At 42.8% G+C, this 143,130-nt stretch overlaps 4 protein-coding genes, 1 non-coding gene and 7 pseudogenes across 13 annotated transcripts in view; 3 read left to right on the top strand and 9 right to left on the bottom strand.

Moving 5' to 3' along the window:
- Positions 1–2,852: 2,852 nt before the first annotated feature.
- Positions 2,853–3,840, top strand: LOC150048949 (heterogeneous nuclear ribonucleoproteins C1/C2 pseudogene; annotated as a pseudogene).
- A 5,432-nt stretch (positions 3,841–9,272) lies between these two features.
- On the bottom strand, positions 9,273–12,081 carry LOC150048948 (UDP-glucuronosyltransferase 1A7 pseudogene; annotated as a pseudogene).
- Positions 12,082–15,551: 3,470 nt separating this feature from the next.
- Positions 15,552–17,176, bottom strand: LOC150048947 (UDP-glucuronosyltransferase 1A9 pseudogene; annotated as a pseudogene).
- Positions 17,177–21,881: 4,705 nt separating this feature from the next.
- On the bottom strand, positions 21,882–22,824 carry LOC150048946 (UDP-glucuronosyltransferase 1A7 pseudogene; annotated as a pseudogene).
- Positions 22,825–32,919: 10,095 nt separating this feature from the next.
- On the bottom strand, positions 32,920–33,828 carry LOC150048945 (UDP-glucuronosyltransferase 1A9-like). Its single transcript, XM_090354344.1, has one exon. It carries the CDS (start codon positions 33,799–33,801, stop codon positions 32,920–32,922), a length of 882 nt encoding a protein of 293 aa, XP_090210470.1. The 5' UTR covers positions 33,802–33,828.
- Positions 33,829–37,280: 3,452 nt separating this feature from the next.
- LOC150048944 (UDP-glucuronosyltransferase 1A9 pseudogene) lies at positions 37,281–38,905 on the bottom strand (annotated as a pseudogene).
- A 4,675-nt stretch (positions 38,906–43,580) lies between these two features.
- On the bottom strand, positions 43,581–44,539 carry LOC150048943 (UDP-glucuronosyltransferase 1A7 pseudogene; annotated as a pseudogene).
- A 10,080-nt stretch (positions 44,540–54,619) lies between these two features.
- Positions 54,620–55,539, bottom strand: LOC150048942 (UDP-glucuronosyltransferase 1A7-like). Its single transcript, XM_090354343.1, has one exon. It carries the CDS (start codon positions 55,499–55,501, stop codon positions 54,620–54,622), a length of 882 nt encoding a protein of 293 aa, XP_090210469.1. The 5' UTR covers positions 55,502–55,539.
- A 3,620-nt stretch (positions 55,540–59,159) lies between these two features.
- On the bottom strand, positions 59,160–60,556 carry LOC150048941 (rho-related GTP-binding protein RhoQ pseudogene; annotated as a pseudogene).
- Positions 60,557–63,258: 2,702 nt separating this feature from the next.
- On the top strand, positions 63,259–137,903 carry Usp40 (ubiquitin specific peptidase 40). Of its 6 annotated transcripts, XM_090355069.1 has the most exons (32): positions 63,263–63,373; positions 64,211–64,424; positions 73,417–73,484; positions 75,670–75,783; positions 79,016–79,180; positions 80,972–81,118; positions 87,406–87,549; positions 89,725–89,853; positions 91,898–91,993; positions 92,590–92,697; positions 97,501–97,801; positions 101,873–101,954; positions 104,645–104,816; positions 107,428–107,512; positions 108,262–108,332; positions 109,281–109,603; positions 110,758–110,881; positions 112,521–112,578; positions 117,036–117,089; positions 118,166–118,254; positions 120,008–120,094; positions 120,841–120,877; positions 123,497–123,561; positions 125,648–125,722; positions 128,887–129,010; positions 131,306–131,403; positions 132,642–132,760; positions 133,286–133,351; positions 133,952–134,162; positions 134,790–134,885; positions 135,906–136,000; positions 137,702–137,903. In XM_090355069.1, exons 2-32 carry the CDS (start codon positions 64,226–64,228, stop codon positions 137,811–137,813), a joined length of 3,714 nt encoding a protein of 1,237 aa, XP_090211195.1. In that variant the 5' UTR covers positions 63,263–63,373; positions 64,211–64,225; the 3' UTR covers positions 137,814–137,903. The 6 variants fall into 6 exon arrangements, with proteins under 6 accessions (XP_090211199.1, XP_090211195.1, XP_090211196.1 ...); XM_090355070.1 differs by lacking the exon at positions 89,725–89,853; XM_090355073.1 differs by lacking the exons at positions 134,790–134,885; positions 135,906–136,000; positions 137,702–137,903 and adding an exon at positions 131,508–131,547 and having other exon boundaries at positions 63,259–63,373; positions 133,952–134,040.
- On the top strand, positions 128,653–128,759 carry LOC150048940 (U6 spliceosomal RNA). Its single transcript, XR_016539169.1, has one exon. It is a non-coding gene; the product is annotated as a U6 spliceosomal RNA (small nuclear RNA).
- A 3,442-nt stretch (positions 137,904–141,345) lies between the features above and the next one.
- Positions 141,346–143,130, bottom strand: part of Dgkd (diacylglycerol kinase delta) — a 91,896-nt gene continuing 90,111 nt past the window's right edge. For all 4 annotated transcript variants that reach the window (XM_090355065.1, XM_090355066.1, XM_090355067.1 and 1 more), the window contains 2 exons: positions 142,087–142,217; positions 141,346–141,530 (listed from right to left, as the gene is read on the bottom strand). In XM_090355065.1, coding sequence (XP_090211191.1) covers positions 141,441–141,530; positions 142,087–142,217 — 221 coding nt within the window. In that variant the 3' untranslated portion in view covers positions 141,346–141,440. The remainder of the gene's footprint in view (positions 141,531–142,086; positions 142,218–143,130) is intronic.

Genomic DNA, 143,130 nt, shown 5'->3' with positions numbered 1-143,130 from the left:
TACTCAGCTAGGCACACAGGGGCTCTCCATAGATATTGATCCAATGAAGGCATATTAATACTAAACAAAGAAGAAATTACCAATTTGATGTTATTGTGTAGAGTAACACTATCCACACCATCAAAATCAATTCACTATTCCTGGCAAACATTCAAGGAAATCTCACCTCCAATCTGACCAGCCAGAAGTCAGGCATTTCCAAGCAGCTTCCTGTCTACATAGGAAGGCAGTCAACTATAGAGGAAAGATACCTGGGGAAGCTCAGATTGTCCCAGGCTGTGTAATTGCATCCTGCATCCTACCCAGCTGTCTCCAGACCTACAACTGCCTGGATTCCATAATTCGAACCTGAATTCCTTCCATCTGGACCATTCCTTCCATCAATTCTAAGGAAACTCACCAAAAGTTGTAAGAGACTAGGCATGTTCTTTCCTGGTAAATCTATTTTAATACTTCCCTGAAAAATGACCCTGCCATTCTGCTTCAAGTAACTAACAATATCACATATAATCAAGACTATGTTGTCAGAGGAAGCCCTTGGGAAAATCTTTTAGGTAACCCCTAAAATACCAGGACTACATGCTACACAAACACACACATATAAGCATTCTCTCTCAACTTCTTCTCTCTCTCCATCCTTTTAAGCAATGTTTCCTTCTCATCAAAGACATGAGATTCACTCCAGGACTCCTGTTGTCCCACAATACAAAAACTGCATGATTTCCCCAGAGACAGACTGCCTGCCTGCAACAAGAGCAGAGAAATACATACTGACTACAGATAGTTCAAATGAAAAATTGACTTTTTTCTTGTGCTCCATCCAGATTCTCAGCCAAAGGGTTCCCTTTGAGATCTCAATTACTCTTCGTGAATTTCACTATCATGATACTTGTTAAGTATATAACCTTCCTCATGCATAAAATCTTACACACATTTAGCTCTTCTGATAGATATATAAAACCATCTATTTTATTGCTATACACACAACCATATATAGACATGTGATTCAATAAAACAATATTTTTATAGATGCAGTTATAATGTTGGTCATATAAAAGCATATATGGCCTCTAAAGCTTTAGGTCTCTAAAGCTCTCAAGTAACCCAACGGACCACTCAGAACTAGTTACTGGTTCAGGCAGTTGTTTTATACCCAAAGGTGTGGATGTGTCCTGGATGGTACTTGGTGCTTTACTGATGTAAGACAAAGGGGACTAAAGCCTTTAAACAGGCTCACCCAGGAGCAGAAAGCTGTGTCTCATTTCCACACACCTTTTGCAGTACCAGCCTTCTAGAGAGAGTACTATCTCACTTTGTCTCCATTTGGCTGAAAATTCATTTTTCACAACATGTCAGTCTATGAGAGAATATGACAGTTCAGTTCTAAAATCTGTTGTATTTTCTAAGAAGTCAGAACAACATATTAAAAAGTGAATAAAATACCTAATAAAATCATACAATGAGATTAGACACGAAATGCTTTTCCCAGAAATTAGACACCGTGCATTTGCTAAGAATATTACTCTTACACGTGTCAAGACATTTTCAATTGCAAATGACAGAATCCTAGTTTAAACTGCCTGAAACTACAATATATTTTATGATGTTTTAGAGGCATATGTCCCCCCCAAAATGAAAATAAGCCATATAAATGCTGGGTGGAAAAACCATATCTAACAATTTACAGACTAATCACTGAAACTGGGAATTGAACTATTTGTAAGATAAATATGCAAAACCTAAGACTGTACCTTATTTATAAACAATTCAGAATGAAGTTAAAGGAAAATAACCTTTTGCACAGTTATTTTGAAAATAAATCCCTAAGAATGAGATTCATTAAGACATAAAATAGCAATAGAAAGTTAAGCTATACAAGGGTAGGGCAATAGCCTTGAATTGAAGAGCTCAGGGACAGCGCCCAGGCCAGAGTTCAAGTCCCAGGAACCCTCCCCCCACAAAAAGAAAGTTAAGCTATAAAAGTTTATTGATAGACATGAAAGAAGATTTGAGTAAGGAAAAAGAGGGCACTTGGATAGGAAAACACAAGAAGAAAGCATACTTATCTTCCTCAAACTAGAAAAAAATAATTTAAGGTAACAGTAACTGATCCCTAATAGTATATTTTTTTCTTTTTTTGCTCTTTATTTGCAGAGTATATCAGCAGTGAATTTAAGTCTCTCATGATAGTTTCCCACACCTTTACCCTAATAGTGTATTTTATTAGCTATTATTATTCTTTATTAACATTAATCCATATAATGGTGTGTTTGGTTGTTTTTTTTAGAATTTAAACAATCTATTTAATTTTCAAATCAAAATGTTATAAATGTGAACACATTATAAGAATCACCAAAAAAGGGCCGGGAGTTTGGCCTAGTGGTTAAAGTGCTTGCCTAGCATGCATGAAGACCCAGGTTCGATTCCTCGGTACCACATACATAGAAAAAAAGCCGGAAGTGGTGCTGAGGCTCAAGTGGTAGAGCTCTAGCCTTGAGAAAATCCAAGGACAGTGGTCAGGCCCTGAGCTCAAGCCCAGGACTGGCAAAAAAAAAAAAAAAAAAAAAAGAATCACCAAAAAAGGTTAGAAAAAAAAGAATTCCATGTCTTATAGGCATTAAAATGTGCTAAAAAGTTACTTCATCAAAACATGGTATCACCTGTGGCTAGGAAATTGAGTCAATAAGACAAAAGTGAGAGTTAAGAAGCAGATGAGATTTTGAGAAGAGAGGAAGACTGGAAAGTTGTTTCCTCATTGTCAACCTTGAGTAGCCATTGACTTCTCACAGAACCTGCTGGGAGTAGGAGATTCGAATAGAATCCCTTTTCCCTCCCGCCTTCAGTGAGATTTTTTATTGATCTTCAGCTACACTTTGTGAGGAGCCAAACTATCAAACACAATGGTTAGCAACGTTACCAACAAGACAGATCCTCGTTCCATGAACTCCTGTGTGCTCATTGGGAATCTCAATACACTTGTGGTCAAGAATCTGATGTGGAAGCAATCTCCTCGAAGTTTGGGAACATTGTAGGCTGCTCTGTTCATAAATGCTTTGCCTTTGTGCAGTATGCTAGTGAGAGAAATGCTCACACTGCTGTGGCAGGAGAAGATGGCAGGATGATTGCCGGCCAGGTTTTAAGTATTAATCTAGTTGCAGAGCTAAAAGTGAATGGAGGAAAAGCAGGTGTGAAACAATCTGCAGCAGCTACGTACGGGTCAGTACTAGAACACCCTTCTCCATCCCCTCTACTCAATTCCTCATTTGACTTGGACTATGACTTTCAATGAAATTATTATGACAGAATGTACAGTTACCCAGCATGTGTGCCACCGCCACCTCCTATTGCTCAGGATGTAGTGCCCTCTAAACGTCAGCGTGTGTCAGGAGACACCTCACTCAGGGGCAAAAGTGTCTTCAATTCTAAGAGCAGTCAGCGAGGATCTACTTCCAAGTCTGTAAAGTTGAAAGGAGATGACTTTCAAGCCATTAAGAAGGAACTGACCCAGATTAAACAAAAAGTGGATTCTTTACTGGACAGCCTGGAAAAAATTGAAAAGGAACAGAGCAAACAAGCAGAACTGTCCTTATCGTCTACAGCAGAGGTAAAGAATGATAAGTCAGAAGAGGAACCAGAGCAGCAGCTTCCTGAAGAAAGATAAAACTGATGTCAGGATGGAGTCTGAGGGGGGTGCAGATGACTCTGCTGAGGTGGGGGACCTACTGGATGATGATAATGAAGATGGGGGAAGACCAGCTGGAGTTGATCAAGGATGATGAAAAAGAGGCTGAGGAAGGAGAGGATGACAGAGACAGCGCCAATGGCGAGGATGACTGTTAACCACATAGTGGGGCTTAGGGATCTTATCCCATTGTTTCTTTACCTAGGCGCATGTCTTAAGATCAAAATTTCACCAGCTCCTCTCCCCTAGTATCTTCAGCACACGCTCACTGTGTAATGCCCAAGTCTCAGGACGACCACTGAGAGTCAGACATTCCGAAATGCAAAAGCAAGGCTTTATTCAGGAAGGCGGGCTAGCTTGGGCTTTGTCCTACACTCCCATACAGTGGGAGCCTAGGAGAAGCCCTGAACAGCTTTTCTACAGGGCTTTTTTTTTGGGGGGGGGGGGCAGTCCTGGGCTTGGGCTCAAGGCCTGAGCACTGTCCCTGGATTTTCTCAAGGCTAGGGCTCTACCACTTGAGCCACAGAACCACTTCTGGCTTTTTGCTACCTACGTGGTACCAAGGAATTGAACCCGGGTCTTTGTGCATGCTAGGCAAGCACTCTACCACTAGGCCAAACTCCCGGCCCTCTACAGGGCCTTTAAAGGCAAAGACTACAGATTTACATCAACACAGCAATCAGCTATTGGAGTGAGATAAGGTAGGGGTTAGGCACAGTTCAGGGCAGTGGGAGCTAAGGGAGATTCCCATGCCAGTAGAGTCCTAATTAGCTGTCTGAGGATAGTTTTATGGTTTTAAAAAACAAATGCCATCCCTTGAATTTACACAAATTCTGATAAATTTTAACACAAACAGGTCAGTTCCTGGGACTTAATGGCACCACAATTCTGTGTTTGTTTGTTTTTTTTAATTTATGTGCACTTTTGGGTCACTCACAGTTTACATAAACAAGACAGTTGCTGCTTCAGAATGGGGGCACTTTTTAAACTCTTCAACTGTTTTCCCTATCCTTGTCCTTCCTGTGTTCATTCATTCACACTGCCCTGTGCCTACTATCATTTTTGCTTCCTTTGATGCTCCTGACAGTTTTGTTAAGTCTTGCCCTGTAATTTTTGCTTTTAATTTTGATACCTTTTTGTGACTTAACAATAAAAAGGATGTATGTTTTTTTATCAACTGTCTCCAAAATTATCTCTTGTTATGCAGGGAGTGCAGTGCTTTTCATTCATACAAGATTTCTGTAGTTGCTTCCCTAAGTGCAAAGGCAATCTCACACATTTAGTTGTAACACCAGATAGTAGCTTTAAGTTAGAAATACGTGTGTCACACCCCACGTGAGACTGCTATGTGGGACAGTTCAACACAAATGTAACAATGTATTTTTGCAAATGAAAGTTGGCATTTCAGATGCATCCTTTAGAAAAATAATGTAGTCGTCTTAATATTTGTTTTCTTTTTCTTTTTTTTTTTTTTGCCAGTCCTGGGCTTGGGCTGAGGGCCTGAGTACTGTCCTTGGGTTTTCTCAAGGCTTACACTCTACCACTTGAGCCATAGCACCACTTCTGGCGTTTTTCTATGTATGTGGTTCCAAAGAATTGAACCTGGGTCTTTATGCATGCTAAGCAAGCACTTTACCACTAGGCCAACTCCCGGCCCCTTAATATTTGTTTTCTAAAGTTGATATTATAGGTTATTTTTGTGAACAGCCTGATGTTTGGGACCTTTTTCCTCAAGAAAAAAACAATAAACAAGCCCTTATTAAGCCAGGAATTTGGAGAAAAAAACATCTGGTTTTTAATTTTTTTATTTTATAACCGTTAACTTCAAATCCTTTTGTTTTGCAGCGGCCTCCACAAAACCCTTTAATAGTGCTAAGTATTTGTATCATCATGTATGTCACATACACTGTTCAAATTGTTTTTCTAGTGACCTTTTTACTGAACTCTGCCTCAGAGTTGAGTGAAAATAGGAAACGCATTTGCGCTTTTCTTCAATTCCTTCCCTTAGATCACTGTGGGATGATGCATGTAGTGTCTGTGGAATGATGTCTCACTTTGTCAACTCTACTAATTCTCCTCCTTAATTGCACCCCATTTTTGTCATTGTACCAGGCAGCATCCAGCTGTCCTAGGAATAGATCTAGTATTAAATACCAGAATTCTAATGCTTAATACATGTGTTTGATGTTTTTATGCTTCAGTTTTTCCAGTACAGCAGCAAGGGAAATGGTAAGTTTATGCAGACAGACCTTGGATTTTTGGATTCCTTGGTATTGGCATGCAGTGCAGGCATTTTTGTTTGCAACTCCACTACAATCGATTAAAGTTCAGTCATATTTCTAAGGATTTATCTGAATAAGACAGAGTTGAACTGCCCTTCAGTAGGCTAAGTAACAGGGGCTCATGCCTGTAAACCTAGCTACTTGTGAGTCTGAGATCTGAGGATCATAGTTTAGAGCCAGCTTCGGCAGGACAGTCTGTGTTTCTTAGTCTTACCTAACTTATCACCAGAAAACTGGAAGTGGTACTGTGGCTCAAAGTGGTAGAGTGCTAGCCTTGAGCTAAAGACCTCATGGACAGGGCCCAAGGCTGTGAGTTCAAGCCGTATACCCAGCAAAATAAAACTGCCCTTCAAGTACAAATACAGGACATAAAAGTAACCTTTCTTGTTAAAAATAATTGTATTTATCATAATTAGTACAAACCTTGGACTCTCCTAGCAGAGACTTACAATAGAGCATACATAAGGCCATATGGTATGACACTAAATGAAAGGACCTCGAGGATATAGAAACAAAAGCCATATAATGAGTGATTGTTGCCCTTAATGTACTGTGTTATCTCTCATCTCTTTTGCTGGCTCTTGGTTATCTCATATTGTTACAGTATTTTACATTGTTATCTGATATATTGTATATATGCTTATTTGGTTATTTGAAATTGGATAGGGAAGGGGGAAAAACAAGATGAGGGGCGCAGGTGGGGGGAGGGAAATGGGGACAAAGACCTGAGAAAGGGTATCAATATTTGTGAAGTAATGCACCTTCTATCTGGTAAATATAATGTAACCCTTCTATTAATTACAATAAAATATATGAAAAAAATTTGTATCTGTTCTTGTTTTTTTGGATGTTTTCTGTGATAACCAACATTTGGTGGGTGGATGCTGGAACAACTGGATGCTGAAAATATCAAGCCTAAGAACTAATAAAATCGGTTAAATAACAAAAAAGAAGCAGATGAAAATAAAAAGAAAATTAAAATGATAAAGATGCATTTCAAAATGATGGCCACATAATGAGGTATTTTTAGATGATAGGAGGACAAGAGTCTGTCCTTTGAGAAGTCATATAATAAAACTCAATTCTTTCACCTTATAGTTGAAAGACCTCCTTGGATAAACCAACAAACAGGGCTAGCAGCACTAGAGAGATTAAAAGCTTTTCACATCACATAGAGAAAATGTGGAGACACATAGAGATAATGTGGAGACATAATCACCTTGGAAATGAGTACGCAAGTTGAAATCATTAAAAGATAAATTTCACTAAATTGGGGCTGGGAGGTTGGCCTAGTAGTAGAGTACATGAAGACCTGGGTTCAATTCCCCAGAACAACATATACAGAAAAGGCTGAAAGTGGCACTGTAGCTAAAGTTGTAGAGTGCTAGCTTTGAGCAAAAGAAGCTCAGGGACAGTGCCCAGGCCATGAGTTCAAGCCCCAAGACTGGCAAAAACAATAACAATATATAGTCCTATAAGATGTTAAAGAAATGACAGTATGTAATTCTTAAAACAGGAAATTAAAATAATCAATACATTTATGAAAAGTAGCATAGACATGTAGAATTTTTCACTAGAAAATTAAGGAAACTTGCTGCTGGTAGCTCATGTCTGTAATCCTAGCTACTAAGGAAGCTGAGACCTGAGGACTGAAGATTGAAGCCAGCCCAGGCAGGAAAGTACATGAGACTACTGTTGCCAATAAATTCCTAAAAAAGCTAGAAGTGGAACTGTGGCTCAAGTGATAGAACACTAGCCTTGAACTCAGAAACAGTGCTAAAGCTCTGACTTTAAGCCCCAGGACCAATACACACACGTACACACACAAACACACACACACACACACACACAAGTCATTTATCTGTATAAAATAACATATATGTAGCAAGAAGAGATTTCATTTATTATCATGTTTTTCACAATTTTCCTCAAAAATTGTTATAAAAGTAGTAATAAAAAAAACACTTCTTGAAGCCAGGCTCCGTGGCTCATGCCTATAATACTAGCTACTCAGGAGGCTGAGATCTGAGGATCAAAGTTCAAAGCCAGCCCTGGGCACAAAAGGACCTGAGACTCTTATCACCAATTAACCTCTAGAAAATGGGAAGTGGGGCTTAGATCAAGGGTAGAAGGTTAGCCTTGAGATGAAGAGCTCAGGGACAGTGCCCAGGCTGAGTTCAAGCCCCGAGACCCACAAAAAAAAATGCAGCTAGGAATTTATGAATAATTGTAATAATTGTAAGTACACTCACTTCAGCAAGGGAAATTTCTGATTTGCTAAGCAAAATTAAATACAAAGAAAATACGTAACTCATCCTATCCTAGTCAGTGGCTTTCCCCTATGGCAGCTAATTCCAAGGTCAACCATGTACAGCATCACGGGTCTGTTAGGCATCATGGGCCTATATATATATATATATATATATATATATATATATATATATAATTGTTTCTCCCCTCTCCCCCCACCCTTTTTTTTTTTTTTTTTTTTTGCCAGTCTTGAGCTTGAGCTCAGGGCATGAGCCCTGTCCTTGGACTTTCTCAAGGCTAGAGCTCTACAACTTGACCACTTGAGCCTCAGCACCACTTTCGGCTTTTTTCTATGTATGTGGTACTGAGGAATCGAACCTAGGTCTTTGTGCATGCTAGGCAAGCACTCTACCACTAGGCCAAACTCCCAGCCCCTCCCCCCACCCTTTCTTAAAGCCATGCATTGTGAGAAGCCTAGGAGGAGTCTGGAAGCATAAGGAACAAGACTTGAGCATTGTGCTTCTCTTTCAAGATTAGAGAAAAACAACTGCCAATAATTAAGCCACACACATAAAAAGGATCCTGAAACACCACATCAAAATATCTCTCCTTTAGGAATTCTACTAATTCTTTGTCATTAAAAAAAAACTCGTACAAGGTCCGGGAGTGTACCTTAGTGGTAGAGTGCGTGCCTAGCATGCACGAAGACCCAGATTCAATTCCTCCATAGTACATACATAGAAAAAAGCCGGAAGTGGTGTTGAGGCTCAAGTGGTAGAGCTCTAGCATGAGAAAGTCCAAGGACAGTGCTCAGGCTGTGAGCTCAGGCCCAGACTGGCACATACGAAAAAAAAAGCCATTTTAAAAAGCATTGCAACAATCCATTCCTAGAGAAAAGAGACTTTGTTCCTGATTTTTCCACTGGGTGTCAACAAAATCTTGAACTCCCTGTCCAAATCCTCCAGGGTGTAAGAAGTTGAGTATGTCTTCACGGTGAAGTTCAGTGAGTGTCCCAGCTGCCAACTGACCTCCGGCATCACTGCAACCACCTCATGCCCTCAGAGGACCAGTTTCTCCACCACAGAGCGCATGGAGAGCCAGTGGCTGCCGTCCATGGGTACCACCAGCAGCCTGCCTGCCTGGGCAGAGCCTGAGGCCAGCAGCAGACATGCCCACAGAGGGAGCAGGGCAGGTAAGACTGCAGGAGCCATGGAAGTGCAGCCCAGAGCAAGAGAGCGGCTTAGACATTATACAGAAGTTGGATAAGAACATACACAAAATGTACAATGCATAGAGAGGATGATACAGAAAGGTCAACTGCTGCTAATGATTTGCTCAGAAGAATATTCATTAAAGTCAGATGCCAATTTCTCACACCTGTAATCCTACCTACTCAGGAAGCTGGGATCTGAGGACCAAAGTTCAAAGTCAACCTCTGCAGGAACCGTGAGATTCCTATTTCGAACTAACCAGCATAAAACCGAAGCGGGACAGAGGCTTCAAGTGGTGGGATACTCGGCTTGAGCAAAGCAGCTCAAGGACAGTACTCGACAATAAGTTCAGGCCTCACTGATAAACAACAACAACAATAGCAATAATAAAAACGGTTAATATCTCTAATGGTGGTTTCAAAATAAGAATTTTTCTGACCTTTGCCTTGGGGAGTAGCATGCCTTCTATTCACACTGCCAATGGGTGTGGACTTGGACAATTTGGAAAGATGGAAATCTAAACTAAACTGGAATAAAGTTGATACTAATACTACTTTGTTCCCCAAATAAAACCAGGACTTTACCTGAAGTCTATCAAAGACTTTCTATTCAGAAAGGGATTGGCACTCAGCTTCCAAGGAAAGACTGGGTGGTCCTCAGTCTCTCAAGAAGCTGAGATCTGAGGAGCAAGGTTCAAAGCCAGAACAGGCACAAAAGGAACTGAGAGACTTATCTCCAGTTAATCTCTAGAAAATGGGAAGTGAGGCTTGGATCAAAGGTAGGGCAGTAGCCTTGAGCTCAAGAGCTCAGGGATAATATCCAGGCCCAGGGATAGGGAAAAAGAAAGAGCTATGCACAAAAATACTGGCTAAAATTTAAAAGCTTTAATTATTTAGTAAAGTCTAAGGCAAGACAGAGTCTATTTAAAAAAAAAAAACCTCATATATGCTTACTGTGAAGTTGTACAAGATCTGCAATTGTAATTTGAAGCTGTATAAGATTTAAAGCAATTGTAAAAGAATGGGTCAAATTTCTCAATAGTGGCTTCTGAGCATATATGGTTACAAATGAAAATTACAAAGAGAGGAGCAGGATGTAAGACAATGGTTACATTTTCTTTTAGGAAACACAGTGATTATATAAGAAAGATATATGCAGCCTGGCATGGTGGCTCACACCTGTAATCATAGCTACTGAGGAGGCTGAGATCTGAGAATCGAGATTCAAAGCCAGCTCAGGAAACTAAAGAACTTGAGACTCATCTCCAATTAACCACTAGAAAACGGGAAATGGGGCTGTGGCTCAAGGGTAGCCTTTAGCTTAAGAGCTCAGGGGCAGTGCTGAGACTCAGGGGTAGGGCAGAAGCATAGAGCTAAAGAGCTCAGGGTCACTGACCAGGCCCAGTGTTGAAACGCCATGATCAACAAGAAAAAACATATATATATATATATGAGTACATGCTATAACTTCCAGAAATTGAAAAATAAGAAAACAACACTACTAAAACATGCTCTTATAGGGAAAAACAGGATTGGAATCAACTGAGGATCGCTGGAAAATTGCAAAATGAATATTAAGTATACAGCCAGGAATTTAAAATACCTATACTTGTTGTGTGCACAGTCACAGCAACATCAGTTTGTTTAGACTTTATTAACCAAATGTAAACAAATTGAAAATATAAAACTCATCAAAACATGGCTGAAATGTGACCAACACACATGACAAATCACACTAGAGCAAAGAATCTTGGTGGCAAGGAGACAAGTCCTACCTTAGACAGTGGCTTTCCCTGGTGGCAGTTGATTCCACCAACATAGACCATGTTGGGCATCACGGGTCTGGGAAAGTCCAGGACAAAGTCCAATCTCAACAACCAAATTGACACTTGGCTAAACAGGTCATACATGGTGACTGGTGTTTGAAGGATTTCAGAGGCTGTATCAGTGGCTTCTTTGAAAAAGGAGGGACAAAATAAAAATTCATCGAAGACATGAAAGTAGTTCCACACTCTCTCTCTGAATGTCATGACTTCTGGAAGGCTTGACAGAAGTCTGGGGACATAGGAGTGGGGACTGGGGCACTGAGATCCTTCTTCAAGATGATAGCAAAGCACTACCCGGGAGAAACTCACAGATGGAAGTGAAAAATATTTGGCAACAATTAAGCCACATGCATCAAAAGGATCCAGAAACACAGCATCAAAAGAACTCTCCTTTAGGAATTCTACTAATTCCTTGTTCTTGAACAAACTCCTACAATGTGAATATGTGATGTCAAAAAATCTCTTGGCTGTGCCACTTAGTACAGAAAAGATAGTTTGTTCTGGGGTTTCCCACTGGGCATCAACAAAAACCTTGAAGGCCTGGTCCAAATCCTCCAGGGTGTAAGAAGTTGAGTATGTCTTCACAGTGAAGTTCAGTGAGTGTCCCAGCTGCCAACTGACCTCCGGCATGACTGCGACCACCTCATGCCCTCGGAGGACCAGTTTCTCCACCACAGAGCGCATGGAGAGCCAGTGGCTGCCGTCCATGGGTACCACCAGCAGCCTGCCTGCCTGGGCAGAGCCTGAGGCCAGCAGCAGACATGCCCACAGAGGGAGCAGGGCAGGTAAGACTGTGGGAGCCATGGAAGTGCTGCCCAGAGCAAGAGAGCTGCTTAGACTGAATGCTCTCCTAACAGAGCAGGTGGAAGAACAGGCAGAAAGTGTACCAGAGGAGAGATGTATAAATGAAATCACACTCACTTAATTATTTACGCCAAACAGCAATGATTAATGCCAGTGTTATGTAATATCAGTATTTGTTTATTTTCCAAGTTAACATAGATTATAACCTATTTTGAGTTGCCAAGAAACATGCCTCCTTTGAATTGAAGGAAACAGAAAACTGAATCATGCAATTGATTTTGCCTTGTCAATTATTCTTAAAGATGGAAAGCTAAACTAAATTTGAATTGAGCTGCTTATCCCGGAATGTTTTACAGATAAAACATAGACAGTTCAGGGTTCTTACTTAGAAAGAAATGGGCAGTCAGCCTCTAAGGAAACAATGGATAACGTCAGCCCTGCCCTCCCCTCTGCAATGGGATTATGGTTCAAAAGCAACTCTGTGGGTTGGGAATTTGGCCTAGTAGTAAGAGTACTAGCTTAGGAAGAAGGAAGACCCAGGTTGGATTCCTCGATACCATATATATAGAAAAAAGCTGGAAATGGTGCTGTGGCTCAAGTGGTAGGGCTCTAGCCTTGAGAAAGCTTAAGGACAGTGCTCTGGCCCGAGTTAAAGGCCCAGAACTGCCACACACACAAAAAAGCAACTCTGAAAATGGATGGCATTGCTGCTTAAACTTTATATTCCCACCAGGATCCTTTTGCATTTCCAATGCCTGTGAGACTTCTGAAATGCACCTACAAAGAGCATTCCAGAGATATGACGCAAATTAGGTAGATACAGCTCATCAAACTGTTCTCCAGAGCACTGTCCAGAACTGACTTTCAACTTCCCCTGTGTTTTCATTTACTTAACAGAGCTTCAGCTCTGTGCTATGGATCCACCCATCACCCAAGGCTCCTCACTCAGAAATCTGTACTTCTCTGCTACAATCCTGAGCAGTCCCTGAGGCCAGGCCTATGTTTTTTTGTGTGTTTCATCCTTCCATTGTGTACACATTAGGCCAAGCACAAGAATATAACACCAGCAATGTTCATTGCATGACACCAGATTACATTCAAAGGTTACTAGGTGCTTCAACGGTGAGCTGTGGCAAGGACAGGTGGGGATGAGCATTTAGTAAAAGATTCTACCAACAACCTTGAGGCCTATTTCCTGTTCAGAGGTAAAGGTTACTAACTACAGTCACTGTTTACCTCAGTGAAAATGCTTTTTCAGATCATTGTCTTTGAAAAAAAACAACCAAAGTGAGAGTAGCAACTGGCCTAATTGACCTGTGTGCTACCCCCTCTTCCTCTTCCTATAGGACTTTCTCCCATCTGCTACTCATTCACTAGACGTCTTTTGAACTTTGAGCACTTTAGTATAAGCCTCAGTCAGCTACCCACATGGTTCACAGAAGTGAATAAAGTGTGAATTTGAATTATAAGGAGACTGATGGGGATCATGTCACCCTTTCTCCTTCCACAGATGCCCAATAGCAGACCCATTCCTTAGGGAATCTGGAAACAAGACTGAAGTCATCTAGTTATCTTAGCACTAGAGATGCTGCCAGGAAGCTACTCCATGGTCACTTCACACAGGGTGCTAGCAGAGATGGCATGTCTAGACCATTCCCAGTATAAGGAGAAACAGAAAGGACAGCCATGCTAGTAGGGAGTAGCAAGTAGACCTCAGTGCTGATAGATACCAGCAGCTGTGCCTGTCCACCTTGGGCCACCCTGCAGACTACCTTCAACCTAGCTTTGTTCCCTTTACCTAGGGACAGTGCCCATGACAATGACCACAGTAAAACCAAGCTAGGAATGCATCCCATACACAGACCCTCTGTTTTCACACTTCTCAGTGATATATGCTTGGGGCTTGGCTCAAGGGTAGGGCCTTGAATTGAAATGCTCAGGGCCAACCTAAGGCCCCATGACCCACCCCCCCAAAAAAAAATCTAGTGCATGGTATGGATTGGGAAAATATTTGCAAGTCCTACATCCAATAAGGAGTTGATATCAACTGATGCAGTTAAAAAAAGAAAACAACAGAAGGAAAACAACCATTTAACAATGGACCAGGAAGTTGGACAGATACTCATCAAAGTACATACAACTCTTCTAACAGATATCTGGAAGAAGGTGTCAACATGCACTAGTGAAATCAAAATTCCTACCATCATGACATGTTAACTTACACCTTTCTGAACAGCTGTTATCAAAAATACAAAATACAGATCCTGCTGTCCAGGAGGTAGAGAAATGAGAATCCTTGTACACAGAAAACAGTGTGCATTTGTGAAAACAATTATGGAAAATTATGTGCAGACTGCTGTATTCACAATCTCATTTCCTAATATTTATCAAAATACATGCAACCAGTTTTTCAAAGGGATGCCTGCACTGCCCTGTTCACTGCACCTAGGTTCACAATTGCTAATTGATGGAATCATCTGTGTCTAGAGGACAAAGCAAGAGATAACAGATCTAAGATTACAAGGAGTAATTTATTGGGAGACAAGCTGACAGAGAATGGTCCTGTCAGTTGTATCAGAAAATGGCTATTGTGGGGCCAGGAGTTTGGCATAGTGGTAGAGTCGTTGCCTAGCATGCACGAAGACTGGGTTCAATTCCTTGGTACCACATCCATAGAAAAAAGCTGGAAGTGTTGCTGAGGCTCAAGTGGTAGAGCACTAGCCTTGAGAAAGTCCCTGGACATGGCTCAGGCTCAGAGCTCAAGCCCAGGACTGGCAAAAAAAATTAAAAATGAATGAAAGAAAGAAAGAATAAAGAAAAAGAAAATGGCTATTGTGAATTAGTCAGGATAAAAGTCACTTCATCCTTGGCAGAATGTATCTGGACTATCTTAAACACCAGAATCAGACACATTTCTGCCACCAGGGGCCATGTATAGAGCTCCATCGACCACCATAGTAGAGTGTATTTCTCCTGATCAGATTGATTTGAATATCACTATAAATGGAACAGCTACACATCTGAAACCTTCCATACTAAGTGCATGACTGTAAAGTGTCCTAACCTAACTCCGAATAATACAGACTGAAATTGAACTCAGTTCACTTGGACCTACTTGGTAATTCTACCAGGTCTTGCCAAGAAATCCCAAGAACTAGGGGATTGCTTCATTCCCTCACTGAAGCAATTACTAGTCATTTGTAGAAGACAATCACAAAGGCTCAATAGCTAAGTGCATATGAGCATATAAAATGATGCTTATCAAAATGATCTCCAAGAAATGGAGATGATAGGCTTTTGGTTATTATTTTTGTGTTTTAGTTTTCTTTCTCCTTTGTTGCTGTTTTTGTTTTCTGTCTTCTGAGGATCAGGGTTCAAAGCCAGCTTGGACACTATAAAACCTGTGAGACTCTTATCTCCAATTAATCACCAGAACACCAGAAGTGGAAGTGGCACTGTGGCTCAAGTGGTCGGGCAGTAGCCTTGAGCTGACAAGCTCAGGAACAATGTCCAGGCCAAGGGGTAGGGTGGTACCCTTGAGCTGAAGAGCTCAGGGACAGCACCCAGGCCCAGAGTTCAAGTCTCATGACCAGAAAAAAAAAAGCCAGAAGTGGTGCTGTGACTCAAGTGGTAGAATGCTAGCTATAAGAAAGCTTAAAGACAGTGCCCAGGCCTTACAAAAAAAACTGAATGCAATTTTAAACAACCTGTCAATTTTAAACAACCTGTCAATCACTAACTAATGGCCTTGACGCTATCTATAAATTACTAGCAAGCAAAAATACAAAGTAAAGCACATTGTGTGTGTGTTTTATTATTTGAAATTTATTCTCATCCCCTTAGTATATGTATACACATAATATTTATTCTAAGTGGGTATATGCATAATGGGCATTTAAATGGCCAAAGAATATTTTCCTGTAGGAGTAACATAGCATTAGTAAAAGGGCACATTTTATATATTTCCTGTTTTACCAAAAACAATGTTATAAATGCAGCCTGGAAGTAATATGAAATTGTATCATTTGAACATGCATACATATCAATGAGGCCAACTATATAAGATCTACTTTAAACCACAATAAACTATTGTCACATATAAAAAAATCATAGGAAGAAAAATCATTAAACCAGACCAGGAATGTGGTCTAGCTTCAGTGAAAATTAATAACACACCAATTAATGCCCAAAGCCTAGAAATGTTCAGTGTGCCAAGGAGACAAGTCCTACCTTAGGCAGTAGCTTTCCCTGGTGGCAGTTGATTCCACCAACATAGACTATGTTGGGCATCACAGGTCTGGGAAAATCCAACACAAAGTCTGTTCTCAACAACCAAATTGACACTTGGCTAAACAGGTCATACATGGTGACTGGTGTTTGAAGGATTTCAGAGGCAGCTTCTGAGACACTTTTGAGAAACAATGGACACATTGTACGCTCGATCAAGTAATTTATATAGTTCCATACTCTCTCCTGGAAAGTCATGGCATCTGTGAGTTTTAAGAGAAGTCTGGGAACATAAGAAAGGGGAGCAGGGCACTGGGCTCCTTCTTCAAGGTAATGACAAAATATTCCCCTAGAGAAAACAATGGATGGGAGTGAAAAATACTTGGCAACAATTAAGCCGCACGAATCAAAAGGATCCAGAAACACAGCATCAAAAGAATTCTCATTTAGGAATTGTACTAATTTCTTGTCATCAAACAAACTCCTACAATGTGAAAACATCAATTGAAAAAATCTATTAGAAGTTCCCATTACTAGAGAAAACATACTTTGGTCCTGATTTTTCCACTGGATGTTAGCAAACATCTTGAACTCCCTGTCCAAATCCTCCAGCGTGTAAGAAGGTTTGTATGTCTTCACGGTGAAGTTCAGTGAGTGTCCCAGCTGCCAACTGACCTCCGGCATCACTGTGACCACCTCATGCCCTCGGAGGACCAGTTTCTCCACCACAGAGCGCATGGAGAGCCAGTGGCTGCCGTCCATGGGTACCACCAGCAGCCTGCCTGCCTGGGCAGAGCCTGAGGCCAGCAGCAGACATGCACACAGAGGGAGCAGGGCAGGCAAGACTGCGGGAGCCATGGAAGTGCAGTCCAGAGCAAGAGAGCTGCTTAGACTGAATGCTCTCCTAACAGAGCAGGTGGAAGAACAGGTAGGGCAGAAATAGCAGTGAGGAAAGTGATGAGTTCATACCACACCCACCAGAAAAGATTTGCTCAGAAATTATTCATGAGCTGATATATCTCTAGTATTTGCTGATACCTCTCCCTTCAGATAAGAACTGTTTACAACTCTGAAGATAATAATGCCAAGTACTTCAATTTACATACTCTAATTTGCAGGGGATTGTGGCTCACACCTGTAATCCTAACAACTCAGGAGACTGAAATTTGAGGACTGGGAGGATCAAGGTCAAAGCTAGCCTAGGCAGTAAAGTCCATGGCATGCTTATCTCCAATTAACCTCCAGAAAACAGGAAGTAGTGCTATTAGGCTAGGGCGCGCCTCAAAGGAGCCCAGCACTACACTGCCTGCATACCACATCCCTTTCTTGTACTCTCCACATCTCAGAATCCCAGCCGTGCCCAGCCCAGCATCTTGCCATCTGTGTCCCTGTCCAACGACACTTTGTCCCTGTCCAGGGACACCTACCTGCACTGGGGGAACAGTTTGTGGTGGTACTTGCCAGTGCTTAATTGGCTTTGGTAAAACTAGAGAATTTGCTGGGCATGGCAGTGCATGTCTATAATTCTAGCTATTCAGGAGGTTGAGACCTGAGGATTTCGATTCAAAGCCATCCCAGGCACTAAAGTCCCTAAGATTCTTATCTCCAATTAACAACTAGAAAACCGGAAGTGGGGCTGTGGCTACAGGGGTAAGGTGACAGCCTTGAGTTGAAGAGCTCAGGGACAGCACCCAGGCCCAAAGATCAAGCCACACAACCAACAAAAAAAGAAAAAGAGGGGCCAGGAGTTTGGTCTAGTGGTAAAGTGCTTGCCCAGCATGCACGAAGACCCGGGTTCGATTCCTCGGTACCACATACATAGAAAAAAGCCGAAAATGGTGCTGAGGCTCAAGTGGTAGAGCTCTAGCCTTGAGAAAGTCCAAGGACAGTGCTCAGGCCCTGAGCTTAAGCTCAGGACTGGCAAAAAAAAAAAAAAGAAATCTAGAGAATTTATTTTGCGGGCAGTATTTTTGATAATATACTGGAGATTAACAATAACAACAAGGTGCAAATGAAAGTTAGGATTAGTAAGACAAACCCATTATAGACAACAGATCCAGAAATCACTACCTGGCTTTGAACCCAAGACCTGAGATGGTTACCCTGTCTATGCAGTGGTCTAAGGTACCAGTTGTTACAGGACTATGGGGATAACCAACTGCTAACAAGGGATTAATAAACACACACAAAACATGTCCAAGGCCAGGAGTGGAGCTAAATGGTACAGTGCCTGCCTGGCATACAGAATGACTTGGGTTTGATTCCAGGGTATGCCCTAAAAGGAATCACTGGAAACAGTGCTGTGGCTCAAGTGGTAGAACTCTGTCCTTGAGAAAGCTGAAGGACAGTACCCTGGCCCTGACCTAAGGCCTCACTGACAAACAACAAAAGCAGTAAGAACAGTTAATCTCTAATGATGGTTTCACAATAAGAATTTTTCTGACCTTTGCCTTGGGGAGTAGCATGCCCTCTACTCACACTGCCAATGGGTGTGGACTTGGACAATCTGGAAAGATGGAAAGCTAAACTAAACTGGAGTAAAGTTGATACTAATACTTTGTTCCCCAAATAAAACCAGGACTTTACCTGAAGGCTATCAAAGACTTTCTATTCAGAAAGGGATTGGCACTCATCTTCCAAGGAAAGACTGGGAGGTCCCCAGCCCTGTCCTCCTCTCTGTGGTAGAATTCTGGGTCTGAAGCAAGTTGGCCATTAGATGGCTGTGGCTTCACATGCTCTATTTCCACCAGGATGCTGTTCATTGCCAAGTCCTTTGAGGCCTCTGAAGTGATTGATGAGATAAGACGGTCTACCCGTGGTGGACCAGTCTAGGATCTGATAGCATTTGGCCATGCTCTCCTTAGGTCTTGTACTCGGATACATCTAAAGGAATAGGCAGACTCCTACTGGGTGCTTGTTTCCACACTGAATCTAAAAGTTCTTTTTTTCTTTTTTTTTGTTAGTCATGAGGCTTGAACTCTGGGCCTGGGAGCTGTCCCTGACCACTTCACGTCAAGGCTAGCACTCTACTTGAGCCACATCACACTTCTGGTTTTCTGGTGGTTAATTGGAGATAAGAGTCTCCCGGACTTCCAACGTCCTTGCCTGGACTGAAGCACAATGCTCAGATCTCAGCCTCCTGAGTTGCTAGGATTACAGGCTTGAGCCACCAGTGCCCAGCTTCATAGTTCATTTTATAAAGGACAACAGATGGATGCTAATTGTAAAATTTAGAACATGAAATATGTGGGCTAGGAAAATACCTTAGTTATAGAGTGCTTGTCTGGCATTCATGAAATCCTCAGTTTGAGTCCTTAGCACCATATAAACAGAAAAAGCTTGAAGTGACAGTATGGCTCAAGTGGTAAATAGCAGCCTTGAGTACAAAGAGGCTAAGGGACACCCCTGAAGCCCTGAGTTCAACCCAAAGTCCTGGCAAGAGAGAGAGAGAGAGAGAGAGAGAGAGAGAGAGAGAGAGAGAGAGAGAGAGAGAGGGAGGGAGGGAGGGAGGGAGGGAGGGAGGGAGGGAGGGAGGGAGGGAGGGAGGGAGGGAGGGAGGGAGGGAGGGAGGGACAGACAGACAGACACAGAGAGACAGACAGAGACAGAGAGACAGAGACAGAGAGACAGAGACAGAGAGAGACAGAGAGAGAGAGACAGAGAGAGAGAGAGGGAGAGAGGTGGGGAATATGGGGGGCAATGAATAATGTAAGTGACTTTCTTAGTAAGCATTAATACTTAATATAAAGCTGCTTAAAAGCTGGAAGTGGTGCTGTGGCTCAAGTGGTAGACCTCTAGCCTTAAAAAGGCCCAAGTTCAAGCCCCAGAACTGGCTAAAAATAAATAAAAATAAAATTAAAGCTGCTTAATGAAAGCCTGTACTTCAGCATGAACAGAGGAGTAAGCCAGAGGAACCAAGGAAGACTTGAGAACAGATATAAAGAATATAAACAATGCTGATATGATAAAGATACCATTCATCTCCATGGATGAAGAATGCAATTGGACTCAAAATGTGTTATTAAAGTAACTGTGAGTGAGAAAAACACATAAAATTCAACTCCTACAGAAGGCACATTAAGGTCTCATTGCAGAAAAAGAATAAAAGTGACCAAAATCAGAGGAATATTTTTAAAACATGGAAAAAAAACAGAGTGAACTCATTTCTATTTCTAAAGTTTGGAAAGCCTTAAACGAGTTGAAATTCAAAAATGCCTAAAGATGTCAGGTGCAGTGGCTCCTGCCCGTAATCCTAGCTACTCAGGAGGCTGAGATCTGAGGATCAAGGTTCAAAGCCAGCCCAGGCACAAAAGGACCTGAGATTCTTTATCTTTAGTTAACCCCTAGAAAATGGGAAATGAGGCTTAGCTCAAAGGTAGGGCAGTAGCCTTGAGCTGAAGAGCTCAGGGATAATACCCAGGTCCTGGGATAGGGTGAAATAGAAAGAGCTATGCACAAAAATGTTGGCTAGATCTTCAGGATAAGGAAACAAAAGCCATATAATGGGTGACTGTTGTCCTTAATGTACTATGTTATCTCTCATCTCTTTTGCCATCCCTTGGTTATCTCATATTGTTACAATATTTCACTTTGTTATCTGATATATTTTATATGGGTTTAATTGGTTATTTGAAATTGGATAGGGAAGGGGGAAAAATCAAGATAAGCGGGGGGGGGGGGGGGGGGGGAGAGTGTAGGAGGGAAATGGGAACCATGTCATGAGAAAGGGTATCTATAAGGTGTATGTAATGTAACACTTCTATTAATCACAATAAAAAATATTTTAAAAAAATAAAAAATGTGGGCTAAAATTTAGAAGTTATTTAGTAAAGTCTAAGTCAAGACATGGTACATTAAAAAATTCACATATGCTTACTGTGAAGTCGTACAAGATTTGCAATTGTAATTTGAAGCTGTATAAGATTTAAAGCAATTGTAAAAGAATGGGTCAAATTTCTCAGTAGTGGCTTCTGAGCATATCTGGTTACAGGATGTAAGACAACTGTTACATTTTCTTTTAGGAAACACAGTGACTATATACGAAAGATATATGCAGCGGGGCATAGTGGCTCACACCTGTAATCATAGCTACTGAGGAGGCTGAGATCTGAGGATCGAGATTCAAAGCCAGCCCAGGGAACTAAAGAACTTGAGACTCATCTCCAATTAACCACTAGAAAACGGGAAATGGGGCTGTGGCTCAAGGGTAGCCTTGAGCTGAAGAGCTCAGGGGCAGTGCTGAGACTCAGGGGTAGGGCAGAAGCATAGAGCTAAAGAGCTCAGGGTCACTGACCAGGCCCAGTGTTGAAACGCCATGACTAACAAGAAAAAAAAAAATATATATATATATATATGAGTACATGCTATAACTTCCAGAAATTGAAAAATAAGAAAACAACAGTACTAAAGCATGCTCTTATAGGGAAAAACAGGATTGGAATCAACTGAGGATTGCTGGAAAATTGCAAAATGAATATTAAGTATACAGCCAGGAATTTAAAATACCTATACTTGTTGTGTGCACAGTCACAGCAACATCAGTTTGTTTAGACTTTATTAACCAAATGTAAACAAATTGAAAATATAAAACTCATCAAAACATGGCTGAAATGTGACCAACACACATGACAAATCACACTAGAGCAAAGAATCTTGGTGGCAAGGAGACAAGTCCTACCTTAGACAGTGGCTTTCCCTGGTGGCAGTTGATTCCACCAACATAGACCATGTTGGGCATCACGGGTCTGGGAAAGTCCAGGACAAAGTCCAATCTCAACAACCAAATTGACACTTGGCTAAACAGGTCATACATGGTGACTGGTGTTTGAAGGATTTCAGAGGCTGTATCAGTGGCTTCTTTGAAAAAGGAGGGACAAAATAAAAGTTCATCGAAGAGGTGAAGGTAGTTCCACACTCTCTCTCTGAATGTCATGGCTTCTGGAAGGCTTGACAGAAGTCTGGGGACATAGGAGTGGGGACTGGGACACTGAGATCCTTCTTCAAGATGGTAGCAAAACATTACCCGAGAGAAACTCACAGATGGAAGTGAAAAATATTTGGCAACAATTAAGCCACATGCATCAAAAGGATCCAGAAACACAGCATCAAAAGAACTCTCCTTTAGGAATTCTACTAATTCCTTGTTCTTGAACAAACTCCTACAATGTGAACATGTGAGGTCCAAAAAATCTCTTGGCTGTGCCAGTTAGTGCAGAAAAGATAGTTTGTTCTGGGGTTTCCCACTGGGCATCAACAAAAACCTTGAAGGCCTGGTCCAAATCCTCCAGGGTGTAAGAAGTTGAGTATGTCTTCACGGTGAAGTTCAGTGAGTGTCCCAGCTGCCAACTGACCTCCGGCATGACTGCGACCACCTCATGCCCTCGGAGGACCAGTTTCTCCACCACAGAGCGCATGGAGAGCCAGTGGCTGCCGTCCATGGGCAGCACCAGCAGCCTGCCTGCCTGGGCAGAGCCTGAGGCCAGCAGCAGACATGCACACAGAGGGAGCAGGGCAGGCAAGACTGTGGGAGCCATGGAAGTGCAGCCCAGAGCCGGGCAGCTGCTTAGACTGAATGCTCCCCTAACACAGCAGGTGGAAGAACAGGCAGAAAGTGTACCAGAGGAAAGAGTTGTATACTCACTTAATTATTTACCCCAAACAACAATGATTAATGCCAGTGTTATGTAATATCAGTATTTATTTATTTTCCAAGTTAATATAGATTATAACCTATTTTGAGTTGCCAAGAAACATGCCTCCTTTGAATTGAAGGAAACAGAAAACTGAATCATGCAATTGATTTGGCCTTGTCAATTATTCTTAAAGATGGAAAGCTAAACTAAATTTGAATTGAGCTGCTTATCCCGGAATGTTTTACAGATAAAACATATACAGTTCAGGGTTCTTACTTAGAAAGAAATGGGCAGTCAGCCTCTAAGGAAACAATGGATAACGTCAGCCCTGCCCTCCCCTCTGCAATGGGATTATGCTGCAAAAGCCACAGAGTTGTGGGCTGAGAGTTTGACCTAGTAGTAAGATACGAGTAGACCCAGGTTGGATTCCTCGATACCATATATACAGAAAAAAGCTGGAAATGGTGCTGTGGCTCAAGTGGTAGGGCTCTAGCCTTGAGAAAACTTAAGGACAGTGCTCAGGCCCGGAGTTCAAGGCCCAGGACTGGCAAAAAAAAAAAAAAAAAAGGACAGAGATGGTGCCGAGACAATAGGGGCACAGCCTAGCTCTCTCCACAAAAAGAGAGAATCAGGGAACCCCATGGACCAACTACCTTAAGAAATGCACAACAACAAATTCAATAAGCAATGGAGAAGTACACAAATCAGCAAAGAAATCCAGATAAAGCTTATAGCCAACGTTCTTAAAGAATTCGAAACACGAGAACCCCTCCCCCACTTCTTGCTGCCGGCCCTGGAAGCCCGAACTCCAGCTAGGCCAGCAAGGGGCAGCAGAATCCAGAAGCAGGAACCCACACAGACGCACAGCATGGATAGCACAGACAGTGGCGGAAACCAGAGGGGAAGGGAACAACCCTCCAACACTGTGGAGCAGCTCACATCTAACCCCGTAAGTAGTCCAGCGGGTTCCTCAAACCCACTGGGAAAGCAGAGCTTGTGGTGAGGTACAGAACTTAACCCAGAGCCCTCCACCCACCCAAGAAAGACTGGCAAGTGCAGGGGGACAAGGAACTCAGAAATGCGTCCCTTCCCCCAACAGCCCCCGCACCCCAGCAAAGGGGGCGGAGGTGTCTCTCCTCCCACCTGCCCAACAGGCCCCTCTTCCAGGCCACTGAAGCTGGAGACTGAGGGGCTCTGAGACCCTGCATTCCAACAGCGGGTGGGGGTGCGCAGGAGTCTGGGAGCCAGCATCTGACTAACCTAAACCTCCTGCTGGGAGTCCAAGACAGCACCAAGGGGTCCCCCCACGGAGTCACACACAGACTCTTTGCCAAAGCAGCTGACACACAGCAGGGCAATGAAGGACAGACCAGCAGGGGTCAGCTGAGCCCTGAGAGTTAGAAAGGCGCGGTTCTGTGGAGTGCATGGACTCAGCTGGGCCCCAATCCACTCAGACAGATGTAGCTGAGAGCTACCAGAAAATCCTAAACCCCAGGCCCCTGGCTGGGCCCTGCCCCCCTGGAACAGGGCAGGAAAACTAGTCCTCCGTCGAGCTAGCTGAGACTGAAGTGCACATCTCCATCCTACAGCCCACTGTGGGGTCACTGCTTGGGCTGAGAGCTAGCCGTGCAGCAGCACACAGCCTCTGGGAACAGGCCGAACACCTATAAAAGCTGCAAACTCTGACCTAGTCAGCGGTGGAACCAAGCTGGCTAAGAACCACAGGTATACACAGACTCCCAGAACCACCAGTCCCAAACCAAGTAAAGTCCACCAACTACCGACCACAGAGAGAGCCTACAACAACAGTCCTTGATGCCTAGCAAAGCGCAATGACGAATTACAACATATATAAATAATCCAAGTCTCACACAAAGCCCAAAAGGAAACAAGAGCGAGGGGATGAGAGAGATGTCACCATCCTAAGAAATGACACCTGAAGAGACACGAAATATGACTCTATTCAAGGAGATGATTGTGGACATGACCAAAGAAATTAAGGCGGATTACAAAAACAATTCCAGGAACATAAGCAGGAAATTACCAGATCTCCTCGAATTCAAAAGAGAAATGGAAGCAAAGTTTAATGCCCTCTCAGCAGACTGGCTCCGTGTCCACAATTCAAGCAAAAATGGATGCATTAAGCAACAGATTGACTGAAATGGAGAATAGGATATCAGGAAAGGAAGATAGAATGCAAGAGCTGGAACAGAGAATCATCAGTCTGGAGAAATTAGTCAGAATTCACCAAAGAGAACTCCAGGACCTGGCAGACGCCGCTAAGAAATCTAATCTTTGTATAATAGGGATTGATGAAGGGGCCGATTTCCAGGCCAGACGAATGCAACCCTTATTCACCAAAATCATAGCAGAGAACTTCCCCAACCTCAAAAGGAAAAATACATTACTGAAGGTTTCAGGACTCCAAACAGGCAAGATCCTAGAAGGAACTCGTCTAGACACATCATAGTAAAAACACTAGACCCGAATACCATGGAATTGATCTTAAATGCTGCTAAAACAAAGAAAGAGCTATACTACAATGGGAAAAAAATTAGAATTACAGCAGACCTCTCCACACAAACCCTAAATGCAAGAAAAGCTTGGAAAAACATCATTCCTGTCCTAAAGACCAACAACTGCCAACCCAGACTGATATATCCAGGAAAACAAGCATTTACATTTGAGGGAGAAACAAGAATATTTCACTCCAAAGAAAAGCTAAACCAGCATTACAAAAAATATTAATCAAGAACAACTTGCAGAACATCAAAAACCCCCATCTAGAAGCAATTACCTATAATTCACTAAACACAAAAGGGGAAAAAAGAGACAGAAACTTAGAAGTAAAAATAAATAATGACAATGGACACTGACCACTTCTCCATAATTTCCCTAAATGTGAACGGGCTGAACAATCCCATCAAAAGACATAGAGCAGCAGACTGGATTAAGAAACACAACCCATCCATATGTTGCCTCCAAGAGACCCACCTCACTGCCAAAGGCAGAAACAAATTCCAAGTGAAAGGATGGAAATGAATTTTCTACTCCAATGTACCATGCAAAAAAGCATGAGTAGCAATCTTAATCTCTGACAAAATTAACTTCTCAGTAAAATCAGCACCTAAACATATAGATGGCCACTACATATTAGTACAATCCATACCCATAATATTACAGTATTAAACAATTACTCGCCCAACATGGGAGCACCCAAATATGTCAAACAAATTCTCTTAGAATTACAGAACAAGATAGACTCGAATACAATCATAGTGGAACACCTCAATATGCCACTCTTACCAAATGACAAGTCAACTCAACAAAAGTTAAGCAAAGACATCGACTTAAACAACACCATAGCCCAGCTGGACTTAACAGATATACAAAGTCTTCCACCCAACGGCGAAACTTTTTACATTTTTCTCAGCAGCAAATGGAACACACTCCAAAATAGATCATATAATAGTTCACACAGAAAACTTAAGCAGATACAAGAAAACTGATATAATCCCATGCACTCTATCTGACCACAGTGGAGTCAGACTAATTCTGAACAATGCAGTCAAAGTCAAAAACATTCAAACACTTGGAAGCTGAACAACACACTTCTGAATAACTCCTGGGTTACAGATCAGATAAGAAAAGAAATTAAAAACTTCCTTGAATGTAATGACAATCAAGAGATATCACAAAGGAACTTATGGGACACAGCAAAGGCAGTTCTAAGGGGCAAACTTATCACACTAGAGGCGCATATTAAAAACATAGAAGAGCAAGTAAACAACCTAAAAAAGAAACTGAAACACCTAGAGGAGCAAGAAAAAGTCAATTCTAAAGCAACTAGAAGGACAGAAATAACAAAAATAAAATCAGAAATATCAGAACGATTGAAATAAGATCTACTATACACAAAATTAATAAATCAAAAAGTTGGTTCTTTGAAAGAGTCAACAAAATAGACATACCCCTGGCACCATTAATCAAAAAAGGAGAGGGGAGACTCAAATAAACAAAATTAGAGACCCCACGGGAACAATCACAACTGATTCCCAAGAAATCCAGTCCATAATGAATAGGTACTACCAGGGCCTATATTCAAAGAAACAAGAAAATCTAGTAGAAATGGATGATTTCTTAAATAAATATAGGCTATCCACACTGAACAATGATGAGGTAAACAAATAGAACAGACCAATCTCTTACAACGAAATTGTGGAAGCAATCAGGGAAATACCAACCAAAAAAAGCCCAGGTACAGATGGATTCACTGCCAAATTCTACAAGACGTTTAAAGATGAAATAACACCTCTACTCTTGAAACTCTTCCGAGAAATAGAAACAGAAGGAGCAATACCAAACTCATTTTATGAAGCCAATATTACTCTCATCCCCAAACCAGGGAAAGACCCAACAAAAAAAGAAAACTACACAGGGGAAAACAAGATGAGGGGCGGAGGAGGGGGGAAGGGAAATGGGGACCAAGACATGTGAAAGGGTATCAATGTATGGGAATTAATGCACCATTTATCTGGCAAATATCATGTAACCCTTCTATTAACTATAATAAAAATATATTAAAAAAAGAAAGAAAGCTACAGACCTATCTCCAACAAACCCACTCCCAAACTTCTAGAATTGATAAACCACTTTAGCAAAATGGCAGGATACAAAATTAACCTTCAGAAGTCAGTAGCCTTCTTGTACACCAACAATACACAAACAGAAGGCCAAATCAAGAAAATGATTCCATTCGCAATAGCCCCCAAAAGAATAAAATACTTAGGAATATACTTAACCAAAGACGCAAAGGAATTGTTCAATGAAAACTATAAAAACCTAATGAAAGAAATTAAAGAGGACACTAGGAAATGGAAAGACATCCCATGCTCATGGATAGGGAGAACCAACATAGTGAAAGTGGCTATACTGCCAAAATTGATATACAAATTCAATGCAATCCCCATCAAAATCCCAAAGACATTCTTTACAGAAATAGAAGATATAATCCAAAGATTCATATGGAACAAGAAAAGACCTAGAATACCCAAAACAATTCTAGGCAAAAAGAGCAATGCAGGTTGTATTATAATACCAGACTTCAAGCTCTACTATAGAGCCATAATAACAAAAACAGCATGGTACGGGCACAAAAACAGATCAGAAGATCAGTGGAACAGAATAGAAGACCCAGAAATAGAACCACATACCTATAGTCAACTTGTATTTCACAAAGGAGCCAAAGATAGTCAGTGGAACAAACACAGACTATTCAATTATTGGCGCTGGCAAAACTGGGCAGCCATATGCAGAAAACTAAAAATTGACCCTAGCCTTTCACCATGCACGAGCCTTAACTCAAAGTGGATTAAAGACTTCAATGTCAGACTGGAAACATGAAACTGCTTCATGATAGAGTAGAAGAGACACTGGAACTCATAGGCACAGGCAAAAGATTCCTGAACAGAATCCCAAGGTCACAACAGATTGGAGAGAGACTCAATAAATGGGACTACCTAAAAATAAAAAGTTTCTGCACAGATAAAAGCATAGCTACCATAGTAGAAAGACAGCCAACCAACTGGGAAAAGATATTTACCAATAATACATCTGACAAATGCTTAATATCCAGTATCTACAGGGAACTCAAGAAACTAATCCCCCGAAAACCCAACAAACCATTCACTAAATGGGCAAGGGAACTAAAGAGAGACATCAGAAGAAGAGATTAAAATGGCAGGAAAGCATATGACAAAATGTTCATCATACATGGTCATAAAGGAAATGCAAATAAAAACAACCCTAAGATACCACCTTACCCCAACAAGAATGGCCAAGATTTTAAACTCAGACAATGACAATTGTTGGTGGGGTTGTGGAGAAAAAGGAACCCGACTGCACTGCTGGTGGGATTGTAAACTAGTTCAGCCACTCTGAAAGCACTGTGGAGATTTCTTAAAGGACTGAAAATAGACCTTCCCTACGATCCCGCCATACCACTTCTGGGCATCTACCCTGAACATCATAACCCAAGATATGATAAGGACACGTGCTCAACTATGTTTATTTCTGCACTATACACAATAGACAGGCCTTGGAATCAACCCAGATGTCCTATTGCAGATGAATGGATACAGAAAATGTGGTATAGATATACAATGGAATTCTACATAGCCAACATATAAAATAAAATAATGGCATTCGCAGGGAAGTGGATAAATCTACAGCAAATCATGTTGAGTGAGACAAATCAAAACCAAAGGAACAAAAGGCGCATGGTATCCTTAATATGTGGCTATTAGATACAAACAGTACAAGAATGAGTACTTAATATTTTCATACCCAATGTTATGGACATGGTATTGGAAATATAAATATAATTACATAGATTTAAAAACCTATCACTCTACAGATATAGTTTTATTTCATAAATTAATATGTATCTATGATATACAAACCCATAGCCTAATTTTGATTATGTTCTAAAAACTAAGGGCCAGTGATCATACATAGACATTCCCTTCTTGAATATTTGTTCAACATGTCATTTGAAATATGATGTAAAAATCAATGTTAATAAATTCTTTTTAAAAAAAAAAGCAATTCTGCCATTGATGGCATTGCTGTTAAACTTTTTATTTCCACCAGGATCCTTTTGCATTTCCAATGCCTGTGAGACTTCTGAAATGCACCTACAAAGAGCATTCCAGAGATATGATGCAAATTAGGTAGATACAGCTCAGACTGTTCTCCAGAGCACAGTCCAGAACTGACTTTCAACTTCCCCTCTGTTTTCATTTACTTAACAGAGCTTCAGCTCTGTGCTATGGATCCACCCATCACCCAAGGCTCCTCACTCAGAAATCTGTACTTCTCTGCTACAATCCTGAGCAGTCCCTGAGGCCAGGCCTATGTTTTTTTGTGTGTTTCATCCTTCCAAGCACAAGAATATAACACCAGCAATGTTCATTGCACGACACCAGATTACATTCAAAGGTTACTAGGTGCTTCAACGGTGAGCTGTGGCAAGGACAGGTGGTGATGAGCATTTAGTAAAAGGTTCTACCAACAACCTATTTCCTGTTCAGAGGTAAAGGTTACTAACTACAGTCACTGTTTACCTCAGTGAAAATGCTTTTTCAGATCATTGTCTTTGAAAAACAACAACAACAACAAAAAAAAAACGAGTAAAGCCAGAGTAGCAACTGGCCTAATTGACCTGTGTGCTACCCCCTCTTCCTACAGGACTTTCTCCCATCTGCTACTCATTCACTAGACGCCTTTTGAACTTTGAGCACTTTAGGATAAGCCTGAGTCAGCTACCCACATGGTTCACAGAAGTGAATAAAGTGTGAATTTGAATTATAAGGAGACTGAAGAGGATCATGTCACCCTTTCTCCTTCCACAGATGCCCAATAGCAGACCCAGTCCTTAGGGAATCTGGAAACAAGACTGAAGTCATCTAGTTATCTTAGCACTAGAGATGCTGCCAGGAAGCTACTCCATGGTCACTTCACACAGGGTGCTAGCAGAGATGGCATGTCTAGACCATTCCCAGTATAAGGAGAAACAGAAAGGACAGCCATGCTAGTAGGGAGTAGCAAGTAGACCTCAGTGCTGATAGATACCAGCAGCTGTGCCTGTCCACCTTGGGCCACCCTGCAGACTACCTTCAACCTAGCTTTGTTCCCTTTACCTAGGGACAGTGCCCATGACAATGACCACAGTAAAACCAAGCTAGGAATGCATCCCATACACACACCCTCTGTTTTCACACTTCTCAGTGATATATGCTTGGGGCTTGGCTCAAGGGTAGGGCGATAGCCTTGAATTGAAATGCTCAGGGACAACCTAAGGCCCCATGACCCACCCCCCAAAAAAAATCTAGTGCATGATATGGATTGGGAAAATATTTGCAAGTCCTACATCCAATAAGGAGTTGATATCAACTGATGCAGTTAAAAAAAGAAAACAACAGAAGGAAAACAACCATTTATCAATGGACCAGGAAGTTGGACAGATACTCATCAAAGTACATACACTCTTCTAACAGATATCTGGAAGAAGGTGTCAACATGCACTAGTGAAATCAAAATTCCTACCATCATGACATGTTAACTTACACCTTTCTGAACAGCTGTTATCAAAAACACAAAATACAGATCCTGCTGTCCAGGAGGTAGAGAAATGAGAATCCTTGTACACAGAAAACAGTGTGCATTTGTAAAAACAATTATGGAAAATTATGTGCAGACTCGTCGAACCCCTTTAAATATAAGTATGCTGTATTCACAATCTCATTTCCTAATATTTATCAAAATACATGCAACCAGTTTTTCAAAGGGATGCCTGCACTGCCCTGTTCACTGCACCTAGGTTCACAATTGCTAATTGATGGAATCATCTGTGTCCAGAGGACAAAGCAAGAGATAACAGATCTAAGATTACAAAGAGTAATTTATTGGGAGACAAGCTGACAGAGAATGGTCCTGTCAGTTGTATCAGAAAATGGCTATTGTGGGGCCAGGAGTTTGGCATAGTGGTAGAGTCTTTGCCTAGCATGCACGAAAACCGGGTTCAATTCCTTGGTACCACATCCATAGGAAAAAGCTGGAAGTGGTCTTGAGGCTCAAGGTATAGAGCACTAGTGTTGAGAAAGTCCCTGGACATAGCTCAGCTTCAGAGCTCAAGCCCAGGACTAGGAAAAAAAAAAAAGAAAGAAAGAGTAAAGAAAAAGAAAATGGCTGTGGTAGAGTGTATTTCCCCTAATCAGATTGATCTGAGTATCACTATAAATGGAACAGCTACACATCTGAAACCTTCCATACTAAGTGCATGACTGTAAAGTGTCCTAACCTAACTCCGAATAATACAGACTGAAATTGAACTCAGTTCACTTGGACCTACTTGGTAATTCTACCAGGTCTTGCCAAGAAATCCCAAGAACTAGGGGATTGCTTCATTCCCTCACTAAAGCAATTACTAGTCATTTGTAGAAGACAATCACAAAGGCTCAATAGCTAAGTGCATATGAGCATATAAAATGATGCTTATCAAAATGATCTCCAAGAAATGGAGATGATAGGCTTTTGGTTATTATTTTTGTGTTTTAGTTTTCTTTCTCCTTTGTTGCTGTTTTTGTTTTCTGTCTTCTGAGGATCAGGGTTCAAAGCCAGCTTGGACACTATAAAACCTGTGAGACTTATCTCCAATTAATCACCAGAACACCAGAAGTGGAAGTGGCACTGTGGCTCAAGTGGTCGGGCAGTAGCCTTGAGCTGACAAGCTCAGGAACAATGTCCAGGCCAAGGGGTAGGGTGGTACCCTTGAGCTGGGACAGCACCCAGGCCCAGAGTTCAAGTCCCATGACTGGAATTTAAAAAAAGCCAGAAGTGGTGCTGTGACTCAAGTGGTAGAATGCTAGTCATAAGAAAGCTTAAAGACAGTGCCCAGGCCTTAAGTTCAAGCCCCAGGACTTACAAAAAAAATTGAACGCAATTTTAAATAACCTGTCAATCACTAACTAATGGCCTTGACCCTATCTATAAATTACTAGTAAGCCAAAAGACAAAGTAAAGCACATTGTGTATGTTTTATTCTTTGCATTTAATAGGTGTGAAATTTATTCTCATCCCATTTAGTATATGTATACACATAATATTTATTCTAAGTGGATATATGCATAATGGGCATTTAAATGGCCAAAGAATATTTTCCTGTAGGAGTAACATAGTATTAGTAAAAGGGGACATTTCATATATTTCCTGTTTTACCAAAAATAATGTTATAATGCAGCCTGGAAGTAATATGAAATTGTATCATTTGAACATGCATACATATCAATGAGGCCAGCTACATAAAATCTACTTTAAACCACAATAAACTATTGTCATACATAAAAAAAAATCATAGGAAGAAAAATCATTAAACTAGACCGGGAATGTGGCCTAGCTTCAGTGAAAATTAATAACACACCAATTAATGCCCAAAGCCTAGAAATGTTCAGTGTGCCAAGGAGACAAGTCCTACCTTAGGCAGTGGCTTTCCCTGGTGGCAGTTGATTCCACCAACATAGACCATGTTCGGCATCACGGGTCGGGGAAACTCTAACACAAAGTCTGTTCTCAACAACCAAATTGACACTTGGCTAAACAGGTCATACATGGTGACTGGTGTTTGAAGGATTTCAGAGGCTGTATCAGTGGCTTCTTTGAAAAAGGAGGGACAAAATAAAAGTTCATCGAAGAGGTGAAGGTAGTTCCACACTCTCTCTCTGAACGTCATGGCTTCTGGAAGGCTTGACAGAAGTCTCGGCACATAAGAGTGGGGACTGGGGCACTGAGATCCTTCTTCAAGATGATAGCAAAGCACTGCCCGGGAGAAACTCACAGATGGAAGTGAAAAATATTTGGCAACAATTAAGCCACATGCATCAAAAGGATCCAGAAACACAGCATCAAAAGAACTCTCCTTTAGGAATTCTACTAATTCCTTGTTCTTGAACAAACTCCTACAATGTGAAAAAAACAATTCAAAAACTCTATTAGAAGTTCCCATTACTAGAGAAAACATACTTTGGTCCTGATTTTTCCACTGGATGTCAGCAAACATCTTGAACTCCCTGTCCAAATCCTCCAGCGTGTAAGAAGGTTTGTATGTCTTCACGGTGAAGTTCAGTGAGTGTCCCAGCTGCCAACTGACCTCCGGCATCACTGTGACCACCTCATGCCCTCGGAGGACCAGTTTCTCCACCACAGAGCGCATGGAGAGCCAGTGGCTGCCGTCCATGGGTACCACCAGCAGCCTGCCTGCCTGGGCAGAGCCTGAGGCCAGCAGCAGACATGCACACAGAGGGAGCAGGGCAGGCAAGACTGTGGGAGCCATGGAAGTGCTGCCCAGAGCAAGAGAGCTGCTTAGACTGAATGCTCTCCTAACAGAGCAGGTGGAAGAACAGGCAGAAAGTGTACCAGAGGAGAGATGTATAAATGAAATCATACTTACTTAATTATTTACCCCAAACAGCATTGATTAATGCCAGTGTTATGTAATATCAGTATTTGTTTATTTTCCAAGTTAACATAGATTATAACCTATTTTGAGTTGCCAAGAAACATGCCTCCTTTGAATTGAAGGAAACAGAAAACTGAATCATGCAATTGATTTGGCCTTGTCAATTATTCATAAAGATGGAAAGCTAAACTAAATTTGAATTGAGCTGCTTATCCCGGAATGTTTTACAGATAAAACATAGACAGTTCAGGGTTCTTACTTAGAAAGAAATGGGCAGTCAGCCTCTAAGGAAACAATGGATAACGTCAGCCCTGCCCTCCCCTCTGCAATGGGATTATGGTTCAAAAGCAACTCTGTGGGTTGGGAATTTGGCCTAGTAGTAAGAGTACTAGCTTAGGAAGAAGGAAGACCCAGGTTGGATTCCTCGATACCATATATATAGAAAAAAGCTGGAAATGGTGCTGTGGCTCAAGTGGTAGGGCTCTAGCCTTGAGAAAGCTTAAGGACAGTGCTCTGGCCCGAGTTAAAGGCCCAGAACTGCCACACACACAAAAAAGCAACTCTGAAAATGGATGGCATTGCTGCTTAAACTTTATATTCCCACCAGGATCCTTTTGCATTTCCAATGCCTGTGAGACTTCTGAAATGCACCTACAAAGAGCATTCCAGAGATATGATGCAAATTAGGTAGATACAGCTCATCAGACTGTTCTCCAGAGCACAGTCCAGAACTGACTTTCAACTTCCCCTCTGTTTTCATTTACTTAACAGAGCTTCAGCTCTGTGCTATGGATCCACCCATCACCCAAGGCTCCTCACTCAGAAATCTGTACTTCTCTGCTACAATCCTGAGCAGTCCCTGAGGCCAGGCCTATGTTTTTTTGTGTGTTTCATCCTTCCAAGCACAAGATTATAACACCAGCAATGTTCATTGCACGACACCAGATTACATTCAAAGGTTACTAGGTGCTTCAACGGTGAGCTGTGGCAAGGACAGGTGGGGATGAGCATTTAGTAAAAGATTCTACCAACAACCTTGAGGCCTATTTCCTGTTCAGAGGTAAAGGTTACTAACTACAGTCACTGTTTACCTCAGTGAAAATGCTTTTTCAGATCATTGTCTTTGAAAAAAAAACAACCAAAGTGAGAGTAGCAACTGGCCTAATTGACCTGTGTGCTACCCCCTCTTCCTCTTCCTATAGGACTTTCTCCCATCTGCTACTCATTCACTAGACGTCTTTTGAACTTTGAGCACTTTAGTATAAGCCTCAGTCAGCTACCCACATGGTTCACAGAAGTGAATAAAGTGTGAATTTGAATTATAAGGAGACTGAAGAGGATCATGTCACCCTTTCTCCTTCCACAGATGCCCAATAGCAGACCCATTCCTTAGGGAATCTGGAAACAAGACTGAAGTCATCTAGTTATCTTAGCACTAGAGATGCTGCCAGGAAGCTACTCCATGGTCACTTCACACAGGGTGCTAGCAGAGATGGCATGTCTAGACCATTCCCAGTATAAGGAGAAACAGAAAGGACAGCCATGCTAGTAGGGAGTAGCAAGTAGACCTCAGTGCTGATAGATACCAGCAGCTGTGCCTGTCCACCTTGGGCCACCCTGCAGACTACCTTCAACCTAGCTTTGTTCCCTTTACCTAGGGACAGTGCCCATGACAATGACCACAGTAAAACCAAGCTAGGAATGCATCCCATACACAGACCCTCTGTTTTCACACTTCTCAGTGATATATGCTTGGGGCTTGGCTCAAGGGTAGGGCCTTGAATTGAAATGCTCAGGGCCAACCTAAGGCCCCATGACCCACCCCCCCAAAAAAAAATCTAGTGCATGGTATGGATTGGGAAAATATTTGCAAGTCCTACATCCAATAAGGAGTTGATATCAACTGATGCAGTTAAAAAAAGAAAACAACAGAAGGAAAACAACCATTTAACAATGGACCAGGAAGTTGGACAGATACTCATCAAAGTACATACAACTCTTCTAACAGATATCTGGAAGAAGGTGTCAACATGCACTAGTGAAATCAAAATTCCTACCATCATGACATGTTAACTTACACCTTTCTGAACAGCTGTTATCAAAAATACAAAATACAGATCCTGCTGTCCAGGAGGTAGAGAAATGAGAATCCTTGTACACAGAAAACAGTGTGCATTTGTGAAAACAATTATGGAAAATTATGTGCAGACTGCTGTATTCACAATCTCATTTCCTAATATTTATCAAAATACATGCAACCAGTTTTTCAAAGGGATGCCTGCACTGCCCTGTTCACTGCACCTAGGTTCACAATTGCTAATTGATGGAATCATCTGTGTCTAGAGGACAAAGCAAGAGATAACAGATCTAAGATTACAAGGAGTAATTTATTGGGAGACAAGCTGACAGAGAATGGTCCTGTCAGTTGTATCAGAAAATGGCTATTGTGGGGCCAGGAGTTTGGCATAGTGGTAGAGTCGTTGCCTAGCATGCACGAAGACTGGGTTCAATTCCTTGGTACCACATCCATAGAAAAAAGCTGGAAGTGTTGCTGAGGCTCAAGTGGTAGAGCACTAGCCTTGAGAAAGTCCCTGGACATGGCTCAGGCTCAGAGCTCAAGCCCAGGACTGGCAAAAAAAATTAAAAATGAATGAAAGAAAGAAAGAATAAAGAAAAAGAAAATGGCTATTGTGAATTAGTCAGGATAAAAGTCACTTCATCCTTGGCAGAATGTATCTGGACTATCTTAAACACCAGAATCAGACACATTTCTGCCACCAGGGGCCATGTATAGAGCTCCATCGACCACCATAGTAGAGTGTATTTCTCCTGATCAGATTGATTTGAATATCACTATAAATGGAACAGCTACACATCTGAAACCTTCCATACTAAGTGCATGACTGTAAAGTGTCCTAACCTAACTCCGAATAATACAGACTGAAATTGAACTCAGTTCACTTGGACCTACTTGGTAATTCTACCAGGTCTTGCCAAGAAATCCCAAGAACTAGGGGATTGCTTCATTCCCTCACTGAAGCAATTACTAGTCATTTGTAGAAGACAATCACAAAGGCTCAATAGCTAAGTGCATATGAGCATATAAAATGATGCTTATCAAAATGATCTCCAAGAAATGGAGATGATAGGCTTTTGGTTATTATTTTTGTGTTTTAGTTTTCTTTCTCCTTTGTTGCTGTTTTTGTTTTCTGTCTTCTGAGGATCAGGGTTCAAAGCCAGCTTGGACACTATAAAACCTGTGAGACTCTTATCTCCAATTAATCACCAGAACACCAGAAGTGGAAGTGGCACTGTGGCTCAAGTGGTCGGGCAGTAGCCTTGAGCTGACAAGCTCAGGAACAATGTCCAGGCCAAGGGGTAGGGTGGTACCCTTGAGCTGAAGAGCTCAGGGACAGCACCCAGGCCCAGAGTTCAAGTCTCATGACCAGAAAAAAAAAAGCCAGAAGTGGTGCTGTGACTCAAGTGGTAGAATGCTAGCTATAAGAAAGCTTAAAGACAGTGCCCAGGCCTTACAAAAAAAACTGAATGCAATTTTAAACAACCTGTCAATTTTAAACAACCTGTCAATCACTAACTAATGGCCTTGACGCTATCTATAAATTACTAGCAAGCAAAAATACAAAGTAAAGCACATTGTGTGTGTGTTTTATTATTTGAAATTTATTCTCATCCCCTTAGTATATGTATACACATAATATTTATTCTAAGTGGGTATATGCATAATGGGCATTTAAATGGCCAAAGAATATTTTCCTGTAGGAGTAACATAGCATTAGTAAAAGGGCACATTTTATATATTTCCTGTTTTACCAAAAACAATGTTATAAATGCAGCCTGGAAGTAATATGAAATTGTATCATTTGAACATGCATACATATCAATGAGGCCAACTATATAAGATCTACTTTAAACCACAATAAACTATTGTCACATATAAAAAAATCATAGGAAGAAAAATCATTAAACCAGACCAGGAATGTGGTCTAGCTTCAGTGAAAATTAATAACACACCAATTAATGCCCAAAGCCTAGAAATGTTCAGTGTGCCAAGGAGACAAGTCCTACCTTAGGCAGTAGCTTTCCCTGGTGGCAGTTGATTCCACCAACATAGACTATGTTGGGCATCACAGGTCTGGGAAAATCCAACACAAAGTCTGTTCTCAACAACCAAATTGACACTTGGCTAAACAGGTCATACATGGTGACTGGTGTTTGAAGGATTTCAGAGGCAGCTTCTGAGACACTTTTGAGAAACAATGGACACATTGTACGCTCGATCAAGTAATTTATATAGTTCCATACTCTCTCCTGGAAAGTCATGGCATCTGTGAGTTTTAAGAGAAGTCTGGGAACATAAGAAAGGGGAGCAGGGCACTGGGCTCCTTCTTCAAGGTAATGACAAAATATTCCCCTAGAGAAAACAATGGATGGGAGTGAAAAATACTTGGCAACAATTAAGCCGCACGAATCAAAAGGATCCAGAAACACAGCATCAAAAGAATTCTCATTTAGGAATTGTACTAATTTCTTGTCATCAAACAAACTCCTACAATGTGAAAACATCAATTGAAAAAATCTATTAGAAGTTCCCATTACTAGAGAAAACATACTTTGGTCCTGATTTTTCCACTGGATGTTAGCAAACATCTTGAACTCCCTGTCCAAATCCTCCAGCGTGTAAGAAGGTTTGTATGTCTTCACGGTGAAGTTCAGTGAGTGTCCCAGCTGCCAACTGACCTCCGGCATCACTGTGACCACCTCATGCCCTCGGAGGACCAGTTTCTCCACCACAGAGCGCATGGAGAGCCAGTGGCTGCCGTCCATGGGTACCACCAGCAGCCTGCCTGCCTGGGCAGAGCCTGAGGCCAGCAGCAGACATGCACACAGAGGGAGCAGGGCAGGCAAGACTGCGGGAGCCATGGAAGTGCAGTCCAGAGCAAGAGAGCTGCTTAGACTGAATGCTCTCCTAACAGAGCAGGTGGAAGAACAGGTAGGGCAGAAATAGCAGTGAGGAAAGTGATGAGTTCATACCACACCCACCAGAAAAGATTTGCTCAGAAATTATTCATGAGCTGATATATCTCTAGTATTTGCTGATACCTCTCCCTTCAGATAAGAACTGTTTACAACTCTGAAGATAATAATGCCAAGTACTTCAATTTACATACTCTAATTTGCAGGGGATTGTGGCTCACACCTGTAATCCTAACAACTCAGGAGACTGAAATTTGAGGACTGGGAGGATCAAGGTCAAAGCTAGCCTAGGCAGTAAAGTCCATGGCATGCTTATCTCCAATTAACCTCCAGAAAACAGGAAGTAGTGCTATTAGGCTAGGGCGCGCCTCAAAGGAGCCCAGCACTACACTGCCTGCATACCACATCCCTTTCTTGTACTCTCCACATCTCAGAATCCCAGCCGTGCCCAGCCCAGCATCTTGCCATCTGTGTCCCTGTCCAACGACACTTTGTCCCTGTCCAGGGACACCTACCTGCACTGGGGGAACAGTTTGTGGTGGTACTTGCCAGTGCTTAATTGGCTTTGGTAAAACTAGAGAATTTGCTGGGCATGGCAGTGCATGTCTATAATTCTAGCTATTCAGGAGGTTGAGACCTGAGGATTTCGATTCAAAGCCATCCCAGGCACTAAAGTCCCTAAGATTCTTATCTCCAATTAACAACTAGAAAACCGGAAGTGGGGCTGTGGCTACAGGGGTAAGGTGACAGCCTTGAGTTGAAGAGCTCAGGGACAGCACCCAGGCCCAAAGATCAAGCCACACAACCAACAAAAAAAGAAAAAGAGGGGCCAGGAGTTTGGTCTAGTGGTAAAGTGCTTGCCCAGCATGCACGAAGACCCGGGTTCGATTCCTCGGTACCACATACATAGAAAAAAGCCGAAAATGGTGCTGAGGCTCAAGTGGTAGAGCTCTAGCCTTGAGAAAGTCCAAGGACAGTGCTCAGGCCCTGAGCTTAAGCTCAGGACTGGCAAAAAAAAAAAAAAGAAATCTAGAGAATTTATTTTGCGGGCAGTATTTTTGATAATATACTGGAGATTAACAATAACAACAAGGTGCAAATGAAAGTTAGGATTAGTAAGACAAACCCATTATAGACAACAGATCCAGAAATCACTACCTGGCTTTGAACCCAAGACCTGAGATGGTTACCCTGTCTATGCAGTGGTCTAAGGTACCAGTTGTTACAGGACTATGGGGATAACCAACTGCTAACAAGGGATTAATAAACACACACAAAACATGTCCAAGGCCAGGAGTGGAGCTAAATGGTACAGTGCCTGCCTGGCATACAGAATGACTTGGGTTTGATTCCAGGGTATGCCCTAAAAGGAATCACTGGAAACAGTGCTGTGGCTCAAGTGGTAGAACTCTGTCCTTGAGAAAGCTGAAGGACAGTACCCTGGCCCTGACCTAAGGCCTCACTGACAAACAACAAAAGCAGTAAGAACAGTTAATCTCTAATGATGGTTTCACAATAAGAATTTTTCTGACCTTTGCCTTGGGGAGTAGCATGCCCTCTACTCACACTGCCAATGGGTGTGGACTTGGACAATCTGGAAAGATGGAAAGCTAAACTAAACTGGAGTAAAGTTGATACTAATACTTTGTTCCCCAAATAAAACCAGGACTTTACCTGAAGGCTATCAAAGACTTTCTATTCAGAAAGGGATTGGCACTCATCTTCCAAGGAAAGACTGGGAGGTCCCCAGCCCTGTCCTCCTCTCTGTGGTAGAATTCTGGGTCTGAAGCAAGTTGGCCATTAGATGGCTGTGGCTTCACATGCTCTATTTCCACCAGGATGCTGTTCATTGCCAAGTCCTTTGAGGCCTCTGAAGTGATTGATGAGATAAGACGGTCCACCCGTGGTGGACCAGTCTAGGATCTGATAGCATTTGGCCATGCTCTCCTTAGGTCTTGTACTCGGATACATCTAAAGGAATAGGCAGACTCCTACTGGGTGCTTGTTTCCACACTGAATCTAAAAGTTCTTTTTTTCTTTTTTTTTGTTAGTCATGAGGCTTGAACTCTGGGCCTGGGAGCTGTCCCTGACCACTTCACGTCAAGGCTAGCACTCTACTTGAGCCACATCACACTTCTGGTTTTCTGGTGGTTAATTGGAGATAAGAGTCTCCCGGACTTCCAACGTCCTTGCCTGGACTGAAGCACAATGCTCAGATCTCAGCCTCCTGAGTTGCTAGGATTACAGGCTTGAGCCACCAGTGCCCAGCTTCATAGTTCATTTTATAAAGGACAACAGATGGATGCTAATTGTAAAATTTAGAACATGAAATATGTGGGCTAGGAAAATACCTTAGTTATAGAGTGCTTGTCTGGCATTCATGAAATCCTCAGTTTGAGTCCTTAGCACCATATAAACAGAAAAAGCTTGAAGTGACAGTATGGCTCAAGTGGTAAATAGCAGCCTTGAGTACAAAGAGGCTAAGGGACACCCCTGAAGCCCTGAGTTCAACCCAAAGTCCTGGCAAGAGAGAGAGAGAGAGAGAGAGAGAGAGAGAGAGAGAGAGAGAGAGAGAGAGAGAGAGAGAGAGGGAGGGAGGGAGGGAGGGAGGGAGGGAGGGAGGGAGGGAGGGACAGACAGACAGACACAGAGAGACAGACAGAGACAGAGAGACAGAGACAGAGAGACAGAGACAGAGAGAGACAGAGAGAGAGAGACAGAGAGAGAGAGAGGGAGAGAGGTGGGGAATATGGGGGGCAATGAATAATGTAAGTGACTTTCTTAGTAAGCATTAATACTTAATATAAAGCTGCTTAAAAGCTGGAAGTGGTGCTGTGGCTCAAGTGGTAGACCTCTAGCCTTAAAAAGGCCCAAGTTCAAGCCCCAGAACTGGCTAAAAATAAATAAAAATAAAATTAAAGCTGCTTAATGAAAGCCTGTACTTCAGCATGAACAGAGGAGTAAGCCAGAGGAACCAAGGAAGACTTGAGAACAGATATAAAGAATATAAACAATGCTGATATGATAAAGATACCATTCATCTCCATGGATGAAGAATGCAATTGGACTCAAAATGTGTTATTAAAGTAACTGTGAGTGAGAAAAACACATAAAATTCAACTCCTACAGAAGGCACATTAAGGTCTCATTGCAGAAAAAGAATAAAAGTGACCAAAATCAGAGGAATATTTTTAAAACATGGAAAAAAACAGAGTGAACTCATTTCTATTTCTAAAGTTTGGAAAGCCTTAAACGAGTTGAAATTCAAAAATGCCTAAAGATGTCAGGTGCAGTGGCTCCTGCCCGTAATCCTAGCTACTCAGGAGGCTGAGATCTGAGGATCAAGGTTCAAAGCCAGCCCAGGCACAAAAGGACCTGAGATTCTTTATCTTTAGTTAACCCCTAGAAAATGGGAAATGAGGCTTAGCTCAAAGGTAGGGCAGTAGCCTTGAGCTGAAGAGCTCAGGGATAATACCCAGGTCCTGGGATAGGGTGAAATAGAAAGAGCTATGCACAAAAATGTTGGCTAGATCTTCAGGATAAGGAAACAAAAGCCATATAATGGGTGACTGTTGTCCTTAATGTACTATGTTATCTCTCATCTCTTTTGCCATCCCTTGGTTATCTCATATTGTTACAATATTTCACTTTGTTATCTGATATATTTTATATGGGTTTAATTGGTTATTTGAAATTGGATAGGGAAGGGGGAAAAATCAAGATAAGCGGGGGGGGGGGGGGGGGGGGAGAGTGTAGGAGGGAAATGGGAACCATGTCATGAGAAAGGGTATCTATAAGGTGTATGTAATGTAACACTTCTATTAATCACAATAAAAAATATTTTAAAAAAATAAAAAATGTGGGCTAAAATTTAGAAGTTATTTAGTAAAGTCTAAGTCAAGACATGGTACATTAAAAAATTCACATATGCTTACTGTGAAGTCGTACAAGATTTGCAATTGTAATTTGAAGCTGTATAAGATTTAAAGCAATTGTAAAAGAATGGGTCAAATTTCTCAGTAGTGGCTTCTGAGCATATCTGGTTACAGGATGTAAGACAACTGTTACATTTTCTTTTAGGAAACACAGTGACTATATACGAAAGATATATGCAGCGGGGCATAGTGGCTCACACCTGTAATCATAGCTACTGAGGAGGCTGAGATCTGAGGATCGAGATTCAAAGCCAGCCCAGGGAACTAAAGAACTTGAGACTCATCTCCAATTAACCACTAGAAAACGGGAAATGGGGCTGTGGCTCAAGGGTAGCCTTGAGCTGAAGAGCTCAGGGGCAGTGCTGAGACTCAGGGGTAGGGCAGAAGCATAGAGCTAAAGAGCTCAGGGTCACTGACCAGGCCCAGTGTTGAAACGCCATGACTAACAAGAAAAAAAAAAAATATATATATATATATGAGTACATGCTATAACTTCCAGAAATTGAAAAATAAGAAAACAACAGTACTAAAGCATGCTCTTATAGGGAAAAACAGGATTGGAATCAACTGAGGATTGCTGGAAAATTGCAAAATGAATATTAAGTATACAGCCAGGAATTTAAAATACCTATACTTGTTGTGTGCACAGTCACAGCAACATCAGTTTGTTTAGACTTTATTAACCAAATGTAAACAAATTGAAAATATAAAACTCATCAAAACATGGCTGAAATGTGACCAACACACATGACAAATCACACTAGAGCAAAGAATCTTGGTGGCAAGGAGACAAGTCCTACCTTAGACAGTGGCTTTCCCTGGTGGCAGTTGATTCCACCAACATAGACCATGTTGGGCATCACGGGTCTGGGAAAGTCCAGGACAAAGTCCAATCTCAACAACCAAATTGACACTTGGCTAAACAGGTCATACATGGTGACTGGTGTTTGAAGGATTTCAGAGGCTGTATCAGTGGCTTCTTTGAAAAAGGAGGGACAAAATAAAAGTTCATCGAAGAGGTGAAGGTAGTTCCACACTCTCTCTCTGAATGTCATGGCTTCTGGAAGGCTTGACAGAAGTCTGGGGACATAGGAGTGGGGACTGGGACACTGAGATCCTTCTTCAAGATGGTAGCAAAACATTACCCGAGAGAAACTCACAGATGGAAGTGAAAAATATTTGGCAACAATTAAGCCACATGCATCAAAAGGATCCAGAAACACAGCATCAAAAGAACTCTCCTTTAGGAATTCTACTAATTCCTTGTTCTTGAACAAACTCCTACAATGTGAACATGTGAGGTCCAAAAATCTCTTGGCTGTGCCAGTTAGTGCAGAAAAGATAGTTTGTTCTGGGGTTTCCCACTGGGCATCAACAAAAACCTTGAAGGCCTGGTCCAAATCCTCCAGGGTGTAAGAAGTTGAGTATGTCTTCACGGTGAAGTTCAGTGAGTGTCCCAGCTGCCAACTGACCTCCGGCATGACTGCGACCACCTCATGCCCTCGGAGGACCAGTTTCTCCACCACAGAGCGCATGGAGAGCCAGTGGCTGCCGTCCATGGGCAGCACCAGCAGCCTGCCTGCCTGGGCAGAGCCTGAGGCCAGCAGCAGACATGCACACAGAGGGAGCAGGGCAGGCAAGACTGTGGGAGCCATGGAAGTGCAGCCCAGAGCCGGGCAGCTGCTTAGACTGAATGCTCCCCTAACACAGCAGGTGGAAGAACAGGCAGAAAGTGTACCAGAGGAAAGAGTTGTATACTCACTTAATTATTTACCCCAAACAACAATGATTAATGCCAGTGTTATGTAATATCAGTATTTATTTATTTTCCAAGTTAATATAGATTATAACCTATTTTGAGTTGCCAAGAAACATGCCTCCTTTGAATTGAAGGAAACAGAAAACTGAATCATGCAATTGATTTGGCCTTGTCAATTATTCTTAAAGATGGAAAGCTAAACTAAATTTGAATTGAGCTGCTTATCCCGGAATGTTTTACAGATAAAACATATACAGTTCAGGGTTCTTACTTAGAAAGAAATGGGTAGTCAGCCTCTAAGGAAACAATGGATAACGTCAGCCCTGCCCTCCCCTCTGCAATGGGATTATGCTGCAAAAGCCACAGAGTTGTGGGCTGAGAGTTTGACCTAGTAGTAAGATACGAGTAGACCCAGGTTGGATTCCTCGATACCATATATACAGAAAAAAGCTGGAAATGGTGCTGTGGCTCAAGTGGTAGGGCTCTAGCCTTGAGAAAACTTAAGGACAGTGCTCAGGCCCGGAGTTCAAGGCCCAGGACTGGCAAAAAAAAAAAAAAAAAAGGACAGAGATGGTGCCGAGACAATAGGGGCACAGCCTAGCTCTCTCCACAAAAAGAGAGAATCAGGGAACCCCATGGACCAACTACCTTAAGAAATGCACAACAACAAATTCAATAAGCAATGGAGAAGTACACAAATCAGCAAAGAAATCCAGATAAAGCTTATAGCCAACGTTCTTAAAGAATTCGAAACACGAGAACCCCTCCCCCACTTCTTGCTGCCGGCCCTGGAAGCCCGAACTCCAGCTAGGCCAGCAAGGGGCAGCAGAATCCAGAAGCAGGAACCCACACAGACGCACAGCATGGATAGCACAGACAGTGGCGGAAACCAGAGGGGAAGGGAACAACCCTCCAACACTGTGGAGCAGCTCACATCTAACCCCGTAAGTAGTCCAGCGGGTTCCTCAAACCCACTGGGAAAGCAGAGCTTGTGGTGAGGTACAGAACTTAACCCAGAGCCCTCCACCCACCCAAGAAAGACTGGCAAGTGCAGGGGGACAAGGAACTCAGAAATGCGTCCCTTCCCCCAACAGCCCCCGCACCCCAGCAAAGGGGGCGGAGGTGTCTCTCCTCCCACCTGCCCAACAGGCCCCTCTTCCAGGCCACTGAAGCTGGAGACTGAGGGGCTCTGAGACCCTGCATTCCAACAGCGGGTGGGGGTGCGCAGGAGTCTGGGAGCCAGCATCTGACTAACCTAAACCTCCTGCTGGGAGTCCAAGACAGCACCAAGGGGTCCCCCCACGGAGTCACACACAGACTCTTTGCCAAAGCAGCTGACACACAGCAGGGCAATGAAGGACAGACCAGCAGGGGTCAGCTGAGCCCTGAGAGTTAGAAAGGCGCGGTTCTGTGGAGTGCATGGACTCAGCTGGGCCCCAATCCACTCAGACAGATGTAGCTGAGAGCTACCAGAAAATCCTAAACCCCAGGCCCCTGGCTGGGCCCTGCCCCCCTGGAACAGGGCAGGAAAACTAGTCCTCCGTCGAGCTAGCTGAGACTGAAGTGCACATCTCCATCCTACAGCCCACTGTGGGGTCACTGCTTGGGCTGAGAGCTAGCCGTGCAGCAGCACACAGCCTCTGGGAACAGGCCGAACACCTATAAAAGCTGCAAACTCTGACCTAGTCAGCGGTGGAACCAAGCTGGCTAAGAACCACAGGTATACACAGACTCCCAGAACCACCAGTCCCAAACCAAGTAAAGTCCACCAACTACCGACCACAGAGAGAGCCTACAACAACAGTCCTTGATGCCTAGCAAAGCGCAATGACGAATTACAACATATATAAATAATCCAAGTCTCACACAAAGCCCAAAAGGAAACAAGAGCGAGGGGATGAGAGAGATGTCACCATCCTAAGAAATGACACCTGAAGAGACACGAAATATGACTCTATTCAAGGAGATGATTGTGGACATGACCAAAGAAATTAAGGCGGATTACAAAAACAATTCCAGGAACATAAGCAGGAAATTACCAGATCTCCTCGAATTCAAAAGAGAAATGGAAGCAAAGTTTAATGCCCTCTCAGCAGACTGGCTCCGTGTCCACAATTCAAGCAAAAATGGATGCATTAAGCAACAGATTGACTGAAATGGAGAATAGGATATCAGGAAAGGAAGATAGAATGCAAGAGCTGGAACAGAGAATCATCAGTCTGGAGAAATTAGTCAGAATTCACCAAAGAGAACTCCAGGACCTGGCAGACGCCGCTAAGAAATCTAATCTTTGTATAATAGGGATTGATGAAGGGGCCGATTTCCAGGCCAGACGAATGCAACCCTTATTCACCAAAATCATAGCAGAGAACTTCCCCAACCTCAAAAGGAAAAATACATTACTGAAGGTTTCAGGACTCCAAACAGGCAAGATCCTAGAAGGAACTCGTCTAGACACATCATAGTAAAAACACTAGACCCGAATACCATGGAATTGATCTTAAATGCTGCTAAAACAAAGAAAGAGCTATACTACAATGGGAAAAAAATTAGAATTACAGCAGACCTCTCCACACAAACCCTAAATGCAAGAAAAGCTTGGAAAAACATCATTCCTGTCCTAAAGACCAACAACTGCCAACCCAGACTGATATATCCAGGAAAACAAGCATTTACATTTGAGGGAGAAACAAGAATATTTCACTCCAAAGAAAAGCTAAACCAGCATTACAAAAAATATTAATCAAGAACAACTTGCAGAACATCAAAAACCCCCATCTAGAAGCAATTACCTATAATTCACTAAACACAAAAGGGGAAAAAAGAGACAGAAACTTAGAAGTAAAAATAAATAATGACAATGGACACTGACCACTTCTCCATAATTTCCCTAAATGTGAACCGGCTGAACAATCCCATCAAAAGACATAGAGCAGCAGACTGGATTAAGAAACACAACCCATCCATATGTTGCCTCCAAGAGACCCACCTCACTGCCAAAGGCAGAAACAAATTCCAAGTGAAAGGATGGAAATGAATTTTCTACTCCAATGTACCATGCAAAAAAGCATGAGTAGCAATCTTAATCTCTGACAAAATTAACTTCTCAGTAAAATCAGCACCTAAACATATAGATGGCCACTACATATTAGTACAATCCATACCCATAATATTACAGTATTAAACAATTACTCGCCCAACATGGGAGCACCCAAATATGTCAAACAAATTCTCTTAGAATTACAGAACAAGATAGACTCGAATACAATCATAGTGGAACACCTCAATATGCCACTCTTACCAAATGACAAGTCAACTCAACAAAAGTTAAGCAAAGACATCGACTTAAACAACACCATAGCCCAGCTGGACTTAACAGATATACAAAGTCTTCCACCCAACGGCGAAACTTTTTACATTTTTCTCAGCAGCAAATGGAACACACTCCAAAATAGATCATATAATAGTTCACACAGAAAACTTAAGCAGATACAAGAAAACTGATATAATCCCATGCACTCTATCTGACCACAGTGGAGTCAGACTAATTCTGAACAATGCAGTCAAAGTCAAAAACATTCAAACACTTGGAAGCTGAACAACACACTTCTGAATAACTCCTGGGTTACAGATCAGATAAGAAAAGAAATTAAAAACTTCCTTGAATGTAATGACAATCAAGAGATATCACAAAGGAACTTATGGGACACAGCAAAGGCAGTTCTAAGGGGCAAACTTATCACACTAGAGGCGCATATTAAAAACATAGAAGAGCAAGTAAACAACCTAAAAAAGAAACTGAAACACCTAGAGGAGCAAGAAAAAGTCAATTCTAAAGCAACTAGAAGGACAGAAATAACAAAAATAAAATCAGAAATATCAGAACGATTGAAATAAGATCTACTATACACAAAATTAATAAATCAAAAAGTTGGTTCTTTGAAAGAGTCAACAAAATAGACATACCCCTGGCACCATTAATCAAAAAAGGAGAGGGGAGACTCAAATAAACAAAATTAGAGACCCCACGGGAACAATCACAACTGATTCCCAAGAAATCCAGTCCATAATGAATAGGTACTACCAGGGCCTATATTCAAAGAAACAAGAAAATCTAGTAGAAATGGATGATTTCTTAAATAAATATAGGCTATCCACACTGAACAATGATGAGGTAAACAAATAGAACAGACCAATCTCTTACAACGAAATTGTGGAAGCAATCAGGGAAATACCAACCAAAAAAAGCCCAGGTACAGATGGATTCACTGCCAAATTCTACAAGACGTTTAAAGATGAAATAACACCTCTACTCTTGAAACTCTTCCGAGAAATAGAAACAGAAGGAGCAATACCAAACTCATTTTATGAAGCCAATATTACTCTCATCCCCAAACCAGGGAAAGACCCAACAAAAAAAGAAAACTACACAGGGGAAAACAAGATGAGGGGCGGAGGAGGGGGGAAGGGAAATGGGGACCAAGACATGTGAAAGGGTATCAATGTATGGGAATTAATGCACCATTTATCTGGCAAATATCATGTAACCCTTCTATTAACTATAATAAAAATATATTAAAAAAAGAAAGAAAGCTACAGACCTATCTCCAACAAACCCACTCCCAAACTTCTAGAATTGATAAACCACTTTAGCAAAATGGCAGGATACAAAATTAACCTTCAGAAGTCAGTAGCCTTCTTGTACACCAACAATACACAAACAGAAGGCCAAATCAAGAAAATGATTCCATTCGCAATAGCCCCCAAAAGAATAAAATACTTAGGAATATACTTAACCAAAGACGCAAAGGAATTGTTCAATGAAAACTATAAAAACCTAATGAAAGAAATTAAAGAGGACACTAGGAAATGGAAAGACATCCCATGCTCATGGATAGGGAGAACCAACATAGTGAAAGTGGCTATACTGCCAAAATTGATATACAAATTCAATGCAATCCCCATCAAAATCCCAAAGACATTCTTTACAGAAATAGAAGATATAATCCAAAGATTCATATGGAACAAGAAAAGACCTAGAATACCCAAAACAATTCTAGGCAAAAAGAGCAATGCAGGTTGTATTATAATACCAGACTTCAAGCTCTACTATAGAGCCATAATAACAAAAACAGCATGGTACGGGCACAAAAACAGATCAGAAGATCAGTGGAACAGAATAGAAGACCCAGAAATAGAACCACATACCTATAGTCAACTTGTATTTCACAAAGGAGCCAAAGATAGTCAGTGGAACAAACACAGACTATTCAATTATTGGCGCTGGCAAAACTGGGCAGCCATATGCAGAAAACTAAAAATTGACCCTAGCCTTTCACCATGCACGAGCCTTAACTCAAAGTGGATTAAAGACTTCAATGTCAGACTGGAAACATGAAACTGCTTCATGATAGAGTAGAAGAGACACTGGAACTCATAGGCACAGGCAAAAGATTCCTGAACAGAATCCCAAGGTCACAACAGATTGGAGAGAGACTCAATAAATGGGACTACCTAAAAATAAAAAGTTTCTGCACAGATAAAAGCATAGCTACCATAGTAGAAAGACAGCCAACCAACTGGGAAAAGATATTTACCAATAATACATCTGACAAATGCTTAATATCCAGTATCTACAGGGAACTCAAGAAACTAATCCCCCGAAAACCCAACAAACCATTCACTAAATGGGCAAGGGAACTAAAGAGAGACATCAGAAGAAGAGATTAAAATGGCAGGAAAGCATATGACAAAATGTTCATCATACATGGTCATAAAGGAAATGCAAATAAAAACAACCCTAAGATACCACCTTACCCCAACAAGAATGGCCAAGATTTTAAACTCAGACAATGACAATTGTTGGTGGGGTTGTGGAGAAAAAGGAACCCGACTGCACTGCTGGTGGGATTGTAAACTAGTTCAGCCACTCTGAAAGCACTGTGGAGATTTCTTAAAGGACTGAAAATAGACCTTCCCTACGATCCCGCCATACCACTTCTGGGCATCTACCCTGAACATCATAACCCAAGATATGATAAGGACACGTGCTCAACTATGTTTATTTCTGCACTATACACAATAGACAGGCCTTGGAATCAACCCAGATGTCCTATTGCAGATGAATGGATACAGAAAATGTGGTATAGATATACAATGGAATTCTACATAGCCAACATATAAAATAAAATAATGGCATTCGTAGGGAAGTGGATAAATCTACAGCAAATCATGTTGAGTGAGACAAATCAAAACCAAAGGAACAAAAGGCGCATGGTATCCTTAATATGTGGCTATTAGATACAAACAGTACAAGAATGAGTACTTAATATTTTCATACCCAATGTTATGGACATGGTATTGGAAATATAAATATAATTACATAGATTTAAAAACCTATCACTCTACAGATATAGTTTTATTTCATAAATTAATATGTATCTATGATATACAAACCCATAGCCTAATTTTGATTATGTTCTAAAAACTAAGGGCCAGTGATCATACATAGACATTCCCTTCTTGAATATTTGTTCAACATGTCATTTGAAATATGATGTAAAAATCAATGTTAATAAATTCTTTTTAAAAAAAAAAGCAATTCTGCCATTGATGGCATTGCTGTTAAACTTTTTATTTCCACCAGGATCCTTTTGCATTTCCAATGCCTGTGAGACTTCTGAAATGCACCTACAAAGAGCATTCCAGAGATATGATGCAAATTAGGTAGATACAGCTCAGACTGTTCTCCAGAGCACAGTCCAGAACTGACTTTCAACTTCCCCTCTGTTTTCATTTACTTAACAGAGCTTCAGCTCTGTGCTATGGATCCACCCATCACCCAAGGCTCCTCACTCAGAAATCTGTACTTCTCTGCTACAATCCTGAGCAGTCCCTGAGGCCAGGCCTATGTTTTTTTGTGTGTTTCATCCTTCCAAGCACAAGAATATAACACCAGCAATGTTCATTGCACGACACCAGATTACATTCAAAGGTTACTAGGTGCTTCAACGGTGAGCTGTGGCAAGGACAGGTGGTGATGAGCATTTAGTAAAAGGTTCTACCAACAACCTATTTCCTGTTCAGAGGTAAAGGTTACTAACTACAGTCACTGTTTACCTCAGTGAAAATGCTTTTTCAGATCATTGTCTTTGAAAAACAACAACAACAACAAAAAAAAAACGAGCAAAGCCAGAGTAGCAACTGGCCTAATTGACCTGTGTGCTACCCCCTCTTCCTACAGGACTTTCTCCCATCTGCTACTCATTCACTAGACGCCTTTTGAACTTTGAGCACTTTAGTATAAGCCTGAGTCAGCTACCCACATGGTTCACAGAAGTGAATAAAGTGTGAATTTGAATTATAAGGAGACTGAAGAGGATCATGTCACCCTTTCTCCTTCCACAGATGCCCAATAGCAGACCCAGTCCTTAGGGAATCTGGAAACAAGACTGAAGTCATCTAGTTATCTTAGCACTAGAGATGCTGCCAGGAAGCTACTCCATGGTCACTTCACACAGGGTGCTAGCAGAGATGGCATGTCTAAACCATTCCCAGTATAAGGAGAAACAGAAAGGACAGCCATGCTAGTAGGGAGTAGCAAGTAGACCTCAGTGCTGATAGATACCAGCAGCTGTGCCTGTCCACCTTGGGCCACCCTGCAGACTACCTTCAACCTAGCTTTGTTCCCTTTACCTAGGGACAGTGCCCATGACAATGACCACAGTAAAACCAAGCTAGGAATGCATCCCATACACAGACCCTCTGTTTTCACACTTCTCAGTGATATATGCTTGGGGCTTGGCTCAAGGGTAGGGCGATAGCCTTGAATTGAAATGCTCAGGGACAACCTAAGGCCCCATGACCCACCCCCCAAAAAAAAATCTAGTGCATGATATGGATTGGGAAAATATTTGCAAGTCCTACATCCAATAAGGAGTTGATATCAACTGATGCAGTTAAAAAAAGAAAACAACAGAAGGAAAACAACCATTTAACAATGGACCAGGAAGTTGGACAGATACTCATCAAAGTACATACAACTCTTCTAACAGATATCTGGAAGAAGGTGTCAACATGCACTAGTGAAATCAAAATTCCTACCATCATGACATGTTAACTTACACCTTTCTGAACAGCTGTTATCAAAAACACAAAATACAGATCCTGCTGTCCAGGAGGTAGAGAAATGAGAATCCTTGTACACAGAAAACAGTGTGCATTTGTAAAAACAATTATGGAAAATTATGTGCAGACTCGTCGAACCCCTTTAAATATAAGTATGCTGTATTCACAATCTCATTTCCTAATATTTATCAAAATACATGCAACCAGTTTTTCAAAGGGATGCCTGCACTGCCCTGTTCACTGCACCTAGGTTCACAATTGCTAATTGATGGAATCATCTGTGTCCAGAGGACAAAGCAAGAGATAACAGATCTAAGATTACAAAGAGTAATTTATTGGGAGACAAGCTGACAGAGAATGGTCCTGTCAGTTGTATCAGAAAATGGCTATTGTGGGGCCAGGAGTTTGGCATAGTGGTAGAGTCTTTGCCTAGCATGCACGAAAACCGGGTTCAATTCCTTGGTACCACATCCATAGGAAAAAGCTGGAAGTGGTCTTGAGGCTCAAGGTATAGAGCACTAGTGTTGAGAAAGTCCCTGGACATAGCTCAGCTTCAGAGCTCAAGCCCAGGACTAGGAAAAAAAAAAAAGAAAGAAAGAGTAAAGAAAAAGAAAATGGCTGTGGTAGAGTGTATTTCCCCTAATCAGATTGATCTGAGTATCACTATAAATGGAACAGCTACACATCTGAAACCTTCCATACTAAGTGCATGACTGTAAAGTGTCCTAACCTAACTCCGAATAATACAGACTGAAATTGAACTCAGTTCACTTGGACCTACTTGGTAATTCTACCAGGTCTTGCCAAGAAATCCCAAGAACTAGGGGATTGCTTCATTCCCTCACTAAAGCAATTACTAGTCATTTGTAGAAGACAATCACAAAGGCTCAATAGCTAAGTGCATATGAGCATATAAAATGATGCTTATCAAAATGATCTCCAAGAAATGGAGATGATAGGCTTTTGGTTATTATTTTTGTGTTTTAGTTTTCTTTCTCCTTTGTTGCTGTTTTTGTTTTCTGTCTTCTGAGGATCAGGGTTCAAAGCCAGCTTGGACACTATAAAACCTGTGAGACTTATCTCCAATTAATCACCAGAACACCAGAAGTGGAAGTGGCACTGTGGCTCAAGTGGTCGGGCAGTAGCCTTGAGCTGACAAGCTCAGGAACAATGTCCAGGCCAAGGGGTAGGGTGGTACCCTTGAGTTGGGACAGCACCCAGGCCCAGAGTTCAAGTCCCATGACTGGAATTTAAAAAAAGCCAGAAGTGGTGCTGTGACTCAAGTGGTAGAATGCTAGTCATAAGAAAGCTTAAAGACAGTGCCCAGGCCTTAAGTTCAAGCCCCAGGACTTACAAAAAAAATTGAACGCAATTTTAAATAACCTGTCAATCACTAACTAATGGCCTTGACCCTATCTATAAATTACTAGTAAGCCAAAAGACAAAGTAAAGCACATTGTGTATGTTTTATTCTTTGCATTTAATAGGTGTGAAATTTATTCTCATCCCATTTAGTATATGTATACACATAATATTTATTCTAAGTGGATATATGCATAATGGGCATTTAAATGGCCAAAGAATATTTTCCTGTAGGAGTAACATAGTATTAGTAAAAGGGGACATTTCATATATTTCCTGTTTTACCAAAAATAATGTTATAATGCAGCCTGGAAGTAATATGAAATTGTATCATTTGAACATGCATACATATCAATGAGGCCAGCTACATAAAATCTACTTTAAACCACAATAAACTATTGTCATACATAAAAAAAAATCATAGGAAGAAAAATCATTAAACTAGACCGGGAATGTGGCCTAGCTTCAGTGAAAATTAATAACACACCAATTAATGCCCAAAGCCTAGAAATGTTCAGTGTGCCAAGGAGACAAGTCCTACCTTAGGCAGTGGCTTTCCCTGGTGGCAGTTGATTCCACCAACATAGACCATGTTCGGCATCACGGGTCGGGGAAACTCTAACACAAAGTCTGTTCTCAACAACCAAATTGACACTTGGCTAAACAGGTCATACGTGGTGACTGGTGTTTGAAGGATTTCAGAGGCAGCTTCTGAGACACTTTTGAAAAACAATGGACATGATGTACGCTCGATGAAGTAATTTATATAGTTCCATACTCTCTCCTGGAAAGTCATGGCATCTGTGAGTTTTAAGAGAAATCTGGGAACATAAGAAAGGGGAGCAGGGCACTGGGCTCCTTCTTCAAGGTAATAACAAAATATTACCTTGGTGAAAAGAATGGATGGGAGTGATAAATACTTGGCAACAATTAAGCCACATGCATCAAAAGGATCCAGAAACACAGCATCAAAAGAATTCTCCTTTAGGAATTCTACCAATTTCTTGTCATCAAACAAACTTCTACAATGTGAAAAAAACAATTCAAAAACTCTATTAGAAGTTCCCATTACTAGAGAAAACATACTTTGGTCCTGATTTTTCCACTGGATGTCAGCAAACATCTTGAACTCCCTGTCCAAATCCTCCAGGGTGTAAGAAGGTTTGTATGTCTTCACGGTGAAGTTCAGTGAGTGTCCCAGCTGCCAACTGACCTCCGGCATCACTGCAACCACCTCATGCCCTCGGAGGACCAGTTTCTCCACCACAGAGCGCATGGAGAGCCAGTGGCTGCCGTCCATGGGCAGCACCAGCAGCCTGCCTGCCTGGGCAGAGCCTGAGGCCAGCAGCAGACATGCCCACAGAGGGAGCAGGGCAGGTAAGACTGCGGGAGCCATGGAAGTGCTGCCCAGAGCAAGAGAGCTGCTTAGACTGTATGCTCTCCTAACAGAGCAGGTGGAAGAACAGGTAGGGCAGAAATAGCAGTGAGGAAAGTGATGCATTAATACCACACCCACCAGGAAAGATTTGCTCAGAAATGATTCATGAAGTGTTATATCTCTAGTATTTGCTGATACCTCTACTGGTATATTTTCCAGATAAGAACTATTTACAACCTTTGCCATGAAGATAATCATGCCATGAACTGCAGTTTAAGTGCACTGATTTCAGCAATGATTTGTGTCCTTAAGTACTCAGAGAATAAAGAACGGGAAGGAAAAGGGACAAACACTGGCCTTCTGGAACATTTCCAGGAGTAATCATTGGACTTCATTCAAACTATAAAACTTTCTTTGCTTAGAAAGAAATATGCTTCCCCACTTTAAAAGAAATTCTTCAAAATCCTTATTCCAGGCTCTTATAGGCAACAGAATTGTTCTTCACAGATAGCTCTGTCAAGGAGAGCCACTGCTGCTCATTTGGGTCTATTTGTAGCAGGGTACATGTTCCATTTCCAAACCTTCCAAGGCCTTGCTTTAGTGCAGGGAATGCTTGACAACTTGCCTACTGGGACCCTTGCAGGCTTTCCAACGGACTGAGAGACAGAAAGGGGAGCTGTTAGGTAGAGGGAGATAAAGTGGAAGACATACAACATAACCAATAAAGGGTGAGTCATTGTGGCGTTTCTTTTTCCAATAGTGCCTTAGGCTCCTGCTCAATGAAAAGAGCCCGATGGCACACACACAAGCTACCAGTCAACTCAAAGCCCAAGGGAACAGAAATGGGCAGGTCCCTGTACTATAAAACCATCCTTAGCTGGCATGATGGCTCATGTCTGAAATCCTAGCAACTCAGGAGGCTGAGATCTGAGGATCAAGGTTCAAAGCCAGCCCGGGCCCAAAAGGACCTGTGACTCTTATCTCCAGTTAACCTCTAGAAAACAGGAAGTGGGGCTTGGCTCAAGGGTAGGGCGGTAGCCTTGAACTGAAGAGCTCAGGGACAGCACCCAGGCCAAATTCAAGCCTTGAGACCACCCCCTCCCGCCCCCCAAAAAAATCTTTGAGGATCTCTGATGGATTCCTCATTAGGCCCCTCTCTTGATAGTGTCCTCACTTTCCTTCAAGCTTTTCCATTCACTTTCAAATAACCTTAGTTTACAATAAACACTCTCTGTCTTTTAATTTTGCAATGGGTAGAGAAAACCAACGTACCTCTAGACAGTATCAATATGTTACAATCATTTATTTATTCTCAGTGCTGAGGCTTGAACTCTGGGCTTGGGCCCTGTATCTGAGCTTCTTCTGTTCAAGACTAGCACCCTACCACTTGAACCACATCTCTACTTTTGGCTTTTTGGTAGTTTATTGGAGGTAAGGGTCTCACAGATGTTCCTGCCTGGGCTGGCTTGGAAATAAGATCCTTATATCTCAACCTCCTGAGTAGCTAGGATTACAGGTGTGAGCCACCAGCAGCCAGGCTGCAATTATCTCTTTTTTTTTTAAACTATGCATATCATTTTATTTGTAACCCCAGGTATTAAGAAGGGACACTTAAAATAACAATCATTTAAAAAGCAATATCCAACAAACCAGTACTTAATATAGTACTTAAATTAATAATTAAAAGCCAAATGGAAGCAGTATCTAAGATATTCATCACAAATACCATTAATTCAGTCTGTACTTATTAGAAATGATAATTCGACATGGGAAACCTATAATGTACCTGTATGGATAAAGTAAGTTTTTTTCATACACAACCTTATTGGAAGCAGTGTATCTTCATTTACTAACGAAGCTCTGTTAATAAAATATTTTTAAAGCATATTATTTCCCAGAAAGCTCACTAGTTTGAAATAGTCATTCCAGAGAGCTGTCTGAATTTCTATTGAAACCTAAGCCTTTAATGAAAACATGCTTCTAAAAATAAGGCATTTTTCTACAACCTGCTTATGAATGGAAAACAAATCTTTGGTTTTTAGTTTAAGTGGCAAGAAATACTTTGCAAAAAAATGCTAAATTACCAACAAAAAGAGCTCTTAATAAGCAGTAGGAAACTCCAAACCCCATCAAGGTCAATAGAGTTCCTAAGGCACCACAGGTTCAGATGATACAATCATCTCTACTTAGAGTTCTAATAAACTATATTCATGATTCTGACTGTCTGGAAAACTGGAAAGGTCAGGTCCCACAATTATTACTGTGAATGGGAAAGAAGAGAATGGTAAGAAGAGAATGGTAAGAATTGGGTGAGACACTGCTAAGTATATCTTCCACCTCCCCCAAATTGTAATAAGATGAGGAAACAGAGGCCGAGTCCAGAAACAAAAGGTAATACCACTTTGTGTGTCCAGGTTCCTAATCCATTTATCTTAGGGAAGGACAGCTTCTAGATTTCATTGCCTAGTAAACCAAGTGTGAAGAGATGTAAGCTTGAAAAAAAAATCCCCATCAAATCTCCAAAGGCAAATTGGAAATGCATAATACTTTACTGTCTTAATTCCTTTATATCATGTGTCAGACAACTTTCAATTCTATCTAAAAATAGACAAAAACGAAAATGAAAAAATCACAGATTATTCCATTTAAGCATATATAAGGCCATGAGACTTAATATGAACCACTGTTTCTTGGGAAGAAAGAAGACATCCAATGTCCAGTTCTGAGAGAAAGCTTCTGGCTACTTCTCCAGTAGGCTCTCCACTCTTCCATGGGGAAGATGGTGCTAGTATTAAAACAAAACAAAACTCTACAAAGCTCACAGATAAGACAGTACATCATAGATTTTTGACGGATAGGAGCATTTAAGGCTGTCGTTTTCAAGTATCAGTGTTTAGTGTTCTATTACCCAATTTGTGCAGGCAATAAAGCTATAAGCGCAAGTCATGGAAATGAACAGAAGTCCACCAAAGATAAAGAAATCATCATTTAGGCTACATCAGGTTCAAGTGTAAGAAAGCCCGGAAAAACGGCTAAGTCATGCTTCTCTAAACTGCATTAGATTGTTCCCACTAAAGCTCTGTTGCATGGCATTTGGAATAGGGCAGATCCATAGCAGATGAAGGAAGCTGAATTAGGTAACAGAACCCATTATTAAGATAGTCCACCTCTTAACACAGTTCTATGACCTGTTTTCCCAGAGACAGATTAAAAATGACTCCAGCATACCAAACACTTTTATAGATGAACATGAAAGTTTGCTTCCAATTGTGTGTGTGTGTGTGTGTGTGTGTGTTTAAGCAGGGTCTTTTCACCTACTGAATAACAGATGCTGTTTCTGATTAAATAAATCAACATTATTTACGTCTGGCTTTATGTAATATTGTAAAAGGTAACACAACTTGAGAAAATAGGTGTTTGGAAGCTAGGAATAGTCCACTTCACTAACGTTCTAGGTATACATTTAAGTTGTGGTTCTGTGACTTCCATGGTTCTAGTATCAGCTTTATTGTGGAAGCAGATCCTGCCACAGGTCCCATGTAACATAGTTTGAGTCTAGGTTTTTCTCATTTAACACAACTTACATGTACATAGCCAATGTGGAAATTAAAAAAAAATTACCACCTACTTCAGAAAGCTGAGTCCAAAATGACGGCAGAGTCTGGCCCAGAATTTTAATTTGTAATTTTAGCATGTATCTCATGCAATTTGGGGAGCATCAAACTAAACCTACAATTGCTAGAAGCCTTGTTACAATTTAATGCACTTAAACTAAAATGTGTACTTTTTTTTAGTGTTCATGATGAATGCATTTCTGACCTTATTACACTTTTGGTATTCTTTAAGGAAGCATGATAAGCTTTAATAGAGAAATATTTCAATTACACTTAACTTGTGCTCAAGTAATAATAAAACATTGTTCTTTTTGATTTCAATACATTCTGTCCTCAGGTATGGCCCATCTCCTGTACTCTTGGAGCGACCTTTGGCTACGTGGCTGGCCTTATAATTTCACCACTCTGGATATACTGGAATAGAAAGCAACTGACATATAAGAACAATTAAGAGGAGCAAAGGGAGAAGATAATTCTTTGTGCATATTCTGCAGGAGATGTGCAGAAATGTAGATGGTCAAAGCCAAGCAGTTCCATTTACGGCACTGATTTTTGTATATTTTCAACACGATGTGATTGTAGCTTTTTAAACTGTGAAACCCCTGAGAGATTGTATCTTCTAGTGGAAATAAAGTATTTTATAATATTGTGGCTTCAGATGCTGTTTGCTGCTTCTTAGACCTTTAAAAAAACATTCTTACTCAACTTCATAGAATTCTGAGGACCCATTTTCACCACCAAGTTTTAAACTGCTTCGTTATGACAGATCTGGGCATAGCCAGAGCATGTCAAATGCTTCTGAAAGAAATAGTTGCCTTGGCCACTGAAGATGTTTCGCACGTAATCAGACAACAGTTTATACATCTTGATCCTATTCTCTTTTTAACTGTGTGTTTCTTTGGAGTTAAAATGGCTATGATAGCCTCATCAAAAACAGTCTTCAGTCCTTTCTGGGTTAAAGCTGAGCATTCCACATAGCAGCACGCACCTATCTCTTTTGCTAGTTTTTGTCCTTGTTCCACACAAATAGGTTTTTCTTTCATATCATTCAGTCTTGCTAAAGATTTGGGGTCATCTCGGAGATCCGTCCGAGTTCCTATTAATAAAAAGGGTACATTTGGTGCGTACTCCTTAAGTTCGGGTACCCATTCCTCTTTCACATTTTGAAATGAGGCTGGCTTTACCACCGAGAAGCATATGAGGAAGACATCAGTCATTGGGTGAGATAAGGCCTCAGACGATCATAGTCTTCCTGTCCCGCTGTGTTATAGAGTCCCAGGAGGTACTTCTTGCCCCTGACGGTGACGGTGACGCTGACTGCGTAGTGGTCGAAGACGGTGTGCACCTACTCCTCTGGAAAGGCGCCGTTGGCATAGCTCATGAGCAGGCACGTATTGCCCACCTCCCCGTAGCCGACCACCACGCACTTGAGCATCAGCTCGCTGGGCCCGTGAGCCATGCTGTGGCCGGCCGGCCTCCGGGCATGGCTCCCCCTCTGCCCCCCGCAATCCCCTCCCTGGCCCCAGGCTCAACCCCAGCCCGCCTGGGGGCTCCACCGCTGTCGCCACTCCGCCTGCAATTATCTTTTTAAAAACCACTTTCTCTGCATAAATCCAGTGTACCAAGCAGTTATTTACTTCAGGTTTTTCTAAACTAAGTATTTAGTTACTTTCAGGTTTTTCTCTTGGCTATGAGTTCACGCAAATCTCCCAGAACCCTCATTCGGGTTTTTCTGAGTTTCCTTCTCACATTCTATTGAGCTGCCCTTGAGAGCAGCCTGTACATATTCTTTATGGCTTTTTCTCCTTCCAGAGTACCACCTTTCTTCTCTGTTCACAGTGTATGTTAAAGGACTGTCCATGGCTTTGGACTCAATCACACAGGGGCATGTTTCTAGAAAGCTTTGAGTGAGGCCAGTGATACACATGAGAGCACTCTGAGGACCCTTCAGTGATTCCTCAAGCAGCCAAGGGCCTTCTCCTGATAGGAGCCCAGAATGGCCTTTTTCAGAGCATTTGCTACAACACCCTTTACCCCTGTGCATGGGAACATTCAGGGAATTGTCTTTGAAAAGCAAAGGGTAAGAGGACAGACAGTATGACAGCATGACCAAAACTCATACTCCCTTTATGCAGGAAAGTTCTTTGGGCAACTATCAAAGAGAACTTTTATTGAAGCACCTACCATTACAAGTAAGCCTGAACCACTTGGATGGTCCACAGAACTAACAGAAACATAAGAACATCTCATTGTAAGATAGTTACCCCTTCCTGTCTCTGAATTCACCAAACAACTGGCAGAACCCTTTCCTGGGGAGAAAATTGCAGAAAGTCATCCAACTTTATCTTCCCATTCTACAATGATTTGGGAAGCCCATTCAAATCCCACCTCAAACTAGTGGAAATGGCACCATTAGAACACCAAAGACCTGGTAGAAATGAAACAAAAAGAATTAGTTGTCCTAATGACCAGCATGAGGTTTCTGTGATACCCGAGTTGCTGCCAGTTGTGGTGCATGCTCAAAGGTGTGGCCAACCTCAGAGCCCAGCCACAACGCAGGGCTCATCCTATACAAAGCACAGAGATTTCTATCTCTGCTACAGCAGCACAGGTATGTAGCAACTGCACAGGAAGCAGAGGTGGCAGCAATGACAGTTGACAGTAGAAAGGAGAGGGTAATTGCAGTTTCTGAGAGTAGCTGGAATAGAAATGATAGGGAGCAGAGGCAGTAGAAACAAGGAGGAAGGCTGTAAAAAGCCATAGAAGGGAAAATGTGTGCCCTGCTCACTGGAAGAAACAGCTGCCAAGCTTTAAGAGCCAACAGTCTCAGTCACCCTGGAACAAGAGCTGTAACACTGGTCCCTGAAAGGCTGAGAATCCTAGTACCAAAAGCCCATACGACAGCTGTAACCCCTAAAGGTGCCAACTGTTGCTGTTAGCTGTTATCTAGTGCCAGGCTCACTGTTGCTGCAAACCAAGGATTATAAAACCTGCTGAGTGCCAGGGTTACTGATGGTCAAAGATCAGAGCAGCCAGCATTCTGGCCTACTGTGTTGGAAGTGGTGCTGTGGCTCAAGTGGTGGGGCTCTAGCCCAAAGATAATGCTCAGGCCCAAGACTGGGGGGGGGGGGGGCGGGGGACAATCAAAGGGAGGAAACAGCTGGGGATTCTGCTGGGACTCTTCCCACCAGCCAGGAAAGAATCATGAAGAGGAGGTACTATGTGGGCAACAGGGCAGTCAAGACTGCTGAGAACCAGAAGGCGTCTTCTCACAGATATTCCTACTGGGGGCCTCCATTCCTGGCCTGTCCTCTGCCCCCCAGTTCTTTCTTTCCAACACTTCCTTAACTTTGCAGTCACGGTAACCTCACTCAAAGGGTCCCAATACAAAATCCTTAGACGGACATACATTTTCGAGTCCTTTACCTCCGCGGTTCCTGTTCTGAATCTCCCAGACCTTTATAGCGGAGGTCAAGTGATTTCCTCCAGGCCTTCTCATGCATTTCTGCATGGAGACTGGGACAGGGAAGGAACCAGAAGTGGGGCTGAGGGACGGGGGGGCCGTAGCTCAGCAGACCGCTTTCCTAGCAAGTGCGCGGCCCCCAGGTGGAGTAGTAAGTGGGGTAGTAGAGGAACCTGCGGGACATGCGCAGTGAGGAGGGGCGTGGGGCGGGGGCGGGGGGTGCCGGGCCTGGGCACCGCCCTTTATTGTTTCTCGCTCAGGGCTTTGCTTCCAGGTGGTTGACCCGGGGTACAGCGTAACGGTTCCAGGGGGGATTGCTGGGCTCTTTTCGAGGGGCTTCTTCGGGAGGTAACATTTGGGGGGAAATAGAGCGCACATGGGGGCAAACGACCGGGTAACCTGGGAATCCGCCGCGCTAAGGACAATGTCTGCCGGGCTCACGTCGGGCAGGGTGGACTGCGAACCACACATATCGACTTTCGCACGCTCAAGGGCAGGCGAGCGGAAGCACTCACCCGCCATCGCTCGCGTCGGCGGCCTCAGCCCCGCCTCCGCCGCCACACCCACTCTCTGGCGCCAACCTCGACCTCCCCGGCGCGCCCTCCGCTCCGCGACTGAGGAAACGCGGTATCCGTCAGGTCTCGCGAGATTAGACGATGCTGCCGCGGGGCACCCTGGGAAATGTAGTCCCGAGTCCAAAAAAAAAAAAATCTGTTCCCAGAGACCCCAGTCCACGCCAAGATGGCGGCGCCCAGCGGAGTTAAATCCGTTCGCCTCGCGTTCTGGTCGGGGCGGGAGTCTGGGCTTTAGGCTGTAAGTTGAGGCCGGCCCGGGATCCAGGGAGGGATGGAGGCACACGGAGGTGTGGGGACAGTGGCGTGGGTCGCACGGCCGGTGGATGGCGAGGCGAGGGGCGGCCGGGCCTGACCGCGGCGTGAGTCCGGACCGGGGTGCGGGCCGCGCGGTCCCGGCCGGGTCGCTGCCCCGACCCCACCCCACCCCACCCCCGGCCGCCGGGTGGACTGGAAATCCGGGGCTTTGGCCGAGCGGACTCTGGAGTTCGGTGTGGTGTGGGGAACGAGCTGAAAGGGAAAATCAGGTCGTTTCTGTCCCGGCCGCCTGGGCGGGCGGCTGGGAGCGGCGCGCGCACCGCCCTGCGGGCGGCGGGCCGGGCTCCTGGGAGAGGTCCCCCTGCGTGACCCCCTAATGTCCAGCCTGGCACGCGGTTCTCAGGGCGCGCGGGCGGCAGTCGTGGATGCACCCAGTTCCCTGCCAACCCTCAGACTCCAGGACTACTGGGCCTTCAGTGATTTTTATCCTTTTCATGACTAATGTGAATACGCATTAAAAAAAATAATACACAGCTCTCATTTCGTGTGGACGCTGCCGGCGCCTCGGTGTGGTTTAATGTACTGCCACATTGTAGGTGTAAAGAAATAGAGGACCTTCTTCGAGGCCACCCGTCCCGGCAGCCGCGGGTCCTGCTAGAAATCTAAAACATTTAAATCTTACTGCCTTCGAACGGTCTGGTCTACGAAGCATTGAACAAAAATCAGTTCTCCGAAGTGTAAGGAAGACGTGGGGGAAACGTGTGTTTAAAAGTAAAAAGCGTTTATGGAGCATCACTTTTTTGTTGTTGTTGTTTTTAAGGAGAAAAATTCCACAATGTTTGGGGACCTATTTGAAGAGGATTATTCCAGTGTGTCAAATAATCAGTGTGGAAAAGGGAAGAACTTAAAGACTAAAACGTTGGAGCCACCTGCTCCTAGAGAATTCACCAATTTAAGTGGAATAAGAAATCAGGGTGGAACCTGTTACCTCAATTCCCTTCTTCAGACTCTTCATTTCACACCTGAATTCAGAGGTATGCTATATTACATGCATTTGAATAGTTGTACATACCATTGACTTTAAGTGTAGCTAATTATATGAATAAAAATAGAGTTTGGGTTTTTTTTTTTCTGCAGGCTGGCTTTGAACCCATGATCCTTAAATCTCAGCTAGGATTACAGGTGTGAGCCACCGGCTTTAGAGTTTCTTAAAATTATATTCCAGTGGGCGTGTGGCTCACGTGGCTCACGACTGTGAACCTACCTACTTAGGAGGCTGAGGTCTGAGGATCAAGGTTCAAAGCCAGCCCCTGTGCACAAAAGCACCTGAGACTCTTATGTCTAATGAACCTCTAGTAAACAGGAAATGGGGCTTGACTCAAGGGTAGGGTGGTAGCCTTGAGCTGAAGAGCTCAGAGATAGTCCCCAGGCAGAGTTCAAGCCCCAAAAATCCACAAAGAAAAAAAAATGTATTCCACAGTATATGTTCATTGTTGCAAACATAAGATACAAATTCATGGTTTTTCTCTGCAAGGAAGGTTAATATAGTGACTGATTTTAGTAATGTTTAATAACAAAATTTGAAGGCAATTTATTTTCTAATTTCTATGATTTAAAACAACCTAAAGAAAATTCTGTCTTGAAACAGGGTACATATATTTTTATTCATTTTTTTTTTCCAGTCCTGGGGCCTAAATTCAGGCCTCAACACTGTCCTTGGGCTTTTTCCTCAAGGGTAGTGCTCTGCCACTTGAGCCACAGCACTACTTCCGGCTTTTCTATGTATGTGGTAGCATAGAATTGAACCCAGGTCTTCATGTATGCTAGGCAAGCACTCTATCACTAGGCAAAACTCTCAGCCCTTATTCATGTATTTCTGAGTCTTAATACTTTCTACAAACGCCTAGGCCAGATTCAGTCATATGCTGATTTTTGGAGTGGATTGAGGTGTTAGTATTTATACACATTCACAATTGCTCATCTGCAGTTCTGAAATCCAGAAAATCTGATCTGACCTAAACTTTGGCCTCAGAACTTAATCTAGCCAGGTGCTAAGGTAGTCAGTCATACCTGTAAGCCTAGCAACTCAGGAAGCTGCGATTGAGTATTGTGAAGCTAGCCCAAGTAGGAAATCTGAGACTCTAATCTCCAGTTGATTACCAGAAAAGCCAGAAATGAATCTGTGGTTCAGTTGACAGAGTGCTAGTATTGAGCAAAAAAAAAAAAAAAAAAAGCTCAGGGACAGTGCACACATGTATGTACATACATATACACACGTTTAATGTATTGTGGAACTATACAGATTCTTGTCTCACTAGGACTGTTATTCATACTGTGATTCCCAGGATGTTAATCTTTTTTTTGTGTGTGTGGGGGGGGGGGGGGGTGAGTCATAGGGCTTGAACTCTGCCTGAATGCTGTACCTGAGCTCTTCAGCTACTAGCCTATGCTTGAGCCAAGCCTCACTTCCCAGTTTTCTAGAGGTTTATTGGAGATAAGAGTCTCAGGTCCTTTTGTGCTCAGGGGCTGGCTTTGACTTGATCCTCAGAACTCAGCCTCCTGAGTAGCTAGGATTACAGTGGTGAGCCACCGTGACTGGCTCTCAGGATGTTAATCTTGATTAAAGGGTTCTGTCTGCCTAGACCCTGCTGAGAATGGAAAATCATATATGTATAACACTTTCTTCATATCTTTCTGAACTCAAGAAATTCTGAAATCCAAAGACTCATTTTAGATAAAGAGTAGAAACCCTAGCCAGGCTCACATCTGTATCCTAGTTACTTGGGAGGCTGAGATCTGAGGATTGAGGTTCAAAGCCATCCCAAAAAGACCTGAGACTTATTTCCAACTAACCTCTAGAAAATAGGAAGTGGGGCTATGGCTCCTGGGGTAGGGAGGTAGCCTTGAGCTGAAGAGCTCAGGGACAGTGCCTAAACCCAGGGGTAGCATGGTAGCCTTGAGTTGAAGTGCTTAGAGACAGCACCCCGGCCAAGTTCAAGCCCCATTACCCACTCTCCCCCCTCTTACCGAAAAAAGAAAAGAATAGAAACCCACTCAGATGCTCTGTATTTTAACAAAAAGTTGGGAGGTTATTGTTAGGATCAAGAGGACTTCCTCAGAAATCAGATTGACTTAACTAGGCCCTTCATTTCTTGCCCCTATTTATACGTTTGTCCTATCCCATCTGTCCTTCCTTCCATCCTCCCTTTTTCTTTTTTCCTCCCTCCCTCCCTTTTTTCTTTCTTTTCTTTCTTCATTTCTCTGTCTCTGCTTTTATCTCTCCTTTCCTTCCTTCCCTTTCTCTCTTCCTTTCTATCTTACCCTTCATTCCCCTTCCTCCTCTCTCTCTCTCTTTCTCTCTCTCTCCTTCCTTCCCTCTCTCTCCCCCTATCTCTCTCTCCCCCTCTCCCTCTCCCTCCCTCCTTCCCTCCCTCCCTCTTGCCCTCTCCCTCGCCCCGCCTGCCTGTCTGCCTGCTTGCCTTCCTTCTATCTTTCCAGTTTTGTTTTAGTTTCTGTTAGTTTTAGTAAAATTAAGAGTCTTACAGACTTGGACCAGAAGTGTGGCCTAGTGGTAGAGTGCTCGCCTAGCACACACAAGGCCCTGGTTTTGATTCCTTGGTACCACATACTCACACATAAGCTGGAAGTGGTGCTGTGGCTCAAGTGGTAGGCACTAGCCTTGAGAAAGCTCAAAGATGGTACACAGGCCCCGAGTTCAAGCCCCAGGATCGAACAGGAAAAGAAAAGTCTCACAGTCTTTCCTGTAGGGCTGGCTTTGAACTATGATCCTGAGATTTCCACCTTCTAGGATCACAGGCATGAGTCAAGGACACTCAGCTCTCTGTTTATTTTCTTTTTCTTTCTTCTTTTTTTTTTTTTTTTGGTAAATACTTCATTTGTATTTTATTTCATCAAACATGGCTATTTGAATGTCTATTTGGGGCTGGGTTTAAGTCCTGAGCACATTCATTCTCAGTCTCAAGTTGTGAGTTCTTGTTAGAGACATAGGAACATTTCATACTTTGGCTCCTAATATTGGCCTTACGGGAGAATGAGAGAGAGGAAGAAGGATATGGAGGAGGGAAAAGAATTAAGAGGAAGAGGAGGAGAAGGAGGAGACGACGAGGACAAGGACAAGGAGGAGAAAAATGCTAAGACATTTTAGAAAGAGTAGCATTTATAGCAATGCAATTTAATTCTTTTAATTTCGCTTTTATATGTTTCTAATCTCTCAGTAACAGGTAAGGCTGCAGGGGCTCTTTAGTGTCAGAATAGGTAACTGTTCTAACAAGAAGTTAACAACAATGACAACAACAAAAATCAGTCTTCAAGATCACAAGCTCACTTTCAAAGATGTGGCAAATCCCTTCAACTTTCTGTAGCCTATAGCTTTTTTTTTTTCAATTTGGTCTTTTTAGTCAACGTTTTAATTTGTTGTTAGGAGAGAATAACAGCTAGCTAAATTATGGGATAAAAACTCTAGGTTTCCTCTTAAGCTTTTTTTTTATTAGAGAATTTATTAACATTAATTTTTACATCATATTTCAAATGACATGTTTAACAAGCAAATATTCAAGAAGGTAATCTCTATGTACAGTCACTGGCCCTTAGTTTTTAAAACATAATTAAAATTAGGCTGAGGGTTTGTGTGTCATAGATACATATTAATCTATGTAATAAAACATTATGTCTTTAGAGCCATACATTTTTATGTAGTTGTGTTTATATTTCCAATACCATGTCCATAGCATTGGGTACGCAAATATTGAGTCCTCGCTCTTGTACTGTTTGGATCTAATAGCCACATATTAAGGATACCATGCGCCCTTTGTTCCTTGGTCTTGACTTGTCTCACTCAACATGATTTGCTCTAGATTTATCTACTTCTCTGTGAATGTCATTATTTTATCTTGTCTGTTGGCTATGTAGAATTCCACTGTATATATATATACCACATTTTCTGTATCCATTCATCTGCAATAGGGCATCGGGGTTGATTCCATCGCCTGGCTATTGTGAATAGTGCAGAGATGAACATAGCTGAGCAGGTGTCCTTATCATATCTTGGGTTATGATGTTCAGGATAGATGCCCAGGAGTGGTATGGCAGGATCATGGAGAAGATCAATTTACAGTTCTTTAAGAAACTTCCACACTGCTTTCCAGAGTGGCTGAACAGTTTACAATCCCACCAGCAGTGTAGTAGGGTTCCTTTTTCTCCACAACCCCACCAACAATTGTCATTGTCTGAGTTCAAAATCTTGGCCATTCTTGTTGGGGTAAGGTGATATCTTAGGGTTGTTTTTATTTGCATTTCCTTTATGACCATGGATGATGAGGATTTTCTCATATGTTTTTCTGCCATTTTTAACCTCTTCTTTTGATAAGTCTCTCTTTAGTTCCCTTGCCCATTTAGTGAATGGTTTGTTGGGCTTGGGGCAGGGATTAGTTTCTTGAGTTTCCAGTTGGTTGGCTGTCTTTTCTACTTTAGTAGCTATGCTTTTATCTGTGCAGAAACTTTTTATTTTTAGGTAGTCCCATTTATCGAGTCTCTCTCCAATCTGTTGTGACCCTGGGATTCTGTTCAGGAATCTTTTGCCTGTGTCTATGAGTTCCAGTGTCTCTCCAGCTCTGTCCTGTAGCAGTTTCAAGGTTTCCAGTCTGACATTGAGGTCTTTGATCCATTTTGAGTTAATGATTGTGCATGGCGAAAGGCTAGGGTCATTTTTTAGTTTTCTGCATGTGGCTAGCCAGTTTTGCCAGCACCAATAATTGAATAGACTATGTTTGTTCCATTGACTATCTTTGGGTCCTTTGTGAAATACAAGTTGACTATAGGTATGTGGTTCTATTTCTGGGTCTTCTGTTCCACTGATCTTCTGGTCTGGTTTTGTGCCAATACCATGCTGTTTTTGTTATTATGGCTCTATAGTAGAGCTTGAAGTCTGGTATTATAATACAACCTGCATTGCTCTTTTTGCCTAGAATTGTTTTGTCTATTCTAGGTCTTTTCTTGTTCCATATGAATCTTTGGATTATATCTTCTATTTCTGTAAATAATGTCTTTGGGATTTTGATGGGGATTGCATTGAATTTGTATATCAATTTTGGCAGTATGGCCATTTTCACTCTATTGGTTCTCCCTATCCATGAGCATGGGATGTCTTTCCATTTCCTGGTGTTCTGTGTTTCTTTTAATCCAGTTTGTGGATCTCTTTGCATTGCAATGGTTAGGGGCCCCAGTATTATGTAGAATCCCCTCAGGGTCTCCATGCTCCTAGGATAGCCTGATTCATCCTATAGCTGTGCCACAGAAGAGGAACCTCTTCCCACCACCAGCCAATTTATTAGAGCTTTAATAATGTAGTAGATCTCTTGTTTCTAAGCCTAAAAAAAAAAAAAAAAAACCAATACTTCCTTTTCTGGAGATTTTTAGCATTGTCCCTGATTCTGTTCACTCCAGAAAATTTTCCTCTTGATACATTGAATAATTCCACTCTCAGGAATTTCCAGCTTTACTGAAGAAAATACGGTGGCAAAACTATAAATGAAGAGCAGAAAAACAAAAGGCAAGAATGTAAAACATGCCCTTCCTGTGATGGGGGTATAAATGGGAGTGAGAAAGAGTGCAGAAGGTGAAAGAAAGTAAATTTGGTCAACATACTTTATGTACATGTGAAAGGGTGGAAAATGAGCTAGGCACTGGTGGTTCACACCTGTAAATCCTAGCTCCTTAGAAGGCTGAGATCTAAAGGTTACCATCTGACTCCAGCTCAGACAGGAAAGTCTATAAGACTCATCTCCAACAGAGTACTCAGAAAAGGCTGGAAGTAATGCTGTGGTTCAAGTGGTAGACAACTAGCCTTGATGCAATAGACACTCAGGGATAGCACTCAAGTCTGAGTTCAAACCCACAACCAGCACCCCTCCACCATCAAAAAAAATACAAGAAAAGAAAAAAATGAAGCTTTTAGGAAAGGGAAATAAGAGAGAGTGATGGAGGAAATGAAGGTCTAAATAAAAATCTCCTTGTACAACTAATTGATGATAATAAAAAGTGTAAAGGGCTGAGAATGTGGTTTAGTGGTAGAGGTGCTTGCTTAGTATGCATGAAGCCCTGGGTTTGATTCCTCAGTACCACATAAACAGAAACAGCAGGAAATGGTGCTGTGGCTCAAGTGGTAGAGTGATAGCCTTGGTCAAAAGAAACTCTTGAAGTTCTGGGAATGTGGCCTAGTGGTAGATGCTTACCTAGCATGCACAAAAGACCTGGGCTTGATTCCTCAGTACCACATACATAGAAAAAGCCAGAAGTGGTACTGTGGCTCAAGTGGTAGAGCACTAGCCTTGTGGAAAGCCCAAGAACAGTGCTCAGGCCCTGAGTTCAAGCTGTAAGACAAAGAGAGAGAGAGAGAGAGAGAGAGAGAGAGAGAGAGAGAGAGAAAGGAAGGGGGGGAGGGAGAAAGATAGACTGGGTGCAGTGGCTCACACCTGTAATCCTAGCTACTTCGGAGGCTGAGATTTGAGGATCAGTCTTCAAAGCCAGTCCAGGCATAAAAGGACCTGAGACCCTTATCTCCAGTTAACCTCTAGAAAAAGAAATGGCTTGGCTCAAGGGTAGGGTGGTAGCTTTGAGCTGAAAAGCTCAGGGACAGCGCCCAGGCTGAGTTCAAGCCACATGACTCACAAAAGAAAAGGAGGGCTGGGAAGAGGAAGGGAGGGAGCGAGCAGGGAGGGAGAGAAAGAGAGGGAAGAAGGGAAGGAAGGAAGGAAAAAAGAAAAAAGTAAAGGTAAAGAATTTTCAGCATTAGCTAAGAGGGCTAAATTCTTTTTGTTGTTGTTTTCAGATTTTAATATGGTTGAAGTTAAAGGGCAACTTGAAGTAGAAAAGTAATCTCAAGGGGCCGGGAGTTTGGCCTAGTGGTTAAAGTGCTTGTCTAGCATGCATGAAGACCCGGGTTCAATTCCTCGGTACCACATACATAGAAGAAAGCCAGAAGTGGTGCTGAGGCTCAAGTGGTAGAGCTCTAGCCTTGAGAAAGTCCAAGGACAGTGCTCAAGCCCTGAGCTCAAGCCCAGGACTGGCAAAAAAAAAAAAAAAAAGAAAAGTAATCTCAAGAAGAGACTGAGAGGGCTGGGAATTTGGCCTAGTGGTAGAGTGCTTGCCTTAGTATGCACAAAGACCCAGGTTCAATTCCTTGGTACCACGTACATTGAAAAGGCCAGAAATGGTGATAGAGCTCTAGTCTTTAGAAAGTCCAAAAAGAGACTGAGAAACACTTAGATGGCCAAGGCAGGAAAAATCACAAGTTTGAGGTCAGTGTAGGCTACGTAGTGAGTCTCTGACTCAAAAAGAGAGAGGAGAGGAGGGGAGTGAAGAGGAAGAGAAAAAGAGAGACTGAAGAAAAGATTGAGGAAAAAAGTAAGGGTAGTGGTGGCTCATGGAAGCTGGCCCAAGGCAGGAGTAGGACTGACAGCTGCAGGCTAGCTTTTTGTGGCTGGCCAAAGACATGGCTTTGGCTTTGATATAGGGGATGTGTGCCCTTGCACAGCTCAAGCAAAATCCTGTCCATGTAAAGGAGAACTATACTTGGGGAAAGGTAAAGACTAATAGCAGTGGGGGAGAAAATTTGAAGACACAGATAGATAGATAGATAGATAGATAGATAGATAGATAGATATAGATACATATATAATTTTAGATTAAGGCAAGTTGAGTTCATTGTACTCTGAGGATAATGTAGCTAGGAGTAGTGAGGATAATAAAGACCCTGTGTGAATATTTTTTTGTTTTTGTTTTTGTGGTCCTGGGGCTTGAACTCTAGGCCTGGACACTGTCCCTGAGTTCTTCAGCTCAAAGCTACTCTTCTACCCCTGGAGCCACAGCCCCACTTCCATTTTTCTAGTCATTAATTGGAGATAAGAGTCTCATGGTCTTGAGTGCCCAGGCTAGCTTTGAACCTCGATCCTCAGGTCTTGGGCTCCTGGGTAGCTAGGTTACAGGTGTGAGGTACCATGCCCGGTGCTGTGTGAATGGTTTATGCTTTAACCTATAGGCTTACAGTTCATTTTTGTCCAGTCTCAGAACTTCATGGGGACTATACCATACATTAATTACTTGAACTACAACTGTTTCTGATAAAAACATATACACTTAATATCCATTGTCTTCCTGGAGCATATCAAATTTTCCCTGGAGGAAATCAGGATACAGACTTCCTAAAAGATTAATATATACCCTCAATGAGTGATGAACCTACATGCTAAATCACTGTTTTTAAATTATGGAGACTGATACAAAGTTGGCACCTTTTACCCATTATCCACAGAAAAGACATTTGTATACCCCACTCCCCACAAGGGAATTGTGTAACATCAAGGTAAAAGATGGTCCTTCCCATGAAAGATGGATTGTCAGCCTTGTTTTTGAAAATGCATACATGTCATTCTGTGTTTCCTGGGATTCCCTATGACTTTGGAGTTCCTGCCACCAGAGGCAACAAAAATCAGTTATTTCTGATGATACTGTTCATAGATGGTCTGAGTATGATTTTATGGTGCTGTGGATTGAACCTAAGGCCTTGCATGTGCTAGAAGCACTCTGCCACTGACCTACTTCTCTAGCTTTGGGTTTTTGAGCCAGGGTCTTGTTACGGAGTTCAGGCTGGCTTCTAACTTGATATGAAGTTTAAGCAGGCCTTGAAATCCTCCTATGTCTGCTTCCCAAGTGCTAGGATTACAAGTATGCCCCACCATTCCCTGTATGTGTACTTTTAGGTGTGTGAACTAATGATTGATGGGGGTTTGGGATCCTCCCCATTCTGAAACCTTAGCATATCACTTTATTTTCTTAGATTCAGTGCACAAAAATGTTGTAAGAAGCAAGTGCAGATTGAGGGTGTAAATATGGCTACAGTCATATTTTTAGGTCTTTAAGGATATTGCTTAGTTGTGGTTTTGGCTTTCTAATGATTGTTTTCTAAGATGAAATCATGTCATTGACATCTCTGGTTCTACTTTTATTTAGAAGCTTTATTTTCTCTTGGTCCAGAAGAGCTTGGTTCCTTAGAAGATAAGGATAAACCTGATGCAAAGGTATTAAATCTATAACTTACTGGTGTCTTTTGAAATATTAAAGAAATGGTTTTTAAAAGAGGAGTTAAGTTGCTTATCCATAGAAAACCATAATATTTATTACCAGTGTATTCTTTATTTTTATTTATTTATTTATTTTTGCCAGTCCTAGGCTTGAGCTCAGGGTCTGAGCACCGTCCTTGGGCTTTCTCAAGGCTAGAGCTCTACCACTTGAGCCTCAGCACCACTTCTGGCTTTTTTCTATGTATGTGGTACCAAGGAATCGAACCCAGGTCTTCATGCATGCTAGGCAAGCACTTTAACCACTAGGCCAAACTCCCGGCCCTGTATTCTTTATTTTTATAAAGTGATTTGCTTTTTACTCTTAGCAATGAAATTATCTTTCTAAACAGCAGAATTTTCCAGTACAATGCTGGTAATACTTTGATAAACTTATCTTACAATGCTATGTTTATAACTTACAGTAGAGATATTAATAAATTGTCCACATTAGCCCACCAGAACATCTATTTAATGCACTTATTTGCACAATATGGAGAAAGAATTATTGAAAGAAATATTTTTCAATTTGGTGTTATGGAATTTATTTGGTGTTGTTATTTTGTATGTTGCTGTAGAGAAATTAAATTTCAGACAGAGCTATAAGTCATGTTGTCCCTGTCCAGCCCTCTACTCCTCACCATGATGCTCAAATCTGCGTGCGTGTGTGTGTGTGTGCGCGCGTGCCACACACTCATGCATGCATGTGTGCACGTGAATACATCACACACATCAGTATTGAGATTTAATTCAAGATCTCAAGCTCTCTTGGTATTTTTGCCCAAGGTTGAGACTCTACCACTTGAGTCACACTTTTGCTTCTGGCCTTTTGCTGGCTAGTTGGTTTTAAGAATTTCTTAGCTTTGTCTGCCAGGGCTGGGTGTGAACCTCAGTCTTCAAATCTCAGCTTCCTAAGTAGCTAGGATTACAGGCATGAATCTCCTAAATCCTTAGCTAGGATTACTGGCATGAATCTCCTAAGTCCTTAGCTAGGATTATAGGCATGAATCACCATGACCAGCTGTAAATTTTTTTTTTTTTTTGGTGGGTCATGGGGCTTGAACTTGGCCTGGGTGCTGTCTCTGAGCTCTCCAGCTCAAGGCAACCACCCTACCCTTGAGCCAAGCCTCACTTCCCATTTTCTAGAGGTTAATTGGAGATAAGAGTCTCTGGTCCTTTTGTGCCCAGGCTGGCTTTGAACCTTGATCCTCAGATCTTAGCCTCCTGAGTAGCTAGTATTACCGGTGTGAGCCACTGCACCTGGCTAGAAAAATGTACTTTTTTTTTTTTCCAGTCCTGGGGCGCTTAAACTCAGGGCCTGAGCACTCTCAAGGCGAGCACTCTACCACTTGAGCCACAGCACCACTAATGCATATATATATATTTTTATATATATATATATATATATATATATATATATATATATATATATATATATATATCCAGGTCTTCCTGTCTTCCTGCATGCTGCTAGGCAAGCACTCTTACCACTAGGCCAAACTCCTGGTCCCCAGCTGTAATTCTTTACTGCAGTGTTTCATGATGTTACCCAGTGCTTCTCAAACCAATTGTGTGATAAGCAGCCAGTTTTTATGTCATTTTCCCCTCTCAACCTTTACAGATCAATATAGTAAAATTTCCACAGAAGTTTCTAAATGCCTGTTCCCACTTCAACTCTCAAAGTCTAATCTGCAGACTGGATTCTGAAGAGCCTTGCTTGATGTAAGGCAAGAGCAGCCCAAACCCAGCAGAAAGGGCAAGAGGATTCCACTAGCCCCAAGAAGCACCAGGACTCCAGAGGAGATGTGTCCTATATGACCTGTAGGAATCTATCAGTGATAGGGAAAAAATGAAATAGGAGATATTCTGCTGTGATGATTTGGGTGGTTTATTTGGGTTTTAGTTTTAGTCTTAATATTGACTTGAAATATGCATGCCAAGATTGAAAACTCTTAAAATATCTAAAACTTTTTAGACTACATTAGAATTCCAAAGAGTTGCATCTTAATTAGTTCTTTGTAATGAGAGATTTATACACTCTGTTGAATGAACTAGAGGTAGGGTAAAACCAGTCTACTGTTCTTTTACAAATCTTTCCTCAGTATGTTAAAAGGCTCATGTAAAATGCATTTGCTTTGTCCCCCAGGTTCGAATTATACCTTTACAATTGCAGCGCTTGTTTGCTCAGCTTCTGCTCTTAGACCAGGAAGCTGCCTCTACAACAGACCTCACTGACAGCTTTGGGTGGACCAGCAATGAGGTATGAAGACCTGGGTAATCTTGTCTTACAATCTTGGTCTATTGTTTGATTGTTGCTTTACATTAAGTACTTACAAGCCAGAGGGATATTTGTTCAATGGGTACTGTATACATGGGTTTATGTGTGGTTGTGACTTGGGGTTTGGGAGAAGTATAGGAACTGATGTCTTTGTAATTCTTTTCTAAAATAATCTTCATCAAGTCTTGTTGAGATTTAAAAAACAAAACAACAAAAAAAAGAAAACACCTAAATTGGACGTGGTGTCTCACACCTGTGATCCTAGCTACCCAGGATGCTGAGATCTGAGGATCAAGGTTCAAAGCCAGCTGGACACAAAAGGAACTGAGACTCTTATCTCCAATTAACCTCTAGAAAACGGGAAGTGGGGCTTGGCTTGATGGTAGGGTGGTAGCCTTAAGCTGAAGAGCTCAGTGATAGCACCCAGGCTGAGTTCAAGCCCTATAGCCCAGAGGGGAAAAAAAAAAAAAGAGGGGGTGGCGGGAGTTTGGCCTAGTGGTAGAGTGCTTGCCTAGCGTGCTCGAAGACCTGGGTTCCATTCCTTGGTACCACATACATAGAAAAAAGCCGGAAGTGGTGCTGAGGTTTAAGTGGTAGAGATCTAGCCTTGAGAGAAAGTCCATGGACAGTGCTCAGGCCTTGAGCTCAAGTCCAGGACGGAAGGAAAAAAAAAAAACAAAAAAACACCTAGAAACAGCATGTAGAAATTATTTGCCATATATGGGGCAATCTGCTCAGTCTTCAGTCTTCCATTTGTGGCCAGTGTTTTCATGTTCTCCATCCTGATTTATCCCTGACTATTCATTTTCTTCTGCAATGGGGAGTAGGAGTGGTATTCCTCCCCTTTGTTTATTAGAGTTCCTAAAGGGCATTCTACCACATTCAAGCACTAAACATTTGTCAGCAACAAGGATAATGCTGATGTTATCAGCATTATCATCACTAAATAAGTCTGATTTGTCATTGTCACTTTCCCTTCTCCCCAGGCGATTCTTGGTAAACTTGGTTGTCTGTTTTCATGCAGTTCCCTATTTCTTAAAACAATACAAAATTCTTCATTTTTGGATTTTTTTTTTTTTTTTTTTTTTGGTGGGTCATGGGGCTTGAAATCTAGGCCTGGGCACTGTCCCTGAGCTCTTCGGCTCAAGGCTACCTCCCTTCCTCTGGAGCCACAGTGCTAGTGGTTAGTTGGAGAGGAGAGTCTCACAGTCCTTAGTGCCTGGCCTGGCTTTGAACTGTGATTCTCAGATCTCAGCCTCCTGAGTAGCTACCGAGGTGTGAGCCACCGAGCCCAGCTTTCTTTATGGATTTTTCTACGTAAAATTTTGTAGGAAGCCCTCCAGGACTACACCTGTAGTGGCACCATTGCCAAATGAAGGCATATTTAGAAACAGCTGAAAAACTACCACAAGTGTCCTGTTCCTCAGGGCCAGTATGGTAGCACAAATTTACGTTCTCTACTGTCTTGTATTTTAAAGATTTTTTTTGTTGTTGTTTTGGTGGTACTGGGATTTGAACTCCAGGCTTTATACTCACCAGGCAGGTCTGCTACTACTTGAGCCACCTCCCCAACCCTGTGTCTTGTACTTTAAAAGGCAAGAAAAAGATGCCAAGTCCCACACCTTACTCAGTTTTCATCCCCTTTTTCTGCCTCCCATCACATGAAACTTACTTCTTCATTTCTTTCTTCATAGTCTCTACTTTTGTACTATTCCTCATTCCTTTGCCTCCTGGCTATTTTTGATAAATTCTACCATGGCATCTATGTGCCAAGACCAAAAGACACTTCTCTGTCCTGAGGTAGGCTGGGTCACATCACCCTTGCGCACATCACCCTTGGTAAAACTCCTCTATCTCCTGGCTCCTAGGACCCTACCTTCCTGAAAGACCTTTTCTACTGCTGCTTCTCCTTTTCTCTACTGCTCAGTGGTGGTACGCACTGTGACTGTGCTTTATCAAGAGTGTGTGTGTGTGTGTGTTTATGCACTAGCCCTACGACTAGAACTCAGGTTCTTGAGCTTTTGTGCTCAAGTCTAGTGCTCTATCACTGTGAGACACAGCACCATTTCTAGCTTTTTTGGTAGTTAACTAGAGATGGGAGTTTCATGGACTTTCCTGCCTGTCTGGGCTGTTCTTGAACTGCTATCCCCAGATGTCAATCTCCTGAGTAGCTAGGATTAAAGTTGTGAGTCACCAGTGCCCCGCTATAAAATGTTTTTAAAGAACTAGTTCAAGTACAGTTATATGGTTCACTTAGATATTTTCTTAGGAACAGTAAATGTTAATCTTGTTTTTGCTGGTTTTTACCTCAGAGCATTAAGTTGTAGTTCTTCAATGTTGACTTGTCAAATGTCACCAGCTACTGTGATCTAAGGGAGATTTACTTGTTCACACACTGCTGGTTCTTGCTTGTGGGCAAGAACCATTTGTATTCTTCTCTACTATTTTTCTGTGGCATGGTTCAGTGTGCTTTTGCTTTTCTTTTCTTTTTTTTTTTGGCGGGTCATGGGGCTTGAACTTGGCCTGCGTGCTGTCCCTGAGCTCTTCAGCTCAAGGCTATCATCCTACTCTTGAGCCAAGCCCCACTTCCCAGTTTTCTATAGGTTAATTGGAGATAAAGTCTCAGGCCCTTTTGTGCCCAGGCTAGCTTTGAATCTCGATCATCAGAACTCAGCCTCCTGAGTAGCTAGGATTACAGACGTGAGCCACTGCACTGGGCTTCCAGTGTGCTTTTTCACAAGAAAAACAAATTTCAGGGCCGAGTTTGGCCTAGTGGTAGAGTGCTTGCCTAGCATGCATGAAGACCTGGGTTCGATTCCTCAGTACCACATACATAGAAAAAAGCTGGAAATGGTGCTGAGGCTCAGATGGTAGAACTCTAACCTTGAGAAAGTCCAAGGACAGTGCTCAGTCCCTCAGCTCAAGCCCAGGACTGGCAAAAAAAAGAAAAAGAAAAAGAAAAGAAGAAAAACATACCTTTCGGCTGTGGGTGCAGTTATATGTATACACTGAACACTGCCTTTTCATTCTGTAGTGTAAATCAAAACATTTTATAACCTGTTACCAGCTGATTTCACTTAAATAGCCTTGTAAGCAAATCAAGGTTTAGCATGGATTTCTGGATTCATCTTGGGTTTTTGTTTGAACTGTGTTTTAAGTCTATTTTTTTAAAGTCTGCAGCACAAAATCACGTTTAAAATATACTGTTCTGCAGGAAATGAGACAACATGATGTGCAGGAACTCAATCGCATTCTCTTCAGTGCTTTGGAAACCTCCTTGGTCGGGACCTCTGGCCATGACCTTATCAATCGCCTGTACCACGGAACTGTGGTTAACCAGATTGTGTGTACAGAATGTAAGAACGTCAGTGAGAAGCAGGTGAATGTGCAGGACTATTTTAATATAAACTATACAGTCAGCTGGAAGTCATATAATTAAATCTGTGGTCTGATTACAGATCACAAAGATTAGCATGCTTATTAGTAGCAATTATCAGAATTTTTTTTCAGTTTTACTCTAAATACATCTTCTTATTATTATTGTTATTATTATTCCAGATTTACTTTATTATTAAAAAATCACTTTATTACTCCAGATTTTTTTCACATAAAATGAAAGAAACAAATATCTTAAGATAATTTTCATTCAGGACTGTTATTGTGGGGAGTATTCAGAAAACTCTGACCCTGAAAGGAGGTAGTATCATCATGATTGGAGTGGTATAAGGAGAGCTAATTGGGGAGGAATAAAATACAGAAGTCTGAGAGGTGTTTAAGTTGACAAGTATCTCTAAATACTAGATTTAGTTTATTAATATCCTTTAGAATGTTTGTATGCATGCTTCATTTATTAAATGTCTGAACTATATCTGTCACATTTAAAGCTATAATCTGCTTTAATTTTTATAACCTTCCTTATAAATTATTCATTTGATATGATGAAAATAGAAATTAGAAACTTGTTCATGTGAATCTAATCTGATTTGCAAGTCTTACAGAACTAATAATTTTATTCCTAGTCCATTTAATAAAAATTCACTTTGTTTTGGCAAGAGTTCTAAGAAGTTTCTGTATTTGACTGTGTGACTGAAAAGTTTGCCATTTTCAAAATGTGCAGTTGTAATTTAGGTATATAAAAATATATGACTATAAATATGTAAGTATGTGTCTATATCTATCCTCTTCTTTGTTTTTGTGACAAGACTTTATTATGCAGTCCAGACTAGCCTCAAATGATGCTCCTATCTTAGGCTCCCAAGTTCTGGGAATCTAGGCATGTTCCACCATACCCAACTTAAATGAACTGTCATTGTTGACTTTCTTGTACTAGAGGTGGAAGTCAGGCCCTGCACATGCTAGATAAGCAGTCTACCACTGGGCTTTATCTCTAGCCCCATTCTTTCTTCATCCCAGCACTTGAGGGGTGAGTCCAAGGGAGTGTTCAGTTAGAAGCCAGCCTAGATTACTCTGTCTCTAAAACATAAAACAAAAATTCTTGCCCTTTCTCTCCTATGCTAATTTGAAAATAACTAAGATGTCCTGTATGTCTTTGAATTAGTATCCGACTGACTTAGTTCTAATGTAATAATTCACAAAGTAATTACAAAGCCCAGTGTGCATAAAGCACATTGTAAGTTGTGAGCATGAACTTTTTACAAGTGTTACTTTATTACTTAGAAATTTTATTGTGCTACTAAACACTGTAGATTGTATTTAAATTTCAGTTGGTAGGGCTGGGAGTTTGGCCTAGTGGTAGAGTGCTTGCCTAGCACGCCCCAAGACCTAGGTTTGATTTCTCAGTACCACATACATAGAAAAAAAGCCAGAAGTGGTGCTGAGGCTCAAGTGGTAGAGCGCTAGTATTGAGAAAACCCTAAGGACAGTGCTCAGGCCCTGAGCTTAAGCCCAGGCCCGGGGGGAAAAAAAAATTCAGTTGGTTTCTTAAGAAAGATTACTGTTCTACATTGAAACTCATAAAATACTTCCTTTATAAATGCTTTCCTAATACATTTTTTAAGTTAGATTGTAGTTTGATTTAGAAAGAAGGGAACTTTAGTGTTAAGAATTCCACTGCATCTGATGGATTCACCTATATCTTAGTATAAACATTTAGGCTGGTGTTGTGTCTGAAAATTTTTTTTTTCCTGTACTCCATTCTTGTGTATTCTAGGAAGATTTCTTAGATCTAACAGTAGCAGTCAAAAATGTATCAAGTTTGGAAGATGCCCTCTGGAACATGTACGTGGAAGAGGAAGTTTTTGACTATGACAATTTGTACCACTGTGGAACTTGTGACCGGCTGGTTAAGGCAGCCAAGGTAAGGCTGCCATCTTCATTTTAGTGATTCTAGACAGGAAAGTCTTCTACCTGAAGGGTGTGGATGTACTTGAAGCTCTTTTTTTTGGGGGGGTGGGGGGCTACTAGACATCATCAAACCCTGCATGTTACTAAGCAAGCACTTTGGCACACAAGCACTTTGCCACTAAATAACAACCTAGCCCCCGCTTAAAGCTCTTGACACTTAAAGTTGTGAAAACATTTACTTTATTAAATCTTAATTTTTTTTTTTCAGTCATGGAACCCTAACTCTGGGCCTGGGCACTGTCCCTGAACTTTTCAGCTCAAGTCTACCACCCTATTCCTTGAGCTACTGTGCCACTTCCGTTTTTCTGGTGGTTAATTGGAGTTGAGTCTGACAGACTTTTTAGTGCCCAGGCTGGCTTTGAACCTGGATCCTTAGATCTCAGTCTCCTGAGTAGCTAGGATTACAGGCATGAGCCGTTGTGTCCAGCTTTCTTTAATTTTTTTTTCCAGTCCTGGGGCTTGAACTCAGGGCCTGAGCATTTCTCAAGGCTAAGTTTCTACCACTTGAGCCACAGCCCCATTTCTGGCTTTTTTTTCTGTGTATGTGGTACTGAGAAATTTTCCGTGTGTGTGGTACCAAGTGCATGCTATGCAAGCACTCTTATCACTAGACCAAACTCCTGGCCCTCTTTAAATTTTTTTTTTTGCAATAAAAAATGTTAAAGCTTGGGGCCGGGAGTTTGGCCTAGTGGTTAAAGTGCTTGCGTAGCATGCACGGAGACCGGGGTTCGATTCCTTGGTACCACATACATAGACAAAAGCCGGGAATGGTGCTGAGGCTCAAGTGGTAGAGTGCTAGCCTTGAGAAAGTCCAAGGACAGGGCTCAGACCCTGAGCTCAAGCCCAGGACTGGCAAAAAAAAAAAAATGTTAAAGCTTTCAACCTAAAGCTCTTTCTCAACTTCCTTGTTTCTCAGGAAAACTTTATTTGTGCCCATGGAGGGACATACTGGTTTCTTCAGTATTCCTATTAGGTAGGGTGAAGTCCCTGCTTTTGGTAAATTACTGTTACAAAGGAGACAATTTATTTTTGCTAAGAAGCAGCCTGCCAAGTATACTTTCCATTTTTTATTGTGAGAGTAGATGACTGTCTCCATTTTTCAAAATATGAAGTTATTTTATAATCTTGATATATAAGTTCTTCAATCTAACAAATCCAGTATGCCTTTTCCTACTGTATGTGAACGTTTGCTAATTACAAGCCTGGACAGAATGCTTTCCCCGTTCTTTCTATAGAATCAAGAAAAATACAGTGTGAAAGATGAAAGCATCTGCATCCTTTGGCTAGAAAAGAAAACCAGCTGGGCACTGGCAGCTCACATCCCTGGAATCCTAGGTACTCAGAAGGCTGAGATATGAGGATCACAATTCAAAGCCAGCTCAGGCAGGAAAGTCCATGAGGCACTTATCCCCAATTAACCAACAAAATGCCAGACATGGAGGGGTGACTCAAGTAGCAAAAAAAGCCTTGAGCAAAAAAAAAAAACAAGTGAGAGCAAGAAACCTAGAGTTCAAGTCCCAGTATGGGCAGTGAATCAATCAATCAGAAACAAAGCAGATCAATAGCATGGAATTCTGATATTACTCTAATGTATACATATATTCAGTTAGTCTAGAACTTGACAAGAAGGGAAATGAGAGCACTATCATACATCGTAAATTTTGCACAACCCAGCTGCTTTATGATTTGGCAATGTTTTCTTTTTTTTATTAAATAATTGATTATTTTATTTTACATCATATTTCAAATGGCGGTGTTTTCTTTTATCAGTACTTTGGCATTGCTGGAAATCAGCCATGTACTGATTTTTTTTTTTTTTTTTTTTTTTTTTTTTTGCCAGTCCTGGCTTGAGCTCAGGGCCTGAGCACTGTCCTTGGACTTTCTCAAGGCTGGAGCTCTACCACTTAAGCCTCAGCACCACTTCTGGCTTTTTCTACATATGTGGTATTGAGGAATTGAACCTGGGTCTTTGTGCATGCTAGGCAAGCTCTCTACCACTGGCCAAGCTCCTGGTACTGATTTTTGTCCAGTTCTGATGTAAGGTCTTTATGATTTAGTAGCTGAGCCTTTTGCATTGAGTGTATCTTACCTACTTATTCTCAACAAGTGTGGCATATAAATAACCTCAAAGGACAGCTTTTATGAAAATGTTTTATAGACTCGAGGTGTTTTCCTTCGTTTATAATCTAGCAACCATCCTTTCACAGTGTATTAATGTGTGTGATATTTCACTGTCAAATTGGCATTTGTTGTTATTGTTGTCTTTTTTCTTTCTATTTTTGCTGTATTGGAGTTTGCCCTCTGTAGACAAGCAATCTGCCACTTGAGCAGTACCTTTAGTCCTTTTGGTGTTGTTATGTTACTTACATTTGGCTATTTTGGAGGGGGGGGCACATGGGGCTTGAACTTGGCCTGGGCACTGTCCCTGAGCTCTTCAGTTCAAGGCTACCACTCTACCCCTGGGCCTGGGCATTGACCCTGAACTCTTCAGCTCAAGGATACCACCCTACCCTTGAGCCAAGCCCTACTTCCTTTTCTAGAGGTTAATTGGAGGTAAGAGTCTCAGGTTCTTTTGTGCCCAGGCTGGCTTTGAACCTTGATCTTCAGATCTCAGCATCCTGAGTAGCTAGGGTTATAGGCGTGAGCCACTGCACCCGGCTGGAAATGGCTGTTTTGAAATCATTTTGTTTTTTAATTTTGTTTTCTGGGCTAACTTGAAACTCTCAATATTACTGCCTTGGTATCCTCAGTGTGCTAACTGTAAGCATATACTATGATGCCCAGCTCGAAATTGGTTTGATTTTTGGTCATGCAGCTTGAACTCAGGGCCTGTCCCTAAGCTCTTTTTGCTCAGCATTCTACCACCTTGAGTCACAGGGCCACTTCCAGTTTTTTGTTGGTTAATTGGAGATAACTTTCATAGACTTTCTGCCCAGGCTTCCTATGAACTGTGATTCTCAGATCTCAGCCTCCTAAGTAGCAAGGATTATCTGTGTGAGCTACCAGGACCCCGCTTAGACTTGTTTTTAATATAGCTTTTTTGCAGAGATAATTTTCAGCAAAAGCATTATAGTGCTAACTGCTAAGTACTAGAAATTTATTAACATGAATATAAAGTGATTACTATAGGAAATTTATAAGTGACTATATCTATCTATATATGTATACACACACACACACACACACGCACATATATATATATATATACAAAAATCATTAATGTTAAATTCTGTTCCTCTGACTTGGATGTACCTTCCATTACCTTGATCTGGCCTTTATCTGAACTCTTTGTACTTGTGACCAAGGACATATTAGCCTAGCTGCTGTCTTTATCTGCACTGCTATTGGATTATACATTATAATGCCATAAACACTATAAACTTGAATGCACTCAGTCAGTTATTAAGTATTCTCTTAAACAGCTACCTCAAAAGGCAGATCTATGCTGTTACTCTTTGATGACACTGAAGGAAAACAGTTGAGGTGATTCCTGTAGCTGACAATCATTGTATAGTTTCAACATAAAATGAGCACTGTTTAGATAACACAGTACTGATTTTGCAATCTGGAGAGGATAGAAGAAAATATAATAAAGACAAATCCTGTGGCTATCGAACGGACTCTATATGCTGTTCAATATCTATTTTCATCTAGCCTTAGCCCTGTTATAGACCCAAAGAGAGAGGTTTATCATCTGCTTGTTTGTTCTATACTTTACCTTTGGTTCTGTAATTAACAATTTAATAAAATAAGCATAAAATTCAGAGTTTAGGAAAGTCTTACAAAGATATACATTCTTAGTTTGGTGTTGAATTCATACTTAGTAAATCAAGAACTCTTTGCTAATAAGAATCTTTTGTTAAACAAGTATAGTTGTTTTATATATCTTTTATTATGTGAAGGTTTTCTTTGTTTTGTTTTTTTGCCAAACAAAACAGGGCCTGGGCACTGTCCCTGAGCTTCTTTTGCTCAAAGCTAGTACTCTACCACTTGAGCCACAGTGACACTTCTGTTTTTTTATGTGTATGTGGTAATGAGGAATTGAACCCAGGGCTTCATGCATGCTAAGCAAGCACTCTATCACTAAGCCACTTTCCAAGTCCATGTCATTGGTTTGATTTAATTTATTTTTCAGTGGAAATTTTTGTCATAATGCTTTTAAATTTTCATTCTACTTAAGCCATGAGAAATAAAATTGCATTTCATTCTAGTTTTAATTTAATTTATTATGAATATGCTCTCCAGAAAAGACTAATTTAGTCTGTGCTACCTAAATATTTTAAATAGGCTAATATATTTGTATAACTTTAGATTTTATTTTGCAGGATTTCTGAGCCAGGGATGTAGGGGGTGCTGTTGTTTTGCTCTTTTTATATTTTTTCTTTCCTTCTTTTTTTTGGGGGGGGGGAATCAGTGATGGGGCTTGAACTCTGGGCTTGAATGCAGTCCCTTATCGCTTCAGCTAAAGGCTACTGCCCTACCCCTTGAGCCACAAGACCACTTTCAGTTTTCTTCAGGTTAACTGTATAATTTCTTGGACTTTGTGCCTGGGCTGGCTTTGAACCATGATCCTCTGATCTCAGCCTCTTGAGTAGCTAGGATTACAGGTGTGAGCCACCAATGCCAGGCTTTTTTTTTCTTTTTTTTAAATTTTGAACCAGTATCTCACTTAATAAAGCCTAAACTGGCCTCAAACTCTTAACTCACAATTTTGTATCAACCTCCTGAGTACTGGAATTACAGGCATGAAACACTACTCCCAACTCAACTCATGCTACCTAAATAGAAACAGATTTTCTGACTTTAGCAGTTTTTCTTAGTCACATTATAGTTAACTTATCCTGTATTTTCTTTTTGCCGGGGGAGGGGGGGTGGCGGGGGGCTTGAACTCCGCCTGGCGCTGTCCCTGAGCTCTTCAGCACCAGGCTACCGCCCTACCCTTGAGCCAAGCCTCACTTCTCTTTTCTAGAGGTTAATTGGAGATAAGAGTCTCAGGTCCTTTTGTGCTGGGGCTGGCTTTGAACCTTGATCCTCGGATCTCAGCCTCAGCTAGAATTAAGGCGTGAGCCACCAGGCCCGGATTTTTTTTTTTTTCACATCTGTATAATTAGACCTTGTTTGAAAATCTGTTGTATTATTGTCATGGTTTTCTCTGTTTTGTTCTGTTTTGATTTATTTATTTATTTATTTATTTATTTATTGCCAGTCCTAGGCTTGAGCTCAGGGCCTGAACACTGTCATTGGGATTTCTCAAGGCGAGAGCTTTACCACTTGAGACTCAGCATCACTTCTGGCTTTTTTCTATGTATGTGGTTCTGAGTAATTGAACCTGGGTCTTCGTGCATGCTAGGCCAGCATTCTACCACTAGGCCAAACTCCCTTCCCTATTTATTTATATTTTTGAGACAAGATCATGCTATGTAGCTTAAGCTGAACAACAGCTTGCTATGTAACCCAAGCAGGAATCAATCTCTTACTTAGTCTTCCCAAGTGCTGAGACTGCAGGTGTGATGCACCACACCCAGTCTTAATTTTTTTAATCCACAAAATTTGTAGAATTGTTATTGGAAATATATGGTTGATAATGTCAAATATATATGATTAAGGATAACTTTGTACATATGACAATTTTTTTTCTCCTTCAGACCATTAATCCAAGAGGACTGGGGGCAACTGATGATTTAAATAAGAAGCTTAATTTTAGTGTTTTGTTTTAAAACAAGGAATGAAAGCAACAATATGAAATTTACCTTCTTTTGGATTTAAAATAACTAGTAAAGCTCTAATCAGTAGCCTTTTTGAAAGCATAATGAAACCTGTGAAATTCTCTCCGGAAAAATCAAAAGCATTTGTCAATCACTTCACTGGTTGAAATCTTCCAAGCTCCTATTCTTCCTTAGATTCAGCTGTATGTCTGCTAAGTAAAATGGATATGTGGCCATACCACTAGACAAAGGGAAAGGCCAGGGACTGGGCATGCTCAATGAACAGTACTTCTGTATAGCAACATTAAAATTTAGAACTTGCTTGTAAAACTGTAGTTCTAAGCCTGAGTGATACTGCCCTTAGTTCCATAAGACATGACTTACATCAAGAATTATATTGAATCCACAGTTATAAGCCTATGTGATATAAAGACATTTCTCTTATAACAGTGTCATGGGTTGTTTTTACATAACTGAAGTAATACCGTTTGCTTTCTTATACATTTTAAAGCTGTGTGAATTTTTCTTTTAACAGTCGGCCAAATTGCGCAAGCTGCCACCCTTTCTTACTATTTCACTACTCAGATTTAATTTTGATTTTGTGAAGTGTGAACGCTACAAGGACACTAGCTGTTATACATTTCCTCTGCAGATCAATCTCAAGCCTTTTTGTGAACAGGTTTGAACTATTTTATTTTTAAATTCTTTCTTTTCCAAAGATAGAATATTTTATTGACTTCATTTTCAGTCCATTTATTGCAAAATCTGTCAACCTTTGAGTTAAATACATGGTTGCATCTCCTGCACTATAGAACAGGAATCGGCTTCCCTGGCCACTGCCTGCTAGATGAGAGTAGCAGCAACACTCCCCAACCATAGAATCCGAACCATCTTACACACGGCCCTGAGTCCATGTCTTCTGGAAGGATGGGGGGGAGTGGGGAGGAAGGGATTGCCCAAGAACCTCTGATTTGGTGTGTCCTTTTGAATTTGTATAGTATGGATTTGTTCTTAGTTCTCTTCCTTAAGCTGTTCTTGAAAAAAAAAATCTTTGAACATTTTAAAACAAAATTAGACATGACCTTGCTTTTAGAAAACTTACTATGAATTGGTACTTTGCTATTTGAATTAATTATTTATTTATTGCCAGTCCTGGAACTTGAACTCAGGGCCTAGGCACTGTCCCTCAGCTTCTTTTACTTAAGACTAGTTCTCTATCACCTGAGTCTCTGTGCAACTTCTGGCTTTTTCTGTTTATGTGGTATTGAGAAATGGAGCCCATGGCTTCATGCATGCTAGGTAAGCACTCTACCCTGAAGCCACATTCCCAGCCCTTTAGTTTATTTTAAATGTAGTATGAATCATATTTCTAGAATTTGAACCGGTGAGCAGCCTTTTATAGGTCTGGAGTTTGTATGGCTGTGATGTAGCTTTGTGGTGCCATGGGCAAGGCATTGGACTTAATCCCCAGTATTGCAAAACAACAAGAGCAGCCCTAAAGCTGGGTGCTGGTGGCTCACACCTGTAATCCTAGCTACTCAGGAGGCTGAGATCTGAGGATTGTGGTTCGATGCCAGCCCAGGCAAGAAAGGCCTTAAGACTCTTATCTCTAATAAACTACTCGGAAAAAGTCAGAAGTGGTGGAGCACTAGCCTTGAGTACCGAGGCTCAGGAACAGTGTCCACATCCTGAATTCAAGCCCTAGGACCAGGAAAAAGAAAAAAAAAAAAAAAAGAAAGAGCAGCACAAAAATAAAGTTGTCATACTTAAGGCACAGGAAGAAAAATATTTGTAGAACTAATTCTGAAATCATGAGTTTTTATGTGTATATCTCATATTTGCCTGAACCAGACAACTTAAATTCTGTCCACTTTAAAACTATGCTATTTTAAATAAGTTACTGAAGTAGCTGTATCCCATGAGTGCTACCCATGGTATGACATTGCAGACAGCCACTATTGAGTTTTGGCAGGAGCACTAGAAAGGAGCTTCTGTCTTGTGGGTCAGACCCTTTGAATGTGAATACGGAGACTTCCTGTTCCTTCTACATCAGGAATTTAAAGTATCCCTTAAAACATCTCTTCATCTAATGTGATTTTTTGGTTTTGTTTTAATTGTTAGTTGGGTAGTTTATCTGTTCAGTCACTGTGGTTGTAGAACCTGCTACAGAAAAATTTGACCATAGAATTAATAACACAAAAAAGAACCTCTGCATTTCGCTAAGCCCCCTTGGAACAATATCACCTGGCATTCTCCATTGCTGAGCTCCTGCCCTCTGCGGGAGTCTGAAGTATCAGGAAGGCTTTGGCTTTGACTCTAAGGTATATTACAACTTTCTCAGAACATACAGCAATTGTGTTGTTAAACACATAAGAGATTCACCACAAAAATGGGTTTCTCATGCTATACGTTTGTTACAGATTTACCGTGTGTATATCAGCTTACCTGATCTTAACCAAACATGGGTTCACATAACTTAAGAGGCAGAAGTTGATTAGTAGAATATAGCATAATATAGTATAGTATTGATTAGTATAGTATTAGTATAAAATGCTTAGCAGTAAATCAAAGAATTAGGAATTTTCAAAGTTTAAAGCCAGATATATTTACCTTTATGTTTAATTACTCCTTTTATTTTTTATTAGTGTACCTTAATTGTACACTTTCATACATTTTGTGGTACTTTCATATATGCATATATTATACATTAATCAGATTAGCCCCCTTTTTAACCTAGAAATAACAACTATAAGCTGTGAAATTCACTAATTTTGATAGTTGAAGGTTCTTTTTCCCTTTGATTACGGATCTCCCCATTTTATGTAGGCAATGAGTGCTTCTTTTTCTGCTTTAGAGCGAGTTGGATGACTCGGGGTATATGTACGATCTTTTCTCTGTCATCATCCACAAAGGCGGCTGCTATGGAGGACACTACCACGTCTATATTAAGGATGTAGACCACCTGGGAAACTGGCAATTTCAAGTAAGCAGGAAAAGTCCTTCGGATAGCTGCTCTGCTTTCCTCTGTGCTTACTGTAGTTTGCTTACACAGTATCAGTTGAGTGTTTTGTCCAGCTGGCAGCATGTATCCTCTCTGTTGATAGACGAAACTTGATTTCCAAGTTTATTAAGTTTATTGTTGAGGTGGTACACAGAGGTGACCTTACCTAAAAGTAATGATTCTTTCTTCTTTATCTTCCTTTGGGGTTGTGGTTTCTTAAACCACTTTGGAATGAATTGGGACTTTCTTAGAAGTGTCAGGATTTTATTTCTGTTGAGCAGACAGGAACTTGGCCTCGGTACTGTCCCTGAGCTCTTCAGCTCAAGGCTACCACCCTACCCCTGGGCCTGGGCATTGTCCCTGAACTCTTCAGCTCAAGGTTACTGCCCTACTCTTGAGCCAAGCCCCACTTCCCACTTTCTAGAGGTTAAGTGGAGATAAAAAGTCTCAGGTCACTGTACCTGTGACAGGCACTCTTTGATGTGGTTCTGCTCCCTTTCTTACTTATCCAGTCTTTCGTTTCTTGTGTGTTTGTAGGGGAAGGGAGAGGAAAACAGGTTCTTGCTATGTAGCCTAGGCTAACCTCAAACTCAAGACCCTCCAGTGCTAGATTACAGGTGTGTTCCATTGTGCTTGGTTGCTAAAGTAAGGTCTTCGTATGACTTAAAGAAATAGAAGAGTGCTTGGTGTATTTTCTTCTTCTTTTTTAAAATTGGTTGTAGGGCTTGAACTCAGGGCCTGGATGTTGTCTCTGAGCTTTTCTGATCAAGTCTAGTGCTCTACCACTTTGAGCCACAATACCACTTCCGTATTTTCTTCTTTTTAGGTTATTCTTCGAATTTTCTTTATGGAAGTGTCTTTTGTTATACATCATGAGGGAGATGATGCTAAAGAGGTTTCTCTTAGATGCTTTAAGGTGAAGCCTGCCTGAGAAGTCAATCTTGTGATTAAGGGGTTAACTTTTGTTAACACCTCTTAACTTTGGGGAACAGGAACTTGAATTCAGTCACCAAAAATTAATAATATAATTGATTACGCTCCAAAATAAAATTTTAATGAGTCAAAGGAGGTAGAACATGCCTATAATCCCAGTACTGAAGACTAAAGCAGGAAGATCTTAAGCTCCAGACCAGCTTAAGCTACAGAGTACAGAGTGATACTCTGTCACAAAAAAGAACTAGATAAATAAATTTAAAGAAGACTCATCCCCCCCCCCTCCCTTTCTCCCTCTCCCACTCTCCCTCTCTCTCCTTACGCTTTCTACATCTTCACCCCCCATTTCTCTGTCTTGAGTACTTAGGTTGAACCCAGAGCCTTGAGCTTATTAGGTAGGAATTCTACCACTTGAGCCATGTCCCAGCCCTGTTTTTTATTGAATATATATTTTTGTCTTTTGTCTTTTTAGGTTTATTTGTACTTATGGCTTTAAGCCAGTTTAAAATACTTTTATAAAACGTAATTAAAAAGGAAAAAAGCCAAGTTTTACTTACTTTCCATGTCACTATGGAATGGGGTATAAACTTTTTGAATAATCAGAAATGGAAGAAAATGTTTAAGCTGAGTCTGCAAAGGTGGGTAAAGACTTTTGGATGAAGACCAGCAAATATTTTGAACTGCAAACCCAAGATGCCAAATCATGAAGGACATCTTGAAAGCAGTGCTCAGCTAAAAGATGGATTAAAATCTACTTACCTCATAATTCCAGCATTTGGATACAACCAGAGAGCTAGAATGACTTGTCAAGAATTGTACAATGTTTGGAATGGGTGGCATTGCCCCAAAAGAAATGTACTCATTGCCTGATTTATATAACTGTAAGCCCTCTGTATACCACCTCTATAATAATAATTTTTTATAAAAGAATTGTACAATGAGACCTGGAACTGAAAGTCAGGTCACCTGATTCCAAAAGACATGCATAATGATAATGATGCTTTTAACATCATTTCTCAAATGGCATGGACTTTCTTGTTTCATTCATTCCATTTAAAGGATTTGTCAAAGAATCTCTTTTAATACTTCTTAGGGGGAACAAAATAAGCCAGATGTGAACTTGGAAGCTCTCCCCAATGAAGAAGAGACTGATGACCCACTGATGATCCTAAAATCCATCTTATTACAGGTAGAGTAGGACTGTGCTCATGTGTATATTTGTGGAGGTATCATTAATCATATGTGTGTATATTCACTTTAGTCAGACTAGTACAAAGACTACCATAAAATTGAAACTGGCTGGGCTTGGTGGCTCATGCCTGTAATCTTAGCTACTCAGGAGGCTGAGATCTAAGGATCATAGTTCAAAGCCAGCCCAGGCACTGAAGACCATGAGGCACTTATCTCCAATTAACCACTAGAAAACTGGAAGTGGCACAGTGGCTGAAGAGGTTAGACAGTAGACTTGAGCTAAAGAGCTCAGGAACAGCACCCAGGCCCAGAGTTCAAGCCTCACGACCCACAAAAAAAAAATAATAGAAAATAAACTGGTCACATTGTAACTTTATTATCTCTCTCTCTTCTCTCTACTCTCTCTCTCTCTCTCTCTACTCTCTCTCTCTCTCTCTCTCTCTCTCTCTCTCTCTCTCTCTCTCTCTCTCTCTCTCTCTCTCTATTTATTTATTTTTTGGCGGGGGGTTCATAGGGCTCTGTTCCTGAGCTCTTCAGTTCAAGGCTACCACCCTACCTACCCTAACCCCTGGGCCTTTGTGTTTCTTTCCTAAGGAAAAGAACAGTATAATTTCTGTGGATCAACTAGGACAAAAACTCGTGAAAAAAGCAGGAATATCTTGGAACAAGAAGTATAGAAAACAGCATGGACCACTGCGAAAGGTAATGCATGCTATCAAGTTGATAGACTCCTAGTCTCTGGGAATCTTACTCTGATGTCTACAACATGAATAATTTTGCAGTTGGATCTTTAAAAAGATGAAAATAGCCAGGCACAGTGGCTCAGGCCTGTAATCCTAGCTACTTAGGAGGCTGAGATCTGAGGATCAAGGTTCAAAGCCCAGGCACAAAAGGACCTGAGACTCTTATCTTTAGTTAACCCCTAGAAAATGGGAAGTGAGGCTTAGCTCAAGGGTAGGGTGGTAGCCTTGAGCTGAAGAGCTCAGGGACAGCACCTAGGCTGAATTCAAGCCCCATGAGCCACCAAAAAAAAAAAAAGATGAAAATAAAACCAATGTTTCTTTTAGTATGCTAAATAAAACTGAACAAAACTAGTGGTAAGTTACTTATTACCTATTTCCAGTTAGGCTTTTTATCAAGAAGCAAGCAAAAGTAGGAGAGGTGGCTGCTAATCACAGCAGAAACAAAGCAAAACACCAGTACTCCAAACCTTAACTGGTTTTCTAGGCTGTAAGACCAGATGCAAAAAGTGATATTGCTAGAAATATAAGATAACTTATCTGCAAACAAATAAGCAAAGCAACAGGACACTCTGAACATTTTGGAGCTATTTCCTATATTATAAAGCAAAGTACTTACCCATTTCTGTGTTTAAGTGCCTTCTTTACTTAGATCTCCAAAGAAATCAACTATTATTTGCATGATTTTGGAAAACTGTGTTTTTAGGGAATTTGCTTATGGTGTCATTATTTTGGTATAAAGTTATATATAAACTATCAAAATATTACTTTTTTGATGTCTGTAGGACCTGAAGGTATGTTTTTTTCTCTTTGTCATTTCTGATTTTGCTAATTGTAACTTTTAGCTGTCTTTTTTTAGTGATAGCTTTATCGTGCTTATAAAACTTTCCAATTACACAGTTTTCCCTTGTTTTCTCTGAAATGAGAAAACGTGACAATCTCTTCCTTTTTATTAAAATGTTTAATTAATTACTTTTTTTTTCCTGTGTGACATGGGGCTTGAACTCGGCCTGGGCTCTCCCCCTTAGCTCTTCAGCTCAAGGCTACTGCCCTACACTTGATCCAGGCCCCACTTCCCGTTTTCTACAGGTTAATTGGACATAAGAGTCTCAGGTCCTTTTGTACCGGGGCTGGCTATGAACCTTGATCCTCGGATCTCAGCCTCCTGAGTAGCTAGGATTACAGGCATGAGCCACCACGCCCAGTTCATTACATTTAATACAATACTGATATGGTTGTATTTGAAGTGTCCTCCTTGTTATTACTTTTAAATTTTTCCTCCTTTTTCAAAATGTTTTTTGGTCAGTCGTGGGGCTTGAACTCTATGTCTGGGCGCTGTCTCTGAGCTCTTGAGCTCAAGGCTAGCACTCTACTACTCGAGTCACTGCACCACTTATGGTTTTCTAGTGGCTTATTGGAGATAAAAGTCTCAGGGACTTTCATACCAAGGCTGGCTTTCAACCTAGATCCTCAGATCTCAGCCTCCTGAGTAGCTAGGATTACAAGTGTGAGCCATTGGTACCCAGCTATCTATTTTGTTTTTCCTGCCAGTTTTTGGGCTTTCTCAAGGCTAGCACTCTACCACTTGAGCCACGGCACCACTTCCAGCTTTCCTATGTATGTGGTACCAAGGAATCAAACTTGGGTATTCATGCATGCTAGATAATCACTTGACCACTGGACCAAACTCCTGCCCTGCCGCCATAAATTATCTTGAGTATTTTTGTTTCTATGGATGCAGAAGTTTGAGCTTTGGGGGTGAGTGTATTGTAATTTTGCTATTAGTCCTAGAGAGTAGCTGTCTTGGGGCATGGTCTTTCTTCCTAAGAGTGGGTTTACTAGTCTGTCCTGTGGGTGCAATGTAGCCTGCTACCTGTTTTCATGTTGTCCTGCACCAAGAATCTTCCATTTAATTGATTGCTTTTTCAAAGATTATGTAAGTGCATTGACAGTGTCTTTGATCTGAACCCTAAAATGTTTGCTATCTAGCTCTTTGAGAAGGGTCATCCCTTCTGATGTGGTAGGGCTCTGCACTCTACAGCAGGCAGTTCTTCTCAATTGCTGACCTTCCAGCCATTGCTTTCTGCTGGGTTCATTGGGTCATTCTAGGAGATTTAAGGAGAGTTGGTACAGATTTGGAGTGGCATCTGTCAGATTCTCCCCCTCCTTCTGGCTGCTGGGGTTCTCCCAAATTCCATTTCAGCCCAGTGGCAACCTGCACTCTTATCCCAGCATACACTGCTCTGAACTGGAAGGTGAGTTAGAGTGGAAATCACCTAATGTCATCTCTTCTTTGAATTATGCTTATTCCACTTTTCACCCCCCCTCTTTGGGCACAAGCTTCACAGCTGTTCGCACTGTTTTATCCATACATTATTGCATTTATCAGGAGGGTTAGTCTAATGAAAACTCTGCCATTTCTAGCACCAGATACCACTGAAGTTTGAGGCTGAGAATTAATCTTCAATTATTGAACAAAGAAAAACAGCTATCCTGAAAGTTTATTACTTAACACTTTCAAGTGATTGAAATTTAATTGTCCCTAAAACAAATTAGCTTCAGGACTATTTAAACAGCTGTTCTCTTAGTTACATAGACAGTATCTTTGTGCTCTCCTATGATCTAGACTGTTGTTTTCTGTTTGCAGTGTTGGAGGTAGAACCCAAAGCTTTGCAAATGGTAGGCAAGTGCTGTGCCAGTGACCTGCTTGTGATTAAAGAGCTGACTTTACACAGGGCACCTGTAATCCCAGCTACTCTGGAGGCTGAGATCTGAGGATCGTGGTTCAAAGCTAGCCTGGGCAGAAAAGTCCTTGAGACAATTACCTCCAATTAACTGCCAGAAAACTGGAAGTGGTAGTGTGGCCCAAGTGGACAGAACCCAGACCCAGAGTTCAAGTCCCATGACTGACAAAAAAAAAAAGTTTACGTTACTATAATTTACTTGTTTTTCAAAATAAAATGAATGTTGAACGATGAAGTAAGCCCCAAGAGCTTTTTGTTTTTTGTTTTGTTTTTTACCAGTCTTGGGGCTTGAACTCTGGCACTGGGCCTGGGCATTGTCCCTGAGCTTCTTTTGCTCAACTGCTTGAGCCACGGCACCACTTATGGCTTTTTTTCTGAGTGGTTTATTGGAGATAAGCCTTTTCTGCTCTGGCTGGCTTTGAACTGGGATCTTTAGATCTCCTTCTGAGTATCTAGGATTACAGGTGTGAACCACCAGTGTCCACCTTTCACAGCTTTTGTTTGTAAAATATATTTATGCTGAGGGAGAAGAGGGGCTAGCAGGCTACATAGAAGTTCAGGGAACAGGAGACCAGGACAGAAGCAAGTGGAGAAAGACAGGTAACCAGTGAAAAGTGAGAAGTTTTGTTGTTTTTGTTTCTTTTAGTCCTACTCTTTAGTAAGTAGAACTTGAAAAATAGTTTTTGCAATTGTGACATGATCCTTTGTGCTCTGGTTTCCTGATCTTTCCTGTCAGCTTCCAGAACAAACAGCATTCATTATAGTACTATTTAAAAGGTCACTTAGGCCAGGCACAGTGGCTCACACGTGTAGTCCTAGCTACTCAGGAGGCTGCGATCTTAGGATCTTGGTTCAAAGCCAGCCCTGACACTAAAGTCCATGAGACTCTTATCTCCAATTAACCACCAGAAAAACTGGAAGTGGCGCTGTGGCTCAAGGGGTAGAGCGGTAGCCTTGAGCTAAAGAGCTCAGGGACAACACCCAGCCCAGGCCCAAAGGTCAAGTCCCATGACTAACAAAAAAATAAATAGTCACTTGGTCTATGATATTACAAAAGCATTTGTTCTCTCTACTCTGTTTCATTCAATAACTTTTTCATACAACATCATTAGTGTGATGTAAGAATAAAAATGCTTTTTAGACTGTGGTTAGCATCTTCTCCCTGGACACAGCTTTTAATCTGTTTAATAGAGCACTATGACTTTTATTAAATGTTTATCATACACAGATGGATTTTTTACTTTACAGGATGAGCTAAGAATAAAGATGAAGGTTTTTTTTTTTTTTTTTAAAGGGGGGGGCGGGGCGGGCGTTTGGCCTAGTGGTAGAGGGCTTGCCTAGCATGCACGAAGACCCAGTTCAATTCCTTGGTACCACATGCATAGAAAAAAGCTGAAAGTGGTGCTGAGGCTCAAGTGGTAGAGCTCTAGCCTTGAGAAAGTCCAAGGACAGTGCTCAGGCCCCGAGCTCAAGCCCAGGACGGGCAAAAAAAAAAAAAAGGAAGCTAGGCTTAAGAAAAGGGCTATAGCCTTGAGCTGAAGAGCTCAAGGACAGTGCCCAGGCCTAGTTCAAGCCCCATGACCAACAACAACCAAAAAAAAAAAAAAGGAAGGAAGGATGGGAGGGGGGAGGAGTAAGAAAGGGAGAAAGGAAGGAAAGAAAGAAGAAAGGGAGAAGAGGAAGGGGAAAGAAAAGGGAAGGTGAATGGAGAGGAGAGGGAAGGGGAGGAAAGAGATTTTTTTTGCTAGTCCTGGTACTTGAACTTCATCTCAGGGCCCAGGCACTGTCCTTGGGCTTTCTCAAGGCCAGAGCTCTGCCACTTGAGCCATAGCGCCACTTCCATCTTTTTCTGTGTCTATGGCACTGAGGAATCGAACCCAGAGCTTCATGCATCGGAAGCAAGCACTCTACTAGGCCACACTCCTAGCCCTGGAAAGGGATTTTTTTTTTTTTAATCCAAATTTTTTTTTTTAAAAAAGACCTATTAACCTAGTTTTTTTTTTTTAATTTGTTCTTTATAGTTCTTACAGCTCCATTCTCAGATATTTCTGTTCAACTCAGATGAAAGTACAGTTAGTCTCCTGAAGAATGGTTCTCTCCAGGCTGAGTCTAATTTCCAAAGAAATGATCAACAGACTTTTCAGACACTGACTTCAGAACACCCGGGATTAAAAGGCAACTCCACCTGTCCCCACTGGTTTGATATCAATGATTCCAAAGTGCAACCAATTGAGGAGAAGGATATTACACAGCAATTTCAGGGGAAAGAAAGTGCCTACATGCTGTTCTACCGGAAATCCCAGCTGCAAAGGCCTCCTGAAGGTATACAAAGAAGGATATTCTGGCTTGCTTCAGTTAATGACTTCAGAGATAAATGGCAAATGTTCAATGAATTTTATCCTTTTAAGAAATTTAATCTAGCTCCGAGAGTTTGGCCTAGTGGTAGAGTGCTTGCATGAAGCCCTGGGTTCGATTCCTTGGTACCACATACACAGAAAAAGCCAGAAGTGGTGCTGTGGCTTAAGTAGTACAGCTAGTCTTGAGTTGAAGGGCTCAGTGACAGGGCCCAGGCCCAGAGTTCAAGCCTCACTACCAAAAAAAAATAATAATAATTAAAAAAGTTTAATGTAGGGTTGCTTTTAAATATTTTAAAGCTAAAGTTAGAAAGTATATTGTGCTAGCTGGGCGTGGTGGCTCACGCCTGTAATCCTAGCTACTTGAGAGGCTGAGACCTGAGGATCAGGCACAAAAGGACCTGAGACTCTTCTCTCCAATTAATCTCTAGAAAACAGGAAGTGGGGCTTGGCTCCAGGGTAGGGCATTAGCCTTGAGCTGAAGAGCTCAGGGACAATACCCAGGTCCAGGGGTAGGGTGATAGCCTGGAGCTGAAAAGCCCAGGGGCAGTGCCCAGCCTGAGTTCAAGCCCCATGACCCACAAAAAAAAAGTGTATTGTGCTAAATATAACAGTTTTGTCATTTTATGGAAATAGTATGTATCTATGGTATTTTTCTCCCCTATAATAATGTGAGGCCTTAGTTACATTTTTAAAATGTTTGTGAATGTTTGTGTTAGAATACAATGTCCCAGTATAATTCAGTATGTTGTCTTTGAGTTGTAAATGCCCAGGGTTTTATTGTTTTCTCCCTTTTACATTTCAGTTTCTTTTTTCTTTCCTCTCAAGATAATATGAGCAACTGAAATATCTTTGAAGCACTCTTTGGTTAATCTTCTAAGAGAATCTTTAGTATGCTGGCTAAGCATTTTAGATTAATAGTAATAAAGATTATCAGTATCTCTTAACTGAAACTATTAATGTGAATAAACCAGTAAGACTTTCTGGGTCGCTTACCAAAGTCCACTTCAAAGTACAAAACCCTACTAGGAAAGCCACTTAGATTGACAGTGTGATTAAAAATTAAGATAATGGGCTGGGAGTTTGGCCTAGTGGTTAAAGTGCTTGCCTAGCATGCATGAATACCCGGGTTCGATTCCTTGGTACCACATACATAGAAAAAAGCCGGAAGTGGTGCTGAGGCTCAAGTGGTAGAGCTCTAGCCTTGAGAAAATCCAAGGACAGTGCTCAGGCCCTGAGCTCAAGCCCAGGACTGGCAAAAAAAAAAATAAATAAAAAAAATAAAAGTCTAATTAAAAATTTATTTAAAAAAATTAAGATAATGTTATAGGAGAATGAGAGTTGTCATTTTTATAAAGGTTAGGAATAAGGCAGTGAAATATTGAGAAAAGAGTTAAAATTAACCTTATTAAATTCTAGATGTTGAACAGTTATATGACTATGCTGTTAACCAGAAAGACTTTATATTTCTCTGGGGTAGGAACAATTTTTTAAAAGATGTGGTAATACTACTTCTTCTTCCTCCTTCCACCTCCTTCCTCCTCCTTCCTCCTCCTCCTCCTCCTCCTCTTCATCCCCCCCCCCACCCTCCTCCTCTTCATCCTCCTCCCCCACTTTTCTCCTCCTCCTCCTTCTTCCTCTCTTTTACTCAAGGCTAGCACTCAATGGTTAATTAGAGATAAGAGTCTTAAGGGGACTTTTCTGCCCTGGCTGGTTCGGAACAGTGTTCCTCAGATATCAGTCTCCTGAGTACTTAGGATTACAGGCATTAGCCACTGGCACCCAGCTCATTTCCAGTAGAAATATTGTGGCTTGGAGTTCATAATGACAGAAATACAGAGGAAAAAAAAAACCTTATTAGATGACGAATTAGTCTCTTTCACCAAACTGAATCTTAGAATGAGTATAGTTGGACTACATACAAAGTATGGAAAATAAATTACACAATAAAGAAATAACAGACACATTTTCCTACATTCTCCTAGTCATTTAAGTGAAGTCCTAGTTCCTCTATAAAAAAAGGAACTTCAGGCCGGATGCTGGTGGGTCATGCCTGTAGTCCTAGCTACTTAAAAGGCTGATATCTGTGAATCACAGTTCAAAGCCAGCATGGGCAAGAAAGTTTGTGAGACTCTTACTCTAATTAACCACAAGAAAACTGGGAGTGGTGCTGTTGTGCCAAGATTGTCCCATGTTCTGGGAATGACCCCCTTCCCCCACCCTTGCTCAGGGCCCATGTACTAGGAATCAAAAACACATGTTCCCGGAACTATCCCGGACTTGAACCCCAGGTGGCAACAGCCCAATGCTCAATGGTTAGACATCTGAGCTCTGATCAGTCCTGAAGCGACCAGTGGTTCGAAGTCATCAAACAACCAATCAGGTGATTGTAACTATGGAATTCCCCTATAAAAGCTGTGTAAAACCTTTGTTCGGGGCCTCTTAGCATTGCCGGCTACGGGTACAGGGAGGTCCGAGTTCGAACTCATAATAAACGACCCTTGCTTCTTTGCTTTGACTTCGACCTCTGGTGGTTCTTTTGGGGTCCTAGGAATTCGGGTACAACAGTGCTGTGGCTCAAAGAGGTAGAGCACTAGCTTTGAGCAAAAAGAGCTCAAGAACAGGGCCCAGGCCCTGAGTTCAAGGCCTACCCTAGCCTTTTTATATTCTATAGCACTCACTAGTAAGTTGGGGAAATGATATAAGTGAGGAATATTCAAAATGAAAAAATACTGTTTCTTCAATAATTAAGAGAAAGACTTGATTTGCAACAACAATGAGATGCTGTCTTTTCCTACATGGTCAAGTATTTCTACAAATCTGGTTTTCAACAATTGACTCTGTCACAGCTAGCAGGTATGGAAACTAATACAGCTAGTGATTACACCTTTTCAACTACTAATTCTACTTCCACAAGTTTGTTTTACACAAGTAAATCAGCTAGGCCCATGCCCCTAGCATGCACAATGCTCTGTGTTCTAATCTTCAGCACACAAAATAAGTAAATAAATTAAACAGAACTGCAGGGAGGGAGAAATCAGATTGATGTATATCTATATCCAAAGATGTGCTTTGCCATCATTATTTTATATTCATGACTAGTTAGAAATCATTGCAGTTTTATAGAAAATTGAACTGTACTGATGTGCAATCATTTGTTTAAACATGTGGAGAAATACAATATATATAATGAAAAGGCAAATTACAGATTTGCTGACTATATTCTCAGCTGGTTTTGTTTTGTTTTTGTGTGTCATGGAGCTTTAACTCGGAATGGGTGCTGTCCCTGAGCTCTTCAGCTCAGGGCTCCCACCCTACCCCTGGGCCTGGGCATTGTCCTTGGGCTCTTCAGCTCAAGGCTAATTCCCTACCCTTGAGCCAAGCCCCACTTCTGTTTTCTAGAGGTTAATTGGAGGTAAGAGTCTCGGGTCCTTTTATGCCTGGGCTGGCTTTGAACCTTGATCCTCAGATTTCAGCCTCCTGAGTTGCTAGGATTACAGGTGTGAGCCACTGTGCCCGGCTCCCAGCTGTTTTTTTAAGAAAGTTTTGTGTGAGTATTGTGTTGGGAATTAAATGATATAAAGTATCTATTACACTTGTAAAAATAATTTCCAGATGTTTACAGTTGCTAATTGTTATATTTGTAATCAGGACAAAAATAATGATCTCTTTTTAAAGATATACTTAAAGAAAATTTAAAAAAAAGAAAAAGAAAATAAATACCAACCTTTTTAGGGGTTGGCAAAGTGGCTCCATTGGTAGAGCACCAGCCAATGAATGAAAGGAGAAGGTACTGAGTTCCAGTATGGGCTTCAGACCTAAACAAAAGAAAATTGAAGACATGGGAAACTTCTAGCTTGGTTTAAGAACCCATTCTCAGGTGGAAAAACTGAGATCCAGAGAACATGTCTATTCACACAGGTTCTTACTTAGTAGCAGCTTCTTAGTTCTCAGCTCGGTTCTTTTTGAGTTTTCTTGCTGCCTTTCAGGAACTCAGTTTCAATTTGTAGCACAAGTTAACGAAAAGTTTCGTTCACAGCTCGAGGTAATCCAAGATACAGAGTTCCATGCCACTTGCTAAAGGAAATGGATGCAGCCAACACTGAACTGCAAATGAAAAGGTAATTTTAAATTTCTTCGGATTTTTGAATAGTTTTTTGGGATACAGAATTCACTAAGTTAGGCCTTAAGCATTTATTAATGAGAACTTAAAAGAAAATAAAGCCGTGAACTAGTTAATGCCAGCTTCTGTTTGGCTGCTGAATTTTTTTTTTTTTTTTTTTTTTTGCCAGTCCTGGGCTTGGGCTCAGGGCCTGAGCACTGTCCTTGGACTTTCTCAAGGCTAGCACTCTACCACTTGAGCCTCAGCATCACTTCTGACTTTTTTTCTGTGTATGTGGTACCAAGGAATCGAACCTGGGTCTTTGTGCATAGTAGGCAAGCACTCTACCACTAGGCCAAACTCCCCGCCTGGCTGCTGAATTTTTAGGTTAAGTCATCATTTACTTTGCAGTCATCCTTATCTGTGAGAGTGAATAAACTATGACATATAAAATGGCCAATGCTAAGGAAGACTGAAAAAACATAGAGCATACAATTGTGCTGGATCTTGGCCTGGCCTGCTTGCTTGGGTGCTAAGAAAGCTTGTCAATAAAACCTCCCCTTGCTTTCAAGTAGTTGTGTTGAACTGATATGTGTCATGGGCCAATTTTCAAAGGAAAGGAAATATGAAATTTATAAACTACTGAATGTGGTGTCAGTCTTATCCAAAATCCTATAATGAGAACCTGTTGATCTTGGTGCTCTCTTTGGGAGCTAACCTTGGGCCCTGGAGAACTGATGGGTCTTTTTGCTCTCCAGCAGTGTCAGTAGGACATTGAGTTCAGGAAATGTGTGTTTCCATGATCTCCCATGGACTCAAGGGGGAGACCGTGTGGCAAGGATGTGTTGAGCATTTGTATGATGAAGCTGGAGCAGGAAGCAAAAAGATCAGGTTCATGGACTGGCACACTGGATATAAGGAACTCCTAACAAAAAAGAAAGCTCTGAAAAGATTAAAAATAAAGGAAAAATTAATGGAATAAAATATCTAAAGTGCAAAAAAAGTGGCTTTCAGGAATGGTCTGAATTGGTTGTTATTTAAAAGCTATGAGAGATTTTTGTCAGCTTGTATTATGATTCTTAATGTGGTCATCAAAAAAAAAGCTAACACTAGGGCCACGCACCGATGGCTCACTCCTGTAATCCTAGCTATTCAGGAGGCTGAAATCTGAGAGTTGTGGCTCTAAGCCAGCCGGAGCACAAAAGCCCATGAGTAACCACCAGAAAACCAGAAGGGGTGCTGTGGCTTAAGTGGTAGAGCGTTAGCCTTGAACTGAAGAGCTCAGAGACAGCTTCCAGTCCCAGAGTTCAAGCCCCAGGACGCATGAAAAAAATGTAAAAAGCTAATAGTTTTTTTTATTGATCACATTAATAGAATTGTATCTGAAGTACTAAGTCATGGTAATAGCCCATTCCGTCTCTATGCCAGTCAGACTGCCTAGGGGAATGAGTTAGGAGTCAGAGCAGCAGACAGCAATCTACTCTTACTAAGGTCTTGGAGCCTGGAGAATATACACTCTAAAGGGTCTTGCTAATGACTGCATAAAGCTATTGGGGAGAGGGTTAGGAGCATAGTCTAATAGTAGAGTAGTACTCTCCTAGCATGCACAAAGCCCTGAGTTTGATTCTTCATTATTACATCCTCAGAAAAAAGTGTTGTGGCTCAAGTGGCAGAGGGCTAGCCTTAAGCAAAAAGTGTCCAAGGACAGTATCCAGGCCCTGAGTTCAAACCCCAGAACTTGCAAAAAGAAGGGAAAAAAAAGTATGGGAAGTGTAGTAAAAGTAGGGATGCTTAGCTAGGAGTTTGGCCTTGTGGTTAAGCGCTTGCCTAGTGTGCATGATTCTTCAGTATCACATACGTAGAAAAGCCAGAAGTGGTGCCTGTGGCTCAAGTGGTAGAGTGCTAGCCTTGAAGGATCCTGTAGAAGTTGTTAGTTCTGCTTCTGAAAGAATTGTCTGAGCAAGTGTCATTTGTCCATAACTAGCTAGCATTTTGTCGCTTACTGCAGTGTATTTTAGGATTAGAGGATTCCATCTTTTAGCAAGTGTAGTTAACATGGTACTTTTCCTTTGGATTTCATGGTGCCAGGATTGAATGCTTTCTATGCCCAAAAAAACTTAGAATCATTTTGAGAGAAGAAAGGGGTATTACTGCCAGCTGGGCCGCAGTGGCCCATCCCTGTAATCCTAGCTACTCAGGAGGCTGAGATCTGAGGATCAAGGTTCAGTGCCAGAGCCCAGGCACAATTGGAGACTCTTGTCTCCAATTAACCTCAAGAAAATGAGAACTGGGGCTTGGTTCAAGGGTACGATGGTAGCCTTGGGCTAAAGAGCTCAGGGACAACACCCAGGCCCAGGCCCAGGGGTAGGGCGGTAGCCTTGAGCTGAAGAGTTCAGAGACAGTGCCCAGGCCAAGTTTAAGCCCCATGACTCAGAGAGAGAGAGAGAGAGAGAGAGAGAGAGAGGGAGAGGGAGAGGGAGAGGGAGAGGGAGAGGGAGAAAGGGAGAGGGAGAGGGAGAGAGAGAAAGGGAGAGAGAGAAAGGGAGAGAGAGGGAGGGAGAGAGAGGGAGGGAGGGAGGGAGGGAGGGAGGGAGAGAGAGGTATTATTAAGGTGGAATGGAGAACACATTAGTTTTATCAAGTAAATAGGTGTGAGATGAACATTGTCTTTATAAAAACATATTCATGTATTTTTATGTTTCTGTATAGAACAGAGTGTGATTCTGCAAAGAATAATTTTGAGTTGCATCTCCACCTGGGCCCTCATTATCGTTTCTGCAATGGGGCCCTGCACCCAGGAACAACGCAGGCAGAGAGCATGTGGGATTTGACTTTCGATAAAAGAAAAACTTTAGGAGATCTCCGACAGTCGGTATTTCAGGTAATTTAGTCATAATTCTTCTTGACAGGAGTATTAGTGTTCATCTCAAGTGGACATTCTCCCTTCAACTTGCTTAGGTTACAACTTCTTTAAGTTACTTAGGAAAATTCTGCCAATTTGTAGCAGGGTGAACTAGGTCTTCTCCCCTGACTCCAAAGTCATTTTTTTTTTTTTTTTTTGCCAATCCTGAGCACTGTCCTTGGGTTTTCTCAAGGCTAGAGCTCAGCACCACTGAGCCACAGCACTACTTCCAGCTTTTTTGTTTTGTTTTGTTTTTATATGTATGGGACCAAGGAATTGAACCCGAATCTTCGTACATGCTAGGCAATCACTCTACCACGAGGCCAATCTCCTGGCTCCATTTTCTTTTTTTAACCAAGGTATGACCCTGTTCCCTGGCTGGCCTCAAGCTCGAGATTCTCCTGCCCCAGCTTCCTGGTGCTGGTTGGCACCTTCCAGAACTTCGAGTCTTCTGGACAGGAGTTCTTGCTCACTTTCCCAGCAGCTTTCCAGATGGAGAATCAGACCTGGCATGTTTTGTCTAGGAGGCCAGGCAATTTAGACTTGTTGCTTATTTGAAAGACAAATGAAAGTAAATTCTTTTTCAAGAGAATCAATAGCATAAAGTTGAGTGTGTTCCATAAAACCAAGACCCACTAAATAAAAGCACTAATCTTGCTTCCTCAGTGTAGAATAACATTTACTTACGAAATTCTGTTTTTCTTCCCTTTTTCTTTTCATTTTGAACTTGTGGGCATCAAACCCAGGGCTTCACCCATGCTAGGCAAGCTCTCAGCACTGAGATTCATTGATAATTACTGAGCTGTGTTTCATTGATGATAGTAATAGAATATATGAGCTCTTTTATTCACAGTGCTTTCATATAAAATATGCTATCTGACTCTTCAACCTCATGAGGATATACTGACTCTGTTTTAAGGAGGAATATTGTGATTTGAAGACCTAGCATTGCCCGGGCTCAGGTGTCTCTAGTTAGTGGTGGCACAAGTCCCCGCCCTGGCTGCTGCATTCTCTGTTCTCTGTAGTTATGCTTCTTCACCCCATTTCCCAGTAGCTTCAGGGGCACAGGATGTCACGTTTCATGGTTTTCTTCAGTGGGAGGCCTTCCTCTCTAGTTCATGAAGCATAGTGTGAGCTGCTTTCCCTCACCAGTGCCCATTTTAAAAGTTAGTGTTTTTCTAGTGAGTAAGAGATATACTCAAAATTCTTCTTGGCACTTAAAGTAGTTTTTATTTTACTAAATTTAATGGATATTAATATTTACTGTAGTTACTATAGCACAAGGATATATGTTTTCTAAAGGAAACAAACACCATTTTAAGAACACATGGGAAGGAGACAAAACTCTTGTTGGGTAGAGCATCAGCTAGTGATCAAAAGTGTCAGGTTTGGAGTTCAAGTTCCAGTTTCAGACAGAAAAGAAATGGAACTAACAGAAAAGAAGAATATTTTTCCCTGAATTATTTGGGCTAATGAATATCATGTGTTGATGCCCAAAGTAAAATAAATCTGGCCTTTTATTATATAAAAAAAGTTATTGCTTTTAACTGAGTGTCAGTGGCTCATGCCTATAACCATAGCCACTATGGATGCTGAGGTCTGAGAATGGAGTTAAAAACTAGCCTAGGCAAGGGCCGGGAGTTTGGCCTAGTGGTTAAAGTGCTTGCCTAACATGCACGAAGACCCGGGTTCGATTCCTCGGTACCACATACATAGAAAAAAGCCGGAAGTGGTGCTGAGGCTCAAGTGGTAGAGCTCTAGCCTTGAGAAAGTCCAAGGACAGTGCTCAGACCCTGAGCTCAAGCCCAGGACTGGCAAAAAAAAAAAACAACAAAAAACAAAAAACTAGCCTAGGCAAGAAAGTCTGTGAGACTGTGATCTCTAACCATGAAAAAGAAAAGGCTGGAAGTAGAGCTGTGCTCAAGTGGTAGAGCACTTATCCTGAACAGAAAAGTTCAAGACAGTATCCAGGTCCTGAGATCAAGCCCTAGTACTGGTGCATGCATGGCTCTTCCCGCTTCACCCCACATATACACATACACAAGTGCTCTTAAGGGACAGAAATTTAGAGGCTGGTCAGCTGAGTAGTTTGCTTCTTGGTTAAAAAAATGGTCCTCTCATCAATTAAGTAAGAGTTGTTTTGGAAGGTGGTTGTGCTGTATATACCAGAATTCTTCTGTCAGTAATAAATGTGATTAATTATACTTCTACTTCTTATTTTCTTTCCTTTTTTTTTTTGCCAGTCCTGGGTTTGAGCTCAGGCCTGAGCACTGTCCTTGGACATTCTCAAGATTAGAGCTCTACCACTAGAGCTACAGCACCACTTCCAGCATTTTTCTATGTATGTGGTACCGAGGAATCGAACCCAAGTCTTCATGCATGCTAGGCAAGCACTCTACCACTAGGCCAAACTCCTGGCCCCTTGATTAACCATCTTACAGAGTTTGACTTATTTAATGAGTGGTGTCTTAATCCAAATTTGGTACTGGTTAGGAATGGGAATGTTCATATGCTGTGGGTATTGAACCTAGAAGTGTACTAGTCCTGTGTTACTTTGTGTTGTTCTCTCTTCTACGCTAATGTCCTTCAGCTGTTGCAATTTTGGGAAGGAGACATGGTTCTTAGTGTGGCGAAGTGTGTGCCAGCAGGACTTCACATTTACCATACCCTGGATGGTAAGAGGAGCACGAACTCCAGCATCCACCCGCGACTCTGTCTACCCATTCACCTTGACCTTCTTAATATGTGATCAGCGAAGGAGAAGTCATCTAGCTGGTTGTACTATGTGAGGTCTTCCTCACACAGAAATGGTCTATATTTTTAGAAACTAAGGCCATCTTTTCTACCACAGACATCTAAATGTTTATTTTATTTATATTAGCACGAATTATTGAGTCTCATTTATGTGACTTGATTTTTCTGCTTAACTTTCAGCCTCAGAGTTTACAGCAGGACAAAGAAAAGTACTTACGTTCTTGAAATAATGCCAAAAAAAGGAAACAGTAGCAGTAGTAGGATTCTATGCCAAATATTATGCAGATTTTGTGCTAATTTATCTTATTTGGTTTGCAAAAATTCCTTTATACCATTTCATAAACAAGAAATGGAGGCTGAGGCTTGAAGCGCCCAGCATCTGCAGCAGTTAGGCAGAGGTGAAGGAGCCACTAGAGCAGAGTGGTTCATTCTGATGTTGTTGGCTCTGTACTGACTTCTGGCCTGTGCTGGGTGCATGAAGCTGTGTATTGGCGTTAAATTGAAATAAACACAAGAGAAGAAGAAGATAATATCTACTGCTTGGGACTTTCCTTAATGAGGTGCTGTCTCAAACAAAGGTTTAGGTGTCCGTATTGTTCTTTACCTAAATTGTTCTTAATGATCCTGATGAATCTCTCCTCTTTAATTAGTGATAATCTCATCATTCTAGGAGATGAACTCACACTGTGTGAAGCTGAAATTGCTGATGGGGAAGACATCTTTGTATGGAATGGAGTGGAGGTAAAAAATTTTTTTCAAGAAATATAATTTAGAACAGTCAGCATGTAATTAGACTTTAGAAAACTGCTGGAAACTGTTCAATACATTTTAGGCAAAGTCAAATTGTATAATAGATATTTGTTGCTCAACAAATTTCAGGCTCAGGCTTGTCATCCTAACTACTCAGGAAGCAATAAGAAGGAAGATTGTGACTAGAGACAATAAGAAGCTAGATGTGGCAGTGCAAGCCTGTCCTGCCAGCTGTGAGGAAAACATAAGTAGGAGGATCAAGGTCCAGGTCAACCCAGGCAAAAATGCAAAACCCTATTCAAAAAAAATAGGAAAAGTAGAAAGAGCTGGGGAGCAGGCTCACGTGGGAAAGCCTGAGTTGCAGAACCCCAGTCCACAAAAAAGAAAGAGAAATGTATTGGCACCTTCATGGTTGAGTCAGTGTTCTTGGTGGGACTGGAGTGAGAGTACATGGTGCTTGTGGGATTGGGAAGGGTCTGCCCAGCACTACAAAGGCAAAGGTATCAGAGGTGCCACGCCTGTAGTGAAGGGGTACACAATATCTCTGGCCACCGTTGGTGCTGCCCTTTCAAGGCCTCATCTCCAGCACAGATAACTCCTTTTCCTCCTAAAGAAAATATGGATAAGGCCGGTGCGGGTGGCTCACACCTGTAATCCTAGCTACTCAGGAGGCTGAGATCTGAGGATCGAGGTTCAAAGCCAGCCCAGGCACAAAATGACCTAAGACTCTTATATCCAATTAACCTCTAGAAAATGGGAGGTGGGGCTTGACTCAAGGGTAAGGTGGTAGTCTTGAGCTGCCAAGAGCTCAGGGACAACACCTAGGCGGATTTCAAGCCCCATGACCCACAAAAAAAGAGAGAGGGGCAGGCCAGTTTAGGGTCATGATGCTGGTGGCAAATATAAACTGTGCTGGTGGTTGTCTCAATGTTGCCACAGGTTGGCGGAGTCCAGATCCAGACTGGTGTGGACTGTGAGCCTCTGCTCATCCATGTTCTTCAGGTGGACACAAGGGCAGAAGGAGAGATGCAGGGGCAGCTGGTGGAGACCCCACATGTCTTTCCAGCGAATGCGGAGATGGGGACTGTGTTCACTACATTGGCCATGCCGGTCTGTATCATCCGGGTAAATCTCGCCGAGCCTGCTGAGGAAGGGTGCTGGACTGCCATTCCCCAGGAAGACTTGAAAAAGACATTCCGAGAACACGGGCTCAGAAACGGAAGCTCAATTTTACTTCAGCATTCCCGCAATGCTGATGACAGGTAACATGTTGAGAAGAGAAGATGGGAGAATTCATAAAGTTAGTTTAGACACAGTAACATCTAATAGTATGAAGCTTTGCTGATAAGAGTTAAATATGTCTTTATTTCTAGCATTGTGTTCTAAATATTATATGTACAAATGTTTTAGCTTACACATATTAGAAAAAAAGTTGTATAGTGAGTTTTTTGTGCATAAATATGGTGATAAAATAAGGTGGGCATTGATATAATAGTGTTAATTAGTTGTCTATAAAGCAGAATCCTATCAGATGAATTCCAATTAGCACCAATTATGAACTCAAGACCTAGTCTCACACACAAAGTTCCTGAAATTCTTCTTGAGGAAAGAATTAAGATTGTGTCTTGATGTTTTGTTAAAGAAATCCCAAAGGCAGTTCAGTGACCCCTCACCCCCAGCTGCCAGCTATGGAGTCATGGGCCTTGAGTCCCATAGTCATATCAAAAGTACCTCCCCTACCACAAGTGACTGCACATTTCTCAGTCAGTATGGTATAGTGTTCCCCAAAAGAATTAAGACTAGCTCATTTCATCTTCCATCTATAGGAAGAGTTTGGTAGAATACTGCCAGCAGCTAATATAAAAAGTAAAACTAATGAAAATGCAGATATACAGTGTGTACACTGATACACATGATTCCTTGAGACATGACCCCATGTCAACCAATAACTGGGTACACTGTCTATTCCTGTCATCACAGCTATATGGGGAGTAGGAATTCAGAAGAATTCAGGCAAAAAAGTTTGTGAGACTTCATCTCAGTGGAAGAAGCTGGGCATGGTGGTATGTACTTGTCCTGGCTATGGCAGGAAGCATAAGTAGAAGACTCATAGTCGAGGCAAGCTTGCAAAAGGATCGAGATCTTAAAAATAGCAAGAGCAAAAAGGTTGGAGGTGTGTATGGGTTGGTCATGTGTTAGAGTGCCTGCCGAGCAAACACAAAACCCTGAGTTCAAGCCCTAGACTATGAAAAATAATAATGATGATTAATTGATTGAATAGACAGCTAAGATTCATAGAGATAAGTTAGCAAAACATGATCAAGATTATTCACTTATTTGACAAGTGCCAGTTTTCTGAGCCTGGACGTGCCGTAGAAAGAATGCATGATTACAGATGCTTTCCTTTCATCTACAGTCTGTTGTCCAGACAAGGGAAATGGATTGCTGATGTGGAGAACAGCAGCTGGCTCCAAGTTAAAAATTTCTGTCAATCAGAATCTGAAGAGAACCAAGTGAAAATAGCTGCAACTGCTAACACCGTGAGTAGGAGATGTTTGCTTTAGCTGACAGTTTCTGCAAACACCGTTTTCTTTTGGAAGGCAGTAACTGGCTTTCAGAATAGTTGTCTCAGATTTTCAAATCTTGAGGAATTGACTGTTTTTAACATGTGATTACTGCTTATTTATCTCTCTATTCACACTTGGCCTATTGAAAGACAATATATGTCTTTAAAAGAAACGAATTCTAAAGCCAAGAATTAGAATGTGGGAGTTACCTAGTCAGGTAATGTAATCCTTTAACTTTGGTAAACATAAAATGCTGATTCCAAGGGGGGTTTTTTTTGGTATTTTTTTTTTAAACTAAATGTGCAAGTGGGTTTTTGTTTTTGTTGTTTTTTTAAAAAAAACCTGAATGTGCAAGGCTATATAGGTGGGATTTTGTTTATGTTTTTTAATGATCTTAAACTGTTTTTTGCACTGTACACTTTTAGATGTAAAGCAAAGTGCTCTTAAAAGAAATTCCTTGGTTCTATTTGGAAACGGTGACACTAGTTTCCTTAAGCATTATCTCAGGAAACATCTTTTTATACTTATTTAGTCCCAGTGTATTACATTTTTTTTCTGTAACAAGTAAAAAGAGACTTACTAAATTGTTGCTTGGGCTGGGAGTTTGGCCTAGAGGTAAAGTGCTTGCCTAGCATGCAAGAAGACCTGGGTTCGATTCCTTGGTACCATATACATAGAAAAAAATCCAGAAATGATGCTATGGCTCAAGTGGTAGAGCTCTAGCCTTGAGAAAGCCGAAGGACAGTGCTCAGGCCCTGAGCTCATACCCAGGACTGGCAAAAATAAATAAATGAATAAAATGTTGCTTTTATAAAATGCTAATTTATTTTGTTGGTCGTGGGGCGTGAACTCTGGGCCTGGACGCTGTCCCTGAGCTCTTTAGCTCAAGGCTACTGCCCTACCCCTGTAGTCATAGCCCCATTTCCTGTTTTCTAGTGATTAATAGTGAGATAAGAGTCTCCTTTAGTGCCTGGGCTGGCTTTGAACTGGGATCCTCAGATCTCAGCCTCCTGAGTAGCTAGGATTACAGGCGTAAGCCACCGCACACACCTGGCTAAATTTATGTCAACACTGAATTTGTCAAGGTGCATTGGTGTTTGTTGACACTCTCTGAAGGCTTGTCCTGCCCTGGCTGGGAACAAAGGGAGCTTGCCTCTTCCTGGCGTGGTGAGGGTGCTCTGTGAGTCAATAGATGACCCCTGTGTCCCTGTGTCTCACCTGGGCCAACACAGAAAGCAGTCTGAAATAAAGTGTAGTGGCCTGGCCTACTGCTGGACACCTTTATTCCATTTATGCTTTGGAGCCCTCATGCCTTGTGCCTAGCACAGAGCCATGGATGGCTTGCCCTTGCTTTCCCTTGCTCCTGCTGGGGACGTCCCTGAATGCTCAGCCTACTGCAGTCCAGCCAGACTGTTGCTCTGGCTTTCTATACATGGCCTTTTTGTCCCAGCTGACTTCAGTTTGGGTATAAGCTCAACAATCTATGTTGAAGTTTTGCCTTTGACCTTATAGAAGAATCTCAGGAATAAGGAGAGAAAAGGTTTACAAGTAGGAAAAACGTGCACACATTAACAATCTTCATTTGCATCATTACTTTATTTCTCTATTTTAGGTGGTGTTTGATATTCGAATTAAAGCCATAAAGGAATTAAAATTAATGAAGGAATTAGGTAATCATTTACATTTGCTGTTTGATTTTTTTTTGGCTTAATGTAGGTTTGGATTCTTGCTGAAAAAGATATGGGAAAGAACAAGGAATAAGGAAATGTCAGGTTCTTGCCACCCAAAATGGACAAATGTCAATATTTTATATGTTTGTCCTTGTTTGAAGTGTTTTGAATGTTCTCCTCAGGCCTGTTTTCTCTAGCCGCTCAGGCACTTCTAGTGTGTCTTATTTGGGTGTATATCCAGTCCCTGTATTTGTATCTTAGAGCCTGCTGTTCTTACATCTGTGTGGATATGTTTATATTTTTATCCTCACAGAATTTTTTTTTTGGTAGGTCGGACTTGAACTCTGGGCCTGAGCATCGTTCCTGAGCTCTTCAGCTCAAGAATACCACCCTACCCTTTGAGCCACAGAGCCACTTCCACTTTTCTGGTGATTAATTGCAGATAAGAGTCTCACACACTTGTTTTGAACCTCGATCCTCAGATTTCGGCCTCCTGAGTACCTAGTATTACAGGTGTGAGGCACTGTGTCTGGCTCTCACACATTTTTTTTTGTATCATAGTAGCACAGTTCATATTTATAAACTCAATATCTACTCAGTATTACACTTTCTTCAATGGCTTTGTTGTGGTTTTTGTTTGGTTGGTTGGTTTTGGTTTGGTCATGGGACTCAGGGCTTGGGCACTGTCCCTAAGCTTTTCTGGTTAAGGCTAGCTTTCTACCACTTTGAGCCACAGCTCCACTTGGGTTTTCTGGTAGTTAGAGATAAGCATCTCACAGACTTTCCTGCCTGGGCTGCCTTTGAACTACGATTCTCAGATCTCAGCTGCCTGAATAGCTAGGATTTACAAATGTGAGTCTCTAGTACCTGGCAAGACATAATTTAGAGCCAGGTGTGATGGCTCATACCTGTAATCCTAGCTACTCCGGAGGCTGAGATCTGAGAATCAAGGTTCTAAGCCAGGTCACGCACTACAAAGCCATGGGATTCTTATCTCCAGTTAATCACTAGAAAATGGGAAATGGGGCTGTGGCTCAAGGAATAGGGCAATGGCCTTGAGCTGAAGAGTTCAGGGACAGCTCCCAGGCCCAGAATTCAATCTCTATGACCCCCCCAATTCCCCACAAAAAAGATATAATTTAGATAACCTAGAAATCACTGATCTTTATATAATTCAGTAATTATCACTAAAATGTATATAAATTGAACATCATCACCACAATCTAGTTTAGAACATTTCTGCCACACCAAAAAGATTCCCTCGGCTCCAAGTTGAGCCCCAACAGCTGCTCTACTTTCTGTTTCTGTAGACCTAATTCACTCAACATTTCATATAAAAGGGACCATACAGCATGTACTCTTGTGTCTGGCCGCTTTCTTCCTTGGAAACATTCTCCGTTATTGCTTATCAATAGTTTATTCCTTTTGACTGCTGGTGACCAGTGGTGTGGCTATGTAACCAGCTGGTGAACATTTGGGCTTTTTACGTTTTTAGAACAATGCTACTGTATACTGCCACATGTAAGTCTGTGTGTGGTTATGTTTTCCATTCTCTTGAGTAGATATGCAGTCTTAGAATCAGTAGGTCAAATAGATATGATACTGCCATCCTATTTTCCAAAGTGACCGAATAATATATAACTCTTCTAATGTGTGCCACATCCTTGACCGTGTTTGTGGTTGTCTTTTTTTTTTTCCAGTCCTGGGGCTTGAACTCGGGGCCTGAGCACTGTCCTTGAGCTTTCCTCAAGGCTAGCACTCTACCGCTTGAGCCACAGCACCATTTCTGGCTTTTCTATGTATGTGGTACCGAGGAATCAAACCCAGGTCTGCATGCATGCTAGGCAAGCACTCTACTACTATGCCAAACTCCCGGTCCATGATTGTCTTTTTTTAAGTAGTCATTCTAGTGAATTCATATCTCAAAGGCATACAGAATTCATATCTCAAAACCATATAAATTGAACCATACATTAAATTTACAGAAACATTTATAATAATGTAATACATCAGGAATATAGTTAACAAAATACATATAAGAGTTAGACACTAAAAAACAAACCATAAAAAACCAACAACGACAAAACCAAAAACAACTAGAAGCTGAGCACTGGTGGCTCATGCCTATATAATCCTAGCTATTCAGGAGGCTGAGATCTGAGCATCTTGGTTCAAAGCCAGTCCAGGCAACAAAGCCTATGAGACTCTTATCTCCAATTTACCACAAAAAAAAAAAAAAAAAAAAACCAGAAGTGGTGCTGTGACTCGAAATGGTAGAAGGGTAGCCTTGAGTGAAAGAGCTCTGAAACAATGCTTAGACATTGAGTTCAAGCCCCATGCCTGACAAAAGAAAAAAGAAAAGAAAACCTAGAAAATATGTTGTAAGAAATTAAAGATGTATTAGGCACTCAGTGGCTCCACCTGTCCTTTTATCTTTAGCCACAGAATCTCAGTCCATCTCTCTGATTCACACCAGCACCCTGTTCTTTCTCTTCATAGCACATGCTTTTAATTAGTGTTATTACATCACCTCTCCCTTTGGATGAGACTGGGAGAATCGAGTGCATGGCTGTGATTCTTACCTCTCTGTCACAGTTTCTGGTGTAGTGTCCTGCATGTAGAATATACCCAAACATGCTCATTAGATGAAAACTAAAATGTTTGGATTTTGTTTTTGCATTGGAGGCAAGGTGGGATACCTTGCTGTGTTGCCCAGGTTGCCTCGGACTCCTGGGTTCAAGTGATCTTAGTCTCCCAAGAGCTAGGGTTACAGACACAAACTACCATTTTAAGTGTGCCTCTTAAACCAAAGAGCTCTTTCTATAAACTGTTACAGTTCACAAGAAATTTTCATTAGAACTATATTCATATTATTGTCCTATAAGATGCTGAACTCAAGAAGCTCAGGGAGAGATTGTGCTCCAGTCTGATAAAATTATAATTGTTAGGCTTGTGAGGTTTTTGCCAATCCAAAAGCCTCCTCTGTAGTTCATGTCAAAATTGTTTGAACTATATAATACCTGTGTACTCCTTCCCACCAAGCTGGAATCTGCATATTTGAAAATAGTGAATTCTGTCCCAAATTCCTTTGCTATACGTAAAATCGCCCTATAGTGTAAATATAATAAAACTTAGAGTATGCATGAATTTCTGTCCATATTACTTAGTTTTGTAACAATGGACACGTAGTAATAGGGCTTGAATTCCACAGTATGCTATGAGTAAATGAATGGGTTACCAGCTGGCCCTGCACAGATTGGCATACATAAGCAGGCCCCGTGACTGGTATCCTCTGGCGATGGGCCTCTGTGAGCCTCTTCTATAGCTCAGTACACTATGTAGTTGTATTGCCTCCTCCCCTTTATTACATGTGTACGATGTGTTAGGGGAATGTGCAATGGAAACAGTGTTGGCCAAGGAAGAAAGCACTCACACATGTAGATATATAAGAAGCTGTAGAAGCAGCTGCTATCTCCAGGCAAGTAGATGCTGCTGTCACTTGAGAAACTCATCATGGAGCCAAGGATCTCATGGGGTGGAGGAGGTGATGTAGACACCCCAGAGAAATGACTCCAATGACCTCCGTGAAGGTGCCCTTAAAGACACTGAGGGCACAACACTACATATCACACACTGGAAGTTGACCTGAACTCAGAAGTAGGAGCCCTCGCTGGGGCTGGGAAAGAGGCTTACTCCAAAGTACCTGCTGTGGAATGAGAAAAAGCCAGCCTTCTTTACATTGTTCTTCATATGGGCTCTACAGAGACAAAACATTTTACTTCTTAGTTTCAGGTGTTTTAAATAAATGGATCAACTTTCACTGCTTTTTTAAAAAACTTTCTTTTCCATAGATAGATAGCTATAGATATAGATATATAGAGTGTTGTAACAAAAAAAATTTAAGTCATAAACCAACTGCGATTCCATCCCTGCCCCGCTTTGGCTGAAATTGTATATTAGTCTCCCTGAATGACTACCTGGACTTGGTTTTGTTTTTGTTTATCTTTGTTGTGGAGGGGTTCCCAGTTGCTGTGTTCTGAGACGTGGTCTCACTGCGCTGCCCGGGCATCTTACTGTGTATCTGGCCTGAGGGCCTTCTGAGGGCTGGGGTTACAGGTGAATGCACACCACCATGTACCTGTAGTCAGTCCTGGGACTTGAACTCAGGGCCTGGGCCACTGTCCTTGGACACTTTTTGCTCAAGGCTAGTGCTCTGCCACTTGAGCCACAGCACCACTTCTGGCTTTTTCTGGGTATGTGGTATGGAGGAATCAAACCCAGGGCTTCATGCATGCTAGGCAAGCACTCTACCACTAGGCTACGCTCTGGAGATAGATTTTTTTTTTTAAATAATTTGGATTTTTTTAGCCTGTTTTATCTTTATTCTAATTAGCACAATAGAGCATAATCTGAGTGTTCTTTGTTTAGTGCCCTAACCAGCTTCTTTTTATTTGTAGCTGAGAACACTTGTTTGAGACCTATTGACAGAAATGGGAAGCTTCTTTGTCCAGGTAAGTCTTTACAGTAGCTGTCAAAAGCTGATAGCTGCTGAGATAATCCAGCTTTCTGAATACCATTACCTCAAATAATTATTTCCAGTACTAAATATGCTTAAATGACCTTTAGGAAATTGGTTTGTGGGCATATTTGATCTGGATTTCCGAGAAACCCCATCACTGGAATAAAGCCCTTGTCTTCTATCATTCCAGCCATAGCTTTTGTGGGCATTTAGCTATATCTTCCTAGATTATTTCCTAGGCTCCTCTGCCTGTTTTATTGATCTTTTTGTCTTGCCAGTCATGAATATTTTTGATTCTCACCTCCACAACACATCTTGTCATCAAATCTGATTAAGTCGTGGAGACTAATTAGTACTGGCAGTCTCTATTGTGACTTCAAAGGTAGAAGAAACTAGTCTATTATGTGTGCTTTTGTTATTTTTGGTATAAGGTTTTGCCTTTTGCATTGGCCAGCCTGGACCTTGGTCCTTCTATTTATAATTTCCATTTAGCTGAGGTACATGCTACTGAACCTAGCTTTTTATTGGGATTTTGCAAACTTGTTTGCCTGTGCTGGCTTCAACCACAATTCTCCCAATCTCATGCTGCCAAGTAGTAAGAATACCAGTGTGAGCCATCACAGCTGACTGGCTTTTTTCTTAACTTTTTTGGGATAGTATATGAAAATCTGATAGGGCAGTGTTGCTTGGGATGAAACCCAGGGCTTGACTTGCACATGTTAAGCATACTACCACGGAGCTATACTCTAGTCCCTCTGTCTTAATTTTGTATATAGATATAGATATAGAAAATAATATATGTGTGTATGTATACATATATACATGCATATATATATATGTATATATACTTATGTGTTATATATGTATATATATTATAATCCAAGAACTGGCCTCAAGCTCCTTTGCTGGCCTCAAATTCACAACCCTCCTGTCTCAGCTTTCCAAGTGCCACAGTCATGCACCACCTCCTGGAGCCTTGATCTTCCTGATTGTCAAGAGTCTAACTTGACATTATGCCAAAGGAGGTAGGATTGGAAGCATTCACCATGTTGTCAAATGTCTTTCCAGTGCCAGACAGTGCCACCCTGAGGGAGGCGGAGGTGAGGATGGAGAGTGAGCTGGCGCTATGTCTTGGAAATGCACCCACTTCCTCTCAGGTATCATTAGGGAGCCTCCAGAAATACTCTTAGCTCTAAAGGTTGCTTTCCTCAAACTTTCCCTTAAAGTGATATTTCAGGAATGTATTAGTGTTGTTCTGTACCTAAATGTATGATCTTGTGCCATATCCTATGTTCCTTTTCTGTAAAAATCCATGTGTAGCCGGGAGTTTGGCCTAGCAGTAGAATGCTTGCCTAGCATACACAAAGACCCAGGTTTGATTCCTTGGTACCATATACATAGAAAAAAAAAAAAGACAGAAAGTGGTGCTGTGGCTCAAGTGGTAGAGCTCTAGCCTTGAGAAAGCCCAAGGACGATGCTCAAGCCCTGAGCTCAAGCCACAGGACTGTGGGGGGAAAAATCGACGTGTAGGTGTTATCTGTAAAGCTGTGTGACCATGAGTGTGAGAGTTTCATAAATTCTGAAGAGCATGTCCAGATGTGTGTAGTTAGGACACAGTGTGGTGATTGGCAGCCTCCTGAAGTTGTAGCCAACAATGCTGTTGTTACCTTGTTTAGTGCTGCAGAAGATAATGAATCTAACATTCAGTGAGTGCATTGTGCATTTAATGAAATACTGATTTCTAACTTAAAATTACTCTCTATAGCAATTTGATACTTTCATTGCAGTTGCCCTTTTTCAGTTATCGGGATGCATTTTCTCTATAAAATACACTGGGGTGGATCCTTGCCAGAAGTCTACCTCATTAGTAAACTTTTTATTAGGTCATTATAATAGCCTTGCTGTCACTGTGTCAAGGCAAGCGAGGCTTGCTAACTGCCCCTTAAAGGTGCTTCCCTGAGCACCAGCAAATAGCAGTGCTGGACAAACTGGTAGGAAAGCAGAATGAGCAGTGAGACTAAATTAGTAAGGGAGCAACAAAATACCTTTACATTTTTCCTATAAGGTCTTAGGAATTATAATGTGTGAAATCCCTAAATTCTATATTACTAGGCATGGTGACATGCCTGTAATCTCAGCACTTAGGAGGTAGGGAATTATGAGTTGGAGTCTAGCTTAGTCAACTTTTCAAGCTTCAGGCCAATCTGGTGTATATCACAAGCCCCTGCCTCATAAAACAGAGAAGAAGAAAGCAGTACTCTGCCTCAGGAAAAAAGGAAAAGGAAACTCCCACCATGTGTCTCAGAGAAAAGGCACAATTGGTGCTCACTGCAAATTCCAGGGAGGGACGCTTTGTCCTGAAAAGAGCTGTTTCTAGCTTTAAAACATCCCTGCGGGCAATTCAAAATTGCCAGGGTAGTCACAGGGGCCCAGGGCAGCTGAGAAGCAAGAACTACATGCATGTGTCTCATTGTGTACATGTACAGATGAGCTCATGAGCCTTGCATGCCCCGCAGCCAGCAAGAGGCTGACTTAGAAAGTGAATACAATGTGTGAAAGATTTTATTAGGAGTAAAATATTGATGAGGAAGCATTTTCTGTTTCTTAACAGGTGAGGTTGTTGTTTGATTTGTAACATGGAACATATTCTTGTTTTTACCTAACTTGGGGGTTTTGTTTGTTCATGTAGTATTGGGAATAAACCCATGGCCTTGAGCATATTACATTGCCCGCCTCTGCCACTGAGCTACATCCTAACCCTGGGCTTTAATATTTTATTAATATTTACTTTTATGGAAAAGTACCTGCCTGGAAAATGCAAGGCTCTGAGTTCAAACCTCTGGTACTGGAAAAAAAAATTCTTTTTTTAATTCAGGTTGAGTTGCATTCACACTTCTGCCTTGCTCTTAGCTGTTCCTGTTTTTTGCTCTGGGGACTGACATTCAACCTGGAATAGAAATGGAGGTCATAGTAGAAGAAACACTCTCCGTGAGAGATGTAAGTCATTTTCCTATTTGGTTGGGGCTGTGGCACTGGCGAGGGGAGCAGGGGTGGCAGGGGTCTGGCATCTGGAGTTCCTAGGGTAGATTTCCATAATGTGCTTCCAAGAGTTGCAAAGACTCACCAGAGGGTGAGTGCTGGCAGCCTGAAAATTGGAAGACCTACTGGGATTCTTAAATTAGATTATTATCTTTGTCTTTTGGGGGGGTCATAAGAAATACTTTCCTCTTGGCTGCATTTGGGACTTCATGCTTACTAGGCACACATTCTGCCCCAGAGCCATGTCTCCAGCCCTGATTTGTGCTGGTTAGCTCTCATTTCCTGCCCAGTTGTACCTGGACTGCAGTCCTCTTGTTTTAGGCCTCCTGTAGTTATCAGGTTGTTAGGTGCACCACTATGTCCCATTTTCCTCCATTGAGATTGAGTCCTGGGGACTGCCTGGGTTGGCCAGAATCAATGAGCCTCCCGTGCAGCTTGGGATGTCAGACACAAACCATTGCACCCCATTGCACCTAACTATGAGCTGAATTTTCAACTTCCTAAATAACTAGAATAACAGACACTGCTCCCTCCCCTTCCCCCCCTTCTCTCTCTCACTCTCTCGCTCTCTACACACGCGCGCACGTACACACACACACACACACCCACACACACACAGGCTTGTTTAAGTCCCAGGAAAAAAGGGTATTTCTCATACTATTACTCAGAAACAGAAAACTAATATTAGACATAATTTTTTACAGTGTTTAAAGATAATGCTGAAGAAATCTGGTCTGTCAGGTAAGTTATTTACTGTTAAGACATAATATCTTAGTCTTATCTACATTTCTTATTTAAATCCAATGAAAACTTTTTAAATTTTTTTTTGTCATCATGGAGCTTGAACTCTAGGCCTGAGCGCTGTCCCTGAGCTCTTCAACTCAAAGCTACTGCCCTACCCTTGAGCCAAGCCCCACTTCCCACTTTTTTTTGGGGGGTGGGAGGGTCATGGGGCTTGAACTCAGCCTGGGTGCTGTCTCTGAGCTCTTCAGCTCAAGGCTGCCATCCTACCCCTTGAGCCAAGCCCTACTTCCCCATTTTCTAGAGGTTAACTAGAGATAAGAATCTCAGGTCCTTTTGTGCTGGGCTGGCTTTGAACTGTGATCCTCAGATCTCAGCCTCCTGAGTAGCTAGGATTATAGGCATGAGCCACTTTGCCTAGCTCAGTTACTTTTTTAAGCTTTCTTCTTTCCTGGGGCTATGGGGAGAAATGGAGCAAAGTACATTCCTATGTTGCCATAATGGATTGCCTCCTTATTGGCAAACTCAAAACAAATGTAATGACAAATCCCATAGGGGGAAAAAAAAGATTTATGTCACTCCAAATTACTTAGACCTTTCACTGTTTAAGTCATTAATTGTGAATTTTGGTACATCCTGTTTCATGTCAGTATTTTTATGGTGTACGTTAGGGAATGTAATAGGATGAGAAATCTAAATCTGGGATAATTATGCTATCTTGGTGCCCCTGATGGCATTGTACTGCTGTCTTTAGCACCCTCTGCTGGTCTAACACTGCATTAACACAGAAGTGGGCTTCCTTACCTGGGAGGGGAAATTAGCCAGTGCTGATAGCAGAGTTCTGGCAGTGTGCCTGCTGTATCTCCAGCACAGTCTCTTAGTCCCACCACCCCAGCAATTCCTAGCTTGCAGCTGAGGAAGATCGGCCTGCTTGCCCAAAGGCCCAGCAAGTAGCTGGCTCTCTTCACCCAGCTTCTCACCACAGTGCTCTGTGGAGTTCGTACATTTACAGCAACTTGTGGGTGATTTTTTTTTTTTGCCAGTCCTAGGGCTTGAACTCAGGGCCTGAGCACTGTCGTTAGGCTTTCTAAAGGTGGTTAAATTAGTTCTAAACTATAGTTTTGTAAATTTCATTGTATTTAAAACTAGAACTAAAGAAATGCTGGGAGGCTGGACATGCTCATGCCTGTAATCCTAGCTACTCCAGTGGCTGAGATCTGAGGATCAAGGTTCAAAGCCAGGCTGGGCACAAAGGACCTGAGACACTTACCTCCAGTTAGCTTCTAGAAAAGGGAAGTGGGGCTTAACTCAAAGGTAGGGTGGTGGTAGCCTTGAGCTCAGAGCTCAGGGACAGGGCCTAGGCCTAGGCTGAGTTCAAGCTCCATGACCCACAAAAAAAAAAAAAAGTGTGGCTTAGTGACAGAGTGCTTGCTTAGCGTACATGAAGCCCTGGGTTCCATTCCTCAGTACCACATAAGCAGAAAAAGCCAGAAATGGCACTGTGGCTCAAGTGTTAGAGTGCTAGCTTGCGAGGCTTGAGCATGAAGAGCTTTGGGAACAGAGTCCAGACCCTGAGTCCAAGCCCCAGGATTGGCAGCATACACACATACACACACACACACACACACACACACACACACACACACACACACACAATAAAACTAGAACTAATGACTAAAGAGACCTAAAGGAATGGTACAAAAATGGGCTCATGGAGAAAATTAGGAAATTGTGTTTATTTTAGATGCTTTTGGTGGGAGAGGTGTGTTAATTGTTGATAAACGTTGCTAAATAGCCAATCTCTAACTTTTCCTTCACCTCACTTTCTCACCATGCAAACACAAAACCTCTCATTTATTTCTCCAGTGTAGCAAGCACACTAAAAAATAGAAATGTATTTGTCACCTTTAGGATCTTTGGGAAGTCATATGCTATATTTTTGTTGTACTAACTACCAAGTTTTAGGAAGAATTTTCTTGCACATTAGCAGCTTCTGAGCAATGTGGGTATGTGCCTTCAGCGAAGACAATAAAATGAACTCATTAAGGCTTGCAGAAGCATGCTGTGTGTGCATATCTGTACGTGTGTACACACAAGTACGAAAGGTGCAAAATAGGTGATGAAAGCAAGTGTTTTTATTTATTCTTAAATACATAAATATAGCTTTTACTCACAGGTTTTTAGTGAGAGAAAAATTTCCAAGTGGGGGTAGGGGAGACTTAGCTTTTTTCATGCTCTGTAAGAGATTTAATTAATGGCTAGGTGCCAGAAGCTCACACCTATTGTCCTAGCTACACAGGAGGGTGAGATCTGAAGATCTCAGTTCAAAGCCAGCCCAGGCAGGAAATTCCATGAGACTCTTATCTGCAATTAACCAGCCAGAAGGCTGAAAGTAAAGCTGTAGCTCAAGTGGTAGAGTGCTAGCCTTGAGCAAAAAAAAAAAAAAATATCAAGGACAGTGTTCATACCCTGAATTGAAGCCCCAGGACTGGCACAAAATAGTAATGATAATAATAACGACAATGATGATTAATGATTCTTAGCAGGTCAGGATCCATTTGCTATTGAATTATCTGAAAGGGGCATTGGTGCAGTATCATATCCTGCATTCCTTCACAGGAGACGTGTGGCATTTACGGAAAATGGACTGGTGCTATGAAGCTGGGGAGCCTCTCTGTGAACAGGTGAGACTTCTTCTACTTCCTTCTTGTATGTGATTATATTTTCCCACAGGATTCCCCTTCCCAAGTCATAGGAAGAAATTCTGGAGAAAATATTTGTTCTCGTAGAACACAGAATGATGTGAACCGGTTAAATGTAAGATCTTTTGTCACATTTTCTGGCTGTGGCTTTCAGATACAGGGCAAGTTTCAGCTTGGAGGAAGCCATTGGAAGGGGTGATAACTATTCCAATGGGAGAGAGAAGGGGAACACACACCTCAGGAATTCACCAGGAAGCAAACAGAGAGCAAGCCATGTTTGAACACTGAGTATTGACCCGAGTATTCTAATCTCCGGATTTCTCTATAAGATGGCAGAATTCATCTTAGCAACCAGTTGTACAGGCTCTGGGCCTCGTTTCGATCGAGGCACACACTGAGGGTAATCCAAGGAGTCATTCCATAATAGGTAGTTGAGTCCTAGTTCATCTCATTGTTGGCCCGCCATAGTATCAAACCCCTAGTCCACACCTAGGGCATTGGGAAGAGGACAAATGAAGCTCTGAGAGCAGCTTAGAGACATGTGGGCAGTGCTACCATGAGTGGCCCACCTGTGATCTTCCAAGAGTCTGACTGCCCTGAGTAAGAAGTAGAGACTTTTTTTGAGTAAGAGCCTTACTGTGAAGCCTAGGCTGGCATTGAACTTGCAGCCCTCTCCCTTAGCCTCCCTAGTACTGGGATTATAGGTGTAAACCACCATACCCAACTATGTCTTCACAAGTGATTCCCAAATCAGTATTAAATAATGTATCTAAGAACTAGCTTCCCTACCCAGGTTTACCATCTGATTTTTTCATTCTAGTCTTCTCACACTAATCTGTGGCTTATCTATTTATCTTTCCTTCTTCTGATTCCATCCCAGCTTTCACAGGCTTGCTGGTTTCTCCATTCCTTCCCTCACCATTTCCCCTGCTGGCCTCCTTCAAGCCCTTGTCTCTTGTCTGAATACCACAGCCTCTCCCCTGGGCCCCGTCCACCATTACCACTACAGTGTGTCATGCATCAGCAAGATGGAGGAGCTCCTGTGTTTCTTACCCACCCCAATTTGGCTTGTGTCCATCCTCCAGTCCATTTTCATTTCCGGTCCCTCTCCAGTTGCTCTTCCCAGGCTAAACTTCTCTCTCTCTTGGCTCTTGACCAAGACAAGCCATGCTTATCATCAACTAACTTTTGTACTTGTCCTCTTTTTCCAAGACCAGTTCCTTCTCGTTTCCTCTAGCTTTGCAAATCAAATCCTTCTTCTTAGGTGCTACTCAAATTCTATCTTTCATAAAGTAGTGTCTTATCCTCTCTCAGATCTCCCTTTCCTCAGATCTTTTATGGTCCTTACTAATCTGTTCCACTATTTAATATATAGTGTTATCTTGATTTTATATTCTTAGCTTATTTCCTGTCTTCACTGTCTGCTTTACTACTTATTTATTTCTTGACTAGATGATAGAGGCATAAAAAAGATGCAGTGATTTATTTGTTCCTTTCAGAAGTCATAAGTGACAAAAAAAGAATTTTTTAAATTAAATTTTATTTTATTGTCAGGGTAATGTACATTCAGGTAGTAGGTGCGTTACTTCTCACACATTGTTACCCCCTCTCATGTTTTTGTCCTCATTTCCCTCCCCTCAGTTCCTCCCAGTCATCTTGTTTTTCCCCTTTCCCTTTCCTATTTCAAATAAACAAACATATATACAATATACCAGGAACAAGGTCAGATACAGTAAAAATATGAGATTAACCAAAGGGCAAAAAAAGAGAAGAGAAATAACATAGTACATTAAGAATAACAATCACACAAAATAAAAACTCTTGTTTCCGTACCCTACAGTTTATTTCATTTAGTCTCATCCTGTATGACCTTATGTACCTAGGAATTGAGCTATTGTAATCTTCTGCTAGGAAAGTCCTAGATATGTACTTATTGTTACAAATGAGGGAAAACATTGAGCCTATGTTCCTTTGGGTTTGGCTTACTTCACTTAATATGATTTTTTTCCAAGTCTTTCCATTTCCTTACAAATGGGGCAATGTACAAAAAGAATTTCTATATTCCCAGGATGCAACCCTGAAAGAACTTAGGATATGTTCTGGAGATACTTTGCTTATAATGGAAGGAAAACTTCCTCCTCTGGTAAGATTTTGCTTTTAAATAGACATTCCGTAAGTAACAGCTATTGTTTTCTAGTGACAAAGATGATCACTGTCATGGGAAAATGGAAAAACACAATCATAAAAGGAATACAAGGGCCAGGAGCGTGGCCTAGTGGTAGAGTGCTTGCCTAGCATGCATGAAGCTTTGGGTTCGATTCCTTGGTATCACATACATGGAAAAAGCCCAAACTGGTAGAGCACTAGCCTTGAGAAAGCTCAAGGACAGTACCCAGACCCTGAGTTCAAGCCCCAGGACGGGAGAAAAAAAAAATAGGATTAGAAGACTTTTTCAAAATCATGCCAAGTAAAAATATTTCCTTTTGCTAGAAGCGGAGCCTAGTGGTAGAATGCTTACCTAATAAACAAGAAGCCCTAGGTTCGAATCCAAGGTACCACATACAAAGAAAAAGTCAGGAGTGGTACTGTGGCTCAAGTGGGAGAGAGCTAGCCTTGAACAAAGTATCCAAGGACAGTGCCCAGAACCTGAGTTCAAGCCCCAAGACTGACAGAAAAAAAAAAGCAGTATTTCCTTCCTACATTTTTTGGGGGTCTGTCATGGGGCTTGAACTCTGGGCCTGGATACTGTCCTTGAGCTCTTCAACTCAAGGCTACTGCTTTACCACTTGAACCACAGTGCTACTCCCAGTTTTCTGGTGGTTAATTAGAGAGAAGAGTCTCATGGACTTCCATGCCCAAGCTGGCTTTGAAGTATAATCCTCAGATCTCAGCCTCCTGACTGGCTAGGATTACAGGCTAGAGCCATCAGCACCCAGCTATCCTTCCTACATTTTTACATAAAATTACATGTGGATATTTCTTTTTCTTTATACAAAAAATTATATGCTAGATATGCCATTTGTAGGGCTAGGGATTAAACCCATGGCCTCCCTTATGCCACACTAGCACATAGCCACTGAGCTAGCTCGACAGGCCCAGAGCTTATTGTATATAAATATTGTAAATATATATGTGTGTGATATTTTTGTATATATGAATATATCTACAGGATAAAAATCTAGAACTAAAGTTTCTCCAATAATTATGGTCTACTATAACAACATAAACCATTTTCTGAAGCAGTATCTTAAAGTTAGGACATGGTTTTACCACTATAAAGCTTTTTTTTTTTTTTTGCCAGTCCTGGGCTTGAACTCAGGGCCTGAGCACTGTCCTTAGTCTTTCTCAAGGCTAGAGCTCTACCACTTAAGCCTCAGCACCACTTCTGGCTTTTTTTTCTATGTATGTGGTACCGAGGAATCAAACCCGGGTCTTTGTGATGGTAGGCAAGCCAAACTCCGGCCCACTATAAAACTTTTTGAATGAATAACCCTGCATCTTATGCCTTTGTAGCATATATAGGTGTCAGAGGTAAATTCTTAACTATAGAATGTCTGGTGCCAAGAACTTGCTTGAAGATTTTAAATTCTGACAGATTGGGCCAAAGCTCTTACAGCAGTTTCTTCTTCCATTACAGCTTAGAAGAGGTCAAATTTTCACAAACATGGAATGTTTGTTGTTAGACTTTCTGGCTTTTTACATCTTAGAGAGAAAAATGGAATTTTGGTTTTGTTTTTCTGTTGTTTTGGTTTGGCTTTTGCTCAGTTTCCTTGCTTGCCTGGAGCTGCACCACTTAAGCCAATCCTTTGTACCTAGTTTTGTTGTTTGGATTTATATGGGTTTAACTGAGTTGAGACTATGCATTTTCACCAATGCTATAAATACTGAAATACGACTCTTCTGAAGTTGATACTTTAAATATTATACAGTTATTTGTACATTCTCATCCTCTTTTGAAAATTACTGTAATAACTTTTCTTTCTTAATAAATCAGTTGAATTTCTTTATTGATAAAGAGAAGAATGAGAAGAACCAGCTAGATAAATAAGGCCAAAATTTCAGGGTGTATTTAAGACAATGGTTCCTTTCACATGTCTGCCTTCGGGAAGCCAACTTGAGTACTAGGCTGCAGCTCCTTGGTCATCCATGGAGGCAAATGAGCCTGAAGCACTGTGTGCCAGGGGCACTCAGGACCCAGAAGTAGTGTGTAGCATGCCTGGAAAGGCTTTTTTTTTTTTTTACTTCTTCATGATTCTATACATTCTTTGTTATTCCAAAGGCTGATTTGTATTACTTAAAATTTTTTTTTTATTTTAGAAACAATAAACAAAGCCAGGGTGTGGTGGCTCACGCCTGTAATCCTAGCTACTCAGGAGCTTGAGATCTGAGGATCAAAACCAGTCCAGGCACAAAAATCTGTGAGACTCTTATCTTCAGTTAACTGCTAGAAAATGGGAAGTGAGACTGAGGTTCAAGGGGTAGAGCAGTAGCCTTGAGCTGAAGAGCTCAGGGACAGTGCTCAGCCTGAGTTCAAGCCCACGACTCACACACACACACACACACACACACACGATAAATAAAATAAATAAATAAATACAGTGTATGGTCATTAATAAATTTAGAAGGAGCCAGGTGCTGGTGGCTCATGCCTGTAATCCTAGCTACCCAGGAGACTGAGATCTGAGGTTTTGGTTCCAAACCAGCTTGGGCAAGAAAATCTGTGAGACTATCTCCAGTCAACCACCAGAAAACTAGAAGTGGAACCAAGCGCAGTGAGTGGCTCACGCCTGTAATCCTAGCAATTGCCTTGAGCGGAAGAGCTCAGGGACAGCACCCAGGCCCAGGGGTAGGGCGGTAGCCTTGAGCTGAAGAGCTCAGGGACAGCACCCAGGCCAGAGTTTAAGCCCCATGACCCCCCCAAAAAAAAAATTTTTTTTTTAATTAAAAAAACAAAAACTAGAAGTGGAGCTGTGGCTCTAAGTGGTAGAGCACTAACCAGAAGTGAAAAAGCTCAGGGGCAGCACTGAGGCCCTCAGTTTAAGTCCTGCAACTGACCAATAAAAAGAAACTATAGTGCCTGCTTCAGCAGCACATATACTAAAATTAGAATGATACAGAGAAGATTAGCATGGCCCCTGTACAAGGATGACACATAAACTCATGAAGCGTTCCATATTAAAAAAGAAAATAAAGTATAGAATGAAAATGAGTAAATTGAAGAACATAGTGTCAGGATATTTTGCTGCATGGAAGGGAAGGTAGAGGCTCCACTTCTGTGTCACAGCAGTTTTATGCTCTGCTCTCCAGGGATTCCTGAAGGTGCCTGTCTGGTGGTACCAGCCTTGGAACCCATCAGGACACTGGGAGAGTCCATGCCAGCCCAGCTGTGCCACTTCTCAAGGCAGCAGCTGGAGCGCTGCTGCCAGCCAAGGTGAGAACACAGGTGACAGCCAAAACACTTCCATGAAACACAGAAGGCTGAAAGTTGAAACACTGTAGTGAGTCGTTACCTCCCCTGTGTGGGGTCACCAGGGTCAGTCCAGCCACCCGCCCCAGGTTTTCCACTATTCTACCCACTGAGGGTATGGTGGGAAACTGGTCTGCATGGCCAGCCTGCACCACCCAAGAAATCTGCACTTGCTACTCATACCCTGTGATGGAAGCACCAGAAAGCCACTGCCAGGAGGGAAGGAAAAAGGAAGGAGGGAGGGAAAGAGTTTTCAGGATTGTAATAATATATGATAATTTTCCAAATGCCTTTTATGTATTACTCTCACAATCTTTTTTGTTTTGTGTTTTGTTGTTTGCCAGTCCTGAGCCTTGAACTCAGGGCCTGGGCACTGTTGGGCTTTCTCAAGGCTAGAGCTCTACCACTTGAGCCACTGCACCATTTCTGGCTTTTTTCTGTGTATGTGGTACTGAGGAATCGAACCCAGGTCTTTGTGCATGCTAGGCAAGCACTACCACTAGGCCAAACTCCTGGCCTCACAATCCTTTTGAAATTAGCTTTATGTTGTTTTAATTCAATGTGTCAGTTTGTGAGAACAGTGCCTCTTCTTTTGTGTGTGTGCCAGTACTGGGGCTTGAACTCGAGGCCTGGACATTGTCCATTAGCATTTTTTAGGAATCTTGGCCTTGGCTTCTCTAGCAGTCACTAGAATGGCAAAGCTCTACTGTCCTGGCTAGGAATAGTAAGTGTGGGGTGGGGAGGGGGGAGGGAGGGTGCTTACTGGGGGTGGGAAAGGGGAGGGGAGGAGATGCAGAGTTGCAAGGGTCACGTGGATCAAGTTGCAAGATGCATCATGCTGAGCCAGCTGCCAGAGGCTCCATGTGTAATGCTCATGGCTGAGAACTCAGGATTGAAGTCTGAAGCCAACCCAGGCAGAAAAGTCCATGTAACTTTATCTCCAATTAGCCAGCTAAAAGAAGCTGAAATGGAGGCCTTGACTCAAGTGGTAGAACACCAGCCATGAGTAAAACTACTGAGAGCATGAGCTCTGAGTTCAAGCTCCAGTGCCAGCACACACACACACACACACACACACACACACACACACACACACACACATATGTGCGCGTATGCACCAATTGTATGTATAGAGTAGCATGTTACAACAGCTGTGACACTAGCATAGACTCATTCTTGTGTCCATAAGCCTAGGTGATAGAAATAATTACCCAGTGGCTCACGCCTGTCATCCTAGCTACTCAGGAGGCTGAGATCTGAGGATCAAGGTTCAAAGCCAGCCTGAGTACTAAAGAATGTGAGACTCTTATCTCCAATGTATCACTAGAAAGCCAGAAGTGGAGCTGAGGCTCAAGATGTAGGGTGGTAGCCTTGAGCTGAAGAGCTCAGAGACAGTACCCAGGCCCAGAGTTCAAGCCCCATGACCCACAATAATAATAATAACAATAACAATAACTTATAGAGTTGGCTACAGACATAAAAAGCATGCTTCATCAGCACATTTGTCCGTGGTAATAAAAGGGGGGTCGTTTTTGGCAGCAGCCCTGTGGCACTAGTGGTAAAAGTGTTTCACTTTAGAATTTCTTGGAAATGTCTTTCAGGCAGTGCCAGTCTACAACATCTTGAGACAGAGCCAGCTGTGCAGAGAGCTGCTTTCCTTGACTGATATAGAATTAGCCTGTAACTTCTTACTATTCCCTTGGAGTAAAGAAAGATATTCAATGAAAGCAAAACTGAAAATGTTCTGAAATGAAATTTTAATTAACACCCTTTATATTCAGTTTACAGGGAGAGAGCGTTTTGGATTTCCCTTTTTCTAAGCATGTGTGAGAGGCCTTCTGGTCCATTTCTTACCTTCCACACACTTACTGTCCTAGACCCATCGTGGTGCCCGGAGTACCAGACCCATCTCGGCCTCCACTCCCGCGAGGCTGGGGGTCCTGTTGTTAGGGAAAAGTGCACCTGGGTGGGCACTCACTGGACATGCACACATACGGAATGTCCCAAAGAGCTTCAGATGGAGAACAGGCAGCATACCCTACCCAGGCCTCCCTGGGGAAGGAATGTTCCAGTAGACAGCTGAGGTGCAGATGTCCTGTGGCCCACTGGCTCACCAGGCAGCAAGGTCAGCGGGGAGACGTGATACTGACAATTTGACTCTCTTCACCATGTCATGCCGGTATCAAAGCATGGCAGATCACTTCAGAATGGGAAACCACTTTGAAGTTTCAGGCCAACATGTTGTCTGTCCTCTTGAAGGTGCTTCTGGCCCCCCTGTGCCTGCAGAAGTTTGCCTGGTCTACCTGGGTGATGTAGAGATCTCAGAAGATGCCACGCTGGCTGAGTTGAAGTGGCAGGTCAGGTTTCCTCCTGCAGCCCCCGTCCCCGCCCCTCGTGGTGATATGGCTTCTTCCAGTGAGATATTAATACGTTGTTCTATTTCCTTTTCCTTCAACTACAGTTGGCTCTGCTATGGCATTTGTCACATGCCATGGGCAGGGGTAAGTACCACAGGCAGTCCACGCCTCGGTCACATGGCTCCTTAGCTGTCTCTGCTGAGGCCCCCACAGGCGTGTGTGCTCGTGTTTGACTCTGTCCTTAGCAACTCGAGTTTATGTTCTTCTTGATTTTTTAGGGAAACATGGTTTTTTGAAACATTGTAAAGCATTCACTGTACCCCTTTATTTACATTGTTGTGTGCCATTGTGATCCATGCATTAAATGTCATTGGGTATAAGCGACATCTTTTCTGTTGCCCGTGAGGTCAGGTGATCTGCCGGGGGGAGGTTGTATTATTTTCTTGTCCAGAGAGAAGGCTGCACAAGGCACAACACTGGACATTGAAGGGAACAAGCATCGTTTATTGAGAGGAAAGGGGCCGTGTAAGGCATTGCTCTGCTTGAGAAAGAGCACATGGCTCTCTCCCTTGAGAACAGTAGGCTTGTTTTCTTGTACAGGTTGAGAGAAAGCTGGTGGTGTTAAGTAAGAATTGTAGGTCTATTGGCCACTTTGCACACTTCAAGCTAGCTAGGCACATGGGTGCTGTGCTCGAAGTTATCTGTGCCTATAGAACTAGAGCCAACAGTTAGACCCAAAAAAATGCTTCAGCATTTCTGAGCCAAAGTCCTATTCCTGGCAGAGCAAACAGGGCTGGTTTATGTTAGCACTGAGGAAAGTAGGTGAGGAGCCCACACTTTTGCTGAAGCAGATTCTGCTCTTGTGAATTCTGTTCACATGCTCTGAAGTATGCAGAATGAGTGTGCAAGCCAGGGGCGGCGGGGCACGCCTGGGCGCTCTGCAGTCTGAAGCAGAGGTAGACTTGGACTCTACAATGAGACCTTGTCTGGAACAAATGAACAAAGGAACGAACACATGAAGCAAGCTTCAGAAGTAGGAAACTCATTTCTCCAGCCATCTTAGGAGAAGTAGGACATTGACGGGTTGACTTCACGTTAGATCTCAGCAGCCCTGAGAGTCATCCAGCTTTCAGTCATGTCTGGAGGCACTTGTTCCCCCAGCTGTCATTGTGTCGTGCTTCACTCAGAGTTTCTGAGTACCTTAGAATCAGTTGAGAAATGTCTATTTCTTTGTCCAGGCCATGGCCTTGCCCTTTGCCCCGGAGCTGGCCTTCCGGTCCCCGGCCTTCCTCAGAGCCTGGACAGTGGAGAGCAAGCGCCCCAGCAGGCTCCTGCGCACAGACAGACAGCAGCTCAGGTGGGTGCCTCGCTCTGCAGCCCTCCGCCAGGCTACAGGAGGGCCTGGAGGGAAACAGGCCCTGAGCCACACACTGCAAAGCCCTGCTCCCGGGGACGCCATGGCTGCACGTGCGCTCGTAGGCTCCTGGAATAAGTGTGTGTTTCGGTGTGCTAGAGAGTAGCTGGCTATTCCAAGAATCTGGAGTGAGGTGAATTCGGGGCTGAGCCAGCCCATCCATCTCCTGGAACGTGGAACTTAGCGTGTGCATTGGGGGCATCCAATCAGATTCTAGCACCCTCTGGGAAAAGTAGCAATGGCTTGAGTGCAGCCTCAGCTGGGCGGTGGGCATTTCCTTGGCCATCCGGCCATGTACATAGTGCTTAGCGTCCCTGTGTGGCAGAAACTGTATGGCATGTGCCTTCACACGTGTCTTGAACAGTCCCTTGCCAGCAGCCTGGTGTGCTGACACCATTTGCAGAGGCACAACAACAAAAGTTAAAGGACACATACATTATTCAGGTCTCTTTTACCTACCTTCTTCAGGGAATACAAACTAGGACGGAGAGCTGAGATCTGCCTGGAAGCTCTTCAGAAGGAGGAAAGCCTGGGGTGAGTTCTGCTGTGTGTGGAAAGCTCAGCAGCCCCCTCACGACTCCCCCACTCCGAGCTAGTTGCCTGATCAGTGACATGGTGTATTGCACTGCAACTCCAATTGTGTTCTAAGAAAACATCTGCCTGGCTAGTGCAGTGTACACATCTATAATCCCAGCCACCCAGAAGGCAAAGGTAGGAGAGTCAGGGGCTAAGACGGGCCCTTCATTAAGGTGTTAGCCTGACCTAAAGATACACTAAAGCAAAAAGGACTGGAAGTGTGGCTCAAGTGGCAGGCTCCCGGTCAGACCCCAGGGCCACACACACACACACACACACACACACACACACACACACACACACGAATGATTGGGCCCTGTGCCGGGGTTGTTACAAGCAGTTTCCTTTTACATAAGCAAGCCCCTGAGCCAGAGAGCCAGGCCCTCCTCAGTTCCCGCGTGCTTAGTGGTGCCTCTTCAGGGGCCTCTGCCAGATGCAGGGCCAGGGCTGTCTCCCAGTCCTAAGTGAGGACTGAGGCACGGGGAAGGCTGCACAGGAAGCCTTGCCTGTTCTGCCCTCCCCTGCCTCACTCCCAGGCTCCTGTGTTCTCTGCTGCAGCCCCCAGGACATGCTACTGAGGACCCAGCTGCGCGTCCCCGGGGAGAGGACCTATGCACAGGCCATGGACTTGGTGTGGGAGGCAGCACGAGGGTGGACCGCAGGCTCCCTCAGGCAAAGAGTGGCGGATTTCTACTCGCTCCCTGTGGAGAAAATTGAGATTGCCAAATACTTTCCTGAGAAGTTCGAGTGGCTTCCCATCTCTAGCTGGGTAAGTCGGCAGCTTTCTACAGAAACTGGGCTGACTGGCCTCAAGGTCAGGTTCACAATGATTTCTCACAGTGGTAGAATTTACTAAGGGTTTGAGGTGCTAATGGCTTGTGCCTTTAACTACTCAAGAGGTTGGAACCTGAAGCATCACAGTTGGAGGTAGAAGCTAAGCCTATGAAGAGAAATCTCCCACACTGTCTCCAAAATAAGCAGCAAAAAGCTGGGCATGACTCAAGTGGTAGAACACCAGCTGAGCAAGCAAGTTTGAGACCCTGAGTTCAAACCTTAGTATACCCCCCTCCACACTACACACACACACACACACACACACACACACACACACACACACACACACACACACAAATTTAACATTGAGTTTCCTTTTGGGCGGGTTTTTTTGCTGCCAATCCTGGGGCTTGAACTCAGGACCTGGGCACTGTCCTCAAGCTTTCTCTCAAGGCTAGCTGCTCTGCCACTTGAGCCACATAGCACTACCTCTAGCTTTTTGTATGTATATATGGTACCAAGGAATCCAACCCAGGGCTTTGGGCATGCTAGGTGAGTAGTCTACCACCAGGCCACACTCCCAGCCCCTGGAGGTGTGTTTATTTAAGATATGTTCCTACAGAATCAGCAAATTGCCAAAAGGAAAAAGAAGAAAAAGCAAGAAAGTTTACAAGGAGCACCATATTACCTGAAAGATGGAGACATTATTGGTATTAAGGTGGGTTAACAGAAAATTTCCCACTTGGTCAGCACATGAGGACACAGTGGTTTCTAGAGACCTTTCCTCAGACAGTCCCCATGCCCAAGGGCAGAAAAGAGAATTTACACCAGTTTTGTTATTAGCACAAACGTCTAACACTAAACAAAATGCTGGCAAGCCCAGGTCCTTAGGGGCACTTTCAGCAGTCTTACAGTGCAACTCCGGCAATGACTGGACCCACATTGTGAGCTGGGCCGGGAGAAGGCGCAGGTCCTCAGGCTCTGCCATGCCCACTCAGCCGTGTTCTCGTTTTGGTTTTGGGCTTTTGCTTCCACCTCTTAGCTATTCTAATTAAAGATGCAATGAAAATGGGTGTGTAAATAATTCTTTGAGATCCTGTGTTCAATTATTTTGAATATACTTCTAGAAATTCTTGTATCATATAGTAATTTTAGTTACTTTTTCAGATTTTGTGCTGTGTTCTTTTTATTGTTGTTGTTTTGTGGATCATGGGGCTTAAACTCTGGGCCTGGGCACTGTCCCTGAGCTCTTCAGCTCAAGGCTACCATCCTACCCTTGAGCCAAGCCCCACTTCCTGTTTTCTAGAGGTTAATTGGAGATAAGAGTCTCAGGTCCTTTAGTGCCCTGGCTGACTTGTGCTGTGTTCTTAACTGGCTTTTTATTTATTTATTTATTTATTTTTGGCTGTTGTAGGGCTGGGCACTGTTTCTGAGCTCTTCAGCTCAAGGCTAGTGCTCTACCACTTCGAGTCACAGCACCACGTCCTTAACTGGCATTTCTTTCAAGTCTCTTTTGTTTGTAATTGAAGGCCAAAGTCAGGCTGACAATTTCCCTTATGACGCTCTTCCTACCCTCACCCAAATTCGTTTGGTTTTTTAATTATTATTTTTTTTAATGTCCTTCAGGCTCACTGTGAGAATCTTGTTTGGTTAGTTGAGATGCCTCTTTAAACATCCCTCTTAAATGTAGGTTAGCCTGATGTGTGACATCACTGCTCACTAACCCTTTTGAGTGCAGAATCTCCTGGTGGATGACGACGAGGACTTCGGCACACTCAGAGATGACCTTGGGAAGGAGAGGCAGAAGGAGCTGGTGCTGGGGAAGAAGAAAAGGTAATGAATCCTCTGTGCCTGGGCCGCCTTACCCGTTGTGGATGGCAGCTTCTTCCCAGCTGTCTGTCTGTCTGCCTGCCTGACTGCCTGCCTGGCCCAGGCCCTGCCTGGCCCCTGCCCACCCTCTGCTCCAAATCTAGGTGTGGGATCCTGCCCACGGGGCATGGGACTGGGGCCACATAGCTGGAGCGAGGTCACCAGGGCAGAAAGAGGAGTCTGTAGTGACTGCCTGAGTCCCAGGGTCAGCCTGGCTGCAGGCAGTGGTGCCCAGCCACCCAGGGCCCGCAGTGCATCCTCTTTCTAGATTGAGGGTAGAATTGCGTGCATGTCACCTCCCCCAGGGCTTCTGCTCAGACTCTGGCCTCCCCCAAGGCTGTGGTTGTAATAATTCCCCATTCCTGCACCCCAGGTACTTGTCACCTAACACCAGACTAGTTGTCCTTCCAGCCTGACCTTGTCCTGACTGTGTGCGAGCATGCTTATGTGTGTGTACACCCGTGGACACGCATGTGCACCGTGCCCTGCAGGAGACCCCGACAGCCCAGTCTCCCAGCTGCATTTCGGCTGCTGAACAGAGCTGCCATGCACTTTCCCTTGCCCGAGCAATGGCAGCTAAGGGGGTTGGGGGGCAGGGGAGAGCAGCTGTAATGCCAGCGTCAGGTGCCTGACTGTGCCAGGCACCACCAGCCAGCATCCTTGGCCCACTTCCTCCCAGCATGTAGTGGAGCTAGTCGTCATTTGGGTGGTACTGTCATGAGGGATGCCCTCGACAGCCCCTCTTCTTTATGTGGACTTGCCTGTCCTTTTCTGTGGACTGTTTGTACCTTTTACTAACGCAGGACCCAAATGGGATGGCTGGCCAGAGGGCATGGCTGTTGGTCATTTTAGAAACACACCTACAAATAGGTAAAAAGACAAATGTTGGTCAGGAGCCAGTGGCTCACATCTGTAACCCTAACTTCTCAAAAGGCTGTGATACTAGGATTGTGGTTAAAAGTCAGCCCAGCAAGGAAAGTCTATGAGATCCTTATCTCCAGTTAACCACTAGAAAGCCAGAAGTGGGGCTGTAGCTTAAAAGTAGTAGAATGCTTTCTTTGAGCAAAAAGAGCTCAAGGACAGCACCCAGACCCTAAGTTCAAGCCCCAGGACCAACCAAAAGAAGACTCCAGCTGTGATGGTACTATCCTATAATCCCAGCACTTGGGAAGTGGAGTCAGGAGGAACATGAGTTCAAGGTCATCTTGGGATACACAACAAGCGTAGGCAGGTAGACCAAAGGAAACCAGATGCATGGTGCTGGCTGGTGTGGCTGGAGGTTGAGACGGTGAAGGTGTGTCTGTCTGCAGGCAGACAGAGTGGGGCCTCAGGAAGGGCCCTGTGGGCTGCCCGAGCAGTTGCACAGGTGTGCAGCTGTACCGTATCTATCCATGCATGTGCACTGCTATAATACAATTTAAAAGTGCAAACGAAATATTACTGCTGCTGCATCTAGCAGATTGGATAAGGTCCAGGTCCGGGGCAGGCCATGTGGCTGGGGAACTGGCCCTCTGCCCTCACATGAGGACACACTGGGGCCCTCTATGGGGTGCAAGCATTTGTCCAAAGTGCAGTCACTCTTCTGCCTTGGGCCTTAGTATGTGACCTTCACTTGAACTCGGCCTGGGGCCCGACCCCATCAGTGACTCGCTATGTCTCCTGCAGCCGCCAAGCCCTCCGTGCACACAGCAGTGACCTCTTCTCCAGCGCAGGGACCCCTGCCCAGCCCCGAGCACCAGAAGCTTCTCTGTCCATCCACGTTGGGAGCTTCAAATAGTCCTGGCAGAGGACGCCTCCCAGCACGTGCCCAGCTCTGCGCTGCAGCCACAGCTGCACCGCCAGTTCCACGATGCACTGTGGGGTGGGCCTGGCACCATCTGTCCTGAGCTGCCCTGGAGGGGGTCCTCAGCTCCAGAGGGTAGAGCGCCCTCCTCAGGCCGGGCAGGTGCATGTCACCTCCAGATCTGCAATACACCTGGCCCGTGAGGGCAGGCCCAGACCCAGATATGTGCAGGTGCCAATCCCTCCATGCCCACCTGTGGCTCCTTATGCGCCAACCACAGGTACGTATGAGTGCGATGGAAGGTTGTTGGGTAGGACACACGTGTCCAGTCATGTTTGATACTGTGCAGGCTGTGTGTCTCATGCTGCAAGGCAGCCAGGCTTGTCTAAGCTGTGAGAAAACAGCACCACCCTCCCCGCCTCATGCCACAGGCTGCCCCGTGCCAGGGCCTGCTGAGAAGCAAGTGAACTCAGGGCTGGTGACAGAAGCCAGCTAGGAGACAGGGCCATCACAGACTGCCTGGCACAGGGTCAAGTTGTTCTCAATCCAACACAGAAAACTGACGGAGCGGAAGGGTTGTGTTTGTGTGTCACATGCCGTAACACAGCAGGTATCGCGTCTTCACCTGTCCCTGGGACCCAGTATCCATTGCCCTGCTGCAGGTTCTACATCCTGGTGTGACTGCTGCCCTCAGTATAACTGACATGTATGGGTGACCCTGCCTCTCCTGCCCGGTCCTCTTCCAAAACAGTTGGAAAAACTGCCATGGTGCTTGTCTGGGAGATTGCGTATTGTCAGTTATCCCCTGGCTCCTGTCAAAGCCCTTGGCCCAACAGCTTGTCTAGTTCCCAAACACTGGCCTGTCTGTTTCGTCCACCGCTCACTCAAGCTTGATGAGACCCGAACTGCAAGCACACTTATTAGCAGCCTGGCCTTCCGGGTCCTTGGAGGTCCTTCCGGGTCCAGGCTGCCATTTGTTTTACTTTCACCGACGCATTCCGTGCGGTGTTGACTGGGCATGGACGTTGGGAAATGGAACTGGGCGCCTGCCACAGCTCTTGCTGGCTAGCTTGCCTTGGTCTTAGGTTTATCATCATTATATCAATTCTGGGATTGGGTAAACAGTGAGCAATTACTAAGAAAAAATAAAACCATTTTCAAAATTGGAGTCCTGTTTCGGTCATGCTGGCTGCTTTGAGTTCTGCTGGCTTGTGATGAACTTTTCTGGCTTTCTCCCCCAGTGTACTTCAGATGCTATACAAACAGGGCATATGTTTGAAAGTACTATATTTGCACTGCCTTGGAAACAAGAATGTTCAGGTTTTAAATAAACCCTACCTCATGGGAAAGTTGTATTGCAAGAAAGTGGATGTTGCCCGGTTTTCTTCCTTCTAGAGGCTGGCTGTGGCTGTGAGTTGCAGGAGACATGTATTCCATTGCGACTGTGACATTCCTCTGGCAACATCGGAGACTCCAACACACTGCTCCCCTCCAAAACAGGGATCCGGGGTGGAGGATCCGGACACAGCCTGGAGGGGGTCACTGACGATTACTGCCACACCCCTCCTGAGAAGCGCCAACAGCTCCAGGAGCCACATGCCAAGCCAGTTGTGGTATGAAGCCCTGCAAATTCACCGCTTTTCAGAGGGAAAGTAGAGTGGAGCCATGGGTACAAGGCTGGGAGGGTCTGCAACCTGGGCTCGCACCCCCTGGCTGCATCAGCACAGCCACAAAGAATACAGCGGCTGCTACTCCATCTTCTAGAGCAGCTGAGAAGCAACCAAATTCGGTTTGGCAAGCGTTTCTGTCAGAGTACCAGAAATAAGGACAAGAGCCCTGGGCAGTGAAGATGGAAAACAGGCTTGTTTTATTTATACACCGAACATATGTACAACTGTGATGCGAACTATGTACATACAGAGGACGCTGGCGCATCTGCTCCCAGGTGGTCACTGTATAAATTAGTATAAATAGAAGGGCGGGCTCCGCCTGTGGGCACAAAACCTCTTCCAAGACCTCAGGGGCCCCCCCTCCTTCCCCCACAGAGAGGGCTGAGGCCCTAGACAGGAGGAGCCTTGGGGCAGCGATGGCAAAGTGCAGGCCCATAGCCATCCAGCAGGCTTCTCCGGCCCTTGCCTGACTTGGGAACTCACACTTTCACATCGCAGTGCTGCCTTGGCCCCTGACGTAACGCTGCCACTTCCCTGGCCCCAGGGGTGTGGAAGGCCCTGGTGGTGACCAGCAAGCAGCTGCTTGTCTTCGTCCTCCGTCCATGTCCCCGCAGCCTGAACCTTTCCCGTGTGGGGATCAGGTGCGCTGTGCCTGGGCCACTCCTCTGGCTCCCGTGCTTGCTTAATAGGAGATAGAGTTCCAGACGGAGGAAGGGACAGCTGCTTCTACTCAGTACTTCCGGTAAGGCAGCTGGGTCCATAGCCAGATCATCTGACCGCAGCCTATCACCAGGACACGTGACCTCACGCCCAGACCCCTAAATGGGGTGCAGAGCAAGCAAGGCAGGAGACACTGCTCTCCACACACCCGTGGACTTGGCGAAGTCCGGAAGCACAGGAGCAACTGTGACTTTGTAGAGCACGTGGCAGGGGACACCAGGCAGCTGCCCTCACTGCCCGCAGCCCACTCTGCAGGTGCCCTGGACAATGAATGCCCTCCGTGGCTTCCAGTTGTGTCTCAGGCTGGTGTTCAGCGCGCTCCCTCACTCCTTTTCGGGGGGGGGGGGGAGCACAGGGGACATCTCTACAAAGGAGGCAGTGAGGACCAGCTGGTCCCATCTGGGCACTGCCATTACAGAACCCGAGCCTGCTCTGAGTGTTCTCCACCCACTGGCCCTGCCCAGGGCCAGAGACATTCCCCTGCCAAGGACAGATGTGGCACAAGCAGTTCCCACAGGTGCCCCCAGGGAAGCCAGGCATGGCAGAGGGGACAGGAAGCCACTACAGGACCCGACGGCCCCTCCCCCAACACAGTCCTAGGCACATGGCAGTCTCCACAGAAGGACAACCAGGGTGAGCCCACGCCTTGCCTGCCCCAAGTCACACTCCAGGGGCCTATGGCATCCCAAGGGACAGAAGTGACATCCCAAAGGCAAATGGGAGCCCCAGCAATTTCAGACTCTTGGGCTGGCTGCAGCCCTGGCACCACCAGGGCTTTCCTGCTTCTTTTTCCTACCAGAGGAGAACAGGAGCGGGGCTGCATCCACGTCCTCTCACACGCCTTACTCCACAGGGGAGGCCAGCGGAGGAGAACCACGGGGGCTGCCAGGCGGGGAACATTCTGCATTCCAGTGAGGGCCAGCAGGGTGGAGGTGGACTGGGCACGGAGGAGCCTCAGGGCGGTCTTGGCAGGATGCCACACTCAACCACCTTCCCTGTGCCCACGACGCAGGCCCCAGAGCGGAGGGCAAGGGACGGCTCGCCGCAGGGATCGGCTGGGAAAGGCAGCTGTGTTGGTATGGTCAAACCTAGAGCTGTTACCAGCGTGCGTCACGTGCGGCACAAGCGTCGTCACTCCCGAGGGGAATAGCACCAAGAGACGGCCGCGGGGCGGGGCCGCGCTGGCCGCAGTGGCGGGGGGCACGGCGGAGGCAGGCGCACAGGGCAGCAGCTACGCCTCGGCCGCAGGACAGCCCCGACTCAGCTCCCTGATGCCACAGAGGATCCTCTTCATGTGGCCCACTTTGGTCACCCCAAGGTCCTGCAACAGAGAGGACAGGAGCCACTGATGGGGGGCCCCGCCCTCCACTGCCTGAACCATCAAAACCACGAAACGTGGCCACGGCACACGACAGCCCTGTAGACGCAACACCATCCCTGTGTTCCGCTGTGTCTCCCGGCAGAGACCAGACACAGGCCTGAGCCCCGAGGGGGGCAGCGCCTCTCTCTGACCTCTACACTCTGGACCAGGGTGAAACCCAGCACCCCTTTCCTCTGCCTGGCTGGCACAGGGCAGCGGCACATGCCAGCCTTTCCCTTCACCCACGGTTCTTGGACACCGGGCTGCGTGCTCTAATGTCAGGACGGGCCCTCGTTGGGGGGGCTGAGAAAATGGGGTCTGCTCCCATTTTCTAGGTCATGGCAGGTAGAGCCACAGGCCATCACTGTCACCCTCCGAGCCCAGGATGTGCACCAAAGCCTGAGAAAACTTGTGAGGGTGTGGGTGCTGGGACGTGGCCAGGGTGGGGGACAGACAGGGCTGCCAGGAGTCAGGTGGAAGCTGGGGCGCAGGTCTGGGCAGTGGCCCGTGGCAATACCTTGAGGTCCCTCCGCTCCAGATGCAGGAGCTCAGAGCCCCGGATGTCGTGCCGCGTGAAGATGTCCTTATACTCACAGAGGCTGAGGTGCTCCAGCCAGGCAGCCACCTCCTCTGTGCCCCAGAGGTGAACTGTCGGGGACGGAAACGCAGGAGCGCAGTGAGTGCCAGAGACCCGCACCAGTGCAGCAGCAGCAGTGCCCGAGATGTGCACAGCACCCAGCACCCAGCACCCAGCCCAGGCCACACCCGCCAGCAGCACAGAAGCCACAGGGAGCTGCCAGCTTGAGCGGTGAGCTGTCCTGCCCCAGGCACCACAGCCTCTGCACCTCGGGGTCCCAGATGGGTGGGCATTAAGCCCCAGGCAGCAGGTGTATGTGTGTGTGCTACACGTGCTGCCAGCCACTCTGGGTGGGGGGCAGGCACCACCCGGAGCAGAAACCCAGCTGCTGCATAGACATGCAAGGAAGAAAACTGGCCAGGGAACTGCCCTGAGGGGCAGCAGATGCACTCCCCAAATCAACCTGGCAGGCCTGCCTGGCACCCAGCGGAATGAGAGTCAGTGGCGGGGTGCAGGGCTAATCCACTAGATTTTTTTTGTGGGTCCTGGGGCTTGAACTCAGCCTGAGCACTGTCCCTGAGCTCTTCAGCTCAAGGCTACCACCCTGCCCTTCAGCCAAGCCCCACTTCCTGTTTTCTAGAGGTTACTTGGAGATAAGAGTCTCAGGTTCTTTTTGTGCCAGGCTGGCTTTGAACCTTGATCCTCAGATCTCAGCCTCCTGAGTAGCTAGGATCACCGGCCTGAGCCACCGCACCCAGCTAATCGACCAGATTTTTAAGCCCACTTTGCCAGCCCGAAGGAAAGCCATCCTTTAGCATCATTCCCGTTGATTTCTGCGCCCACAATCACTGAGGTCCAGCGGTTCAGGCTGAGGGGCCTTGATCAAGGAATCAAAGGCAGCAACGAGCAGCCATCGGAGGAGCAGGCACCGAGCACGCCAGCACGGTCTGAGGCCAGAGCTCTGTGTGTCTGAGTTTGTCTTGT

This window comes from Megascapheus bottae, chromosome 21 (genome assembly GCF_031878675.1).
Source record: "Megascapheus bottae isolate mThoBot1 chromosome 21, mThoBot2.hap1, whole genome shotgun sequence".
Taxonomy (NCBI): Eukaryota; Metazoa; Chordata; class Mammalia; order Rodentia; family Geomyidae; genus Megascapheus; species Megascapheus bottae.
The sequence above is the reverse complement of the archived record's forward strand: the minus strand, read 5'-3'. Positions and strand labels throughout refer to the sequence as shown.

What these genes read in the sequence shown, in the direction of transcription:
- LOC150048945 (XM_090354344.1), bottom strand. Translation starts at nt 33,801, where the DNA reads ATGGCTCCCACAGTCTTGCCTGCCCTGCTCCCTCTGTGTGCATGTCTG.
- LOC150048942 (XM_090354343.1), bottom strand. Translation starts at nt 55,501, where the DNA reads ATGGCTCCCGCAGTCTTACCTGCCCTGCTCCCTCTGTGGGCATGTCTG.
- Usp40 (XM_090355069.1), top strand. Translation starts at nt 64,226, where the DNA reads ATGTTTGGGGACCTATTTGAAGAGGATTATTCCAGTGTGTCAAATAAT. An exon ending in TCCGACAGTCGGTATTTCAG is followed by an intron (nt 104,817 to 107,427) that starts GTAATTTAGTCA and finishes AATGTCCTTCAG; the next exon opens with CTGTTGCAATTTTGGGAAGG. An exon ending in GTGCTGGGGAAGAAGAAAAG is followed by an intron (nt 136,001 to 137,701) that starts GTAATGAATCCT and finishes TGTCTCCTGCAG; the next exon opens with CCGCCAAGCCCTCCGTGCAC.